The 144,179-nt window shown below is 39.5% G+C and overlaps 5 protein-coding genes and 1 long non-coding RNA gene across 15 annotated transcripts in view; 3 read left to right on the top strand and 3 right to left on the bottom strand.

Annotated features, from left to right (window-relative positions):
• Positions 1 to 31,629: 31,629 nt before the first annotated feature.
• On the bottom strand, positions 31,630 to 32,557 carry LOC308639789 (E3 ubiquitin-protein ligase CCNB1IP1-like; the record flags this gene model as incomplete). The annotated part of the gene is made up of 1 exon (XM_081278129.1): positions 31,630 to 32,557. One exon carries the CDS (start codon positions 32,555 to 32,557, stop codon positions 31,724 to 31,726), a length of 834 nt encoding a protein of 277 aa, XP_081134255.1. The 3' UTR covers positions 31,630 to 31,723.
• Positions 32,558 to 44,755: 12,198 nt separating this feature from the next.
• ALAS2 (5'-aminolevulinate synthase 2) lies at positions 44,756 to 67,152 on the top strand (the record flags this gene model as incomplete). Its single annotated transcript, XM_081277544.1, has 11 exons — positions 44,756 to 44,833; positions 50,062 to 50,257; positions 50,916 to 51,038; positions 51,990 to 52,100; positions 54,076 to 54,298; positions 55,063 to 55,247; positions 57,593 to 57,772; positions 60,514 to 60,678; positions 61,114 to 61,382; positions 62,707 to 62,869; positions 66,989 to 67,152. Exons 2-11 carry the CDS (start codon positions 50,077 to 50,079, stop codon positions 67,150 to 67,152), a joined length of 1,764 nt encoding a protein of 587 aa, XP_081133670.1. The 5' UTR covers positions 44,756 to 44,833; positions 50,062 to 50,076.
• A 1,186-nt stretch (positions 67,153 to 68,338) lies between these two features.
• APEX2 (apurinic/apyrimidinic endodeoxyribonuclease 2) lies at positions 68,339 to 78,400 on the bottom strand (the record flags this gene model as incomplete). 2 transcript variants are annotated; one of them, XM_081277549.1, is made up of 6 exons in its annotated part: positions 77,419 to 78,400; positions 76,430 to 76,513; positions 75,605 to 75,785; positions 74,951 to 75,097; positions 74,014 to 74,083; positions 68,339 to 69,256 (listed from the first exon to the last, which is right to left on the bottom strand). In XM_081277549.1, exons 1-6 carry the CDS (start codon positions 77,573 to 77,575, stop codon positions 68,339 to 68,341), a joined length of 1,557 nt encoding a protein of 518 aa, XP_081133675.1. In that variant the 5' UTR covers positions 77,576 to 78,400. The 2 variants fall into 2 exon arrangements, with proteins under 2 accessions (XP_081133675.1, XP_081133676.1); XM_081277550.1 differs by lacking the exons at positions 76,430 to 76,513; positions 77,419 to 78,400 and having other exon boundaries at positions 74,951 to 75,038; positions 75,605 to 75,727.
• Positions 78,401 to 78,800: 400 nt separating this feature from the next.
• LOC308639328 lies at positions 78,801 to 82,549 on the top strand. The gene is made up of 3 exons (XR_014020065.1): positions 78,801 to 79,600; positions 80,875 to 81,089; positions 82,139 to 82,549. It is a non-coding gene; the product is annotated as an uncharacterized lncRNA (long non-coding RNA).
• A 1,378-nt stretch (positions 82,550 to 83,927) lies between these two features.
• Positions 83,928 to 133,822, top strand: PFKFB1 (6-phosphofructo-2-kinase/fructose-2,6-biphosphatase 1). 5 transcript variants are annotated; one of them, XM_081277545.1, is made up of 14 exons: positions 84,472 to 84,583; positions 105,674 to 105,799; positions 108,397 to 108,490; positions 109,289 to 109,355; positions 110,212 to 110,286; positions 110,914 to 110,970; positions 113,188 to 113,309; positions 117,137 to 117,344; positions 120,738 to 120,884; positions 123,867 to 123,971; positions 128,695 to 128,824; positions 131,393 to 131,455; positions 132,472 to 132,536; positions 132,864 to 133,822. In XM_081277545.1, the coding sequence occupies exons 1-14, from the start codon at positions 84,487 to 84,489 to the stop codon at positions 132,921 to 132,923; spliced, it is 1,416 nt and encodes a 471-aa protein (XP_081133671.1). In that variant the 5' UTR covers positions 84,472 to 84,486; the 3' UTR covers positions 132,924 to 133,822. The 5 variants fall into 5 exon arrangements, 4 of the variants coding, with proteins under 4 accessions (XP_081133673.1, XP_081133674.1, XP_081133672.1 ...); XM_081277546.1 differs by lacking the exons at positions 131,393 to 131,455; positions 132,472 to 132,536; positions 132,864 to 133,822 and adding an exon at positions 129,287 to 131,386 and having other exon boundaries at positions 83,986 to 84,583; XM_081277547.1 differs by lacking the exons at positions 128,695 to 128,824; positions 131,393 to 131,455; positions 132,472 to 132,536; positions 132,864 to 133,822 and adding an exon at positions 128,060 to 128,682 and having other exon boundaries at positions 83,979 to 84,583.
• Positions 133,823 to 134,626: 804 nt separating this feature from the next.
• The window catches only part of LOC308639322 (uncharacterized protein), an 11,194-nt gene continuing 1,641 nt past the window's right edge, over positions 134,627 to 144,179 (bottom strand). For 2 of the 5 annotated variants that reach the window (XM_081277539.1, XM_081277540.1), the window contains exons 3-11: positions 142,820 to 143,995; positions 142,080 to 142,184; positions 141,919 to 141,982; positions 141,441 to 141,520; positions 140,873 to 140,964; positions 139,628 to 139,843; positions 139,171 to 139,233; positions 138,517 to 138,631; positions 134,776 to 137,799 (exon numbers count right to left, since the gene is read on the bottom strand). In XM_081277539.1, the coding sequence (XP_081133665.1) occupies positions 134,935 to 137,799; positions 138,517 to 138,631; positions 139,171 to 139,233; positions 139,628 to 139,843; positions 140,873 to 140,964; positions 141,441 to 141,520; positions 141,919 to 141,982; positions 142,080 to 142,184; positions 142,820 to 143,995 (4,776 nt within the window). In that variant the 3' untranslated portion in view covers positions 134,776 to 134,934. Of the gene's footprint in view, positions 134,751 to 134,775; positions 137,800 to 138,516; positions 138,632 to 139,170; positions 139,234 to 139,627; positions 139,844 to 140,872; positions 140,965 to 141,440; positions 141,521 to 141,918; positions 141,983 to 142,079; positions 142,185 to 142,819; positions 143,996 to 144,179 lie in introns of those variants that run through there. The other 3 variants (XM_081277541.1, XM_081277542.1, XM_081277543.1) reach the window with 3 other exon arrangements.

Raw genomic sequence — 144,179 nt, 5'->3', positions numbered from 1 at the left:
ACATATTTGTCAAAATTTGTGAGATGATATATTCAGAAACTTAATAGTTGGCTACAGAATTCTGGCATTGAGAGATAATTTACAATTTACTTTTCAATTTTCAAATTGAAATTTTGTACAAATCATTAGAAATTATAATTAAGATACATATGTAAACCTACTAGAATCTATAAGGCTAAGTAGAAATTATACTGCATGAAAAGTATGTACAGAAAGTAATATGAAATTTTGTTAAGGGTTCAAGAGAGTAACTTTTTTCTTGTAATAGAATGACTGTTCCAGAATGAAGAGAAAAAAACTGTTAAGACAAAACTTGAATGAATATTTTTAGAAATTCTAGAAAGTTTGGGAAAAGGAATCTTGGAAAACGAGTTTTGTGAGTAGTCAAGTGGGCTAAGATTTCAATGGGTTTATTTAAAACACAGAACAGTGTCCCCCCAAATAGAAGCTCACTTCCAAATGTGCTATCCTTTCTCTCATCAGCCTCTCATTACTTTCTCTTGCTCTCCCTTTTGGGAAGCTTGAGGCCGAGAGCCGGGGAAAGCCATCCTGAAGCTTGTGTAAAGCAATTTGTGTCTGTGTTTTATTTTGTTGCCTCAAATTCACATGAGCGACCTTAGTTCAGCTGCCTGTGCTGGACAGGGGTGGCAAGAGATTATAAAATAGGTTTCCTAAAAAGTAATCTGCCTGAGAGACCCAGATTCTGTGTCCTATCAGGAAAATTTCCTGTATTTTATGCTAACATTTATCATGTTATTGATTATTTAAGAGAAACTAAGTATTGTTAGTGATATGTGACCTTATTCATCAAGTTAACATCTTTTGATCAACCTCTCCATTTGAGCCAGCTGTTTTTTGTTGCTGTGACCAAAAGGCTTGACAACAATTTAAGATGAAAAAAGTTTATTTGGGGCTCACTGTTTCGGAGGTCTCATCCACTGATGGTGGGTTCTATTGTTCTGGGCCAGAGATGAGGCAGAACATCACGGCAGAGGCTGTGGTAGAGGAAAGCAGCTCAGGACATGACAATCAGGAAGCCCAAAGAGGTTGGTCCATTTACGGGAACAAAATATGTACCCCAAAGGCATGTCCCCAGTGACCTACATCTTTCAGTCACACTGTATTTGGCCTATGATTATCACCCAGTTAAATCCCTTCAACTGGATTAAAGCACTAATTAGGTTAAGGATCTAATGATCTGATCATTTCACTTCAAAATTTTCTTGCATTATCTCACACATGAGCTTTTTGGAGATACCTCATATCTAAACCATAACATCCCCCAAATCAAATCCTAAATGAAATCTTCTTGAACTGAATTGGAGATTTCCCAGAGGTTCCCTGGGCAATCTCAAAGGATTTGTTCTTTTACCCATTAAGAAATAATTAGGTACATATGTTGAATTGTACAAAAAAAAGCATTAAAGGCATTATAAAATAATAAGAAATTCTTAACTTCCCCTAGGGTATGATTAAAATGTTGTTGCTGGATTTGTATGGGTTCCTAAAAATTTGTCAATACCCTTACTAAGGCATGCCCTGATAGGGCTTGGGATAAAACTTAGTAGTAAAGCACTCACCTAGCATGCGTGAGGCCCTGTGTTGGATCCCCAGTAATACAAACAACAAATAAACTTGTTATGATATAAGGCTATGGGTCATAATTCTGGTGCGCGCGCACGTGTGTGTGTGTGTGTGTGTGTGTGTGTGTGTGTGTTACAGAAACAACTAAATTTTTAACCATGGGTATTTTAAAAAATTATTTTTGTGGGGGGCGGGGCGGGGACAGGTGCTGTAGTCCATTACCTGTAAGCCCAGCAGCTAGGGAGGCTGAGGCAGGAAGATCACAAGTTCAAAGTTAGCCTCAGCAATTTAGTGAGACTCTGTCTTTAAAAAGGGGAGGGGTTAAAGATGTGACTCCATGGTTAAGTGCCCCTGGGTTCACTCTCTGGTGCCAAAAACAAAACAAAAACAAAAACTTTTTTTTTAATTCACAGATATTGTTTTATTCTGATGTTTTCCTGAGAGTCCTTACAAATAAACATGAAACATCTTTTCTCCCTGCCTGATCACTCCAGGATTGGAAATTCTAATAGAGTATTCTTATTTTCATGGCAATAAAATTATCTGTACAAACTCAGTAAGAATCTGTTCTCCCTGCAAAAGGATATAATTGGAAACATAAATTATATTAGCAAGGCTTTGGTTAGAATGCTATATTTGAGAATGATATATAGAATCGGATATGATTAGGTAGTTTAAAGTAACTAGAGTTAAGTTCATGGGCCAAAGTTTACAAAGCCCCTTTGAAAAATTGGTCTTATACCTGGTGTACAGGGTTCTCAAGCTTACATGAGTAATGAAGGTCACTCTTAGGTCAGTGGCAGCCCCAGAACCTCAAGATATACTGAAAACCATGAGAAAATAATTTGCCCAAATCTATACATACTGAAAACAAAATATGGTGGCAACTGTGTGGCTCGGCTTCCTGCCTCAAGAGGTTTTCAAAAATCCACCCTGAGATTTCTTATGAAAACATCCAGGTAAGCAAGCTCAAAAAGACTATTAATCAGTTAACATTCTCCCAGTATATATGTAAATAATCAGGCCAAATCTAATAAGACGAGGAAAAATATCTTTAATTTCATTATATTTCATCAGAAATGGGAATGGGTTGTAGAGAGAAATTTTGTTTCAGTAGAAAGAGACTCTAATACACACTTGTGCCTTGTGGGTTATTAGATTCTAGCTCTTTTCATTGTCTCTGAGGTTTTGTTTTCTTCCTATAAACTGGATTGAATCATGATTTCTTCTAGTTTCTTCCAACATCTGGCTATAGCCCAGCAAATTAATGTTTCCAGTATTTTCCCCACCCTCCTATATGGGCATCACTAAGAACTAAAATTACCCTTTCCCTAAAGCCCCTGCAAATTGAAACTGGATGACTTGATATAAACTTCAAAGAAATCACCTTTATGCCCACTGCTGTGTGGGTTACCAAAACAGAAAGTACACTGAAACATCTGAAATTATTCCTACAGACATTCTAACTGCAAATCAGGAAATTTAACAGATTGCCACTGCCATCCTCATGGCACCATCTAAAGATGCTATGAGCTCAAGTGTGGAAATTGTTTTGACTGGCTACTTGTCAGAGTCAACCTGGGTTTCCAAATATTAATCTTTGTTTTTCTATTTTTTCATAGAAATTCCCCTCATTAAATACCTGACTGCTTTTTGAACGACCACAATAAAAAAAAAAAAAATACCTGACTGCTAACACCATCCAGCAAATATCTTCTACTACTAAGCCCCATGTTGTACCATTGTTATTGAAGATAAGACAAACACACAAAATGATTTATATTGTTCAGAGAAAAGTAAAATGTCTCTTCTTCTCTCGAAGAAGAGAGGAACTGACAAAGATTCTTTTTTTTGACAAAACTCCACTCAGGCTCCTCTAAACTCTCTTTTCTAGTTGGTTACTTTGACTTTGGGGCATCCATGTCTATCCTTGCATTGTACAATTTTAACAAGAATACTATTTCAGTTTAGCCAGTTTACCCCATCCTTCATATCTAATCAGGTTCATCATACTCACTATCCTTCAAGTGATGTCCAATCACCCTGCTTGCCTTCAACAAGAAATCTGTCAGGTTGGTTTAGTCAGAATCCCCCTTATCCCTAATATTTCTTTTTAGCAGTTATCCAGGCTCTGAGCCCCCACCCTGCTTCTTCACAATAAACTTTTACTTTTCCTTGTTGTATTTGGAATTGAGCCCAATCTCTTTCCAACCACTACAAAATCCCATTGCAGTAGTTCCTACACCTATTTCAATGATCCTGAATAAATTCTGCCTTGCCATTTTTTAACGTGTCATGAATAGATTTTTCCTTAATGCTCTTTACCTAAATTCCACACATCTTTCCACATTCTAAAAGAGTAGGCTTTTGTGGTGATAATTCCTTGTACTTGGATCATGTTTTCCATGTCTGCTGGATGATTTAATCAGAGGTGGATAGAATTTAAGAATTTTGCTTTCTGGAGCTGATCTTGGTTTCTTCTATGTTGTAAAACTCCACTCAGGCTCTAGTCACTCTCTGAATACTGGCAGATATAAGATGGTTACAATTCCTTCATGGAGAAGTGCCTACGATATGGAGCTTGGAAATGTTTGTAGAAACAAAAAAGCACTCCTGGAAGAAATGCAGAATGCCACTATTTTTAAATAAACTTTTTTGAGAATAATTTTAGATTTACAGAAAAGTAAACAGTTTCCCCTATTGTTGCATCTGATATAACTATGGAACACTTTTCAAAACTAAGAAATTAATATTGGTAAGCTAGAGACTTTATTTAGATGTTCTTACTTTTTACATTGCTACTCTTTTTCTCTTTTAGTATCTCATTTAGTTATCATGACTCCTTAGTCTCTTTAATCTCTTCTGGATTATAAATTTCTCAGGATTCAGGGTATTATAAGAGGGGATACATAGAAACATGAGTTATTACTGATTATTTAACCTTGATTGCTTGATTAAGGTAGTGTTGTTTGCTATAAAGTTACTATTTTTTCCATTCCATTCTGTATTATTTGGAAGTGAGTGACTTTCCAGACTACACTGAAAAAAGGAAGCTCCATTTCCTATAAGGGGATAGTGTCTACATCAATCATTTGGAATTTTTCTGTAAGAAAGATTTGCAAAGACATTTTTTAATTATCAGAATTATTTTTATTTATTATTTTATCAGTATATAAATGATGTTAGTTCCCTAGCAAGAAGTAAGAAATATGAGAGAGAATTCCATAAATTTCCAAGAGAGCAAGAGATCCTCCCCCAAATGCCTTATCCCTCATGCTTATTCCTAAGAAAATATATTTTCAGTAGAGAAGCTCCCTCACTCCCCATACCTGTGTTAAAACGAGCACCACAGAGTTTGAGCATCCCTTTGTTAAATCTCTGATACCAAAACAAACAAACAAACAAAGAAACAAAGTGGTTTTTGGTGTGATGGCACTCACCTGAAATCCCAGTGACTTGGGATGCTAAGGCAGAAAGATCACAAGTTCAAGACAGGCCTCAGCAATTTAGCAAGACCCTGTTTCAAAATAAAAATGGCTGGGAATGTAGCTCAGTGGTAAAGTGCCCCTGGGCACAATCCTTCAATCCCTAACACCACAAATATGCTTTCATCTACTGGGCATTGCCCCTTTACCCTTAAAATGGCAAAGAAATGATGATAGACAAGGAGAATAAAAGTCACTCTCTGAATACTGGCAGATTTAAGATGGTTAGAATTCCTTCAAGGAGAGGTAGCATAAATATGGACTTTTCTGGAATTGCTTTGATCAAAAAAATATAGAAGCATTGACACTATGCCAGTTCCAGGCTTAGTCTTAAAGGGAACTGTCAGCTTCTGATTTAAACTTTAGGAGCCCTGAGATCCCATATGAGATGTCTGGTATACCTGAAGGAAAGAACAGGCAGAGAGGCCCTGAGATAGTAGGGAGAGGCAAAAGGGAACTGCTTATCCCATCCTTATAAGCGTTTCCTTCCAAAGTGTCAGATATGTGAATGAAATCATCTTATATAATCCCCACCAGATCAGTGACCTCTTGAGAAACACTGAATGCTGAGAAACACTGAGAATACTATTCTACAGGCAATACCCAGTAGAATAGAAGAACTGCCCAGTCAACAAATTCATGAGATGTAATACAATTTCAGTGTTTTTAAACCACTAAGTTTTGGAGTCAGTTTGACCAAAAAATAAAAAATAAAAAACCTAAAACACAACCATACTTCTACTACCACCCTATAATTCATTCTTTCCAGTGTCACGCTTTTAAAAGTGTAGGTTACACTATCTTGTTTCATTTGATCACCTCTCCATTCATCTTCAATACACAACAATCTGTCCTCTGCCTCCCCAGTCCATGGAATTTTTCCTTCACACAATCACCAATTATTTTCTTATTGAAAGAGTTAAATGCTTTACTGTTACCCATATTTTACTTGATCTCTTTGTATTCCTGGGCATGGTTGAAATTCCTTTCTTTGTGAAATGTTCTCATTATTTTTTTTTTTTAATTTTCTCATTCTTGAACCCCTGTGACAGCAGCACCTTCCAACCTCTAACTGCTTCTTCTAAGTCTCCTCTTTAGGTTTCTTTCCCTCCACTTGCCTGGTAAATATTATGGTACTCTGATATATATATTCATTCTAAGGATTATACCCAAAGTTTCCAATCATTGGATACTAATCACTATTTGTGCTGATTCCTTCCTCATCTCCATCTCTAAAGAATTATAAGCTGGATCAAAGACCTTGTATAGCCTGAGGCCTGAAAGGCATCTTGAACAGGCCTTGTAAATTCATCAGATTGGGGAATCTCTCTTTCTCTTCCTCACCTTTCCTTCCCTCCTTTCTTCCCTCCCTTCCTTCTCTTCCCCAGTATTCCTTGAATCTGCTCTGGAAAAGGCCAGGTATTATGAACTCTATATTTACAAATATTTGTGTAAATTCTCCACCTGATGAGAGATCCAAAGTTCCTGATTAGGAGTTAACATCAAATAGTGTTTCCACTATGCCTTTAATGTCTTTTTGTACAATTCAACATATGTACCAAAGGAAACACTATACCAAATCCAGAATTGCAATGTATAAGGCACAGACAGAACAGAGAAAATGATAGGGCCCTTTGGATAACGAAGAAAGGTAAAAATTCATTTCCCATAATAAATCAGGAGATGTGACTAAAATTGATAATAAGCCATATACGTTTAACATTCAGAAATAGGAAAGTAAATACCAGAAGAAAAAACTAAAAGCTTAAGATGAGGGCTGGGGATGTGGCTCAAGCAGTAGCATGCTCGCCTGGCATGTGTGTGGCCCAGGTTCGATCCTCAGCACCACATACAAACAAAGATGTTGTGTCTGCCGAAAACTAAAAAAAATAAATATTAAAATTCTCTCTCTCTCTCTCTCTCTCTCTCTCTCTCTCTCAAAAAAAATAAAATAAAGGAGACACGGAGCGGGCTGCGGCGTGGCCAGAAGCCGGAAACGCCGGGGGTGGAGTGAGCGGCCGGGGCGGCGCTGGCTGTGGAGGCCGCGGCGGAGCGAGGCGCGGGAGCCCGAGGCTGAGACACACCGGAGGGAGTGGAGCGAGAGACCCGCCATCATCCCAAAATAGCGAGAAGAGGAAGATGGCTGCAAGAAGTGAGTAAGCTGCTCCGTGCTCCGCGCCCCGCGCTGCCGCGTCTGAAAAGATGAGACAAACAGCTGTGACTCAGCATTAATCCATCCGGCTGAAACAACTGATCAGCCCTTCTCATCATATGGAGGTAAATGCCTACCGAGCCTTCATAAGTAGTGGCCACAGGTTCCAAACGGGGCTTGAGAGAGACAGTAAGGACCCACCCATTGCATTGGTCGCCCGGCAAAGGGAATCGAACTGTCGCCATTTGCAAGAGACACCACTATGGCAGAGAACTGATGTCACCAGACTGCGGCGGAGGAGATAACTTCATTGAAACCTGCTGCTACAGGTGTGTAATTCCCTAGCCTTCCCTCTCCACACATCGGGGAAACCTTAAGGGCCCCTCCCAGTTCTCCCGTAAGTGCTACAGCCAGCCCGAGGGAATCAGAGGTGGCGCGGGACCCGCGGCGCGGAACTACCGCTCCCACCAGGGCTGACTGCTGAGGTCTCTTGCACCAGCTACGGGGGAGTGGCTACCGGAGTGCAAGTAAAATTCGGTGAGGATTCTCAGCCCCAAGCTCTACAAACTTAGGGTCTGAGGGAATGGCAAACAGGGAGAGTGTGCCCAATCGTTCATGAAAACAGGGCTCCCAGGAGCAGCAGACCTGGTGTGTAGCCAGTATTGTGGTGAGAGGGGCCTGGCTAGAGGAAAAGTGGGAAGTGACTAGACACAAGAGGAGGCCCTAGGCACTCAGGATTGGAGACTCGCCCAGTCTGGGAGGAGCTGCTGCACAGTGATTGGTTCCCACGTACTGACAGGAGAAACTTGACCTGGTGGGCACAGCGCCACCTACTGGAAGAGAAGTTAATCAAACTCTAAGACAGCATTTATTAGATTTTTTTTTTTTTTGATTTGGGTTTTTCTTTCATCTTCATTTTTCTATCTCGTTGTTTTTTTCTTTCTTTTTCTTTTTTCTCTTCTAATTATAATTTTAATTTTTTTTAATTATTATTTTTTTTAAATTTTTTTCCTTTTTTAGTTCCTATTTCTTTGCTCTTTTGTCTTTTCATTTTTCTTATCCCCCCTTCCTTGAATTCTACCTGCCTACTCTCATTCTCTTTAGTGACTTCTTCCCTTCCCTTCTAATACCTTTCCTCCCAAGCATCAAATAAATTTATAGGAGTAAACAATAACTCAGCAGTCAAACAGAACAAGAAGCAACATGAGCAGCTTCAAGAAGCAAGGAAGAAAAGGAGTACAAACAATACAGGACAGCCTAAATATTCAGGAGGACCTAGAGTCATCAGAAAAATGGTCATATAAAGACCTCAAGGAACACCTTAGACAGATGGAATGGAACCTTAAAGAGGATACAAGACAGCAAATTCAAGCAGCGAAAGAACACATTGAGAATGAATTACATAAACAGCTAAAAGAAGAACTTAAGCATCTTTATCAGGAGATAGAGATTATAAAAAATAATCAAACAATAATTCTAGAAATGAAGGAAACGATAAACCAAATTAAAAACTCAATTGAGAGTATCACTAACAGAGTGGACCAAGTAGAAGCTAGAACGTCAGATAATGAAGACAAAATATACCATCTTGAAAAGAGTCTAGCCAACTCAGAAAGGCTGGTAAAAAATCACGAGAAAAACATCCAAGAGTTATGGGATAACATAAAAAAACCAAACTTACGAGTCATCGGGATAGAAGAAGGTACAGAGATTCAAACCAAGGGAATGAGAAACCTGCTGAATGAAATAATTACAGAAAACTTTCCAGAGATTAAAAAAGGAAACAGATATAAAAATTGAAGATGCATACAGGACACCGAGCACACAAAATCACAGTAGACCAATGCCAAGACACATTGTTATGAAGATATCCAATATACAGAGCAAAGATAAAATATTAAAAGCTACAAGAGAAAGGAGACAGATTACATTCAGAGGTAAACCAATAAGGTTAACAACGGATTTTTCATCACAGACACTGAAAGCAAGAAGGTCATGGAACAATGTATTTCAAACACTGAAAGACAATGGATGCCAACCAAGAATTCTGTATCCAGCAAAATTAAGCTTCAGGTATGACAACGAAATAAAGATCTTTCATGATAAACAAAAGTTAAAAGAATTTGCAGCCAGAAAACCAGCATTGCAAAGCATTTTGAGCAAAACACTACACGAGGAAGAAATGAAAAACAATAACCAAAACCATCAGTGGGAAGTGCCTCAGTAAAGACAGAGGGCAAGGGGAAAGATAATCACAGAGAAACAAATTAAATTTTTTTTAAAAAAAGGATAAACAATCAAACATGGATGGAAGTTCAAACCATATATCAATAGTAACTCTGAATGTTAATGGCTTAAACTCTCCAATAAAGCGACATAGGCTGGTATCATGGATTAAAAAAAACAAATCCAACAATATGCTGCCTCCAGGAGACACATCTGATTGGAAAAGACATACACAGGCTGAAGGTGAAAGGATGAGAAAAAATATACCACGCACACAGTTCTCGTAAGCAAGCAGGGGTGGCCATCCTCATATCGAATAAAATCGACTTCAAGACTAAGTTAATCAAAAGGGATAAAGAAGGTCATTATATACTGTTAAAAGGAACCATTCACCAATAAGACATAACAATTATCAATATTTATGCACCAAATAATGGTGCTGCGACATTCATAAAACAAATTCTCCTCAAGTTCAAGAATCAAATAGACCACAACACAATAATTATGGGTCACTTCAACACACCTCTCTCACCATTGGACAGATCCTCCAAACAAAAGTTGAATAAAGAAACTATAGAACTCAATATCACAATCAATAACCTAGACTTAACTGACATATATAGAATATATCAACCATCATCAAATGGATATACTTTTTTCTCAGCAGCACATGGATCCTTCTCAAAAATAGACCATATATTATGCCATAGGGCAACCCTCAGTAAATATAAAGGGGTGGAGATAATACCTTGCATTTTATCTGATCATAATGGAATGAAACTGGAAATCAATGATAAAAGAAGGAAGGAAAAATCTTACATCACATGGAAAATGAACAATATGTTACTGAATGATCAATGGGTTACAGAAGACATAAAGGAGGAAATCAAAAAATTCTTAGAGATAAATGAAAATACAGACACAACATATCGGAATCTATGGGACACAATGAAAGCAGTTTTAAGAGGAAAATTCATCGCCTGGTGGTCATTCCTCAAAAAAAGAAAAACCAACAAATAAATGAGCTCACACTTCATCTCAAAGCCCTAGAAAAGGAAGAGCAAAACAACAGCAAATGTAGCAGAAGGCTAGAAATAATTAAAATCAGAGCGGAAATCAATGAAATTGAAACAAAAGAAACTATTGAAAAAATTAACAAAACTAAAAGTTGGTTCTTCAAAAAAATAAATAAGATTGACAGACCTTTAGCCATGCTAATGAAGAGAAGAAGAGAGAGAACTCAAATTGCTAACATACGGGATGAAAAAGGCAATATCACAACAGATGCAACAGAAATACAGAAGACAATTAGAAATTATTTTGAAAACCTATATTCCAACAAAATAGAAGATAGTGAAGACATCGATAAATTTCTTAAGTCATATGATTTGCCCAGACAGAGTCAGGAGGATACACACAATTTGAACAGACCAATATCAATGGATGAAATTGAAGAAGCCATCAAAAGACTACCAACCAAGAAAAGCCCAGGACCGGATGGGTATACAGCGGAGTTTTACAAAACCTTTAAAGAAGAATTAATACCAATACTTTTCAAGTTATTTCAGGAAATAGAAAAAGAGGGAGCTCTTCCAAATTCATTCTATGAGGCCAACATCACCCTGATTCTGAAACCAGACAAAGACACCTCAAAGAAAGAAAACTACAGACCAATATCTCTAATGAACCTAGATGCAAAAATCCTCAATAAAATTCTGGCGAATCGAATACAAAAACACATCAAAAAAATTGTGCACCATGATCAAGTAGGATTCATCCCTGGGATGCAAGGATGGTTCAACATATGGAAATCAATAAATGTTATTCACCACATCAATACACTTAAAGATAAGAACCATATGATCATCTCGATAGATGCAGAGAAAGCATTTGACAAAGTACAGCATCCCTTTATGTTCAAAACTTTAGAAAAACTAGGGAAACAGGAACTTACCTTGACATTGTAAAAGCTATCTATGCAAAGCCTCAGGCTAGCATCATTCTGAATGGACCAAAGTTGAAGGCATTCCCTCTAAAATCCGGAACAAGACAGGGATGCCCTCTATCTCCACTTCTATTCAATATAGTTCTCGAAACACTGGCCAGAGCAATTAGACAGACGAAAGAAATTAAGGGCATAAAAATTGGAAAAGAAGAACTTAAATTATCACTATTTGCAGATGACATGATTCTATACCTAGAAGACCCAAAAGGGTCTACAAAGAAACTACTAGAACTAATAAATGAATTCAGCAAAGTGGCAGGATATAAAATCAACACGCATAAATCAAAGGCATTTCTGTATATCAGCGACAAAACTTCTGAAACGGAAATGAGGAAAAACACTCCATTCACAATATCCTCAAAAAAAATAAAATACTTGGGAATCAACCTAACAAAAGAGGTGAAAGATTTATACAATGAAAACTACAGAACCCTAAAGAGAGAAGTAGATGAAAATCTTAGAAGATGGAAAAATACACCCTGTTCATGGATAGGCAGAACTAACATCATCAAAATGGCGATATTACCAAAAGTTCTCTATAGGTTTAATGCAATGCCAATCAAAATCCCAACGGCATTTCTTGTAGAAATAGATAAAGCAATCATGAAATTCATATGGAAAAATAAAAGACCCAGAATAGCAAAAGCAATTCTAAACAGGAAGTGTGAATCAGGTGGTATAGCGATACCAGATTTCAAACTATATTACAGAGCAATAGTGACAAAAACAGCATGGTACTGGTACCAAAACAGGCGGGTGGACCAATGGTACAGAATAGAGGATACAGAGACTAATCCACAAAGTTACAACTATCTTATATTTGATAAAGGGGCTAAAAGCATGCAATGGAGGAAGGATAGCATCTTCAACAAATGGTGTTGGGAAAACTGGAAATCCATATGCAACAAAATGAAACTGAATCCCTTTCTCTCGCCATGCACAAAAGTTAACTCAAAATGGATCAAGGAGCTTGATATCAAACCAGAGACTCTGCGTCTGATAGAAGAAAAAGTTGGCTCCGATCTACAGATTGTGGGGTCGGGCTCCAAATTCCTTAATAGGACACCCATAGCACAAGAGTTAACAACAAGAATCAACAAATGGGACTTAATTAAACTTAAAAGTTTTTTCTCAGCAAGAGAAACAATAAGAGAGGTAAATAGGGAGCCTACATCCTGGGAACAAATTTTTACTCCTCACACTTTAGATAGAGCCCTAATATCCAGAGTATACAAAGAACTCAAAAAATTAGACAATAAGATAAGAAATAACCAATTCAATAAATGGGCCAAGGACCTGAACAGACACTTCTCAGAGGAGGATATACAATCAATCAACAAGTACATGAAAAAATGCTCACCATCTCTAGCAGTCAGAGAAATGCAAATCAAAACCACCCTAAGATACCATTTCACTCCAGTAAGATTGGCAGCCATTATGAAGTCAAACAACAAGTGCTGGAGAGGATGTGGAGAAAAGGGTACACTTGTACATTGCTGGTGGGACTGCAAATTGGTGCGGCCAATTTGGAAAGCAGTTTGGAGATTCCTGGGAAAGCTGGGAATGGAACCACCATTTGACCCTGCTATTGCCCTTCTCGGACTATTCCCTGAAGACCTTAAAAGAGCATGCTACAGGGATACTGCCACATCGATGTTCATAGCAGCACAATTCACAATTGCTAGACTGTGGAACCAACCCAGATGCCCCTCAATAGATGAATGGATAAAAAAAATGTGTCATCTATACACAATGGAGTACTATGCAGCAATAAAAAATGACAAAATCATAGAATTTGCAGGGAAATGGACGGCACTAGAGCAGTTTATGCTTAGTGAAGCTAGCCAATCCCTAAAAAACAAATACCAAATGTCTTCTTTGATATAATGAGAGCAAATATGAACAGAGCAGGGAGGAAGAGTAGGAAGAAAAGAGTAACATTCATCAGTGACATGAGATGGGAGGGAAAGGGAGAGAAGAGGAAAATTGCATGGAAATAAAGGGAGACCCTCATTGCTATACAAAATTACATATAAGACGTTGTGAGGGGAATGGGAAAATAAACAAGGAGAGAAATGAATTACAGTAGATGGGGAGAGAGAGAACAAGGGAGGGGAGGGGAGGGGGGATAGTAGGGGATAGGAAAGGTAGCAGAATACAACAATTACTAATAGGGCATTATGTAAAATTGTGGATGTGTAACCGACGTGATTCTGCAATCTGCATTTGGGGTAAAATTGGGGGTTCATAACCCACTTCAATCTAATGTATGAAGTATGATATGTCAAGAGCTTTGTAATGTTGTGAACAACCAATAAAAAAATAAATAAAATAAAATAACATAAAATAAAAATAAGATTATTAGTAAGAATTAGCACAACTTGTATTTGTCTCTATCAAGTGAATTTAGAGCAATTTCAATTTTCAGGATAACTAACATTTTAGGTCTTATGCAATTTTGTATTCAATGTTTGACCAAATTGACAGTAACTCAGGTATAAAGTGTCTTCACAAGAAAGAAAAAAATATTTCATTATTAAAGTGATTATTTTTATTTTCCATACCTTAGGATGTGGGACTTGAAGAATATCAGGTTCAATGTAATTGGGGGAAAATATTTCAAAAATGTCTAACACAGAGTTTTGTATAGGTCTGATTTTTATTTTTATTTTTTTGAAGGTAGATTTTGTTTCCACAGCTGCCATCTATGCTTTCCATATATGGAGTTTTAAACTAATACAATTCCAGGGCCACATTCCAGACCTACTAAATCAGAATCTCTGGGGATGGGGCCCAGACATCTCTCATTTCTCTAATGCTCCATGGGAGATTATGTATGATGCACAGCTGAGATTAAAAACCAAAAGTATTCACTCTATTTATGCTGTCTTAATTTTTTTGATGCAATCTGATATTACATCACTTTTTATCATTGAAACGTACTTTTCACGTTTATTTTATCAAAAATTTCCCATTCAAAAGCTCTTTTTGCTATTAAAAGAGTGTTTTAAAATAAAATCCACCGTTATTGAAATGTATAAATCATCTTTAAATGGTTTCATTACTTGCTGCAAATATTTTTATCATATAGCTTGCTTACTTGATAGAAGGCTAAGAGGAAGGATAAGAGCCTCACAGGTTTAAAGGGCTTTGGAATTCCGTTGCCTTAGTAACGGCTCTACTTCTCATCCACACTGGGTCACTTAGCTTAGGCAGGGGCCCCTGTGATTGAAGACCAGAGACAGATGGGGAAACAATATCCACTTCTCTTTGTAGTCCTATGTCAAGAGGTTGAAACAAAGAGCTAATTTTGGTTTCCAGGGAAACTGAAGCTGAGTCATCAAAGTCAGGAGGAGAAAATATTAAGTATAACACAAAATGGAAGATGGATTATAGTAATCCATCTGTAGACATGGAATTGACATCCGTGTGTTTATTCCAAGGATTTCTTGTATATACACATACATGTATATACACAAGCAATGCTTCCTGCACAGTCACAATGACAGAAATTGATCAAAGAAAATGTACAGGAAAAAGGGTGGGGCAAACAATGAAACAGGAAAAGTAGGTTACCCAGACAACGAATGGGAAGAAATACTTAAAAAAAAAAGATCCTATGATGTTTTGTGGTAGCCCTGGTGTTTATGAGATACTAAAATGACACCTCCTGCACAGGAGTTTCAGTCACACCAGTTGATCTTCATTTATGCAAGCCTATAAACAAGAACAGAAGGAAGAGTTTTGTATCCAGACTTACTTCACTATGGTGCTTCTTGCTGTTTCTAAACTACAACTTGCTTATACTAAATGCTGAGGGTGGGAGACAGAGAGAAGAAAATCTTTAGCCTTCTCTCTTTGTACTAATACAAATCTTGCAGCAGATGAGAAGGCACAGAGACAAACCCACAGATACAGTAATCAGATCCTTGACAAATGCTCAACAAACATACATTGGAGAAAAGACAGTCTTTTTATCAAATAGTTATGGGAAAACTGGATATCCATATGTGAAAGAATGAAACTAGATCCATATCTCTCACCCTGTACACAGGTCAACTTAACATGGATCAAAGACACAGGAATTAGACTGGAAACTTTACAACTACAAGAAAAAAAATGTAGGGTCAATATTGATTGTGTTAAGGCTCTCATAAACCAACCATTTCACCTCTAAACCTTCTTGCATTGTCTCAACTTGCGCTTTTGCTGGACACCTAATATTTAAACTATAATAGTTAATTTGCTCATTGATTGACTGGATTATAATTTTGATGTCTTTATATTTCCTTGATATTAATACCCTGACAACAAGTAGCTAGCAAAGATTTCCTGCCATTCTATAGGTTCTCTCTTCATGTTCTTAATTGTTTCATTTGCTGTGTGGAAGCTTTTAATTTGATGCAATCCTGTTTAATAATTCTTGGTATTTTTTTTTCTTTTTTTTTTAATTGGTTATTCAAAATATTACAAAGATTGCAGAATCACATCGGTTACACATCCACATTTTTACATAATGCCATATTAGTAACTGTTGTTTTCTTTTTTTTTTAAATTTTAATATTTATTTTTTAGTTCTCGGCGGACACAACATCTTTGTTGGTATGTGGTGCTGAGGATCGAACCCGGGCCGTACGCATGCCAAGCGAGCGCACTACCGCTTGAGCCACATCTCCAGCCCCTAATTCTTGGTATTATTTCCTGAGCTCTGGGAGTCCTATTGAGGAAGCCATTGCCTGCACTTATATGTTTGAGTGGCTCTGCAAAAGGTATCCTCTCAGTCCCAACTTCCTTAGTGGGAGAAAAAGATATGGGGAACATCTTAGCAGCCATGACCCCCGAAGATCCCAATGATGCCCCCCACTACTGAGAACATTCACTGTCTGGCCACTAAGTAACTACAATTTTCATCAACACTAACCTCATCTGACAGCTATGAATAAACACTGCACAGCTGTGCCTTCCATGATGCTAGAACCACCACACACTTTCCCCTAGCATATCCCTCACACATCATCAAAGGGGAAGATATTTCCACAGAGAAACTAGCCCATAAAGTCTGGATGAGGTGACTGCTCTACCAATGTGTAGATATCAATGGGAAAAAAAAACAAGAACACAAAACACAACCGAAAGAATACACTAATTTCTCAGTAGCCAACCTTGAAGCAAGGGAGACATATAAACTGCAAGTCAAAAAAATTCAAAATAATTGTTTTTAAGAAGTTTTGGAGCTGGGGATATAGATCAGCTGTAGAATGCTTGCCTAGCATGCATGAGGTCTTGGGTTTGATCCTCAGCACCATAAGGAAGGAAAGAAGCAAGCTCACTCAGTAAACATAGAGAAAAAACAAAAGGTCTTAAGAGACTACCATGAACAACTATCTGCCAGGAATAAAATAACCAAGAAGAAATGGATAAATTACAAGACATAACCTACCAAGACTAAATCATAAAATAATAAAAAAATCAGACAAATGCATATCAGTAATTAAAATGATGATGAAGGATATTAGATCAATAATAAAAATTAAAGAAAAGCCCAGGAATTATATTTTCACTGTTGAATTCTACCAAACATTTAAAACAAACTAATACCAATCCTCCTCGATCTCTTCCAAAATAATAAAGGAGAAGGAATACTTCCAAACTCATTTTATAAGAACAGCATTACTTTGATAGCAAAACCAAACATGGACACTACAAAAAAAAAAGAAGAAGAAAAGAAAAAGGAAAGGACGTTTTTTATATATTTGTTGGCCATTTGTATTTATTTTTTGAGAAGTATCTGTTTAGTTCTTTTGCCCATTCATTAATTGGGTTACTTGTTTTCTGGGTGTTAAGTTTTTTGAGTTCTTTATATATCCTGGATTCCCTATTAGAGGAGGAGGAGGCAAAGATCTTTTCCCATTCTTTCAGCTGTCTCTTCATACTCTTAATTGATTCCTTTGCTGTGCAGAAACTTTTTAATTTGAGTCATCCCACTTATTGATATTTGATTGTACTTCTTGCAATTCAGGAGTTTTGTTAAGGAAGTCAGGGGCTACACCAATATGTTAGAGTGTTGACCCTATGTTTTCTTCTAGCAGTTGCAAAGTTTCTGGTCTAATTCCCAGGTCTTTTATTCACTTTAAGTTGACTTTTGTGCAGGATGGGAGACACAGATTTGGCTTCATTGTTATACATATCCAATTTTCCCAGCATCATTTGTTAAAAAGGCTATCTTTTTTCCAACATATATTTTTGGCACTTTTATTTGTTATAAGATGACTGTATCTATGTGGTTTTGTCTCTGTGTATTCTATTGTATTCCATTGGTCTTCATGTCTATTTTGATCCTATTTGGTTATTAGAGTTTTGTAGTATAATTCGATCAGGTATTATGATGCCTTCAGTATTGCTCTTCTTGCTCAGGATTGGTTTGTCAATTCTGGTTCTCTTATTCTTCCAACTGAATTTTAGGACTGTTTTTTCTAGTTCTGTGAATAATGTCATGGGTATTTTTATGGGGAGTACATTAAATCTGTGTAATGCTTTGGGTAGCATGACCATTTTGACAATATTAATTCTGCCTATCCATGAATGTGGGGGAGTTTTCCATTTTCTAAAGTCTTCTTCAGTTTCCTTCTTCAGCTTATTCAAGTGGTACAAGCACAATGATGTTTATCACAGTGCAATTCATAATAGCCAGTTCTTAGAACCAGTCCAGGTGCTTGTCAATATATAAATGGATAAATATTGTTATGTGATGTATGACTATATATGAAGTTAACTGCTCTGTATCCACTAATTAAATTCTCGTTTCTCCATTCAGCCTCTTATTAATAAAAAAAGTATCTATTGAATGCCTATAGGATTCATAAGCTAAATGCAATGGAAATTTGGGCATTGATATGGAATATTAGTTTGCTAGGGCTAATGTAACAAAATACCACAGAATGGGATAAACAGACCATGTAAACAATGGCAATCTCATGCGATTATATCAACCAGTAAATGTTGAGTGTAGCCATCTCAGGTTGTGTAAGTACATCCTATGATGGTCACACAATGAAAAAAATATAAAAATTTCTAAGATTATCACTCCAGACTGTCCTACAAGATTAAAGTGGAAGAACTTGACAGGCAGACATGATAAGGTATGGTTTCTGAGCACAGACTTCAAATACAGGAAGATGTAGGTTTGTCCCTTCTCACCTTTAGGTATATCATCTGTAAACTGAGGGTAATATCTACATCAGAGTGGTTGTGCAAAGGGTTATAGGAGGTATTGCATGGAAAGTAGGCCTAACCAATGAAAATTAATTTCCATATCAGAATTTTCTCAAACTGCAAAAGGTTATGGCAACTAAAATTGCCAGAAAGATCTTAATGTCAATAACATTTCTGTTTCCCCTAACTCCCACAAGTAATTCGCCTAACAGAATCAAGAAATACCATTTAAAAGCTTTAAGATGACCGAACTTATTGCATGTTTGTAATTCTCAGATGAAATAAACAATCCATGCCAGGCATGAGTGGTATATACCTGTAATCCTAGCAACTTGGGAGGCAGAGACAGGAGGATCCCAAGTTCAAGGCCAGCCTCAACAACTTAACGAGGCCCCAAGCAACTCATCCTGTTTCAAAAAAAAAAAAAAAACTTAAAAAGCTGGGGATGTAATAAATACCCCTGGGTTCAATATGCAGAACAACAACAACAAAAAACCCTTCCCCCCACCCCCCCACCCCCGCTTGTAAAACTCACTTTAACTGAGGCAGACTCATTTTAAATTCTAAGGTCTCTGTGGAGATCACATTATTGGAACACACTTGACATCAGCATGTCTTTTCTGAAATCATTTCAGAGTATATAAGCAGAGGATAATCTTTGTTAAAAATCTAACAGGGGAGACAGTATCAGAAAGTGGTTACCACAGAGTAGAATGCATTTTCCCATCAGACAAATCTATGTCCAGTGGTAGATTACCTGTTTCAGTTTTCCATAATAAAAAAATTAACAGGCATATTCAATACCTTGAAAAATACAGATACTAGTTTAAACTTCGTTACTCAGCATTTATATGGAAAAATACTCCTCTTATCTGCCTACAGCTGTTAAAATAATGCAGTTCACATTTGTTACACTTGGGGCACCAAAGTATAAGGAATGGTGATGTATTCTAATTCCATTTGCATAGAACTCTCTGATACTTGACCAAAAATGAATACATATTAATTAGACATTGAAAGACCAGTACTTTAGTTAGATTTTCTGGGATTTTAGGAAATTTCTAGGGAGATATTTTGATGCTGAGATTTATATCTTTATGTTTTTAAAGCTAGCTGAAATTGTGCTTCTCCACACCACCCCCAATTCCTTTCCCTCTAGCTGTCTGAGCCATGGACAGAGGCAATTTTACCAAGATTCCATCACGTTCAAATATGAGGCATATTGAGAGGTCGGCAGCATAGAGCCAGCAGAAAGAATGGAAGGTTAGGATTCAAGGTCATTCCATATGGTGATTAAACCTATAGGAAAATCTGTGTTTTTATTTGTGTATTTATATGTGTATGCAAAGTAATTAAGGATAAATGAATCTTTGTTTATTTGGATTATACCCATCCTCCATAAGATTCTGCATTGTGAAAAGCAATTTTGTTTTATCTCACAAGCTCACCATTCAAGCATACTCAGCTTCAGTTTCCTTGGTAACCGACCTCTGCTTCCTGTCTAGACTTCTGGTCATGAGAAGAGAGAAAAGGAAAAACACAGAATGGGGGAGGGAGGGCTAGAAAATATTAGCCTTTATTCCCCCTCCTCTTCTCTATCACACAATGTATTTCTCTACCACTACCATCATCCTTTATTTTTTAAAAAATAAATGAACCATCTGTTGGTGAGGTTGAGTGTGATTAATACCACCTGTATGTACTCCAACCCCTTTGCCTTCATCTCTGCATCAATTTGTTCCTTCAAAACCTTGGCAGAACAGATATCTTTCTTTGTATCCTATCCTGCTTCTCTCTGCCTCTGGAACATAGTATTCTTACCATTAAGCATATACACTCCATCTTTTTTTTACTCTTCTTCCTTTTTTCTTTCTGTCTACTGAAATAAGTGAGGGCAGGGAATAGTGGACCCATGGAAGACACAGAAGCCAGCATGGAATCACTAGGTGGAAACTATTCTAAAAACCATGCTTTGGGGAATTCCCACTATTGTATCCACATTGCACTCCAAAGCGAGTCTTCTTACCAGAGCTTTGCCCCTATCTTCTCCAGTTGAGCATTGTATTCTTGCTCTAAATAAGCTCCATGCCACTATTCCAACCCCAGCCTCCGCCACCAATCTTCCCACACTTACCACTCTGTGACCCTTATCACATCCTAAGGGAGGGAGAGATTTCCGAGAATTCCAACTCTCTGAGATAAGCTGCAGTGCTGACAGGCCCCAAATATGTTTCTCTCAGACTGGCTTAATATTCTCCATTTCTGAGCTCTAATCCTTAGTTGCCACAGGTTGAAAGGAAACAGTCGGACTTCTCTTTCTTGGCTTAAAATACTGCTACCTATTATAGGTACCTGGACTTCAGGGGTTCCACACTCCTTCCCATCCCTTTCCTACCCTTTCTCCTCACAGTTCTTCCAGCCCTAGCACCTATAAGACCTCAGGTTAGATATCACTGCTAATATTATCCCTGTGGAAAATAGAAGGAAAAAAACAAAGAGTAAATTTTGAAGGAAGATCTTGAATAGCTGAAAGGTATGTACCCAAATTTCCCTATACTCCTAAATGACCCAGGTGTCTCTACCCATACAAGTATGTCCCTGGCCATCCTTTCAGAGGCTTACCTGTCCATAGTCCCATACTGGTACTGAGACTCTACATGTACACCACATTAGATTCACCCATATCCACAGGTTTCAGCAACAAACTTCTACATTATCTTGGGGTAAGTGGGAAATTTTAAAAATATAATTATATGCTAATTTGAACCAGCCTCAGTGAAATATATATATATATATATATATATATATATATATATATATATATATAGAGAGAGAGAGAGAGAGAGAGAGAGAGAGAGAGAGAGTTAAAAGGAAGAATCTGAGTCTACACGCAAGTCATTTATATCTTCCTCTGTTTTCCTTTTAAATAAGAAAACCTAAAAGTAAATAAACTGAATTTTCAAAATGTTACAGTGAGCAAGTCTGAGAAAATAAAAACACAGAGAAAACATCAGTAATCTTTTTCCTACTAATGGATAAATGAATGTTAAATATTTGGGAGAAAAATATTTGATAATTATCTCTGAGATACATCAGAATATCTATTTTGTTCAGAAATTTTAAACATAAGGAAAATAATTAACATAATGTACATCTGATTAGGAAAGAATTCATGAAAAGGAAATAAGCCACAAGGTAAATTATTCATCAGTTTGATTTAGTAAGTAGTGATTAAGATGCAAAGCAACCAAACATTTTATACACTGTTGATGGGAGTGTAAATTAGTATAATCTCTTCCAAAAACTCTTTGTCAGTATCTCCTAAAATTGAGAATATGCATATTATATATAGTGCAGCAATTTACCACTCTGGCATATACATACATATATACCAAAAGATGTGTACATGAATATTCATATAACACAATTAACTTTCAACTAGAAACTTCTCAAATGTCCATCAACAATAGAATCAATAAATAAAATGTGGTACATTGACACATGGATAACTACATAGTAATGAGAATGAAATAAACTCTACACAACCTGCAAGAATTTAATAAACATGACATTGTGTTTAAAGTAATCAGATACAGCCAGGCATGGTGGTGCACACCTGAAATACCACTGACTTGGGAGGCTGAGGCAGGAGGATCACAAGTTCAAGACCAGCCTCAGTAATTTAGTGAGACCCTGTCTCAAAATAAAAAAGGGCTGGGGATGTAGATCAGTGATAGAGCATCCCTGGGTTCAATCCCCAGCACCAAAACAAAACAAAAAAAAGTAACCAGATACAAAGAAGTGAATATATATATTTATGTATTTATTTATTATACTCTAGTCCAAACACAGGCAAAACTAATCCCTGGCCTTAGAAGTCAAAACAGGGGAGTAGTCCCTATCCTTGAGAAGGGGGTCTTCCAGCATCTTCACGGCAATGAAGGACAACCTAGAAATAAAGCTGCCCTGATGAAGTCCCCATGGCCCCATGAAGACATGTAGGCAACCTGATCTTCACCAAAACACAGGGTTATCTCTGCTGGCTAGCCTGGATTGATGAACTCCCAAAGGAGTTCTGTGAAGCCTCCAGCAAACAGCATTCAACTTTATCTATTTATTTTTGTACTAGAGATTGAACTCAGTGGCACTTGACCACTGAGCCACATCCCCACTGAGTTGCTTAGCACCTCACCATTACTGAGGCTGGCTTTGAACTGGTGATCCTCCTGCCCCAGCCTCCTGAGCCACTGGGATTACAGGTATGCACCACCATGCCGGGCCTATTTTATTTTTGACCCTCTTGAAACTATATTTTTAGGTCCCAAAGACCTTCATCTGTATAAGGAATATAAAGACAGTTCAATAAAAGAAACAAGCAGAAAAGATTTTCTCAACTATTGTGTGAAATAGAAAACAAACCAGAAGTAAGGTTTGCTGGACACCACGCAATTACGCAACAGCTATCTTCAGACACAAAAGGGGAAAGCAGAAATACCCTAGATGCAAGCAGTGACAAAGAACGTGATAGAGTAGAAAATGGAGAAAAAGAAAAGAATGAAATGAAGAGGCACAAAGTAGAAAAAGTCATATGCTTCAAGAAAACACTCTGAATAGTCCCAGGAGATGAGGATAATAAGGAGTAGAAAAACAAAAGTGGAAAAGAAGAGGCCTAACTACAATTATAATGCTTATATTAAGAGAAACTACTAGGTTATACGTTTGGTGGTCTAATGTTCTTGAATTTAATATGAACTACAACATAATCCTTCTTGTCATTGACAGAACCCCAGGTTGCATGTGATTATTCAGATTCCTCTGTGTTTTTTAAAAAGACATTTAGCCTTTTTAAAAAATATTGTTTTTAGTTGTTGATAGACCTTTATTTTAGTTATGTATTTATATGTGGTGCTGAGAATCAAACCCAGTGCCCCTTTCATGCCAGGCAAGTGCACTACCACTGAGCCCCAGCCCCAGCCCTGACATTTAACCTTTTTAAGGTTATTAATTTAATTTCTTCTTATTTTGTTGTATGAAATTGCCCTTAACCATTAAGGGTTATGAGGATATTTGCACAGATTTATACAGGTCTCCAATCCTTCTTATCAATGCAGTTATTATTCACCATTTTCTAGCTTTACCCTATCATATCAAATGCTGAGTTAAATATTAATTAGCATTTCTTTTAAATGACCACTCAACATAATGGTTAAGGATGAGATTTCTTCTCTGGGACAGAACCCAAGAACAAATTCTTAGATACACAATGTTGGCATACTGAAGATGAAATTAAAATTGTCTTTTAGTTTTGAGGACATGTGGAATGTTTAACAATTGTAAAATATCTATTCAGTATTAGAAATAGCTAGTCGTCAGCTTTATATTTCCCAAACTCATGTGGTTAGTACAACACAGACACAGTTTATACATGTAAAGTAGTGACTCTTTGGGGGTCATTCAAAATAAAGACAATGATCCCCCCAGGGACAACACCATTGAACTAATCTTTCAAAGTGGATACATTAGGTTTTAAAGTTGGAATCAGCAGCAGCCTTGAGATAACTCAAACTCAGACAAGGAATTTACATGTAAATATAAACTTTTTAAATGAGTGGTTTTCTTTTGGAAGTAGGATTAGGATAGTTAGTATTCATCTGTAAGTCATTATTATGTAAATATTATTGTTGCTGTTTTGATAATAGGTCATTTCATTAATTCCAGTTTATATTGTGAGAACACATTTAGAATTATCCTGGGGTTCTATTTATCTTGGAATATCTTTAATGTACGTGAGATTTATTTATTTGTAAAAAACAAATGTACTAGGGCTGGGGTTGTGGCTTAGTGGTAGAGCACTTGCCTAGCAAGCTTGAGGCACTGGGTTCAATTCTCAGCATCACATTAAAAAAAAAAAAAACTAAATAAACAAAATTAAGATATCTGTCCAACTAAATTTTTTTAATTTTTTTGTTAATAAAAAGCTTTATTTTTAAACAAATCCTAAAAAATCAGCTTTATAGGGGATCCAACATGGCAGCCAGGGAGGAAGCAGCAATTTCAATATCTCCACATTAACGAGATCAGAAAGACCCATTAAAACAGCTACATTCTACCTACGGAGGAACTTCTAGCAAAATCCCGTTAAAAGGAGACCTGCCGGGAATTAGTAAGTTTATTAGAAGTGACAGTTTGTCCCAGACAAGTGAATCTTGGCCGGCCACGCGGGCGCAGAGGTCCGATCCCGGCGGCCGGGAACGGCACAGCGAGAAGTGTCCCCGCCCAACCTGGCAGACGGCCCCCGCCATCCCGGCTCTCCTGGGGGCCCCACTCTCGCTCTGTGAACGGCCACCCCGCCCGCGCGGCTCTTAGCCACTCGGGCCACGCGGGAGCAGAGGTCCAATCCCGCGGCCACCGGCTGCTTCTGCAAACTCAGCCCGGAGGGCACAGCTTTGCCTACGGGAAGAGAAGAGAATGGATCTCTAAGACCTAATTTTATTTCTTATTTCATTTTATTTTTTTTCTCTCCCTTTTTTCTCTCTCTCCCGCCTTCCAACTTTTATTGTTCTTTCCATTCTCCTCTATGCTATCTATCTCCCTCTCCTTCTTTCTTTTCAAGAGCACCTTCCTTCCCCTTCCCCCCAACTTTCATCCCAAGCATTATGTCCTACATTTCGTGTAACTGTCTAAATGCAAATAGATGAATGTTTCGAGGCCATCTATAGTGTTCCTAAATACCTAGCTTCTACCAACACCCTGATCCAATCGACAGTTAGTATCCCCCTTCAGTAGAGCAATCTTCTAAAGTAGCCAGGACATACTAACCCTTATATCTGCATAGCACCTAACCTAAAGTCCTAAGAACAAAAAACAAACCACCATATGCATACAAAATCCAGAAGCCCTTTATAAATTGAATGAATCAGCTCTAAAGTACAATAAAGCCCAACATCTATAGGCATAATCTCCCACCACAAAGGAGAGACAACAGAGATAAACAAAGCCAAAACAAATGTATAGGAGAAAGCAGTTACAAAGAAGTCAAACAGAGCTGGAAAGTAATGTGAACAACATGAAAAAACAAGGGAAAAAAGGATTACAGATAATGCAGGACAACTTAAATCTACAGGAGGACCTAGAAGCATCAGAAACATGGACAGGGAAAGAAATCAAGGCATACCTAACTCAGATGGAATGGAATTTTAGAGAAGACATGAGACAGCAAATCCAAGAATTGAAAGTATATTTTGAAAACGAACTAAACAAACAAATTCAAACTGCAAAGAACGAGCTTTACCAGGAGATAGAGATCTTAAAAAAAAAACCAAACAGTAATTTTAGAAATGCAAAAAACCATAAACCAGATTAAAAACGCTAACAAGAATATTACAAATAGACTAGATCAAGTAGAAGTCAGAACATCAGATAATGAAGACAAAGTTTATCAACTTGAAAAGAGTATAGTCAACACTGAAAAGATGCTTAAATCTCACAAGCAATCTATCCAAGAGTTATGGGATCTCCTCAAAAAACCAAATTTGAGAGTCATTGGGATAGAAGAAGGCACAGAGGTTCAAACCAAAGGAACGCACAACTTATTAAATGAAATAATCCTAGAAAACTTCCCAGAGATGAAAGATGGAATGGATTGCCAAATCCTGGAAGCCTACAGGACCCCAAACATCCAAAACTGTAATAGACCAACTCCAAGACATATAATTATGATGATAGCCAATATACAGAACAAGGAGAGAATATTAAAAGCTACGAGGGAAAAGAGGCAGATTACATTCAGGGGTAAACCAATTAGGTTAACAGCTGATTTTTGATCACAGACTTTGAAAGCGAGAAGATCCTGGAACAATGTATTTCAAACTCTGAAAAATAATGGTCTCCAACCAAGAATACTGTATCCAGCAAAATTAAGCTTCAGATTTGACAATGAAATTAAAATCTTTCATGATAAACAAAAGCTAAAAGAATTCGCAGCCAGAAAACCAGCACTGCAAAGCATTTTGGGCAAAATTCTACAAGAAGAGGAATGGAAAAATAGTGCCCAAAACCAACAGCGGGAGGTATCTCAGTAAAGGGGGAGGGAAAAAAAAACCCTAAAAGTAAAAACTAGCCAAACTAAAATAAATAAATAAACAAACATGACTGGAAGTACAAACCATATTTCAATTGTAACCTTAAATGTTAATGGACTAAACTCACCAATCAAGACACACAGGCTAGTAACCTGGATTTAAAAAAAAACAAATCCAACAATATGCTGCCTTCAGGAGACTCATATGATAGGAAAAGACATACACAGGCTGAAGGTGAAAGGTTGGGAAAAACCATACCAATCACATGGCCCTCAGAAGCAAGCAGGAGTAGCCATACTCATATCGAATAAAATCAACTTCAAACCTAAGTTAATCAAAAGGGACAAAGAAGGACACTATATCCTGTTAAAAGGAACTATCCACCAACAAGACATAACAATTATCAATTTATAAGCACCAAATAATGGTGGAGCAACGTTCATAAAAGAAACTCTCCTCAAGCTCAAGAGTCAAATTGACCACAACACAATAATTATGGGTGACTTCAACACACCACTCTCACCATTAGACAGATCCTCCAGACAAAAGCTGAATAAAGAAACTATAGAACTCAATAACACAATCAATAACCTAGACTTAACCGACATATATAGAATATATCAACCATCATCAAGTGGATACACGTTCTTCTCAGCAGCACATGGATCTTACTCAAATATAGATCACATATTATGCCATAGGGCAACTTTTAGTAATTATAAAGGTGTGGAGATAATACCATGCACCATATCTGATCATAATGGAATGAAACTGGAAATCAATGATAAAAGAAGGAAGGAAAAATCCAGCATCACATGGAAAATAAACAATATGGTACTGAATGATCAATGGGTTACAGAAGACATAAAGGAGGAAATCAAAAAATTCTTAGAGATAAACGACAATTCAGACACAACATATCAGAATCTATGGGACACAATGAAAGCAGTTCTAAGAGGGAAATTCATTTCCTGGAGTTCATTCCTCAAAAAAAGAAAAAAACAACAAATAAACGAACTCACACTACATCTCAAAACCCTAGAAAAGGAAGAGCAAAACAACAGCAAATATAGCAGAAGACAAGAAATAATTAAAATCAGAGCGGAAATCAATGAAATCGAAACAAAAAAAAAACCATTGAAAAAATTGATAAAACTAAAAGTTGGTTCTTTGAAAGAAATAAATAAGATCGACAGACCCTTAGCCATGCTAACGAAGAGGAGAGAAAACTCAAATTACTAACATACGGGATGAAAAAGGCAATATCACAACAGACACTACAGAAATACAGTAGATAATTAGAAAGTATTTTGAAACCCTATATTCTAATAAAATAGAAGACAGTGAAGACATCGATAAATTTCTTAAGTCATATGAGCTGCCCAGATTGAGTCAGGAAGACACACACAATTTAAACAGACCAATAACAAAGGAAGAAATAGAAGAAGCCATTAAAAGACTAACAACCAAGAAAAGCCCTAGACCGGATGGGTATACAGCGGAGTTTCACAAAACCTTCAAAGAAGAATTAATACCAATACTTTTCAAGCTATTTCAAGAAATAGAAAAAGAAGGAGCTCTTCCAAATTCATTCTATGAGGCCAACATCACCCTGATCCCAAAACCAGACAAAGACACCTCAAAGAAAGAAAACTACAGACCAATATCTCTGATGAACATAGATGCAAAAATCCTCAATAAAATCCTGGCGAATCGAATACAAAAGCATATCAAAAAAATTGTGCACCATGATCAAGTAGGATTCATCCCTGGGATGCAAGGCTGGTTCAATATACGGAAATCAATAAATATTATTCACCACATCAATAGACTTAAAGATAAGAACCATACGATCGTCTCGATAGATGCAGAAAAAGCATTCGACAAAGTACAGCATCCCTTTATGTTCAAAACACTAGAAAAACTGTGAATAACAGGAACTTAACTCAACATTGTAAAAGCTATATATGCTAAGCCTCAGGCTAGCATCATTCTAAATGGAGAAAAACTGAAGGCATTCCTGCTAAAATCTGTAACATGACAGGGATGCCCTCTCTCACCACTTCTATTTAATTTAGTCCTTGAAATACTAGCCAAAGCAATTAGACAGACAAAAGAAATTAAGGGCATAAAAATAGGAAAAGAAGAACTTAAAATATCACTATTTGCAGACGATATGATCCTATACCTAGAAGACCCAAAAGGGTCTACAAAGAAACTACTAGAACTAATAAATGAATTCAGCAAAGTGGCAGGATATAAAATCAACACGCATAAATCAAAGGCATTCCTGTATATCAGCAACAAAACTTCTGAAATGGAAATGAGAAAAACCACTCCATTCACAATATCCTCAAAAAAAATAAAATACTTGGGAATCAACCTAACAAAAGAGGTGAAAGATTTATACAATGAAAACTACAGAACCCTAAAGAGAGAAGTAGAAGAAGATCTTAGAAGATGGAAAAATGTACCCTGTTCATGGATAGGCAGAACCAACATCATCAAAATGGCAATATTACCCAAAGTTCTCTACAGGTTCAACGCAATGCCAATCAAAATCCCAACGGCATTTCTTGTAGAAATAGTTAAAGCTATCATGAAATTCATATGGAAAAACAAAAGACCCAGAATAGCAAAAGCAATTCTAAGCAGGAAGTGTGAATCAGGTGGTATAGCGATACCAGATTTCAAACTATATTACAGAGCAATAGTAACAAAAACAGCATGGTACTGGTACCAAAACAGGCAGGTGGATCAATGGTACAGAATAGAGGACACAGAGACCAATCCACAAAATTACAACTTTCTAATATTTGATAAAGGCGCTAAAAGCATGCAATGGAGAAAGGATAGCATCTTCAACAAATGGTGCTGGGAAAACTGGAAATCCATATGCAACAAAATGAAGCTGAACCCCTTTCTCTCGCCATGCACAAAAGTCAATTCAAAATGGATCAAGGAGCTAGATATCAAATCAGAGACTCTGCACCTGATAGAAGAAAAAGTTGGCTCCGATCTACATATTGTGGAGTTGGGCTCTAAATTCCTTAATAGGACGCCCATAGCCCAAGAGTTATATACAAGAATAAACAAATGAGACTTACTTAAACTAAAAAGTTTTTTCTCAGCAAGAGAAACAATAAGAGAGGTAAACAGGGAACCTACATCCTGGGAACAAATTTTTACTCCTCACACTTCAGTAGAGCCCTAATATCCAGAATATACAAAGAACTCAAAAAATTAAACAATAAGATAACAAACAACCCTATCAACAAATGGGCCAAGGACCTGAACAGACACTTCTCAGAGGAGGACATACAATCAATCAATAAGTATATGAAAAAATGCTCACCATCTCTAGCAGTCAGAGAAATGCAAATCAAAACCACCCTAAGATACCATCTCACTCAAGTAAGATTGGCAGCCATTATGAAGTCAAACAACAATAAGTGCTGGAGAGGATGTGGGGAAAAGGGTACACTTGTACATTGCTGGTGGGACTGCAAATTGGTGCGGGCAATATGGAAAGCAGTATGGAGATTCCTAGGAAAGCTGGGAATGGAACCACCATTTGACCCAGCTATCGCCCTTCTCGGTCTATTCCCTGAGGACCTTAAATGAGCATACTATAGGGATACTGCCACATCGATGTTCATAGCAGCACAATTCACAATAGCTAGACTTTGGAATCAACCTAGATACCCTTCAATAGATGAATGGATTAAAAAACTGTGGCATTTATACACAATGGAGTATTATGCAGCACTAAAAAATGACAAAACCATGGATTTTGCAGGGAAATGGATGGTATTAGAGCAGATAATGCTAAGTGAAGCTAGCCAATCCTTAAAAAACAAATGCCAAATGTCTTCTTTGATATAAAGAGAGCAACTAAGATCAGAACAGGAAAGAAGAGCATGAGGAAAAGATTAACATTAAACAGAGACGAGTGGGGTGGGAGAAAGGGAGAGGGAAGGGAAAATGTATGGAAATGGAAGGAGACCCTCATTGTTACACAAAATTACATATAAGAGTTTGTGAGGGGAAAGGGGAAAAAAAAACAAGGGAGAGAATTAAACAACAGCAGATGGGATAGAGAGGGAAAATGAGAGGGAAGGGGAGGGGGGATAGTAGGGGATAGGAAAGGTAGCAGAATACAACAGTCATTAATATGGTATTATGTAAAAATGTGGATGTGTAACCTATGTGATTCTGCAACTTGTATTTGGGGTAAAAAAGGGGAGTTCATAACCCACTTGAATCAAATGTATGGAAGATGATATGTCATGAGCTTTGTAATGTTTTGAATAACCAATAAAAAAATCAACTTTATAAATTTATCAATTTTTAAATATAAGGAGGGACTGAAATACATACATCAAATTATTCTTTCATTAACATTAACATACTTCTCTAAACAAGTTAATACGTGTACAAATACATAAATACATACAAATAAATACACATACCCAAATAACAAGCCACAGATCACCCACCATTATCCAAAACCAAAATATTCATTAAATATATTGACAAATACAGCAAAATATCAATGGACATAATTATATACATATATATGCATAAATACCAAGGCCCAAAGTAACATGTAAACATATAACACTGGTGCTTATATACATATAATGCATAAACACACAGCTCAGTCAGAAAGTCAGAGTGATCTACAGAACATAAAATAATGTTGTGGCCTTTTCACCAGGAATGAAAACTCAACAGTATACAAAGAAATTGAGATTAATGAAATTTTCACGCTTTAAATATTAGAAAAAAAGGAACACACACACAAAAATCAAGACATTAATGCCAATCCCCTACTGCCACTGAATTTTTTATAAGTTGAAATGTGAAGTGAACTTCAAAGACTTAACAGAACAGGGAGGTTGACAACTCTTACCTGGAATAAAGATTCTATGATAAATGAAATCACTGAATGCAAACAAACATTCTATAAAATAAGCTAAATTCTTTTTACTTTGAAGGCTCTGCTAGAGACTTGTTGCTGCTCTAATTCATGGCCTTGAGAGGCAAAACTAAAAAAGCTGTTGCTGGCTTCAGGTGCTGTAGGAGAACCCACAAAAAATGGTCTAAACTGAAAATCTCCATCTCCGCCACCCTGATTTCGAACTGGTGTATTGTCCAAAGGAAACTTGGAGCTGTTACCTAATGGGAAGCCAAAAACACCAGACTGTGCTACCAAAGATGGTTCAAGAGTACTTTCTTGGTTAGCAATAGTGATATTCCATAGCCTAAGGCTATCATAGAGACCTTGGAGCTTTTGATACTGATGATTATGCTCCATAAGTTTCTCTGGGATGTCACTGAACTTTTTCTTGTATTCTTCTAGCACTTTCTTCATAGAGGTGACCTCTCCTTTCATAGAGGTCAATTCTACATCTTTGCTCTGTATTTGCTGAGTATATATTTTCTCCATCTGTTTCAGATGACCCTCAGCCTTACTAAAATTATATTCTTGATAGAGACGTTCCTTATGTACCTGATATGTCCAGAAAGCCAGTGCTCGGGAGCTAATGTCTAACACAATCTCTGGTCGCAGTCCTGCCAACACCATAGCTTTATATTCCTCTGAAGGACTGAGTTCAGTGCGGACAATATCCAGCTTTCCAGAAAGGGTACTGTTGCAGGCAGGGCAGATAGCTGGTGAACGACTAAATTCACCACTGCCATGCTGATCACAGAAGATATGAGAACAGGCAGTGACCCAGGCATAACCAGAGAGTTTGATGTGACACTTTCGATAATTACAAAGCAACATGTCTTCACACAAAGACATGTTAATGAGATCTCCAGATGCTGAAGAGTCCTGAGAGGTAATAAAAAAGAGAGGGGGGGCAACCACCATCTCTGAAGCTCCAGCTGAGGCGAAGATTCACAGCGTGTCTCCGCTGTAGAGTGCCTAAAATTTTTTTAAATGTACTATTTCTACATGATAAATATATTGAAATATGATAAAACAAAATCAAAATAGGAGATGAGATAATCATTAAAATTGGACATAGTGGAGACTGTAGGATGATGGTCAGATTATGTTATTTTATCTGCATGCTGGTTACAGAAGTGTGCTGAATTCATGAAAATCTACTGACCTGTATACTTGTAATGTATGCACCTTTTTATTAAAATGCTATACTTTAATATAAAGGGATTTTTAAAAGAGCATGAACATTTAAAATACAAATGACAATCTCAAAAATATTTGAACCATTTTGGAACTACAAAAGATAAAAATTATGAATTTTTAAATGACTACTGAAAATCAATAAGCATAATAACATTTCAAATAATGTGCAAATAGTATAAATCAGAAATTAATTTATAAATAGATAATACAAATGCCTGACAAATTATTAAAAAGTATTGAATTTACCCATTAACATAAAACCTTGAAAACAAAAATAAGATATTACTTTTCTGGTCAATCTAGAAAAAGTTAAAAATAGTATGATTTTTAAATGATCAAGACTCTTAATATTTGTTTTTAAGTGATATGCAATTTTCCATTTGAGAATTTTGAGAACACAAGGCTTAGTAAAAGAAAATGCATTTGTCTTGAGATTCATTAGTTTTCAAAATTTAGCCAGTAAGCATTTTCCTGGTTAGAAATTGGGTTTCACATTTAAAAAAGGAAACTCACGTTTCTGATCACGTACATATATATGTAATTTTATATTTTTTCTGGAAAGGGGCTTAGTCTATTCCTTTTGTGATGAATATTGTTTATTGAAAGATAAAATTGATAAACTCTTAACTAGAATCAAGAAAAAGAGAAAACATTAAATAAATAAATTATATATCAAAGAGGAGGCTTCATATCTGATACCACAGAAAAACAAAGGATCATAAGATACTACTACAAACAACTAGGTCCCCAAACTGGATAACTTAGAAGAAATGAATAAATTCCTGGAAACACACATCCTATATTCTACATAAACTAAATCATGAAGAAATAGAAAATATGAATGGATCAAGAATTAAGAATACAGACTCGTAATCAAAAAAAACTTCAGGACCAGACGATTTCATGAGTGAATTCTTGAAATCATTTAAAGAAGTTTAATGACAGTCCTGAAACTCTTCCAACAAATTGAAGAGGAAGGAATACCTCTTAGTCGGTAAGACCAAGTACTATGTAGTTGATAAAGAATGGAAATTCATTTCCCCCCCCTTGTGGAGGCTGGAAAATGTAACATCAAGGTTCCAGAAGGTTCAGTTGTCTAGTGGGACTACATATTTTGAAGGACCTGGGAGAAGGTAGGACGGCAAGATACTAAATGTACATGATCACGATTTTATTAAGACCCTTAATCCCTTCATGGGGGAGGAGTGATCTAATCACTTCTTAAAGGCCTTGCCTCTTAAAACACTGGCAACATCTGAATTTTGGTAAGGGACACATTCAAACCTTAGCATTTATCCCCTGACACCCAAATTCATACCATTCTCACACCAAAAATATATTCATTCCATGTCAAAATCCCAAAAGTTTTAACACATTCCAGGATCAAGTTTAAAGACTAAATCCAAAGTGTAATCTAAATATCATATGGATAAGACTCAAGATACTATTAATCTTCAGGCAAATTTCTCTCCAGCTATGATCCTGTGAAACCAAAGAAGTTTTGTGCTGCCAAAACATAATAGTGGGAGAGGTATAGGACAGACATTTCCATACAACAGTAAAGAAGAAAGGGGAACTTGTATCATGTAAGTCCAAAACCCAACAGGTAAAGCAGCATTAAATCTTAAATTTATTTAACTAATTTATTTATTTTGGTATAGGGGATCAAACTCAGGGATGCTTAACCACTGAGCCACATCCTCAGGCTTTTTTTTTTTTTTTAATTTAGAGACAGGGGTCTCCTGAGTTGCTTAGATCCTTGCTAAATTGCTGAAGTTGGCTTCAAACTCATGGTCCTCCTGCCTCAGCCTCCCAAGCCACTGGAATTACAGGCATGTGTCCCCATGCCTGGCAGTATTAAATCTTAAAGCCTGAGAATAGTCTTTGTCTTCCTATCCTGCCTTCCTGACACTGGGGCAGGGACTGGATTCCCAAGGCTCTAGGGGAACTATGACCCAAGGCTTTTCTGAGTAAAGCCCATGCTACAGTTCTCATGGTTTGGAGTTTGATACCTATTCCTCTCCCAGGTTGACATTGCATGCTGGTGGCTCTTGTGAGAAATATAAAGTTTGATGGTCCATTTTTCAAAATATAGTATTTAGCCTTAATTGGGATGTAAAGCTCCAATCATAGTAGTCATCTTGTGACCCAGTTATTACCATTTTAAGTATAGCCCTTCTTTTTATCCTCCCTAATTTTAAAATTATGTAGATTTTAACCCCAAGCTCTTCCTATCAGAGTAAGGGGCAGTGCTGCATTAGGGATAAAAAAGGTGGACTTCCACTCCACATATACTTGCTTGTCAAGACTTTGTTCTGTAGCACATCCTGAGAAACCAGCCTCTACCTCAAATCAAAGCCTGTCCGAGGAAGGGGGCGTGACCCTTGTCCTTGGAAAGACCCACAGAGCACTCCTAGGCACATACCCACCCTGCTGAGTTGTTTATCTATAAATAACAGGAGATACCTTTGGAGCCAGGTGTTCCTGACTCAGTCAGGCTAGATGAGGACCCATAGCAACCCCCTAGCAACCACCAATCAGCATGAGACAGAAAAAATACCTGGGATGCCAGATGACCCTCCCAGGAGTTTATGGTGGTTGATAACATGTTGGGAAACCATGTAGTTCAGCACATACACCCCTCGAGGCTTAAACCAATCAGTTCAAAACAATCCCCCTCCTGTACTAAACAATAACCCCTACCCAACTTGTTCCCGCCATTGAATGTGCTAATCAATGCTAAGAGTTGTTGTTTGATTTTCCCACAGTGTGTGATGATTTGATAAGAGATGCTATGATGTATGTGAAGTCCCTGCCTTCCCCAAAGAGTATGTAAAACTGCTGCAAACCCTGGGCTTGGGGCCTCTCAACATCACCATTGCTGTGTGCGCAGAGGACTGAGCTAGCTAGCAATAAATACTTCTTTGCTGCTTACATTGATCTTAGTCTCTGGTGGTCTTTTGGGGGTCCTGAATTCGAGCATAACAACCCTTCTGCCGAAGTAAAATTTGCCTTGCTGAGCTACTTCCAAGCACATCTTTGATTCCTTGGGGCACCCCAGTATTTCCAATAATCTACAGGCCTAGGATCTTGGTGACAGCCCTTAATGAACAGATTCATTAAGCATCACTTAGTGGGGGCTCTCTGCAGTAGTTCCAACCACAATTTATGGCCTGGACTTTGAGGTTCTTTGAGTCATTCTTTGAAATGTAGGTAGAGATAGCTATGCCTCCTTAGCTCTTGCACTTTGTATGCCCACAGAATTAGCACCACATGGATGCTGTCAAAGCTGACACTTTATGCCTTGAAGAGTGGTGGTCAAAGCCACACATGGGACCTCATGAGCCACAGCTGGAGCATTCAAAGAACACTGCACTGAAATTCAGGAAGAAGAAAATTGACAAGGCCCCTGGCAGAAGAGTCCAGAGCTCCAAGATGATATGTCCTTCTTTTCAAAGTACTCTGCCTTAAGACCCTGGCACTCTGGGCCTGTGATGGGAGTGGCAGCTCAAAGATCTCCAAAATGCCTTAAGGATCATTCTTCTATTGTCTTGATGATTAGCACCTGACTTCCTTTTATCCATAGTAATTTCTTTATCAAATGGTCTCTTGGCCACATCTTTTGGTTTTTTCTTTGGAACATAAAATTTTATTCTTTATATGGTCAAGCCGAAAATTTTCTAAATTTTTATATTCTGCTTCCATTTTGGTTATAAACTCCATCTTTAAATCATTTCCCTCATCTCACATTTGACTATAAGCATTTAAGAGAAGCCATGCAACTCCCTGAATACTCCCCCTAGATAATTCGTCCTCCAAATATCCTCAATGTTTTTAAATGCTGTCTTCCATAAAATACTAGGACACAGCTAAATCCTTTGCTACTTTTGGTACGAATGGTTTTTCCTCTAGTTTCCAATAATATATTCCTTATTTACATCTAAGACCTCATCAGAATGGCCCCTACGGTCCAAATTTCCACCAAAGTTTTGACCACAACCACTTAATAATCTTTAAGATGATTGAGGCTCTGCCTATAGATCTCTCCTTCTGACCCCTGTTGGAAATATAGGGGGACCTGGCCACCCAGGACTTGAAACAAACACTTGGAGACAAATCATCTCAGTCAGCAGGGCAAGAACTTTTACTTCCACATGCAGAAGGGCATACATCAATCAAAAACAAAGCAGGTGCACACAGAATAGGCAGTCTGCTCAACTTATATCCCTGACACACAAGAGGATTTGGCCATTGCCCATTGGTGGAGGCTGACCAAATAATCTTTGACATCAATAGTTACTGAGGAAAGGAACACTTAGCTATTGCTTGTTAATTGGGACTGATTGCCCTGTCTCCCATTGGGTCATTCAAAATAAATATACCTTTAATTATCCCCACCTGTCTGTTCACAGCAATACAAACTTTTTCTAGCCTGTTCCTCCAAACTCTTCTAGCCTCTACCCATTACCCATTTCTAAAGCTGATTCTACATTTATAGGTATTTTTACAACAGCACCCCACTCTCAGTATTTCTGTCTTAGTACATTTGTGTTATTACAACAAAATATCAAAGATTGGGTAATTTATAAATAATAGAAATTTATTTATCATAGTTACAGAAGCTAGAAAGTTCAATATCAAGGCTCCAGCATGTTTGGTATCTAATGATGGCTGCTTTCTGCTTCTAAAATAATGCCTTCTTGCTGTATTTTCTGGAGGAGACAAATATTGTCATGTTGACAAATACAAAAAATTGACATGGCAGAAAGGATGGAAAAGGGCAAACTCATTCCTTCACATCTTTTTATATGGGTGTAAAAAGGAGCTAAAACTCCAAACCTTGGTTCTTGCGTTCCAATGAAAGAATATTTAATGTCAGACACTAAAAGTCATGCAAGAGGGCTTTATTAGAAGTGAAAGTGAGGTGAAGGTAAAGTAAAAGCAAAGTGAGTCTTAAGCAGAAAGCACTCTCAAGGAAGAGAGTGGGCCAACTCTGAGCAGAGAATGACAAAGGAGACAATGCTGTCCCCAATTTTATTACGGTTTGATGTTTACCAGGAGAACTGGGGACCACCTTCTGTACTCTTTACCAATCAGCTGGTCAACTCCTGCTTCACATCATGTGGTAGAGTTTTTGACCTCAGTTGGTTCTCTCCAGAACTGTCATGGTGGCCATCCTATTTAGGGGGGCTTCATCTACAAGTCAATCCCTTGTTAATGTGGGTACTGGGGTCGATAAATGGTCAAAAGTTACCTTAGTGCACCTGCACTACTAAAGGAATCTTCCTTCCCAGACAATTGGTGATACTTACGGCCATAATTCCTAGCTTTACATCAACATCAATGGACCCCGTCAAGGAGTTCGTCCCATTAATCCGTTTCTCTTATCATATTTCCCAATTAGCTCCTTTTGCTTCTGTTTATTTTCTACAAATTAACTACCTCCTTTGCTTTCTTGTCTACCTTGGAAATAGTTTAAAGAAAGACCCTAAAGTAATTTAAAGAACACTTGTGACCTTGCCTGCATCTCACTGCTTATTGCTAGCTACTACCTAACATGGACATAAATAATTCATCAGGTTGGAGCCCTCATAGACTAATTATCTTCTAAAGGCTTCACCTCTTAATACTGTTGCACTAAAGATTGTTTCAATATGAATTTTGGACTGGACACAAACATTCAAATCATATTACTTCCTTAGAGGCCATATCTCATAATTGGAGCCACACTAAGGGTCAGGGTTTCAACATATGAATTTGTTTGGTGGGGGAATTCAGTCCATAACAAAGTATAATTAATGTATACATTTGAAGGTGTATACCTTCAATATAAAATCAAATTTATAAAAACTTGTTTAGATATTGCTTAATATTTGTTATTTTGATGTCTCATATAAGCAATTATCACAGGAGATGTCTCCAGAGAAGGGTTGGAGGAGTTCCCAGAGGAGAGGGGTAACTCAACTCAGGAACAGTAGGGTCTTTCGCATATATCATGGAAAAGAATTTCGACATGAGCCAGACAAAGGCATAAATAGAGGTTTACTTAGGAAGGTAGCTACACATTCAAGGAGAATATGTATCTCGAGATTAAGGCTATCTCAAGAATAAGCAGCCTTGACTTGGGCTGGAAGTCTAATATTTATAGAAAGGCTATATCAGGAGCCGGACAGGAGGTGGAACAAGGGTGGAGCTGCACAATTTTGTGCCAGTTTTTCCTGTACTTGTGTGTTTCCCTCATTTTACAAGGGCATGGGCCGAGGGTATGTTGCTCAAGATTTACGACTGTAATTTCATCATCTCAATGCCTTGTGGGTGTTTCCTTTAAGAGTCAGTATTTCTCTTCATCCTAAATCCCTATCTCACAATCTCTTTCTTACTTGGTTATAATACAAAATGAATCTTTTATACACTGCTGTGGTCTGAATGTGTTCCCCAAAATTCATGTATTGGAAACTTAGTCCCCAATGAAACAGTATGGTAAGGTTGGGCCTTTGGAAGGTGACTGAGCCACGAGGGCTCTGCCTTTGTTAGTGGATTGATGCTGCTATAAAAAAGGGCTTGAGAGAGTGAGTTCACTCTCTTTTGCTCTTCTACCTTCCTCCACATGAGGACACAGCAAGAATGTCCTCACTAGGTGGACTCTGTTGTAGCAACACAAAATGAACTAACACTGACTCTTGCACACACACACATATTCTGTCATGAACTTACACTCTCACTCAGTTTGATATTGCACATGAGGTCATTCTGATATCGCATACACTTAGATGTTTCCCTCTAAATGGGATATCACCAAAACATGAGATAATCAGGCACACATGCACACTACTATGCAACATAGGCATCAAGAAATAAAGTACTGGGGGCTGGGGATGTGGCTCAAGCGGTAGCGCGCTCGCCTGGCATGCGTGCGGCCCGGGTTCGATCCTCAGCACCACATACAAACAAAGATGTTGTGTCCGCCGATAACTAAAAAATAAATATTAAAAAATTCTCTCCCTCTCTCACTCTCTCAAAAAAAAAAAAAAAGAAAGAAAGTACTGAAGGAAAGACTTAAAGATGCCTATGACAAGCCAGGCATGGTGTCCCATACCTGTAATCTGAGCAGCTCAGGAGGCTGAGGCAGGAGGATCACAAGTTCAAAGCCAGCTTCAGCAATGAGGCCCTAAGCAACTCAGTGAGACCCTGGCTCTAAATTTAAAAAAAATATATATATATAAAAGGGCTGCGTATGTGGCTCAATGGTTAAGCACTCTTGGGTTCAATCCCCAGTACCCAAAAAAAAAAAGATGTCCATGACAGAGGAGTGATGTGGGGTTAAGTGCAGAAAACAGAAAAATATGAATACATTAGCATTCAGTTCAGATGTAGAAAGGCCAAGCATTACAAGTAACACACAATTCCTAGGGTAAATGCCACCTCATAGAACTAAATTCAAAATTTATATATATCCATCCTAAAAGAGAATTAAAGCAAGTTTGACAAGACCAATAAGATACAACAAATCTTAACTAGTAATTTTATTGATAGAACAAAACTGAACAATCTTCATGAAAGATGACAAACCTACATGTCAAACAATGCATCATTCAAAAAGTACTGCACACATTTTAAAAAAATTCTAGACATGCCAAGGGAAAAGTGTAACATAGAATCAACAAAACCTGCAACTAATGGGATCAGATCTCAAGATGTCTAAACTGTTTGAATTAGTGGAGAAGTTAAAGAAAATTTGGCCTTCCTCTTATATCCTTGCCACCACAACTGCAACCATGGATCCCTGTGAATAAAAGAAGTTTAATAACTTGCCAAAGGTCATACAGCGAGTGGTAGAGCCATGACTTGACCCCAGGGAAGTTTTTACACTCTGCTGACATTAATAATATATATTTTTTTAATTTAGACTCTTCTTCCATGACTAGGAGTTTTGAAAACAAGTTTCTTATTTTACATTCCATAAGATAAAATAATAAACTAAAAATTGTTTTAGATCTAATGTTTTATAAAATTTACTTTTTTCCCCTTTTCTGGTGAAGTTTGAACCCAGGGCATGGCACATGCTAGGCAAGTACTCTACTACTAAGCTACATCCCAGCCAATAAAATTCACTTTTAATACAATGAGAGTCAGAGAGAAAGAGAGAATGCACGTATAGTTTATTGGCTCTCTCCACCCTCACAGTGGTGTTTATCCCTCTGTCTCTACTTCTTGTGGGCCTAAATTCATGTTTTTACCTGATAAGGAGACTAGCTGGCTTTGTTGCCTGAGAAATACTGGCTTCAAGTGGTTGCATCATTCCATATATGGATTTATAGGCTCTTTTTTACATATCCTTTTTCAGAAAGCAACCCTCCAAGATACAAGGGAAAAGGTGGAAATGCATCAACTGTCCAAATCTAGTGTGAGAAACAAGTAGGGTCTATACCCGACTCATCCATCTTGATATATGCTACATTCATTCCCAGGAAAATTCTACACTCCTGGACACTGAGCAGGGATTCAGTACCAACTAAGATACCATACCATAATGAAGTTTAAAATTCAAGAGCCTTTACAAAATATCCAAATGCAATATCTCCTTCAAGTTAATACCCTTTCAGATGTCTCTATGAGATCGAACATTAAATCATGATCCCTCAAAGGAAATTCGTGATGCTAATCCTCTCCTCTCCTCATCTCTCTCTCTCTCTACACACACACACACACACACACACACACACACACACACACAGGAAGAGAGGTAGTTATATCAACAAAACAACAGAGTAGGAAGTTGAAAGCACAATTCACCAACAGAGACATTAAGGAAATAAACAGAAGCTCCCTGTACCAACTTTGTAGGTACTCTGGAAAATAATCAAATGTTTACAGCAAACAATCAAGAATAAATCATCTTCAAACAGAAGGAAAGATTAGTGACATTTTTGTACTCACCATTGTCCACTCCTTCCCAAGAATGCTATCAGTTTAGATCTTGAACAATGTCAACCTGGTTCCCAGTTTTATTCCTCCTACTAGAGGGAGCAGAACAGACCTTATTTGCAAATCATTGTGTACATTTGTTCTAATATGGCTGAGGATACCTGAAGAACAAACTTGTTCATCTTTGTCTCAGATAATCAGAATGCAGGTGGAAAAAGTGATGGGCACTGCTTATAAAAGCTATAAGGAGCCTTAAACACCTGCGGATGTCTAGGGAAACAGGTTCTGATTAGAGACTACAATAAACCATCTAAGGTTGAGAAGGACCTTAGCATTAACAAGAGAGAAGAAACGCCTTATAGACAAGGTTATCAGCAAATTAGAAACATGAGCATCCAGAAGATTTTATATATATATATATATATTTTTTTTTTTCTCTAGATTATATATTTAAAGTGCTGAAAGAAAAAAAAAACTATGGACTGAGAATTCTATATCCACAAAAATGTTTTTCAGAAACTAGGGAGAAAATAAGACATTTCCACATTTAAAAAGAAGGAGAAGAAGCTGAGAGAGTTCATTATCACCAGACTTTACCTACAAGAATGCTAAAGGTTGAAATGAAAGTTTGCTAGAAGTAACTCAAAGCCATATAAAGATATAAAGATCTCTGGTAAAGGTAAATACATTAGCAGATATAAAAGCCATTATTAATATAATTTTAGTTTGTAACACTACTTTTGATTTTCTATCAGATTTAAAAGACAAATACATAAAAATAATTATAAATCAACATTAGTGAGCATACAATGTATACAGATGTGATTTGTGACTTTGGAAACATAAAGGAGATTCAGAGCTTTATAGGAAAAGAATTTTATATAAAATTGATGTTTTTGATTCCAATGCAATAGTTAAAATATTAAGATGGTATGAAACTCATTATAATCATAAAGAATATCAATAAAATATACACAAAAGGAAATAAGGAATCAAAGTGTGTCACTACAAAAAACAAATATGAAATAAATTAGTAGCAGAAGAAATGATGCACAAAAAACCTATAAGATACACCAAAGACAAAACAGCAAAATGACATGAACAAGTGATTCTTTATCAGTAATTTCTGGAAGTAAATTAAACTCTCAAATCAAAACGATTACCAAAGAGTATTTTTAAAAACATCCAACTATTTGAGAGAATCATTTTATATAAATGGCTCACAAATATATGAAAAAAAGTTTCAACATGTTTAGCAATTAGGAAAATGCAAATAAAAACTACACTGAGGAGGCTGGAGAGGAAGCTATTGTTTAATGGGTACAAAAGTTCTGATTGGGTGAGGATGAAAAGTTCTAGAAAGGACAGGTGAGGATTATCCACAGTGCCAATGTACATAATGCTGAAATGTGTTATTCAAAAATGGTAAGTGTTGGGGCTTTCAAGATGGCAGAATAGGTTGCTTTCCTAGCTGCTGCATGGAATGAAACCAAGAGACAGGCAGCTTCTCAGCACAGTGGGTGAACAAAAAAAAAAAAAAAAAAAAAAAAAAAAAAAAAAAAAAAAAGAAGCAGGGGGATTTTACTGGAATTTAAAAGTGGACATTCAAAGCAGATCCCCTGGGGACTCAGGAGGTTGGATACAATAAAATAAGGAAGAAATCCCCAGAAGCACAGCTGTTGTGGCAGCTGGGCTGGAAGCACCAGCCAGAGGGGTTGCTCCATGAGGAAAGTGGAAGGATAAGAGCTTGATGGCACATTCCTGTAATCCCAGTGACTCCCAGAGGCTGAGGTAGAAGGATCACATGACCAAAGCCAGCCTCTGCAATTTAGCGAGAACCTGTCTTTAAATAAAATATTATAAAAGGACTGGAAATGTGGCTCAATGGTTAAGCAGCCCTGAGGACTTAACAAAGAGTCTGGTGTAGAGTAAGAACTCAATCAAAATTAGCTGCTATAGATTATGCTTAGTGAAGCTAGCCAATCCCTAAAAAACAAATACCAAATGTCTTCTTTGATATAATGAGAGCAACTATGAACAGAGTAGGGAGGAAGAGCAGGAAGAAAAGATTAACTTTAAACAGAGACATGAGATGGGAGGGAAAGAGAGAGAAAAGGGAAATTGCATGGAAATGAAGGGAGACCCTCATTGCTATACAAAATTACATATAAGAGGTTGTGAGGGGAATGGGAAAATTAACAAGGAGAGAAATGAATTACAGTAGATGGGGTAGAGAGAGAAGATGGGAGGGGAGGGGAGGGGGGATAGTAGGGGATAGGAAAGGTAGCAGAATACAACAGTTACTAATAGGGCATTATGTAAAAATGTGGATGTGTAACTGATGTGATTCTGCAATCTGTATTTGGGGTAAAAATTGGGAGTTCATAACCCACTTGAATCTAATGTATGAAATATGATACGTCAAGAGCTTTGTAATGTTGTGAACAACCAATTAAAAAAAAAACAAAATTAGCTGCTATATATTTTTTAGACTTTAATAGGTGTTCTCTATAAATGATGTTATTGAATTGTTATAGCATCCTGGTTCTGAGATAGTCCCATTTTACAGATGAGGAATCTGTAGAAGTTCATAAGCACAACACTGTATTCTAGGTTGAACTTCAGAGCCCTTCCCACTTATACTACCATCATTCCTGGTTTTTATTGTCCTCCTTTAATTGTTGAAACTGAGGGACAAAGAGGTGGTTTTGCTCAAGGTGCCCTCATGGGTGGTCTGATCCCAAAGACCAAATGAGCTCATTTTGGAGGGAGAAGAGACAGAAAATAGAGAGGGAAGAACCAGAGCCAGGGGAGGAGAAAGGCAAGAAGAGACTTCTTTGGGTTTTATCTCTAGCAGTGGCCTGAGATACCTTTGGGGCCAACTCAGGGCCAGGCCAGCAGAAGGCGGGGTGGGTGGAGCTGAGCCAGAGGGCAGGAATAAACACCAGGTCCAAACCCAGAACACTCACCCGTCTTTCGTTCGTCCTCAGTGCAGGGCAACAGGTAAGCCGCTGCTGCTTTCAGTCCAGTGCCTTCTCTTTGGTCTCTCTGCTCATCTCAGGGCTACACACACTGTCTCTCTGGCCTGATTAGACCCTTTCCTTTATCTGTTTCTTAAAAACTGTCTCTGCCATTTTCTTTTTTCTCCCCCTCCCTCTTCCTGTCTCTCCCTGTTTTCAGCTTTCCCTTGTTTCTTTTTCCCTTGTTTTCTCTCCTTTGTTAGTTTTCAAGATCACTAACTTCACTTATTCATTCTGATATTCCTACTTTCTCTTGATTTTCCTTTCACTGAGCTTTCTGACTTTTCCTTGAATTTCTTTCCTCTAGTCTCTTTCCTCAATTCTGTAATCTGTTTCTCTCTGTCTCTTTCTGTTTCTCTCAGTCTCTTCCTCTCCTTTATTTTCTATCAAGAAAGACATTTTAATATTTCTTCCTGATATTCTCTACCTCTCCTTCCATTTGACCCTTTCTCTCTGTTTAGCCAAGAACAGATCTCAAAGGGTCAGAGCCTAGGTGGTCAGATCTGGAGCTGGGGAAATTGATGGGATGAGGAGAATGGAAATGGGGAATTGTTAAAGAGAGATTTGGGGGAACTGAGTGGTAAATAATTAGAAAGAAAGGGAAAAGATAGAGGAGGAATATTGTATCCTATGCAGAATGTCAACAGATTTGTATTCTCACTCTAATTCACTGTCTGGCCTAGGAAAGTCATTCATCCTCTAAAGAAGGGATTTGAACTGTGACTTCCACAACTCTTTCTAGTTTGATTTTGTGGTCTTCTGAATTTTTCTGTTCAAGAATTTTTAACTCTCTGATTCCAAGTATCTAAAATTCTCTGTGATTCTTCAGTGGTGGGAAGAGGGTACTAGGAAGGGAGGCAAGACCTGATTCTTCCAACTCCTGAAGAGAACAGTTTCCCCTCCAGATGTAACTGATTCTTGCAAAACAGGCCACAAATGGGATGGGGGTGTGTCAAGGAATGATATAATGAGTGGTTTGGGTTTTCTGCTTGGGTGGAGTTTTGGTTGGCCCTTCTGACCTCTGGGAATGCAGGATTGAGTGCTGATATGAAATTGAATTTTAATGATGCAGGTAAAACATTTGAATAATGATCCATCACTTGGCTGAATATTTTACTCTTTGACTAAAAGCATTGTTTTGAGAAGATCCCAGGCAAGGATTTCCACATAATAGATGCATAAACTATTAAATGGTAGAATGAATAAATGGATGTTCAATAGTACCTGAAATCCTACTTCAGTTAGGATGTGTTCCTTTGGTAAAGGAATTTGGTCACAAAAGGAAAATGTCCTGGAAAGTGCAGCAAAGGGGATGAATGTCTGGAGTTAAGTCCTCAGTTAAGAAAATATATAACAGTATTTAAATCATGGATCTGTGTGGTTAAATTAGTGGTCTCTGAAGCCAGATTGCCTAAGTTGAAATCCTGCTTCTCTTACTAGCTCTGTGACCTGGACAAGTTTCCTTATCAAAAGGGTGTCATGAGGATTAAATAAGTCAATGTGTTTGAAATATTTATAATAGGGCCTGGCACAGTGAGGACTCTGTGAGATTTGACTATCAGAACAAAATGGGATGTTTGAAATTATCTTGTTCAATGTCTGTGGAGAAACTGAGGCCCAGAGAGGAGAAGTACAGTGTCAAAATTCACAAAGTAAGTTGTAATAGGATTTGGGATAAAAATCAATTCTCCAGCTTTCCAGATTTGGCTTGATATCTTCATGATGTGACTTTCCTTGACAGTACCTCCACTTTCCCTACATAGAAATTGGAGAAAATAAAGATAATATCTAACACATTTTCAATATTTCTCGGAGATAGGTATTCTTCTAAATACCTTATGTGAATTATCTTACTGAATCTTTACAATATTCCTGTGAAGTAGTTTGTCCTATTTTTTCAAGCAACTCATTATGCAAGTGTTTTTCTGTCCTGTTATTATCTATAAGTTTATAAATATAAGACACATAGCAGGGAAGTGACTCTCAAGCTCACTAGACTAGTGAGTAGTGGAGCCAGGATGCAAACCCAAGTAATCTGGCTTAAGAACACAGAGCCTGTGTTCTTAATACCCTAAACTGCCTAAATTCTTCCTTGATTCAATTTAACACACTCCAGTCTCATGGTAGGTAGTGGCATGGAATGGACACAAAACCAAAGATACCTAGACTACAACATTATGGGTCATAATGATGGCTGGGCAGATTGAGGCAATACTCCAGGAAAGGAGTATCAGAACAAGAGAAATTGGAACTATAGCTTGAAAGAACTTGAGAATTCAACAAATTTCAAGAAGTAACCTCTATTTTCCCAGAAGCCTGAGCCCTTTAAAGTATTGAACTTCCTCCATTTTTATACATGCAGTGTAGGCATTAATTCACTATCATCCCAAGGTAGGACAGGATTTTGTCCAAATGTGGGGGCTTTTCTTCTCACTACATATTTCAATGTTGTTGTCATTATTGTTGCTGGTGTTCATGTTGGGGAAAAGAGTCTGCAGGAACCTGGAACCTGTCCATCTGCTCCACCTGCCTCTCCCTGGGCTATCCATCTTTGCTTACCATCCACAGTCAGGGCAAGCACCAGCCAGATATGCAGGCATGGTTCCAGGAAGGGGCTCCTGTTCTCTCTCATTCCCTGCACTCAGTTTGGGGAGTGGTCAGAACCCAATGGTGATAAACTCTGGGAGCTTTATCTGTGGTCTGCAGGCTAAACCCTGAATGCTTTGGCCTTCATGAGCAGGCAGGGGAAGGGAAACACTTATCTCCAGATATGAGGTAGGCATTGGATCAAATTAATGACTTTCCATGTCAGGTAGGCAAACCTCACATTTGACAGCTGATGAGAGCCAAGATCCAGAGAGGAAGTGACTGGCCTAAGAACATCCAAGAAATGAATGGGGATCTGGAATTTAAATAATAAAAGCTAACACTTTGGGCTGGGGATATATCTCAGTTGATAGAGTGCTTGCCTCTTATGTACAAGGTCCCGGGTTCAATTCTCAGCATCCAAAAAAAAAAAAAAACTAACACTTATCAAAAACCTACTATGCGCCAGACACCATCCTAAAGACTTGACATGGGTTATTTCATTTAGTAATTCACCAATTCTGTCATTCCCAATTTCTGGGCCCACATGCCCTGGCCCCACATAATAACACAGTATGCTATGACAGACAGCCTGTGAGATTGAGGGCAGATGATCTAAAATGTAATAAGGGGAACAGATTGCTTTGTGAAGAAAAGGGAGAGTGCTTGCTTTATGAAGTCAGGGAAGTAGGTGAAAAAGGTCGCCATATGAGGACAGGGCTATGAGTTCTTCCTACTCATTTGTCCCTGACATCATAAAGTTTTATACATACTGAGGATGCTATTAGATTCTATTCAGTAGTTTGGCTTAGTCTTCTGACAATCTCCCATCTCTCTCCTGTTGTACTGTCCCCTTATATTGTCTCACCCTTTGATTCTGGCTCTACATTTTGCCCTTGTTCTTTCAGTCTCTCCCCTTTGCTCTCTCTAGCTGTATGTATTTCTCCTGGTATCTCTCAGTCTTCCTTCCTCCCATCCCTCCTCTTCCCCCTTTAGCCAACTTTATGTCTTCATCCTTTGCTTTTGTGATATTCTTTACTCCCTTCTCTATGCCAATTTCTCTCTCATCTCCCTCAATAAGAACATTCTCCTCTACCTCTCTTTTTTATACTTTAACTTCCCAAGAATTTCTCTTTTATATTTTTTTGTTAAAGAAAGAGAGAGAGAGAGAGAGAGAGAGAGAGAGAGAGAGAGAGAGAGAGAGAGAGAGAGAATCTTTTTTTGTAGATGAACACAACACAATGCCTTTATTTTTATGTGGTGCTGAAAATCGAACCCAGGTCCTGCCCATGCTAGGGGGGCACTCTACCACTGAACCACAATCCCAGCCCTCTCCTTTATCTTTTTATCTGACTTATTCTCTGCCCTTCTGGCTTCTCTCCATTCCTACTGTCAGTGATAGGAATCTTTATATATTCCTCTAGGTTCCTGGATTTCTCCTCATGTCCCTTTTGTGTCCCTCTCTCTATTTGTCTGCCTCTATCCACCATGTTCTCTGTCTCTTTCAGTTTCTCTTTCCCTCATCTTACTCTTTTTACCCATCCTTATGTATTTCACATCATCATTTTTTTTCACGTTATCTTTTTGACCTTTCAGGACCCATCTTCCTTTCCATGTTCATTTTCATCTCTACACTGTCTCCTCTCCTCTGGCTTTGATCTCTTTTTCTCCCTCCATTTCTCTTCTAATTCCATCACCACACCTTTGTTTTCTCTCTACTTTTCTTCTTTTTTTAATCTTTTCTAAGTTTTCTTTTCTTCTTGTTTTTCCCCTACATCCCTTTCCTTTCTCCCAGATGCTATTCAGTCACTAATTTGCTCCCAAATTCAATAAATATTCATTAAGTGCTATGTGTCATTTCTGAACTCTCTGGCCCCTTTCTTTCCTTTTTCTTGGCCTCCACTCTTTCACTGGCTCACAGACTGCATCTTTATGCCATGCCTTCCAGTCCCCTTGTATTTCATTTTCATATCCTCCTTTATCTGTAATTATCCAAAAATCAGGAGAAAACCCAAAGACAGTAAAATACCAGCCTGGTGACACATAGTCTATATGACCTAGGGCCTTCCCTTTCTTCTTGTTGCCTGAATCTCTTTAAGCTAACTGGCTTTGAGTTCCTTCTCCTTCTCTGGCAGAACCTTTTCAGAAAACATTCTGGGACTAGCCTCAGGGGTTCTAGTTAATGGCATCTATTTGAATTAGCAGGGTGATCCTTCACTTGGCTAAGGCCAATATTCTTAGAAATATTCTTGGCCCTAAGTATTGATGAAAGGGTTGGTTTTGTCAAATCTCATCCTGTTACACACAAATTATACTTAATGATTCTCAAAACCACAGAGGAGGTCAGTGCAGAGCCTGAGTCCAGGCTTTCTCCTCTGCAATTAGAACTCTTTCCTTCACACCTTTTTCTAGTGGTCAGTTTCCCATTTCTTCCTTTCTGGTGATCTGCTAATACATTTTCACTGAAATAGAAGTTATTTTCTGGGAAGGACAATAAGGACATTTTTGAGGAAGGCAGCAAGCTTTGGGTGGGAAGCTAAAACCAAAGAATAAAATAAAGGAATGTGCCTTGGCTTTGGGCTGGCTCCTCATGATGAAATCTCATGCCTTCCATGTGTTCTGCAGGACTTCAGTCGCAAGATGGTGGCAGCAGCTGTGTTGCTACAATGCTGCCCAGTGCTTGCCCGGGGTCCCACAGGCCTCCTGAGCAAAGTGGTTAAGACTCATCAGTTCCTGTTTGGTACTGGACGCTGTCCCATCCTGGCCACCCAAGGACCAATCTGTTCTCAAATCCACCTAAAGGCAACAAGAGCTGGAGGAGGTAAGAAAAGATTTATGGAAAAGGGGGGATGTCTGGGTCATAGTGACAAGGCTCCAAGTCATACTAGCCATTGTTGCCTAATAATTAGGAGACTTCATGTGAAAATGTCAAGGCAGAATGAACTAGCCTAAAAATAAACACAGAAAAATGTTTTCTTCCAGATTCTCTAGAGTCTCACTCCCATATTCTTCACACACTATATTCCAGCCATACTAATACTACTTAAAATAGCCTGAACCAACCCTATTGTCTCAAGATTCTGTAACTTTGCTACTGCCATATTACCCTCTCCTATACCAAGTACCAGAATATCTTATACTTCTCATTCAACACTGAGTTTGAGCATCATGTCCTCTGCAAAGCCTGCCTACACCTCTAGCCTATTCAATGCCAAGTCTGGGTTATAAACCCTATATCTTCTGAATTTCCATAAGCCCTGTCCTCCCTCACATCCTAGAATTATTCACAATGTGTCTTAAGTGTGTGCCATTCCTACTAGCTTGAGGGATCCTCCTGCACACAGACCAGACTTATCTATCCCTGTGTCTCTATCATAGCTTGAGACAGGGATTTGGGATTTGGTAGCTCTCAGTAATAATTGTTGTACTGAAGTTATGGCTAGGAATGCACCCTCAATTACTCTCTTGACTTTGCATAGACTCTCCATCCTGGGCCAAGGGCCACTGTCCCTTCATGCTATCAGAACTCCAGGATGGGAAGAGCAAAATTGTGCAGAAGGCAGCCCCAGAAGTCCAAGAGGATGTGAAGACTTTCAAGACAGGTTGGAGTCAAGTTCTACCTCATTTGACATCTACTCCTAATTATTGAACCACTTCCTCACCCCTGAGCTAGGCTAAGCCAAGGGCAGCTAATTCACAGCCCATGTTGGGATCTTGATCTTTTCCAGGGGAGTCATGGTAGACAGTAGTTTAGGGTGTACTGAAACACACTCTTCCCAAGACACATGCACAAGTTCCCGTAACTTAGCTATTAAACTAAGAAGAGCCCTCTAGATTTCTGCCTCCTCTCTCCTAGGTGGTTAAATAGATCCTGACAGGCTGGTATCCCATTTAAGACTACATTGTGAGTGTCTGGATTTGCATGAATGAGAAAGGGTTAGGAATAGATAACCTTTTATTTTTTCATATACCATACTCCTTTAATTAGCCTTGTTTTACTGAAAAATATCATGCATTAGTAGTTTTATTAAAACAAATTCAAATGAAATATTGCTCTCAACCAGATACATCCTTTAGATGGGTGTGGAACCCTAGGTCGACTCAACTGGAAAAGGCCACCCAAGATAATCACACTTGAGTGATGGCCATACTGTTGACATCTTTCATAAACCCTTTTGGGACATCATTATGAACCAAAAAAAAATCCAAAATTGAAATTTATTGATGTTGAGAAAAGAAGAGCAAGGTAAACTGGCCTGGTTCTGTCTCCCAAATGCAGGACCCAGGGTGGCTGCCCTAGTTACTTCATCTAAGGGAAAATCTTTGTGAGAAGAAGTGTGGTTCATGGTATAGAAGGTTTCTTGATATTATAGGATTTGCCACTTAGGAAAATGAATAGGAGCTTACTTTGCAGATTTCTTCTCTTTGTAGAAATCCTCTAAACTTAAAAAACTTAAATGTCTATATATTTCATTAAGCCTAATGAGATCAATACATGGTTTCTTTCTTTTCTTTCTCCTTCTCTTCATATCAATGAAACCCATACTCCTCAGACCTGCCAATCTCCCTGGCCTCAGTCAACCTGATGAAGCCATTCTTTGGCCCACAGGATCCAGAGCAGATTTCAGGGAAGCTTACACACCTGATTGAGAACAATATGGCCGGTAAGTTTGCTGAAGTGGAAATAAGGGGGTTGGAACAGGGAAGGAGTATTGAAAGGGTATCTGACACAGTACAGGATAAAGTACAGAGGGGCTTTGAAACCAAAGAGAATCTGAATTTAAATTTCACTGCCGGCACTTGCTGTATCTGTGTACTTGGGTAAATAAGTCACTTCCCTTAGGTGGAATTTGAATACCTATCTTAAAATTACATTTATGGCATGGAGTATAGCATTTCTAGTTTGTTATGTGGTCTCATTAAATATTAGGTTTATTCCCATTATTTCTTCTCCATGCTTCCCTCAAAAATTCCCACCCTTCGTGGAGCCATTTTTGCCCCTCTTGCATGTGTTCATATTCATGTTTTATATGGAATTTGCTCTTTTTTCGAATACTGAAATAATATGATTCATTATCAAACAATTTTCAACAGATACAGGAAAATATAAATAGTGAAATTTAAATCAGAGTTCTACCATCCACTATTAATTTTTGTTATATTTTTTTTCTAAGTTCCTATAACTAAACACACATACATGCACATGCATGCACACACACGTGTGCATAAAAACATACACACATAGAACATCCCTTCCACTCTCCTCATCACACATCTTTTTCATAAGTAAGATCTACCAGAGTTTGTTATGCTGCTTGGTTCACTTACCAATATGGCCTGAGCAGCATTCCATGCCTCTAGACATAGAGCTGCGTAACAACTATTAATGACTAAAATGTGTTCTGTATTGTGGACACAACATCCTTCAATTAATCAAGCACTTATAATTTAGGTTGTTTCAAATATCTTTGCATTCTTCGTGTTTAGATTATATGTTGGCTTTACATATAACACAAATGTACCCAAAGTATCATATTACATTTTTCAGTTGTGTGTTTTTTTAATGAGTCACTTATTCGCTGGACACTTATTTACTATATGACCTCAGTCAAGTTTACTTTTTATGTCTCAGTTCCCGCATCTGTAAAAATGTAAATACTAATAGAATTTTCTCTATAATTTTGTTGTGAAGAATAAATGAAATCATATTTTAAAAGTTCCTGGAAGAGGGTCTTATAATGCATTAGATATTCATTAAATGTTGGCTATAATATAATTATTACATATGTTATATATTAAAAATTATATGATTATAAATATATATTATTATTAAATATAATAATATATTTAATTAATATTAGCTATTTAATTACCACAACCACTACTATTATTGCAGTAGTAATAATACTACTATTACTATGTACCAGATGTTAGTATGGGTGTACTTAATGCTATTTGTCATCAGATGCTCACAATTCTACTTGGAAAGTATTATTAATCCCATTCTACAGATGAAGACATTAAAACAAAAAAATAGCCAGGCATGGTAGCACATTCCTGTAATCCTAGCAGCTCAGAAGTCTAAAGCAGGACACAATTTCAAAGCCAGCCTCAGTACTTGGTGAGGCTCTAAGCAATTTAGTGAGACCCTGTATCAAAATAAATAAAAAATGGGCTGGGGACATTTTTTCTTCTCCATGCTCAGTGGTTAAGTACCCCTGGGTTTAATTCCTGATGGGGGGAGGAGAAATTATGACTTTCTCAATGCCACACAAATAGCAAGTGATAGAGACATGACTCAAGACTAGATCTGTCAATGCTGGAGACTAGAAGTAGTAATTCCATTAAGGAGGCTTCCACATTAAACCTGGGAAGAGAGAGATGAGACCATACCAAGAGTAGGAAGCCTGAGTGACTGTGTCAATGAACTATTGAGTGAATGAATGAATAAAAAAGCAAAAAGATGGTTGAATGAAGTAGGGGAGAGTTAGTGTGATCCAGCAAATCAATGACTTAACAAATAAATGAATACATGGAAAGGAAATTATACAACTAAAAATCAATGACATGAATAGAATATAGATCAGCTGGGAAGAGATTTGAAATGAATTCTTTTCATCCCCATCTCTACTCCTACAGGTGAACATGTCTTTGGTTATGACCAGTTTTTCAGAGACAAGATCATGGAGAAGAAACAAGACCACACTTACCGTGTGTTCAAGACTGTGAACCGCTGGGCTGATGCATACCCCTTTGCCCAACACTTCTCTGAGGCATCTGTGGCCTCAAAGGATGTGTCTGTTTGGTGTAGTAATGACTACCTTGGTATGAGCCGGCATCCTCGGGTCTTGCAGGCCACACAGTGAGTAGCAAAGTTTGGGCTATAAGATATGGGGACATGCCTAAAGAATATCTAGAGCCACGTATGGAAGGGAAAGGAAGAGCTGCAGTGTAAACCTGGGTTCTACCACCATCCCTTTTGTGCAAGATATTCCAGCATGTCTACTCCTCAGATATGAGCTAAGTCAGCGAACACACAAGGTTTTCTAAACCCTTGGTTGTCCAGTGCTATGGAGGATAGCAATGCCCATTTTCCATGAGATCTTTTTTGGGGGAACAGTACTAGGGATTGAACCCAGGAGTCTGTAACCACAGAGCTGATCTCCAGCCCTTTTCATTTTTTATTTTGGGACAGGTGCTCACTAAGTTGCTTAGGGCCTGCTAAGTTACTGTCATTGGTCTCAAACTTGCAATCCTCCTGTCTCAGCCTCTCCCAAGTCCCTGGGATTGTAGGCATGTACCACTGTGCCCTGATCCATGACCTCTAAATCCAACTGTAGACTGAGTATTGCCAGAGATGGTATGTGACCTCTTTTAGGTTTCCCAAACTTCTCTAACTCAATCTTGCTTCTCCTTCTATCCCTGAGTGCTTCCAGCTCTGGAAGAAAGAAGCATGTCTCCCTATCCTCATCATCCTCCCCTCTACTTGGTTACATAGGACACATTTCACACAGGATAACTAAATCAACACTGACCCCCATCACAAAAGGGAAACCTACCCAGTTTCTCAGTGCATGACAAAGGTTTTTCTCTTCTCTTCATCTCCCTTCATTTTCTTCTGACCAGGGAGACCCTACAGCGTCATGGAGCTGGAGCTGGTGGCACTCGCAACATCTCAGGTACCAGTAAGTTTCACGTGGAACTTGAGCAGGAGCTGGCTGAGTTGCACCAGAAGGACTCAGCCCTGCTTTTCTCTTCCTGCTTTGTGGCCAATGACTCTACTCTCTTCACCTTGGCCAAGATCCTGCCAGGTAAGCCTGAGGCCTGAGCTTTGTTCAAGGCTGGTGTTCTGCAATATGGCATCCAGTCACACTGCAGCCATTGCTCAAACCTCTATTCTGAGTTCACTTGCTCCCATTGTTCTTCCTTCTTTCCCACCTTGTAAACCCTCAACACTGGATAATTATATTCCTCTGCATCTTCTCTTCTGTGCCTAGCTGAGGAACATCAGGGAACAGACACTCAGAAGACTAACTATAAATTCCTCACCTCCCAACTCAACTGGGATCTTAACACTCATTAATAACACTTCTATGTCTTCACAGAAGCTTTTAAAACTTTATTTCCTCTCTAAACCTTTTAACTCCTTCTTCACTTTTTAAATGATTAGCCACGTTTAAAAAATATATTGTAGTTGTAGATACACAATACCTTTATTTTATTTATTTTTATGTGATGCTGAGGATTGAACCCAGTGCCTCACACATGCTAGGCAAGTGCTCTACCACTGAGCCACAACCCCAGCCCCTCACAAGCAAGCATTCTTACCTATTTTTTTTCTTACTCTTTCCCTCCTGTCATATTGGAAGAGATGTCCTTTTTCTTGTTGACTATTCCTTCCATTACCCACTAACTCTTTTTTTTTAGAGAGAGAGAGAGAATTTTAATATTTATTTTTTTAGTTTTCGGCAGACACAACATCTTTGTTTGTATGTGATGCTGAGGATCGAACCCGGGCCGCACGCATGCTAGGCGAGCGCACTACCACTTGAGCCACATCCCCAGCCCCAACCCACTAACTCTTCATGAAACTTGGTCTGTTAGCACTTTCTCTTTCTCCTATATCTTCAGCCCCTCACCGTCTTTAAACATGTTCAAGCTTCTTGCATCTTAAAAAATCATTCTCAATCCCTCATCACTCTCTAGCTATGTCCTTATTTCTCTTTTCCTTATAACAGGCAAACTGCTTGAAAGAAGTTTCCACACTTGCTGTCTACTACTTTACAGTATATATCACCAATACTACATGTTTTTACCACTAAATCACTTTTAGTGGTAAAAACTTTTTGAGGTCACTCATAACCTCCCAATAAACTGAACATCTTTGAGGTTTTTCTTGTCAATCTCATCCTCCTTGAACTTTAGAATTCAACTTTGTTCCATCTCTATTGCCACCATCTTAGTCTTAGACCAATATCTTTTTCTTGATTTTTATCTTTGCTTTCCTACAGTTCACTCTTTACAGCAATCAGAATGATGTTTTAAAAATGCAAACCTATCTTTGTCACTCTACTGGTCAAAACCCTTGAATGGAGCCCCATTTCTCTTAATCTAAACTCCCTATTATGTCTTCTAAAGATCTCAGTAATCCATCTTCTACATATCTTTTAACACTCATCTTTTTACATCTTCCTCTCACTTCTTCATTTATTTATGTATTCATTCACTTATAAATCAGTCATTTTGTGTTAATTCATTAAGAAATATTTACCTAGCATATACTGTATACTTAGCCTTACAATGAATACATGGGATAAAAAGATAAAGAGAAGTTGTTGCTGCTCCCAAGAAACTCCCAATCCTTCAAGCCATGTTCTCTAAGAAACCATAAGTCAATTTTTTAAGTAGAAATTCTCTTACTCTTATGAAAGGGATAAGAGTTCCTTGATATCAGTACAAAGTGAGGGTCCAGGAATCAACTCCCTCCACCAATTTCCCACCCTACCAGCACTCCCAGCATTGCCCAGTAAAAGTCCCTGTATTCCTGTATTCCTCAGGTTCTAGAAAAATGCCTTTCTCTCTCTGGAGGTTAGCTTTCTCCCCTATATAGTAAAGGGTCTGGATCCCATAGTCATTAACTACCCTTCTTGTTCTCACATGCCCTGTGCATATTATTCCAACAGTGAAAGCTGGATAGGTATCTATGCCTATAACTATAAAAGATGGATGCTACCTGGAAGATGTGGGGTTTTATCTAGACCAGGAAGAATCCAGAATCAGTTAAAGTCTTCAAGCTTTCCCTGGGATAAATCCCTTTCCAAGTATTGACCTTAAGTATTAAGGAGAATAAACCTAGGCTCTGTCCTCAAGAAATTCTAAAGCTTCCTGGAAATTAAATTTTCCGTACCCCAAGACAGTCAGAGGCCAGACCATAGTTGGAAATGAATGTAGGAAAGATTATTATGGTCAGAATTTCAGGGCAGGGGAGCTCTTCCAAAGGAGAGAGGTGTCACAAAGGCTTCCAGAGGAGGAAAAAGTAGAGCAGAGTCTTCAGTGTGAAGAGGGGGTTGATTTCCTTCCCCTGCCAGATCAGATCTGAAGGTTGAAACAGGATTACTGAGACAGAAGCTTAAGAATTATAAATCTTGTTCCTCAGGGTGTGAGATTTATTCAGATGCAGGCAACCATGCTTCTATGATCCAAGGTATTCGGAACAGTGGAGCAGCCAAGTTTGTCTTTAGGCATAATGACCCTGACCACCTGAAGAAACTTCTTGAGAAGTCCAACCCTAAGACACCCAAAATTGTGGCTTTTGAGACTGTTCACTCCATGGATGGTATGTATATGTGTGAGTGAGTGTATTTTACTAGTATTGGTCTTACAAAATCCATGGTTATGATGATGATCATGACAACTAACATTCACAAGGTGTGAAAAGCAAAATTATCAGTATAGTTCATGTATTAATTCACTTAATCATCACAACAGTTCTATAAAGTAGGTACTGTTATTATTTTAATTTTTTTACATGAGGAAACTGAGTAATTTTGTTGTTGTTTTTTGCTAATAGGGATTGAACTCAGGGGTGCTTAACTAACAAGATACATCCTTAGCCCTTTTGATTTTCTATTTTGAGACAGGGTCTCACTAAATTGCTTAGGGCTTCACTAAATTGCTGAGGCTGGCTTGAACTTGCAATCCTCCTGCCTCAGCCTCCTGAATCACTGGGATTACAGGCATGGAGCACCACACCTGGCTGAAGTAATTTACCCAGGGTTACATGGTTAATATATGCCAAAAGATGGAAGAAGCTATTACACTCATCTTACAGGTAAAGAACTAAAGTTTAAAGATGGCATCAAATTTATTTGTCTTCAGTGGTATAGAAAATTGGTGCCAAATGAGTAATTTCACTCTAGGACATATAACTCCAATTCCCTTGCGAGATACTCCTTCCATTAGAAATGACATGCAAATCAATTATCCCAGTGTTTGATTTCTACAATGGAAAATTTCACATCGTCTATAACATTTTCCAAGATCTGTTATGAAGCTTTGAAATCAAACCAGATTTTCAAGTCATTTTAACACATTTAAATTTGGGTAACTCTTTGAATCTTTGAGCTTCATTTTTCCCCAAGGTAAAGTATCTGGCTATAAAAAATAGAGATAACACTTTATTATGCTTTCATAGAAATAAATAACTTTACTCTCTTACCTTCTTTCTTCTTCCAATTGAAAAAAAAACGCCCCAAAGTTTCTGTTGCTGGCCCTATTAAGCAGAAGTTATATGTTTTAGGCATCCCCTTCTGATGTTATTTAAGGGAAGAGGTTTTCATTTCATTTCAATATGTCACTTCCCCAAATGAGACAGGAGTATTTCCTTAGTATTCCCTAATTTAGTTAATGTTACATACCATCAGCATCATGTAATAATTATGTGTGCAGCCTCTGATACCAAACTGTCCATGTTCAAATTCCAGTTTAACAATTTATAACTTAGGCAAGTTTCTTAAGTGCTCTGTGTCTCTGTTGCCTTATTTGCAAAATAGAGGTAACAATAATAGAATAGCTTTGAGAATTAAATGAGTTAATATATGTAAGGAACTTACTGATCATGCCCACTCCCACATATCTACAATCAGCAATAAAGTAAAATCATTGTATTTGTGTATTTCTAACACTTAAGACTATTCAAATTAATTCTCTAGTAGAAACCATGTTGGGATTCATACTACTTACATTTGCAAATGAATTTTGCTTTTGTTTTGTTTTATTTTGTTGTTTTGTATTGGAGGAAGTTCTGCCAAAACTCTCAATTCTAGAGCGGAATCTCTCCCACTGAAATATTTGAACCATCCCATTGTCTTCTTTATCTCAGGATCCAGTTCCTATACATGGCTCCTCTTATGTTGTCCTATCAATTGCTCACATACTTTAACCCTGGTCTGGAGCCCGTTTCCACCTGCAGAAGTTTCTTCTGTATTCTAACTCTCTGTATATCAGTAGTTCCCAGGGAGTACAGAAATGGGGAATGGCAAAAAGGTGTGGGTTCTTATAATATGCAGAGTGACCACAAAGTATATATAAGAGATTCATAGCCATCCAAAGACCTTACAAAAACTTTCAACATAGATGATGTCTAGAATAATAGGAAAAAAATGGTAAGTCTGTAAGAACAATGGAAGGGGATATACATATTACTTTTAATTTGCTATCATTTGATAGATTATGACCAAGCTTGAGGAAAGAGTCCCTCAGGGAACTATATTGATAGAAGTAAGAAAAACACTCCCATAGAGACACAGAAAAGACAAAGATGCCAAAATGCAAACTCAGAAAGAGACATAAGGATACTGAGAAAGAAAGTCTGGACAGACAAAAAGAAACTCCACCAGTAAGAAGAGAGGGAAATGAGGCAGAGAAAGAGGAAGAGAGGGAGGGAAGAGGAGAAAGGAAAACAAAGGCAGAGTCAGAAAACTAGAGGCATAGAAACAAAGATGGGAGTGAACACAGAAAAGGATATAGTGACAGAAATCTGGAAAGACAGAAACAGAGAGGGTTGGTGAAGAATAAATATATTGACCGGACTCTTAGTAATACCTGTACAAAAAAATTGAGTGGCAAATGAAATCAGAATTGTATTAAGCTAGAGCAAAAGATGACGTTTTCAACTTATTTAAACAAAGGCATCATACAGGCTAGTGCCAACCCAACACAGAATAACAAACACACAGAATTACAGGATAAAAAATTCAAAAGTTGCTAAGAATGGTAGAAACAAAAGGCTGCCAGTCAGAATGGAGTAAAAATAAAGACAGAGAGCCAAGCCTTGATCCCAGGCTTGGTAAAACACCCCCCCACACACACACACACACACTCACACACACACACATAGAATTAGGGTGTGGGTGGGGTGCAGGTGATTTGGAATAGCCCCAAGTGTGGGTGCACACACTCCTCCCTCTATATAACACCCTTTTCCAATCCAAAGTAGGTATGAATGGGGAATTCCCCACTGGAGATAGAACTGGGATGGGTTATGATCCCTTACTCATATCCCTTGGCTTTGCCCAGGTGCCATCTGTCCTCTTGAGGAGTTGTGTGATGTGGCCCACCAGTATGGGGCCCTGACCTTCGTGGATGAGGTCCATGCTGTAGGACTGTATGGGACCAGGGGTGCTGGGATTGGCGAGCGTGATGGAATCATGCACAAGATTGATATAGTCTCTGGAACTCTTGGTAAGTGAATATCTTGGGCCTTTCTTATGTGCAATTCCAGAGATGAGACCCCTTTTCTTCTTCCTCCCCAAATCTTCAGAAGCTAGGCCAAATAGCCAGGTTCAACTTAAATAAATGAAGAGCTGTTTCCCTCCCCCCAAACAGCCCCAAGCTTCATTTTAGCTCAACTCCTTGCCCTAAACAGCTAAATGTCCCCACCCTGCTCCTGCCTATCTAATCATTACATATGGCATGACTTGAAAGTCCTATCTCAGAGCCACAGAATTATTAGCTGTCTGCCTTGTCATGGACAGAAGAGGTGAGCAGAGGCTTGGGAAGGGAATTTAGAGCCCCAGCTTCTTGTTTATTTCCTTGTGTTGCCTGGGGAATGATCCTGTTCTTCTAGCGAATGTTTACTGATTACAGGGTGTGAATCTTTCTCCTACCTGTCTCCAGGCAAGGCCTTTGGCTGTGTCGGTGGCTATATCGCCAGCACTCGTGACTTGGTGGACATGGTACGCTCTTATGCAGCAGGCTTCATCTTCACCACTTCACTGCCCCCCATGGTGCTCTCTGGGGCTCTAGAATCTGTGCGTCTGCTCAAGGGAGAGGAGGGCCAAGCCCTGAGGAGGGCCCACCAGCGGAATGTCAAGCACATGCGCCAGCTACTAATGGACAGGGGCCTTCCAGTCATCCCCTGCCCCAGCCACATCATTCCCATCCGGGTGAGAGCCCCACCCTCTCCACTGCCCTCCCCACCTATCTCTTCTGAAAGCCTTCCCACCCTAAGCAAACCCACACCAGCTCCTGTCTTCTGCTCTGTTTTCCTGTGAACATCCTCCTTATTTCCAGGTTTGTTCCCCTTTTTGAAAACTTATCAGCCATTCTGGATTAACAAATCTTTTTTGTGCATCACCTATTACCTCATGATTGTTAGACTGTCCTGAGCCCCACAATATTGAGTACTTAGAGCCTATAACTCAGTGTTTTTCAAATAGTTCATTAAGAGCAATAGTGTGTTACATAATCAGCTTGGTGGATTATGAACTTTCATTAAAAATTAGAAAAATATAGAATAGGAAATGTAGGAGTACACCATAGTAAAAGGTATCCGTTTGTGAGGAATTTGTTGTTTTATATGTGTGTGTGTGTGTGTGTGTGTGAATGTAATGTAAAAATGTGTTAATTACTGAGAATTGAGGTCAGGAAAGTAAAATCCAAAGCCACATAACTATGTTTGCATGTTTACAGCCTTTAATAGTGAATTGCTACTTGTTTTTTAAATGACATATATTTGTGTGAGTCAGTAAGTCAAGGTGAAGAAAGGATACTTAGTTGTGACAATTTTGTAGATGAAAAGTATAGTCATCTCTCAATACCCATGGGGATTGGTTCCAGAACCCTCCATCAATACCAAAAATCTGATTGTTCAAGTTCCTTATATAAAATGGCACAGTATTTGCATATAATCTCTGCAATACTCCCATATACTTTAAGTCATCACTAGATTACTTATAATATCTAACACAATGTAAATGCTATATAGTTATTAAACTATATTGTTTGGGGAATAACAAGAAAAATTCTGTACATGTTCATGATGCACCCAATTTTTTAAAAAATATATATTTTTGATCTGAGTTGGTTGAATCCCTGATGTAGAACCTATGGACTGAAATCCAACTGTAGTAACTGCCGTAGGATAACCCAATATTCCCTTGAAAGACCGCTTTTTAAAATACTTTTTTTGTTGTTGTTGTTTTTAAAGCGTCTCAGAAGTGGATTTGGTAGGTTTGTCTTCTCACTGGGAACCACTCCAAGTTAACCAATGTAGTTGCTTTGCAAACAGCTTCAAGACAAGGCCTCACTTCCACCCCTCCTTCAATTTCAATTGCTCTGAGCATCTCCCTGATAGAAATTCTGGAGCTGCCACTTAAAGTTCCCAAATTTAGTGCTGTTCCTTGATCTGATTACCTTCACTTGCTCAATGGAACTCATGATGGTGGGTCCAGGGTAGCAGGTACTGAAAGTTCTTTCTCTTGGGCCCAGGTGGGTGATGCAGCTCTCAACAGCAAGATCTGTGATCTCTTGCTCTCCAAGCATGGCATCTATGTGCAAGCCATCAACTATCCGACTGTTCCCCGGGGTGAGGAACTGTTGCGCTTGGCCCCCTCCCCCCACCACAGTCCTCAGATGATGGAAGATTTTGTGGGTAAGTCCTCAACATGGTTTTTTTACAACAATTATCCACATCTCAGCCCCAAGATCTGAAGAGGCCAGATTTCATATATTATAAAAATTTCTCTAACATTTACCATGTGCCAAGCCCTATACTTGGGTCCCAAATGAATGAGAAATAGCCTATAGACTAATAGTGCTCTAGTTCGGTTGGGGACATGATGGCATACACGACATTAAGGGGTGATCAATGCTTAACAAAAGACAGTGTGTGGGGGAACTGTAGGAGCTGATAGGAAGGGCCTGATCCTGCCAGGGATTTCAAAACAGGCCTCCTAATGGAGATGACATCTGAACTGGATCTTACAAGGTAAAAGTGATATTGGGCCAAGAGAAATAAAAAAGGTGTGGAAGAGGGAGGTGTTCCTAAAGATGAAAGAGCACAAAGAAAGGCAGGAGGGTGAGAAGTATCTTGAGATATATCAAAAACAATTAGCAGGTATTACTGGAATGTGGGTAGTAGGAATAGAGTTGGGGAAGAAAGAGTCAATCTATGGGTCTATAACAACAGCACAAGACAAGGACTTGACTGGGAGGCTTAGAGAGCTGAGTCATTATGGCAAAAAGATGCCAACTTAGTCAATTCACTTAAAGTTTACTGGACTTGGGGATAGTTTTTAACACAGGGCCTGGCATAAAGCACATATTCATTCCAGGTCTTCAGGATAAAAGATATGAAGACAGTTGCTGGTCTAGTAGAGGAGTCAGACAAAGAGAGTACTTGTTCAGTGTGGTGAGTTCTAGTGTTCCCGGAGCTGGATGGAGAGTTCATTTATGGCTAGAGAAGGTGGGAAGGGTGACACTGGAAAGGCTTTGTGGGGGAGGAAGTCTTTGTGGTCCATATTGAAGTACATGCAGATATGATGCAGGATATTCGAGAATAAGGGAATTCCAGGAGAAATAACTTAGAGATAGGAAAGCAGAGAGCCTGACTGATAACAGTCACTGTCTGGAACACTGGAAATCTATAAGAGTTCAAGGAAAACAAGATATATAGGTACCGTTACTCATTCGCTCAAAAACATTAAATAATTCTGGCTTTTATTAAGTACTTACCATGTGACAAGCACTGTTCTAAACACTTTACATGTATTAACCCATTTAATTCTCACAAAACCTTCATGAGGTAGAGAGTTTCCATTTCTATTCATTTTCATTGTGTCTATGTGGAAATTGAGACAAAAATATAGTTACTAGTCTAAAGTCATGTAAGTAGTATGTTGGGATTTGTGTGGGGGGGACTGTTTTTATCTTCATGGTCATAACCACTGGGTCTACTATCTCTCTAAGCTAATAACGCAGACTCTCGAAACTTCTCTTCAGTGTTCGATATTGGTCTGTGAATCAATTCTAGAACTTTCAGGTCTCTCAATGTTTACTTAGGCTGGGATTTTGCAGGAAAGGTACATGAGACACATCCACCATGAGTCCACAAATACCACAATCTCACAGGCAAATCATCTTCAAACTGCAAATCTTTATAATCTCTCTTAAATCCATTTTCCTTTATCCACTGCCACTTCTTTAATCCATTACAACATAATTTCTTCTTAATTTCCATTTCTCTCTTGTTCCCCTTTAATTCTTTCTCCATACTGACCAGTATAGGGATTTTTCTAAAAATTGGACAATATTGCTCCCTTGCTTAAACATCTTTTTCCCTATTATGTAGACTCTGGAGCAGTGGCCTCTACAGTAAGATATTCAAGAAGATATACAGGGCAAGGGAATGGAATACAACATTTTTATGATTATTCTTATCTTAAAAATAGGAAATTAAGGGACTGGGGTTGTGGCTCAGTGGTAGAGTGCTCACCTAGCACATGTGAGGAGCTGGGTTCGAGCCTCAGCACTACATAAAAATAAATAAATAAAATAAAGACATTGTGTTCAACTACAACTAATTTTAAAAAATAGAAGATTGAGCTTTACCCTTACTGATTTCAATATGCAGGCTCACAATAATATATATATATCTCACAAATAAATACACAGAGATTGGAGATACATGCTTAATCATCTGTACTGATTAGGTATGTTGAGTCCAAAGTTTGTAGACCCCTGGTCTATAGAAGAGTTGAAGCTCCTTGAAATGATATGCAATGCCATTCACACAGTGATATTTATGCTCTCTCTTCTTCCCTACATGCATTTTCCTCTGGCTATTCCAAATCACTTTTGGTCCCCTAATTTTGTTGTTCTCTTACCTCTGAGACTTTGTTAATGCCTCTTCTGATTGGAATGCCCTTCTTCACCCCTTCTTCTGTATTACATCCTTTCACCTTCTAGTTTTAACTCAGGCATCCTTTCATTTATTCTTTCAACTAATATTTATCAAGTACTTATTGTAGGCCAACACTGTTCTAAGTGTCGGGGATCCACTAGTAAACAAACCAACACAAAATCTTTACCCTCCTGGAGTTTATATTCTAGTAGAAGAGGATAGTTAAAACATTTTTAGAAATAAGCAAATTAAATGGTATGTTAGTTCTTAGTATTATGAGAAAAATATAAAGCAGAAGTATGGAAATATGGGGGTAAGGCCTAGTTTGGGAAAAAGAAAACATTAGAAAAAGGTATTAGAGTGGCAAGTACAGAGGTCATTGAGGTAACACTTGAGCAAAGACTTGAAGAAGGTAAAGTAGTTAACTGGGCAGATATATAAGGGAAGGGTATCCCAGGCAGATAGAAGGGCATAAGGCAGGGAAGACCCTAACAGAGGAGTATTCTTTTTCTATTTCAGGAACAATAATAAGATGATTGGGGATGTTGTGTTGAGCATATAGAGGCAACAAGAGGCCAGATTGTACAGAGTACTGTAGGGCATTGGAAGGATTGCAATTTTTACTCCAAGATCTTTTGGAAGGATCTGAGCAGAGGATAGACATATCTGACTCAAATATCATCACCATCATTATTATTGTTGTTGTTATTATTATTATTAGGTACCAGGGATTGATCTCAGGGGTGCTTAACCACTGAACAACATCCCTATCCTTTTTAAAAAAAATATTTTTTGATACAGGGTCTTGCTAATTTGCTTAGTGTGGCTTTGAACTTGTGATCCTTCTGCCAAAGTCTTCTAAGATTCTAGGATTGCAGACCTGCACCATTGTGCCTGGCTTGACTCAAAATTTTAACAGAATTGCTCCGACTTCTATGTTGAGAATACACAGAAAGGAGAAAGAGTGAAAGCAGGGAGACCAGTAAGGGGTTACTGTAATATCCCATGTTAGAGATGATGGTAGTTCAAACTTGAAGGTAGAGCCAAATGTATTTGCTGGCAGAGTGAATGTGGGATGAGAGGAAAAAAAAATAAAGGATCACTCTGAAATTTTTGGACTGAGCAACAGGAAGTGCCATCAATTGAGATGAGAAAGGCTGAAAGCAGAACTGGTTTGTTGGAAAGTAGGATCATTAGTAGCTCAGTTGTACCCATATGAAGTCAGATATACCTGTTTGATGTCCATATGGAGATGCAGACTACTACTCCTATTGGATACACAAGTCTAGAAAACAAGAAAGAGTTCTGGGCTGGACAGGAAAATTTCAGAATCATCCACACAGAGTTGGTGTTTATAGCTGAGCCTAGACAAGATTATCAAAGGTTTGAGCATAATAAAGGTTAAGGACAAAGCCCTGGTACACCCTAAGATACTTCTGATAGCTAGGTCAGATTTCCTTCTCTAGGTTCCCATTGCTCCTAGTAATGCCCCATACACTGTGCCCCAGCCTCCCTGGACTGATGACATAATGTGGATACTCTGTCATCCTCTTCACCACACTAGAGTTTCCAAAACAAATAGATCCACTTCTCAGTCCACACATATCCTGCACTTATGGAGTGGTCCAGGCCAAGACAGAATGATTTCAAATTGTATCAAAGGAGTGCTTTCCAAATCTTCTATTTATACAGCCCAGCACCCAAATGGTAACATCACAGCTCACACTGGAGCAAACAGATTAAGCTACTTCTATCCCTGAAGAACCTCAAAAGGCTGAGAGGATCAATATCATCGTGTATCTGTACTGACACAGGATTTGGAAGACCAAGTCTAACCAATTCTTTCCTTCCCCTTTTTATCACCTTCAGAGAAGCTGATGGTAGCCTGGACTGAAGTGGGGCTGCCCCTCCAGGATGTGTCTGTGGCTGCCTGCAACTTCTGTCACCGTCCTGTGCACTTTGAGCTCATGAGTGAATGGGAACGTTCCTATTTCGGGAACATGGGGCCCCAATATGTCACCACCTATGCTTAAGAAGCCAGTTCCATTGGATGCCCATGCCACCTGTACTTCATTTGGGGCGGGACCTCCTCTTGACCTCTGCTTTGTTATATGCCTCTAGCTTACTTGAATCTGAAAATAAAGAGCAAATTGCAGCATTTTCACCCTCTGTTGGACAGACAGCAGACAAATACACTATTCTGGAAAACCCTGGACAAGTGCCAGACCCAAAATGAAACCAAATATCACTTGTTATTCTGACCACCCCACTTTACTGACAAGGAAACCCAGATGTGGAAAGAGGAAAGAAATGCCTCGTATAAAATGGTTTTTCCAATGGTTTCAGCAAAAATCCAGGGATTGACTCTTCACTTGTAGGCCTGAAATCTGGGGCCCATGTACCCTATAAAGGTAGGAGATGGTAGATCCGCACTAAACTGCCTAGAATGAAAGAATAGTTCCCCAGAACTGCATTCAGCAGTGCAGGGAACCACTACAGCCCAACACTGCTCTCCTTCCTCCCCACTTCCATTATATTAGGCTACAAGCATCTGGCAAACCCAGTTCTGAGATGGCTTCTTTAACTCAACTTTCTGAGCACATCCAAAATTTTCACTCAATGTAGTACACTGAATTTTTTAAAAAACAGACTTTATTTTGAACATATTTCCCCGCAAGAAAAGGTTTTTAAATCACAACTTCCTAGGGCAGCTGGTTCTCATGAACTTCTGACAGGAAGGTAGGAAGTGGGGTGAGGGACTGGGTCACAGCACTAAGGCACAAGAAGCTCACAAACAAGGACGTAGGCAGGAAGACAGAGGGAGAGAGACCTTGGAGGAGGAAGAGGAAGTTGAGGTAGAGGGAGGGACACCTTGGGGGAGGAAAAGAATGAGAAGGAAGACAAAGAAGAAAGAGGAGGCCTGGCATGGTGGTGCCTGCCTGTAATCCCAGTGGCTCAGGAGGCTGAGGCAGGAGAATCACAAATTCAAAGCTAACCTCAGCAAAAGTGAGGTACTAAGCAATCAGTGAGACCCTGTCTTTAAATAAAATACAAAATAGGGCTGGGGATGTGGCTCAGCAGTTGAGTGCACCTGAGTTCAATCCCTGGAACACCCCCGACCCCCCAAAAAAAAAGAAGAGAAGGGAAGCAAGGAGGCCTTAGGGAAGAAGGCAGCATAGAATGGGTGATCATGCCAGATATCCCTAGGTCTCCATGGGTTCAGCTGGGCTTCCTCCAGAGAAAGAAGTTGCAGCGGGAGGAAGGGTCACTGGGAGGACCCCGGGGCCTGGCACACATGTAAAAGTGGCGGCCCAGGTTGGGTCCTGGCTTTTTTACAGTTCGCATCACACATGGTTCCCTGTGGCCACTGCAGAGGGGCATGGGTGAAGGTCCCCCAAGCACAGACTTCCAGAATGAGGTCCGTAACTCCTTTTCTTCCTTACTCTCTGAGTGCTTGGCCTGCCCTTCTACCTCTCTGGCTATCACATCCTCTTCTAGTGTCTTTGGGGTTGTGAGGTTGTTCACCAGAGGCAAGCTAAGCAGCTCCAATTCAGGAGAAGTTTTGGAATGGCTGGAGGAGGGCTGGAAGTAGTTCATCAGGTTTGTCTGGCCTCTTCTGGAATTAGCCTGACTTGGCCGAGGCCTGGTTGAGCGCACCGGGACTTTGTTTTGCTGCTTCTGTACCTGTGTTTGATTGCTGAGCTGCAGCGCTGACTTTTCCAACACAGGTTCTTGTTCACGAGGAACTAGGAAGCGGAGAATCTTGAGCTGGGTACCTGCAAACTCAGGGAGAAAGCGGGTGCACAGAGGAGGGCACTGTTTTGCAGGCACAGAGGACACATTCAAGGTGGCACCCACAGGGCAGTGGTCAGAGCCCATCACCTCAGGTAGCAGGAAGGAGTTCTGGAAGGTATCTATTACCAGGGTCCTATCCCCCAGCACATAGTCAAGCCTAGAACCATAGTTGAGATGTCGGGCACCACTAACCACAGACCAGCAGGTGAAGGCCCTCTCCTGCTTTGGTTGGAAATAGCGGTAGCTATCAATGAATGGCCCTCCATGGGATCCAGCCTGGCACCCCAGGTTACTGAGTAAGCCGTCCATCCATTTGCGTCCTGGGTCCTCTTCAAAGCATTCCTAGATACCCAGAAATGGAAAATCTGGTTGTTCCAAAAAAGACTACTGCTGAAGGTCACACACTTGAGAACTGGTACAGTTGGGATTTGTTTTCTAATTTTCTGATTTCCCTCCATACCATGGTACACTTACCTTGCACTGGTCCATAAATGTCAAATCTGAAAGTCTGTTGTTTTCTTAATCTAAACAATTCCCAGAAATGCTTTTTGAAAGAATGGAAAACAGGAAAAATAGTTGCCTCTAGGGAGTAGTGGGGCAGAGATTAGGAGTTAAAGAATGTTGGCTTTTCCTTTAAACCCTCTGGCACTATTTGGTTTATCTTGTGTGGGTCAAAACTCTCATTGACCATCCCTTCCTCCTGAAGTCAGAGTCCATAGAGATCCATGTCTGACTACTTCCTTTGGCTCTGATCCCTGATCCATCCATTCATCTATCTAATCTACCCACTCACACATTCAATACAACAATGTTCACAGAATACCTATTTTGTCTCGGGCATGAAGCTAGGACAAAAGTAGATCTAGTCCTGGGGATGAAGGAGGCTTCCTTTTGGTAAATGACCTGGAGCTGAGATGTTAAGACCAAGTGGAAATAACCTAGGCAGAGAGGGCTCCAAGTTCTGAGAGCAGCCTCTATGATGGGCCTGTGAAGGGAAGATCAGATGGGGGATACCAGTAGAAGACAGCCACCATAGTCCATGCAAGCTAGAGATAATGGTCATTTGGACCAGGGTGGTGCTAAAGGAGGCAGAAAAAATAAACTGAGATGATTTGGAGGTAGAATCAATAGTACTCACTCACCAACTGAATGTAGGAAAGAAGGTAAAGAAGGACAGTAAGAGCATAGTTCCCAATAGGATAATAGTGCCATTTAGAGACAAGAAGATTAGAAGAACCATTCTGCTGGAAAGCAGACATGTTCTGCCATTTTGAATACAGCCTTTGTCGTCTGAGCTGGTAGTTCTCTTTTCTTGGAAGAAAGAAAGAAGGAAGTACACTAGAAACATCTAGGATAGCCCTGAAATAAGTTGAGAAGGCATAAAGGTATACAATACTATCACAGGAAGTTGAAAGAACTGACTAAGTAAAGTACTGTTGAAAAACAAAGCAGGGAGGAACTGAAGCCTTGTACTCTGTAATGTTTACCCCTGTACCCACCATACCACCACCACCACCACAATTCTCTTATTACTTCAGTTCTGCTCATTTTCCCAGCTCAGAGCCATATCCACGTTTGTGTTTCTCTCCTGCAAACTAATAAGAGATTTTCCTAGAGCCCCTTTCTGAGCCAAGTACAGGGATGAGTAACTGTACCAGCACTGATGACCTCTGTGATATCATGATACATATATTTTGGTTTTCACCTCTGGGTCCTGGCTCATTAACTCACTTCTAAAGATGTCAACAGAAAGTAGAATTTCTCTTCCCCAAGGTAGGTCATAGAAACTGATCTTCTCAGCCTTCAGCTAGCCATTAAGGAATTCTGTGACCTGTCTTTGTATAATAATAGGCCATAAGACCCTCATGCCAGAGGGGTCCTGCCTGAACCAGAAAGGAAGGAATGCTAAGAATCTGAATGTCAAGGCTTTGTTGAGTTTCCCCACCCTATCTATTAGCAATCATGCCTATGCAATGAAGTCTTCATAAAACCCCAAAAGGCAGGGTTCAGAAAGCTTCTAGACAGTTGAACATGTGGAAGCTTGCAGGAAGGTGAATAGGAACTTATCCACATGCTAAGAGAATGGCATACTATTAAGTCCACAAGAATGGAAGTTCCTGGGACTCTTCCAAAACACACCCCATATATTTCATCATCTTACTGCTTATTTGTAAGCTTTAAAATATCTTTTATAGTAAACCAGTAAATGTAAGTATAGTGTTTGCCTGAGATCTATGAGCTGCTCTAGCAAACTAATGGAATTTGAGGAGGGTGTTGGGAGAATTTCAATTTATAGCCAGTTAGTCAGGAGTTCTGGAGGCCCAGACCTATGACTGGTTCTGAAGCAGGGCAGTCTTGTGGACTCTCCCTCAACATGTAGGATTTGAGACTATCTCCAGGTAGACAGTACTGGAACTGAACTGGAATAGAGTACACCCACCTGGTGCCCACTGTTGCAGAAATGCTTGCTTGCTTACTGGTAGGGAAAAATCCCCACATTCTTTCCCCCACTCCCATATGTTTTAAGGTTACTGAAATCTTCTGTGCTGATTGTTGTGGTGTGAGAACACAAGAAAAACAGGCAGTTTGTCCAACAAAGAAACACTGTACATGAAGAAGGCCAAGACAAGAAGTGGCTTATACATCCTGGGGCAGTCGTTCTCAAGCCTGGCAGCACAATAAAGTCACCCCGGGGGCTTTTAAAGCATACCACTATCTGGGCCCACACCTAAGAAATTCTGATTTCATTGTTCTAGAGTGGTGTTAATGCACTGATATTTTTGTCCAACTATGCAGCCAGGGATTATGAACCACTGGCCTAGAATTAGAAATGAGAGGGTCATGTAAGAAAAAAGCTAGAAGGGAAGGTATGACCACCAATTTGGGGCATAGTAAGAAAAGCCAGAATGATAACAGTTTTTGCAAAGGAAAGAGACATCTGTCTGGAGTAGACAGAGTGTGAATGGAAACTGAGTATGGAAATGAAGATAGGGCACAGATCAGAAGGTGCCTGAATGCCTGTTCTTAATGTTTTCTCTGCATTACAGAGATAGATAACTGGTATTGAAGGTTCATAAGGAGGAAAGACAATGCATTAGGAAAATGATATGAAGACAATGGGAGAGTCAAGGCCCTAAAAAGGTGGCCCCACTTGCACCTCACTTCACATAAACTCTCACAAGAATAGGACTTGCAGGTCTCCATGTACACCAAGCACCTTCTCAATTTGAAACCTTTGCCCACATTGGAATGGTTTTCTCTCCTTATCCCAAAAACTCCATTCTTATCTGTTAAGATCCAGCTACTTATAGCAGCCTGTCCTAATGTCCAAGCTCACCCAGGAATCCCATCTCTGGGTTCCCCTAGCCTCCTGAGCTGCCATCTCTGCCTGAGCCTTGAGAATATCACTCCACAAATTGGCTGGCCACTTGTCTACAGCCCATCAAAACACTGAGAAGCCAAGAGCTGGATATGACTCACAACTAAGTTCCCAGCACATAGTGCAGGGTCAGTAATGTCTGTCAAATGAAGGAACAATCCTCAGTACTTTTAGAATCAGATTTCAACAGGACTATATCAAACAAAAAAGCTTCTACCCAGGAAATGAAACAATAAACAGAATAAAGAGACAACCTCCAGAATGGGAAGAAATAATTGCACACTATTCAACTTACAAGAGATTAATATCTAGAATGTATAAGGAACTTCAAAAACTCGACAACAAAAGACAAACAAACAAAAAATCTGATTCAAAAATTGGCAAATGACCTGAACAAACATTTCTCAAAAGAAGACATACAAATGGTCAATAAGTATATGGAAAATAATCAATATCACTAAGTATCAGGGAAATGTGAATCAAAACCACAATGAGATACCATCTTACTCCAGTTAGAATGGCTATGATCAAAAGGACAAAAAATAATAGATGCTGGTGAGAATGAAGAGAAAGACAAAGTCTCATACACTGTTGGTACCAATGTACATTAGTACCGCCACTGTGGAAAAAAAGTTTAAAATCAGGGGCTGGGGTTATAGCTCAGTGGTAGAGCACTTGCCTCACATGAGTGAGGCCCTGGGTTCGATCCTCAGCACCACATAAAAATAAACAAATAAAAAATAAAGATATTGTGTCCATCTGCAATAAAAATATTTTTTTAAAAAGTTTAAAACCAAACAGCCATGACTGAGTACTCCTACTTCTAGGTATATATCCAAAGGAAATGAAATCAGTATGTCAAAGACACATCTGTACTCCCAAGTTCATTGAAGCATTATTCATGATAGCCAAGAAATGAAATCAATCTAGGTGTCTGTTGATGGATAAATTAAAAAAAAAAAAACACAGTGCCAGGCATTGTGGTACACACCTATAATCCCAGCAACTCAGGAGGCTGAGGCAGGAGGATTGCAAGTTCAAAGCCAGCCTCAGCAAATTAGTGAGAACCTGTTTCTAAATAAAAATTGGGCTGGGGATATAGCTCAGTCAATCTCCAGTATAAAAAAAGAAAGAAACCATACTACACATATAAAATGGAATACTATTTAGCCATAAAAGAGTGAAATTCTATCATTTGCAGCAAATGGGATGGAACTGAAAGACATCATAAAGATAAGCCAAGCACAGAGAGACAAATTATATCATTCATGTGGAAGCTAAAAATGTTGATCTCATAATCAACTGGTTGCCAGAGTCTGAAAAGGGAAGGGGAGAAAGGGATAGCAAAGGGCTACTTAATAAGCACACAGTTTGATAGAAGGATAATATTCTAGGGTTCTGTAGTATAGTGGAGTGACTATAGTTAGCAACTATTTATTATGTATTTAAAACTAGGTAGTAGAAAGGATTTGAATGGTCCCAACACAAAGAAACAAAAATTTGTGGTGATAGATATTCTAATAATCCTGATTTGGTCATTATATTTTGTATATATGTATGAGCATATCACATAAATGTGTATAATTAAGTGTCAATTAAAAACACAGAAGAAGAGTATTTCACAAAAGAAGCTGCCCCTAGGGCCAAGAACTCAGCATTGGCTGGCTGAGTGAATAGAATCACAGTCAGGAAGAGGGCCAGAGACTAGAGGGACTCTTACCAGGTTGACTGCATCACAGTGGTCAATGCGGCGGTGGGCTGTATTCAGGTCACCCAAAATGATCACATGGCTGAAAAACACAAGGTGGGGTTGTCAAGTGGGCATTCAAGAAAGGGGAGCAGTTCTCCTGAACCATATTTTTTTCCTAAGCCTAAGGGCTCAGATAGGCCACCTTCCACACTGAGACTAGCCAACAGCTACTTGCGTTGCAGCTATCTACCTCTGCCACCATGCCACAACCTGAATTCCTCTACAGCTGACCAACCAAATTCTGTGCTCCAATGGTGACAGTGCTGTTTGACATGAGCACCTCAATCATGTCTACCTAATGCCATCTTTGTTGTACTTCAAAACTCAACTCAGGTAACACTTCCTCTAGGAAGCACCCCTTGATTACACTAACCCACCCTCACTTTCCTGTCCTTCCCAGGAACAAGACTCTCATTTGCTTCCAGGCACTATTACCACCCTCATCTCATTTCATCCTTAAAACTATTCTGTGAAGTGGGCTTTCATACACTCATTTGACAAATGGGGAGAGGCAAGGATAGCCTTGGTATTCATAGGAGGAGCAAGGATATGTGTTCAGAATATAAAACTCATGGGCTGGGGTTGTGGCTCAATGGGAGAGCACTTGCCTTGATGTGTGAGGCACTGGGTTCGATTTTCAGCACCACATATAAATAAATGAATACAATAAAGGTCCATCAACAACTACAAAATAATTTTTTAAAAAAATATAAAGCTCGTGTTTGTGTTCCTTTACCTTGTACACACAGCTCTTAAGAGAGCAAGGTTTATTCAGATGGGCATAGTGATGTCTGCAACTAGGCTATGAAGGAACAGAAAGACTGTATATACCTTCCAATGGAGCATGACACAAGGTTGGGCACCCAGGACAAACTCAAAGAAGCCTTGCTGCCCAGATTTCCAGTACCTGCCAGCTGCCAAGAGGGCTTCTGCTCGGATCTGCAGCAAACGATAGAAGCGCATCTTAAAGGTCAGCCTCTCAGGCTTCCCAGGGTCTGCGTGGGGGCAGTACACGTTGATAAGGGTCAAGGTCCTCTCTTTTCCTTTCCAAGTGCTGGGGAGAAGAGAAAACCTCAAAAAGGGTCAGTTTCAAGGCTTCCCCCACCACACCACATGGCTTCTACTTAATGGTTATCCACAGGATAGAAGAAAAGGATTAGAAAAACACTGAACTCAGAGGACTTGGCGACTGACTACAGGTGAGTCAAGGAAAGGGGCATGTAGGATGCCAACCAAGTAAACCAGGTGACGATACTATCATTCATTAAAACAGGATACCCAGAAAGCAAGCAACGTGGGTTTGGTATTGGCTATGTTGTTTTGGGGTGCCTGTAGTAGTAAAAGGGCTGGATTTCCAGGCCAGTCCCCCACTGTGAGAACTCAAGGCTCATAATGGTACATAATTTGCCAGGGTCACATAGTGAGCAGCCCAGTCACAACTAGAGTCCAGAAAAGGCAAGTTTGGGAACTTTTCTATAATGAATGCATGTTTATAAAGTGAGCTCTCCACATAAAGACTAGAACCAGCAATGCTCAGTGGCAGGGGGATATGGGCTATTACCGGATCTTGTGCTGTGTAAGGAGGGCCCGGCCCTCACTATCCAGAGCTCGGAGCTCCTCTTGTGTGAACTCATCCGTGTTTCCATAACAACCCACGTTCCGATTCTGGGTGGCAAACAAGCCACTCAGGCCTTCTTCAGCAGCCACTGGGGTAGCGCTGTCCTTACAGAAGGTAGCTACACCTGGGGACAAAGAAGATATCTGAACAGGACTGGCAACCAACAGTCTGTTGTGCAGCCTGTCTCATTCCATTTGTTCCCACAAAAGTTACCTGATACTCTTCATAAAATGTGGCTCACTATTCTTTTAAGGCATTGACAAATTGTCCCAACTCAAGAGCCATGGATGGTTCCCTAGAATGTGGGGCAATTTAATACCTCAGAGCCTCAGTTCCTTCATCTAAAAAGCCACAGAATAATAACAGCTAATGTTCTAATTATTTTACAGGGACATATAGTAACTGCTCTTAAGTTATTATGTATTATTATTATCACATGGATTACCTATCCTAGTTTTCCAGTTGAGAATTCTGAGGCACAAAGAGATAGTCTTTCCAGAGGGTACACAGTGAATGAACCATAATTTGAACCCAGGCAGTCAGGATCCAGAGCTCACAAAAATAACCACCACACAATTGTACTTATTGTACAACAAGATAATTTTATACATAAAAATACACTTCACGTAACTTAAATTTTATGGGGCTTTAGCTCTTTGGACTAAAAATCTAAATTTCTTATTACCTTCTCAACAAATATTAGAAACCCTTTCTTCTTACCTGCCTCTATCACTAACACTAATTTAAAATCCCCCAAACCCAATTTACCAGAATAGCCACTTCGGCTGCGGCTGAAGCTGAAATAGGAGTTATAGCCCTCAACGATAGCCAGGGGCTCTGTCAGCACATCCCCTGAAAAAAAGTATAACATTAAGTCAAAGGTAAAACTAGGACCCAGAACACAAAAAGGCCTGAAATTACAGTTGTAGGCTAATAGTATTGGCACACATCAGAACCAGCGTTTGAAGGAAAAATGAAGTATCTATGATCAAAGAATCTAGAAAGGTAGAAGAGTCAGAGAGGGAATTATACCAATATCAGAAGGTAGGGAGGTGGGGACAGCCCATGAAGTGGAAGGTGGAGAATTAGTGAGTGGGGAGTGAATCAAAACTAAGCCTAGGGGTCTAAATAAATGATGGAAAGGAGCTAGGAGTGGGAAATGGGAACATGGAAAAGGAAAATGGGAATCTGAACTGGGGTGTAGGAAGATAGGAAAATAGCAGATCTGAAATGGTGATGATGAGAGAAGAAATTAGGGATCCTGAGGGAGTGGGGGAAAGGAAATTAGGTCTAAACTTGGGGTGGGAAATGAGGTGGAGATGAGGGTTGGAGTAAATAAAGGGAACTGGAGGTCTGTGGTGGAGAAAATTATAAAGTATGAACAAGAGGCAAAGATGGGGTGGGAATTAGAGAGGGACAGAGAACTGAGGGGTCTGCCTTGGGGGTTAGAGATGGACAGTACATAGAGGGGGAATTCAAAGGGCTGAGTTGGGGCAGTAGAATTAGTGGGAATCTGAGTGGATTTGGGGATTTCACAGGCGAGGCAATTAAAGTCCTGTAGAGGACAGGAGATGGGAGTGGGAATTAGGGGATCTAGCTGGGATAGACAATGGTGGTTAGAAGGGAAAAAGATTCTGAGCTGGGTTTAAAGGACTCTAAGTACGGGGAAGTGGGAGAGTGAAATGAGATAGAACAGAGGACAAAAGTTAGCGGGAAAATAAGAATATGGTAAGGATTTTGGATTATTGAGTGCTCACTAGTCACTTTGGTCTCCTGGAGACAGACAATATCAGCATCCAGTTCATCCAAAATGCGTCTCATGGCCATGGAAGTACTGTTGCTGGTTTCCTGGCACACCACCCCTTGCAGGGGACTTCGGATTCCATTTATGTTCCAGCTCACAATGCGCAACATCCTAGTAAACTGCAATACCTCCGCCACATCCCGCGTCTAAGGAGCCGGCAAACTGCTTGGCGCTCGGAAGTCGGTTAGACCGCGCGTTTGCGCGTGCGTTTGCGCAGGCGTTCCTGTCCGTGCCACGGAAGAACTTGCCGCACGTCTGGCGGGGCTTTGAGTCCCGCAGTTCTCATTGGCCAGAGACGTAAATACGCGCGCAGCGAAGGGGCGGGGCGAACGAACGCTAAGAAAGAATGAATGGCGGAAAGCAGGTCCGCGTTTGGGTTCCTAACTCCTCTGGTCGCGCCCTGGCCCGGACGTTTGCGTCTGACTGTGTTTCTCCTTTATTCAAAAGTTTCCTTGGTGCTTCCGGTTACTTAAGAATGGGATGTCGCCACATTTTAGCCGGGAAACTCCTTGGACCCGCTCACTGGCCTAAGCCCCACCCCCAGCAGGGCAGATAGCCCACCTAAGAGCTCTTTTGGCTTTGGCACTTGCGCGCTGGGAGTTGCAGACGCCCTGTGTTTGCACGCTCCAGGGATGAAGGGAACTTCACGGTTGGAGGAGAGAGCGCCAAGAGCTTCTCTACTGAGATAATATTTTAGTAGGATGACCTCTGGCATTATTGAGGCAGAAGGCAGGGGGAGACTGTCTCAAATCCGCCCTGTGCCTAATTTGTCTTGTGTCTCAGAGAGTCTAGAAGAATGTGGCCAGACGTGTACTTGCTCTTGGCTCCATTTGTCAGATGAAAATTAAATTGAGGCCCAGAACATTTAAGCTCCGAAGCAGCACCGTCTCTGTTCCCTGATGCAGCTGTGTTTGTCCTGTATACATCATCTCTTTCATTCCCAGGTAAACCTTGGAAGGGGTGTAGAAGTTGAGTGAATTCACTTCAATCTCACAGAAGTGATAGAGCCAGGATTCAACCTCTTCCTTAATCAGGTCAAGAATTACTTTTCTAAGTAAGATTTTATGGACTACACACCTATCACCGAAGTCTTCCCCTGGGTCCCCACAGCACTCTATGTTCATGCTGTCACAGCATTTATCACAATCAGCAGCTATCATTGATTTCTATTTCTGTTGCCATGAGACTGCCAGCAACTCTAGAGCAATGACATATGTATGAGTCATCTTGTTAGCTCCATTTCCTGTTATTGGACACAGTATATCTTAGAGGGGATTGAATATTTGTTAGACGAATGAACAAAGGGCAACAGCAACAGGTTCATTTTTTTTTTTTGAGAGCACAAAAACAGAAGTGATACACATGCTTAATATCCAGGGGGAAATATAACATTGTATTTTTAGGTTTCTTATCCAGAATTGCAACATAGTTATTTTTTTCCACAGAATTTTACAGTCTTAAAGACATCATCTTCTGTGGCTGCAAAAAAAAAAGACCTAGCAAACTGCTTTTCCTCCCAGAGGACTTAAAGTTTACCTACTACTTGTTGCCATCAGAAAAGAGCTCTGTAATTAAAATATGTGTGAGCATGTGTGTTGTGTGTGTGCACACGCGTGCGCGTCTTGAGCTTTTTCATGCTTTGGGATTTGCTGATTTAGTATTGAGTCCCAGGAGTGGGATAACTAGGACAAAGGAAATGAACATTTTTATTGCTCTTGCTTCATATTGCCAAATTGCTTTCCAATAAGGAATTGTGCCCATTTACACTCAAGACTGATCTGAAACTCAGCCCCAAGGAAATCCAGATCTTGCTTGTCTCAATAGCTGGTTTTAATTTCCCCATTCTGTCGTGGCTTGTTAATATTAGTTCTGACCTTTGGGGCAAGGTGAACACATGGTTGGACTGAAGAGAAAAGGCTCAGGAATTCCTTTGGCACTACAACAGCTGATATTTCAACAGAGTGTACACTACACCCCTTAACAAGGGTGCTTCCTCAGCCTTCCCAGGAACCGACGAACATCTCCAGGTTTCCTCTTTGATGCCACCCACTGGACCTGCTTTGGGGGGTCTGTAAATGCAAGAGAACTGAGTGTTGGATAATTAAGGATGGAAGAAAAAACCTCTAAGAGAACAGGTAAGTGAGAAGGAAAAGTAGAGAGGAATTACACAAATCTAAATCCATTCTTTGGGTTCAATGGAAAGTTTTGTTTGCAAGGTGTTTGTTTGAGGTATGCATTAAATGGTATGAGAGAGTTGGGAAAAAACGATTTCTATATCTAAACTATCTGTATTTTTAATCTACTTTTACCTGAATTTGTAGGACAGCAACCTAAAGGGCAATTCCCTAGCACCATTAGAAGTATCTCCAACTTAGTCTAGTACAGTTTTGAATGAAACGTGTGATAGAGATATCTCTTCCCTCTCCTATAGTATATAAAGTAGGGTTGATTTGCTGTGACACTTTGAACAAACTTTCTAGTTTCTCCAGGTGTCAATAGCTCATCAATAAAATGGAAATTAAAGTCTTTAGCCTACTTCCCTCAGAAGGTTGTCTGAAGATCAAGAGGGGCAGAAGGACATGATCCAAAGCTCTTTGGAAACATTTTAGGATTTTCGTACTCTGTGTGAAATTAGTTATCATGCTTTTTATATAGCATCTACAGGCAATACAACCCACAAATCTCTAACTGCTCTTCTCCCTCAGTGACTATAATGTATGGAGAGTTACTCCTAGGACTAGGATGCAGTGAGCTTTGGATCCCAAGCATGGGGCTGAAAATAGGGGGATGTGGCCAGGGCAGAGGCTGCAAAGGAAGTGGATCATAGGCTACTGCCACAGAAGGCCTGATATGTATTCATACATACACATCTAACCTGCAAGTATGTGGCTAACCTCCCCCTCAGACTTCTAGTCTCCCACAAATTCATCCATACACACATTCCAATAATTATCAATTGTGATTTTATTGCCCATCAGTACTGTCTTGCTACTTTAAGTAGGATTCCTTCCTACACTCAGTACTTGGCAGAGGGGTGCCAGGGTCTGTGGATCTCTGGAAATCACATTGTATATTTTTCTTCCCTAAAGATAGCTACATTTGGACTTTATGGCTGAGCACTCAGTTTTGAGTAAGAATCTGATACTGATTAAACCCTATCCCTGCAACCAATTCATTAGACCCTCTCAGATGGGGCTTTATTCTTTTGTTTATTCTGTTCTGCACCATTCGAGGTTGAGAGACATTTCTAGATGCCACATTCTACCTTTTAACAAGTCAGTTCTCCCATCCATTTCCCTACACAGCTCTTTGTTTTAACACTTACCTTGATAGAACGGTATATCTCATCTAGGGCAGAAAAATGTAGACTGTACCAATATTCATTGAGCAAATGTTTCCTCTGTGCTAGGGCCTGAGCTGGACACTGGAAATATATCACCAGGGTTCAGTTCCCATCTTCATGGATTCCACAGTCCAGCATGAAAGCAGATGAAGAAAACAGTGGGGATAATTGCTCAGATAGATGGAGGCACATGGGCAACCTGAGAACTAAAGACAAAACCTCTCCCAAGGATCCAGAGTCAACTTCCCAGAGGAGATGAATGTTGAATCAGACCTTGAAGAGTGAGTTGGATTTCATTAAGAATGGAAGGGAAGGAAGGTATTCCAGGATACCCAGAGATAAGGGGGAAAGCCCAGAAATAGGAAAGTACATGGTATATTTTGGGTCCCAGTGAGTCAGTCAATGCAATTTAAATGTGGATGTTTAAGGGAAATATGGTTGGATAGGTAGGTTGGTGCTTAAATTAGAAGAGGTTTGAAGGTCCGGCTGAGGATTTTCCATAAAGCTTGTTTATTTCTCCTTCTGGAGTCAGAATTGGTAATAATGGTAAAAAGTCTTATAGTTAGTTTCAGATAATATTAAATTTGAGTTTTCAAGCCTAGACCCCAAGTTTATCCTTTCAGACCTTGTCAAAAATCCACTAGCCACCCATCTCAGATTTCCTGCTACTAAAATTATCTTCCTGCCTCTTGGCAGGTTCATAAGGACAGAATTGTAAACATAAAAAAACATATTCATGTGACTGACTAGATTACCTTGGACAGTCCACTTCACCTCCCTAGATTTTAGTTTCCTTGTCATGTGAATCAGGATGTGTGTAAGGAATAAATAGGATAAAGGATATGTTATTGCCTCATAGGCAATTGAATACATATGCAAAAGAGTTATTATTAGTTATTAGCATTAACAGAGTTTTACCAATTAGTAATTAATTGGTAATTATTAGGATTAGGAGAGTTGTATCTCTTCCAAAGTCTGTCTCTGAGACTCTACAAATTCTAATCTAATCTGTAAGGCTACATTTTTAAAATGTCTAATTTTTATTGACACATAATTGTACATATTTATGGAGTATAATGATATTTCAATACATGTATACAATGTGCAATTCTAAGATCAGGATAATTGGCATATCTATCAACACAAAAATTTATCATTTCTTTGTGTTAGGAACATTCAAAATCCTTTCTACTACCTATTTTGACATGCACAATTAATTGTGGTCAACCATAGACAACAGTGTGCTATAGAACATTAGAAGTTATTCATCCTATCCAACTGCATCCTGTACCTTTTAACCATTCTCTCTCTATCCCACTCCCCTTCTTAGGCTCTGGTAATCAGTGTTCTACTCTCAACTTTTTGAGATCAACTTTTTAGTTTCTGCATATAGGTGAGAACATGCTGTATTTGTTTTTCCATGCCTGATGCAGTTCACTTAACATCATACAAAATACCACATTCTTAAATCAAGCTAGCTTGATCAATTAACCAAAGAAAATCCCTGGAGTGGGAGAACTTAGGTTCCCGCTGTTCTACTCATGACTTGGTGACTGATTCTCTTTCTTTTTTTTAAATTTTTTTAGTTATAGTTGAACACAATATCTTTATTTTATTTATTTATTTTTATGTGGTGCTGAGGATTGAACCCAGTGCCTGCATCAACTAGCTGAGCACTCTACTGCTGAGCCACAATCCCAACTCCTTGGCCATTGATTTTCTATGTGATCTTAGAAAACCATTTTCCTTCTCTAGACCTCAGTTTATTTGTTTGTTTTCACCTGAGAAGATGAGATGAAATGATCTATATGTGGCTTCTCAACTTTAACATAAGTCTTTACATAAAACCAAAAAGGTATAAATGAAATCATCTTTCTATTTGATTCTCAGGAGCTCTTTATATCATAAATGTTAACTCATTGCCATAATATTGTAAGTTTCCTTTACTAATAAAAGTCACAGATTAGTCTAAGTGATTAATCATTTACTTCATAAAGGCAATAACAGTATTATTGAGCATTTTCCAGATGCCTTACACATATTAATGTATTAAATCTTCAATAACCCTAAGGGACTAGTTACTCTTATCATTCCCACATTCCAGATGAAAAAAAAAACTGAGACACTGAAAAGTTTATCTGTTCAGTGTCTCATAGGCAGAAGTAAGAATCCACTCAGGTAATGTGGCTGTAGAGCCCATTGCTCTTAATCACTGTTATCCACTGTAGATTCATTTAGATATGTGGGCCCTGATGTTGAAATTCTGGTATGATTTATACACAGCAGCTGGAGGAAATCTAACCCTTGTGTAGACTAAGGCTCTGAGAATGTATTTTAGGGAACTTCTTAAAAGGCAAAGTGGACCTGGGGAGCATTTGAGGGCAGAGATTGGAGATTTCAACCCCCAAGCGGTTGCTCTTGTGTAGCCCAGCTCAGTAGAAGAAAGTTGAAGTTCCTAATAGCCAATCACTGGAGGTTCATCAGGGGGTGGGAAGGTTGCAAAAGAATGAAGTAAGAGCATGCTTGGACATATTCCAGGTAGGCTGTGCAGTTACATGAGTTCTACAGATAAAAGTCTCAAAATAACCAAGGGGAAGCAGGGAAAGCAGGCCCTGTGAAAGGAAGAAATTTGGGTGTGATGGTTCTGGCCTATGAATTTGTTCTATTTAGAGGACATTGCTTTTTTCTACCCATGCTCACCCTACTGCAGCCTCTACCCTCCAAAGCCATCATCCCAATGGCTTACATGAAAAACTTTAGCCAGGTTGTTGAGCAGATAATAATGTCTTTATCCCTAGGGCAACTCATGGCAGCTGTCAGCCATGTGAGCAGTGCTTACCATGTCTCCCTTCAGCAATGGCTGTACTCACTTCTCTTCTTGAGGTGTCAGTTTTACTGTGATTTGTTTAGCCTTGGCTAGGGAGAGTATAAAAATGATCAGATAGTGCCCATCTCTCCAAGAGTGTCATAGGCATCATATTTTAGGAGGAAGAGGCTCTGTGACAGGGAATCCAACAGTATTTAGGCAAAGACAAGGGTTGAGATGCCATTTTGGGTGGGGGTGACCTGTGAGATAGTGAATAGTCCACTTCCAGTTTGCCTTTTTCATTCGAGACTTGGTGTTTGTGCTTTTGTTCTTTGGGGCCTTGAATTTCTGATGTGGATCTTTGTTTTTGAGTTGGAGCTTGACATTTTACTTCAGACCAATTTTTTAATTTCAAAGCTAATACCTCTACCTCCATCATCTTTGCTTTGCCATTTCACACAGGATGCAAGCACATGATCTTTGGTCTTTTATTTGCATACTCTACTAGTCCTGACTTCATTGGCGGGAAGTGACTGGCCAGACCTGGGCTGTCTTGCTGGCTGCCTTCCTTGCTGGACTCCAACTTATCTCCTATGTACACAGCCCTTGGAGTTCAGAGGCCTCTGCTGACTTCTGCCCAACCTCTAGCTCTCAGCACCCAAGCCCCCCCTGGTATACACAGGAGCAGAGGCAGGCTAGGAAAAAGAAGAGGGCCTGGAGACAGGTGGTGAGAGGCTCAGAAACCCAGTGTGCCTTCATTCCAGCCCTGTCCATCTGCTGCTGTGACAACATCACAGAAAGGACAACTAGGAAGATAGAAAGTGAGGCTTGATACCTTGTGAGCAGTGGTGTCATTAACTGTGACATCTAAGATGTCTCGAGAGATGGGAGAGCTCACCCAAACTAGGTTGCAGAAGATCTGGATTCCACACAGCAGTGGCAGCAGCAGGCTGCAACGGCGAAGGGGCTGTAAGTGGGGTTTACTTCTGTGGGCTCAATGTGGTGGTGGTAGAGTGGGTATAGAAGAGCAAAGGATGCCTGACATCCACTCACACCTTAACCTGAAAGTTGGAATGGATGAACAGCTGAATGAAATAACTGTAGGATAACAAGCAGCCAATGTCAGGAGAGGTGAGGAAAGAGAGAAGAATAAGGATTAGATAAAGACCATCTTGATCACAGGGATCTTTGACTAGAAACTTCTCCTTTTGTATGTAAAGCTTATTTGTAATGTTTCATGTTTGGAATTTGAGGTTTCTAGTTTGGGACTTTTCAGTGCTATTCTGGAATAGTTCATTTTGGTTTGTTCTGTGATGTGTCTGGAAATTGGTCTTGTTTGATTATGCCCAAGTGAATAAGGTGATGGTTCCTGGCATCATTTCCCATAGGACAGGTGCTGGATACACAATCATACCCTCTCATTGGCCAGCATCACTCCTCCCCTTTCACAGGCCTCTTCTAAGAAATCTATACCTGACTGGGCTGAGAAAGGCCGAGTGTCTCACTCTCACATTGCCTTCTTGGCACATACAGACCCTCTCCCTACTCCGTTTGAGGGAAAACATATGCAGTCTCTCAGGACAAGCCTACTGATGCAGTGTGTTTGCTTTGAAATTTTAAGAAGGAGCATGGACAAAGGAGAAGCAAACAAAACCTGTAAATAAACTTTTTAAACTGTGGTATACCGTTTTCTATAGATAACGGGACAATTGCGTACCAAGGTGTTTTCATCGCAAGTATTATGGCCTAAGGAGCCAGAAGGTGGGTGAAGATAAGGCAGCTGTGGACTGTGAGACCCAGACATCTCAAGGACCAGATGAGCAGGCTTCCACATTCCCAATGCTAGAGGCATTCTAGGCTCTGGGTTATTGGGGGAGCAGTAGTTGCTTAGAGGGTCCAGGAAGATAATGTGCATTAAATATAGTGTGTAGGATGTAAGGTATGGATGGAGGAATAAGAAAGAACAAAACCAGCTAAATCAGCAATTTCACTTACTCATCTGGAGATCTAGGAGCCTGGATGAGACAGAACTTCATTCCAACTATATTCCTGAGGACTCTTGTCTTTCAGGTTGGAGTGATAATATACATTCATCACTTGATATAGTCTCTGTCCTATAGAAGATACAAAATCAATATGTGCTCACTTTAGTTCTGAGTCTCACTTTCCTCAGCTATAACACAGAACTAATACCTACCTCTTAGTGTTGCTGGGATGATTTACTGATTCAGAGGTTTTGGATACAAGATTGGCCAGGTTTCACTCCCATTTTTTCCACTTCTTCCCTCTGTGACTTTGGCTAAATCTCAACCTGTCTGTGCTCCTATTTCCTGACTTATAAAATTAAGTTACTAATAGTATTGTTGTAAAATTGGATAAACGAAAGCATGTAATGTGCTTAGAAGTGTTCAGCACTTAGTATGCAATCAATATAATGTTATTATTTAAATAAGAATTTGGTTATATGGTTATTATTAACCACTATATCCCCAGCATCAAGCCCTGAACCTGGCACATAGCAGATACCCAGTAAATAATCACTGCTACTTCCACTCTGCCATTCACCATAATCAGCTATGAAGCTCTGTGTATACAACACATTTACTCTTTAATGATTGACTGAATTTTACCAGACCACAAATGCCAAAAAATTTGGATGATGGTTGCCAAGTCCTGCCCCAAGCAGTGTCTGTCTCACTTCTGATTCTGGGGAGGCCAGGCTATTTGACCACAGAAAAGTCAGAGTCAGAAAGGAATGCTTGGAGCATTCTCTCTAGAAGACATGCAATCACTTAATGATGTTCTGAGTATTAATTGCATCAGCATGTGTAAAGGGTTTGAAAAATTGTGTATGTTATTTTCTCATCCAACATATGTTTATGTGAGCCACCTATATAATGGGTTTTGCAGCTTGTTTATTCACCTTGCTGTGTACAATTACATTTTGTAAATATCCTGCAGTTTATCCATCTTACTGTTGATGAGCACTTAGGTAGTTTTTAGTTTGGGATTATGAACAATAGTGCAATGGACATTCTTGTACATCCTGTTAGAGCAAGGTCCTCCATCTTTTCCTTCTTACAGAGTGTCTTAGCTATTCTTGGCCTGTTGCTCTTCCCCATATATTTTGGAATCAGATTTTCAAGCTACACACACAGACAAAACTTTTAGGAATTTGATTGTAATTACATTCAATCTGTAAATAAATTTGAGAGTTAACATCTTTGTTTAGGCATTTCTAAACATAGTATGTCTTTCTATGTAGTTAGTCTTTTTTGTTATTTAAGTGACATTTTATAATTTAATCTACAGTGGACTTGCATATCATTCAAGTTTATGTTCTTGCTGATTTTTGTTGCGATGGTAAAAATACCTTTTTAGAAATTAATTTTATGGCAGGTTGATACTAATGTACACAAATATAATTTTTTTTCTTGTATACCAAATTCATAACTAGCAAACTTGCTACAATTTTTTATGAGTTTTGGTAATTTGTATGTGTCAGTTTTCATCTCCCCCCTCTAATCCTTTTTTAAAAAAATCTCTTTTTCTTGTATTTCTTCACTGCCAAGACCTTCCACATCCAACAATGCATAGTACAGTTTTGAATAGAAATGTTAATACTGCATAAACATGTTCAGAGGTTATAAAAAAGAAGTGTTTATACTGCATGTTCTTATGTTGATCCTGATTTTAATGGGAGTGCTTTTAAAGTTTCACCACTGAGCAAATTTGAATTTTTTTGGTAGATATCATTTAACATGTTAAGGAATTTCCCATTTATTCCTAGTTTGCCAGTATAGTTTTTAAAAGATGAGTGGATGATGAATTTTATTAACATGTTTTCTGGATCTTCTGAGATGACATGATGATTTTCTATGTTAACCTGTTAATGTGGTTCATTGCATTAGAATTTTTCTTATGTTAAACTAATCTTACAGTCCTGGGATAAATAAAAAAACTTTTAGTCAGTTCAATACAATTTTGTTCAGGGAGGAGACTGGCCTGCAATTTTTCCATTCTCATGTTGTTCTGTCTGATTTTGGTGTCAAGGTTATACTAACCTCATGCAATGGGGTGAGAACTATTTTCTTTCATTCCGTTCCCTGACAGTTTGTCCAAGGAACTATCTGTTCCTCAAATATTTAGCAGAACTTCCAGGTAAACCAATCTGGGCCTGGCATCTTCTTTAACATTTTAACAGATACAATTACTTTAATAGGGAATCATTTCAGTTTGCTATTTCTACTTAAGTTATACTTGTTAAGTTATGGTTTTCTAGGAATTTCTGTATTTCACATTAGTTTTCTAACTTATTTGTGTAAAGTTCTTATCTTTGTATCTGTTAATCTGCTCTTATATCCTCTCTTTTTTTGTTCTTACATTATATGTGTTTTTTTTTTTTTCTGTTGATAAATCTTGCCAGAAGTTTTACCTGTCCTCACGTTTGGTGTTCATTGGAAGGAAGCCTATAATTCCAATAGAGGGATATGTATAGTTCTAAAAATATATTTTATTTATTTACAGTGCTGGTGATCAAACCTAGTGCCTCAGACATGCTAGCCAAGCACTTTTCTATTGAACTACACCCCAGCCCAATATTTAACTGATAGACACACACAAAAAACATTAAACTTGTACATATTATTGGGGTACAATGTGATGTTCAATACATGTATAACATTGTGTGATGTTTATATCCAATTGAACCTATCTATCTCCTCAAATATTTATCATTCTTTGTGTTGAAAACTTTCACAATCCTTTCTTCTACCTTTTTGAAATGAGCAATGCATAGTTACCTGTAGTCACCATACTGTGCAGTGTAGTATTTAGAGTTTCTTGCTCCTGTCTAATTATAGCTTAGTGCTCATTGATCAAACTTTTTCCATTCCCCTACGCTGTCCCAGCTGGGATAGTAACCATCATTCTACCCTTAACTTCTGTGAGATCAACCTTTTTAGATTCTACATATGAGTAAGATCATATAACACTTATCTTTCTGTGTCTAACATATTTCACTTAACATAATGATCTCCAGTTCCATTCATGTTGTCAGAAATGACAAGATTTTATTATTTTTATGGCTGAATAGTATATATGTATATGTACATTTTCTTTATCCATTCATGAGGGGTTGTTTCTATTTAATCACTGTTGTGACTAGTGCTATAGTGAACATGGGAGTGCAGATGTCTCTTCAGCAAACTGATATTATTTCCTATGGATAAATGCCAGTAGTGGGATTGCAGGATCATATAGTAGTTCTATTATTAATTATTTTTTTGGTACTAGGGGTGGAACCCAGGGCCTTGCACATGCTAGGCAAGCACTCTACCACTTAGCTATATCCCCAGCCTCTATCTTTAATTTTTGAGGTGATTTTAATTTCTATGAATGGATACTAGTAGTGGGATTGCTTGATAATATAGTAGTTCTATTTTCAATTTTTTAGGAACTTCCATATTGTTTTCCATAATGGCTACACTAATGTATATTCCTACCAACCATATACAAGGGTTCCCTTTTCTCTACGTCCTCACCAGCACTTGTTTTCTTTAGACATTTGGGTACTAGTTATTCTTACTGGGGTGAGGTGAGATCTCATTGTAGTTTTGATTTGTATTTCTCTGATAATTAGAGAGGTTGAACATTTTTTCATGTGCCTGTTGGCTATTTGTTTGATAAATATCTTTGTTTGATAAATATCTTTGATAAATATATTTATCTTTTGATAAATATCTACTTTGATTTATTGCCCATTTTAATCGCTTTTTTGTTATTGCGTTTTTAGAGTTCCTTATATATTCTGGATATCAACCTCTTGTCAAATGTATATATTGTGAATATTTTCTCCCATTCCGTAAATTACTTCTGTACTCTGTTGAGTGCTTCCATTACTGTGCAGAAGCTTTTTAGTTTTATGTAATTCTATTTGGCTATTTTTACTTTAGTTTCCTGTGTTTTGAGAATTTTGTCCAAAAAATTCTTGCTCATTCCAATCTCCTAAATAATTTCTCCTGTTTTATCCTAGTTGTGTAATAGTTTCAGGTCTTACATTTAAATTTTAATCCATTTTTAGTTGTTTTGTTTTTGTATCTGGTGAGAGAGAGATGTTTAGTTCCATTCTTCTGCATATGGATATCCCATTTTTCCCATTACCATACTGAAAATATTGTCCTTTCTCCAGTGTGTGTTCTTAGCATCTTTGTTGAAAATCAGTTAGCTATAGATGTGTGGGTTTGCTTCTAGGCTCTCTATTCTGTTGCTTTTGTCTATGTGTCTGTTTTAATGCCAATAACATGCTGTTTTGATTATTGCAGCTTCATAATATGCTTTGAATCAAGTAGGATAATGTTGCCTGCTTTTCTCATCCTGCTCAGAATGGCTTTGGCAATAATCTTATTTGTTTTGTTCCATATAAATCTTAAAATTAATTTTTTCTAGTTCTGAAAAGAATGTCATTAATATTTTGATAGGGGCCTGGTGATCCCAGCCACTCAGGAGGCTGAGGCAGTAGAATTGGGAATATAAAGCCAGCCTCAGAAACTTAGCCAGGCACTAAGCAACTTAGCAAGAACCTATCTCTAAATAAAATATTAAAAAGGGCTGGGGATGTGGCTTAGTGGTTGAACACCCTTGGGTTTAATCCCTGGTACCAAAAAAAAAAAAAAAGTATTCTGATAGGGGTTGCATTGAATCTATAAATTGCTTTGGGTAGTATGGACATTTCAACAGTCTTGATTCTTCTAATGCATGAACAAAGGATGTTTTTCCACTAATTTATCTCCTCTTTAATTTGTTTTATCAATGTTTTTATAATTTTCATTGTGGAGATATTTCACATCTTTGGTTAAATTTAAGAAATTTGTCACTTATTCTTTGAAATAAACAACTTGGCTTTTTTGAAATGAGCAGTGAATAGTTATCTGTAGTCATCATACTGTGACTTTCTGTAATCTTTATTTTCTGATTATTCCTCCATGGGGATAAAGAGGCTTTCAAAGCTTTCAGCTTTTTTTCCAAAAGGTTTCACGTATTTATTACCAAAGTAACCTACCTATTGTAGATGATAGAACAAAGATAATAATCAGATTCCCAATAAACATGTCTTATTGTCCAGACAGTGGTGACCTTCTTAGCTTGGTATGATAGTGACCTTGATACATCATAAATACGTGTGCCATCTCATGTGCAATTCTTTAATGACCCAGATTGGTTGTTCCCCAATGTCTCCTCTGGGAGTTATACCTGATTTTATTACCTGTTTTCATTGGAATACATTGGGGAATGGGACAGTTTTGTTTTTGTTTTTTGGCCATAAGTTGCTTGATACTGGAAGATCTGAAAAGATCTGGTGAGGAATAGAGTGAGTGCATGCCATAATGGAAAAAAAAAAAAAGCTATCCTTTTATTTTTAACCAATCTCAGTCTTTTTATTCAAAATGTATTTTGTGTTTTTATCCATTCTGATACCTCTGTCTTAATGGTATATCTAGATCATTTACATTTAAAGGAGTATTGATACAGGTGGATCAAAATATACCACCTTTAATGTTTTTTTCTACCCATTACATTTGTTCTTTTGTTTTTCGGCCTTCTCTGGTTTTAAAATGGGCATTCCATGTGATTCAGTTCTATTTCTTCTCTTGTTAGTTACATTTCCTTTTCTAATCCTTTTAAATAATGCTTTTGCTATTGGTGATTGAACCCAGGACCATATGCATGCTAGCAAGCACTCTACCACTGAGCTATACTCCAATCCCGCCAACTTTTTTTTTTTTTTTAATGATTACTGTCTTAGCCTGTTTTGTACTATTATAACAAAATTCCTGAGACTGGGGAATTTATAAAAAGCAAAAATTTATTTTCTCACACTTATAAAGGCTGGGAGGTACAAGATCAAGGCACTAATGAGTTTGATTATCTATTGAGGGCTGTTATCTGCTTTCAAGATTGTGACTTGTTGCTGCATCCTCCAGAGTGGAAGAACACTGTGCACTCACACAGTTGAAGGTAGAAGGAAGAGAAATATTGCTTGAAACCTCTCTTATAAAGGTCTTAAGCCTATTCACAAGGAGAGCAGCCCTCATGACCTAATAACCATTTGAAGGACTTATTTTTTAATACAATCTCATTGGCCATTAAGTGTCAATACCTGAATTTTGGAAGGCGTATCTTCACACTATAGCAGCTGCCCTAGCAGTATATACTTTTAAATAATTTGAATTCATCATCAAATAGCAATACCACTTCATGTGTAGAATAAGTGCTTTATACCCAAGTATTCCCAATTCCTCCATCCTTTCCTTTGGGACATTGCTGGTATTCATTTCACTTATCCATATAGTATCATTGCTGCTATTATTGCTTTTAAAATAATTACCTTTTATATCAATTACGAATATGAAACATTAGATTTTACCTCCATTTGTTTATTTCCAACTCTCTTCTTTATGTAGATCCAAATTTTCTGAGCTATGTCATTTTCACTTTACATAAAGAACTTTTAACATTTCTTGCAAAACAGATCTGCTAGGGATGAATTCAGTTTTAGGAAAATAGTGCTGAATATAGAATTCTAGTTTGGCAAATTTTTCTTTCAGTATTTCAAAGATTTTACTACATTATCTTCTTGTTTCCATGGTTTCTGATAAGGAGTCTTCTGAAAGCAATAATTGTTCCTCTGTAGGTAAAGTGTCTCTCCCCATCTTCTTTATGGCTTCCTTCAAACTTTTTCCTTTGTCCTGGTTTTCCTCAGTTGATTTCAGTTTTAGATACTAGAGGCTTCAAATTTCCCTGAACACCACTTTTTGTCTCTCCCCTGAGCTTTTGAAATTCCTTTTGGGTTGCACTTTAGAGAGCCTCTCTCTCTCTCTGCTCTCCCAGTAGTAATCACTGTTATTATTACTGGGCATTTATTAGCAAATAAGTGTATGGGGGCAATAAGTTTAAGTGTTCTCTGGACCTCTGATTAATTAAATTTCAGTTTTTGAATTGTACAGTGGGCCTGTGTCTTGGGGCTGTGAACATCAGAAATATTTCTGTCCTTTTCTTGGCTATCGCATTCCCAATCTATTTCCTTAAAGTCCTCTCTTCTGTGGACTATGGCTTTTTTCCCCCCTTGGACAAGACATGAAGACTGGAAAGGGCTGATGTGGGATACATTTCTCTTTCTCTAAAGAAGAGATATTATGAAGTTTCAAAATTGCTAAGTCCTTCCTTCTGAACTCAGTCCTTTGTTAGGGAGAAGAGCCAGAGAGGAGCTCACAATGGCTATACTTGCCAGTCTTCAATTAGTGTCACATGGGAGCTTCCTTTTATCATTACCATGACAACCTGTGGCATTCCTTAAAGAAAATGCTGTAGAAGTATGGAGACCTCTAAGACTTCAACCTCTAGGAGCTTCTTACTCTCATGCCAATCTACACTCAGCCTTCAGCAGTTTGTCAAAATTACTATTTAGGTATTCCTATTAGCCTCTTGGCATTCAGAGCCCTCTGCTCCAGGGAAGCAAATCTTCCTTATTGCCTCTATCTAAAAATGCTTGACTCCTCACATTTCAAGGTGGCATTTTTCTCTATTGCTTCACTTCTCTGATGGGTCCATGAAAGTCATTGAATTTCAGTTTGACTAAATTTTCCCTGTAAAGATGAGACCAACAACTTCCAAGATCTTGGAACTGAAATTGAAAATTTCTTGGTTCTTTTTTAACCTCACAAATTTGGATTTTTATTAATGTTTCTCAAATCAATGTTGGCTTAGCTTTACCCACATGTTTACCATTTTACTTGCTCTTCATTTGTTTATACCTCCCAGCACTTCCTTCTGTGACTATTTGTTGTGTTCCTGAAATACATTTCATAGAATCCCTCTTATTGAAGGTTTGTTGGTAATAAATTCAGAGTTGTCTGACAATGTGATTATCACATCATCATTCTTAAAAAGTTTTTTCTGAGTACCTGATCCTGGGTTAATAGTTGTTTCCTCATAGAACTTTTTAATGCTATTATTCCACTGTCTCATTTTTCATTATTATTGTTGACATGTTAACTGTGAATCTAATTATTACTCTTTTTATATTTTATTTTTTAGTTGTAGTTGGACATGATACCCTTATGTTATGTTATTTAGTTAGTTAGTTTTATATGGTGCTGAGGATCAAACCCAGGGCCCTGCATGGCTAGGCAAGCACTCTACCACTGAGCCACAACTCCAGCCCTAATTATTACTCTTATTAGGTAATCTTTCTATTATCTCTGATTGCTCTTAAGACCTATTTAGCATTATCATTCTTAATTTGATTATGGTTTTTCTAAATGTTGTTTCTTTTTGTTGTTATTTTTTTAAGTTGGATTTCCCTAACCAGAAGACTGATGTCTTTTATCAATTCTGAAAAATTCTGTCACATATAATTTATTTAGATATTGCTTCTCCAACATTCTATATTTAGTTGGACCCATGGCAGACTTTATCATTCTAGTCATATTTTAAAATTTTTATTTAATATTTCTATATTTTCTTATTCCTATTCACATTGTATGTAATTTCTTCAGATTTATTTTCCAATTTACTAATTATCTCTTCACCTCTAATTTGCTGCTTAACCCTGTATAGAGGTTTTAGTTTCAATACTTTTTATTTTTAATTTCTACAAGTTTTATTTGATTCTTTTAAGAACACATGTGGTCTTTTTTTTTTTTTTTTTTTGACAGGCTCATGTTTCTTTACCATACTTTTGATTAACTTTTCTTTCTTCTTGCATCCTTTTTGTATTGGGGATAAAACTCAAGGCCTCATGCATGCTAGGCAAGCACTCTACCACTGAGCTATACCTTCAGCCCTTTTTCATTTCTTTGAAAGTATCATACATGTTTATTTTATAGTATGCAACGTCTTTGCAATTCCAATTTATCCATAGTTCCTGTGGATTCTTGTTCATATAGGTTTTTCCTGTGTGCATGTGTGTGTGTTGTACTAGCTAGAGAGTCCCCTTACACACATAATATACATTACATCCCCAAATCACATTAATGTAGGATGTAGTTAGAAATTCTTCCCACTTTGAGCCCACAGAATTTTATTTATTATTTTTTGTACATGTTGTCTCCTAAAGCCCACATTCAGTGACCCACCAAAGAAACATGCACTTTGCTACTCAATAAACACCCAACATGTGTGTGTGTGTGTATATATATATTTTATATATATATATATATATATATATATATATATATATATATATATATATATTATTTAAACAAAAATGCCTTTTGGACCACTGTGTTTTTAAATCTATTGTTGTTTAACAAATTACCACCTCCCAAAATTTCATAGCTTAGAACAATAAACATCTATAATCTCATAGTTTTTGTGGGTCAGAAATCAGTGCACAGCTTATCTGGGTCCTCTTGCTCAAACTCTCTAAAAAGGCTACAATCAAGGTATTGGAAGATTTCCCCCATCTACTGGGGGAATCTTCTTCCAAAGCTACTCATATGGTTGGTGGCAAGATTCAGTCCCTTACAAATATATTAGAATGAAGCCCTTAATTTCTCAGTGGCTGTTGGTTAGAGACCCTCATCAGCTCCTTGCCATATGAACCTTCCCAGTGGGAGCTCCCAGCATGACAGCTGACTTCCAGTGAAGAAAACTAAGGAAAAAGCAAGAAAAGATTTTACAAAGATAGAGGTCAGAATATTTTTGTGACAAAATCTTGGAAGTGATATCCCATAACATTCTCCTAGTCTGTTTTTAAAATATTTTTATTAATGCATTATAGTTATACATAATAGTGGGTTTAATTTTGACATAAGCATATATTAATGAAATAAAATTTATTCCACTTAAGTCTCTAATACTTCCTCTTTTCCTTCTCTCCTTCCTTCCCCTGATCCATTTCTCTATTCTACTTGTCTTCCTTCTATTTATTTATTGTTTTTTAAATTGGTACTTTATAGATATACATAAATTAAGCTGAATTCCCTGTGGTATATTCATATATGTACATAATATAATTCAGTAGATTTCCTCTGCAGTTCCCACATTTTCCCATCCCTTCTCCTTCTCCCTTGATTTCTGTACTCTACTCCACTGATCTCCCCTACTGTATTTGTTGGGCATTTTAGGTGTTTTGAAGTGGGAAGAGTTATTTACAAATATAGCCTAAAATATTGCCAGAAATTGAAATATCTCTTATAAGTTTTATCCCATTTCCAAATTGAATAAGATGATACACTTCTTAAAATTACTTGGAAGTTTACAGAATGCTTGTAAAGAATGTGACTGGCTCTCATACAATTCTTTTCTAAAAACAGTAATTCATGGTGGCAAAAACAGAATTTTATTCACCCCAAAGGACTGTTTGCACCCACATATGCTTAGTTTCACCCATTTTCAATATCCTCCACCAGAGTGATGTTTGGGTTTCTTTTATATTGTTTATTGTTGCATTATAGATGTCAGTGGTATTTGTTACAATTGATGAACATACATTGATACACCATTATCATCCAGACACCACAGTTTATATTAGTTTTTTTTTAATACTGGGTATTTAATTCAGGGACACTTAACCACTGAGCCACAATCCTAGCCTGTTTATATATTGTATTTTGAGATAGGATCTCACTAAGTTGCTTAGGGCCTCACTAAGATGCTGAGGCTGGCTTTGAATTTGGGATTCTCCTGCCTGAGCCTCCCAAGCCACTGGGATTACAGGTGAGTGCCACCACACTTTTTTTTTTTTTTGTAAGATTAAAGGAAGTATTTCTCCCTGGGATTACAGGCATGCACCAACTCAGAGTAGTTTGCTGCCCTAAGAGGACTTTGCTTCTATTTATCCTTCCCTTCCTCTTCCCATGCTCTTTTTACATGCTCTCATTCTCCCTATTTTTAAAGCACTTTTTAAATTTTTTCACAATAACCAGATTCCCTAGCCGTTTATCCACAGAGTCATGGTTCCTTTAATCGAAAAATTATATCTAGAAACCAAGATCTGAGTGCCAGATATGCTGGTTACTTCTAAGTTCTCACTACTTCTAGCCCTCTCACCAGACAGAACTAAAAACATTTGTGTGCATACAGACACATTTATATTTTGGTGTATTTCTACTGATATATATGCTGATCAATCATGAATTAGAACTGATACTTTTTTTTGAGAGAGAGACAGTCTCACTAAGTTGCTGAGAGTGGCCTCAAACTTGTGAACTTCTTGACTCAGCCTCCCAAGTAGCTGGAATTACAGGCATGCGACACTGCAACCAGCTCGGAATTTATATTTCTGACCCTGAACCAATACTATGGTCTGGAGTTTCTCCTTTGTTTATTGTTAGCTTCTTTCTCAGACAGTAAGATACCTGGCTTCAATTACCTATTATTCATTCATTCATTCAACCCTACTGTACTGGTAGTTTCAGCCCTATTAAACCATAGCTCAGTGAGAAATAAATTTATCAACACAAGAACAGTGTATATACAGACCTTTTCTATTACAGGTCTTACAGTATCAGTCAAACCACTATTTTCCATAATAATTTATTTGTATCTTCACTGCCTTTGGTGAGGTTACACTGTATACTTGTAATACAGTTAGATCCATTCATCACAAACTGTAATCAATATTGGGTAACCCAGATATTTCAGTTGATTTTTTTAAAAACTTAAATACATAAAATTCAGTTCTGTGGCTTTTGACAAATTTGTGAATTCAGTCATCCATGTGTACTGTACCCAACAAAACAATTCTATTACCCTAAAAATTCTCTTGTTCATTCCATTATAATTAATCCCTTTGACCTCCCTTAGCCCCTGGAAACTACTGGTCTGTTCAATTCCTATACTTAGTTTTGCCTTTCCAGAATGGCATATAAATGAACTTATACCACAGTGGCAGCTTTTGAATTTTGCTTCTTTCTCTTAGTGTAATGCATTTTAGATTCATCTCAATTATTGTGAGAATTAATGGTTCTCTTAAATGCTGAATGGTATTCCAGTTTTTTATTGTAACAGTTTGTTTATCCGTTGATTAATTGAGTGACATCTTGGTTATTTCTGGTTTTTAATGATTTTTAATAAGGCTCTATAAACATTCTCATATGTATTTTTGTGTAAACTTAAGTTTTTCAATTTACTTCATAAGAATTTAAATGAATTCCTGTACTTAGGCATGAAAATGCTGTATCATATGTCTTTTTCATTTAGTTTTAAAAGTAAGTGCCAAGCTGAGTGTGATGGCACATGCCTATAATCACAGCAGCTTGAAAGGCTGAGGCAGGAGGGCCCCAAGTTAAAAACCAGCCTCAACAATTTAGTGAGACTCTAAGCAACTCAGTGAAACTCTGTCTCTAAAAAAAATATAAAAAATGACTGAGGATATGGATCAGTGGTTAAGTGCCTCTGGGTTCAATCCTCAGTACCAAAAATAAAAAAAATTTTAAAAAATAAAAAGTAAGGGCCAAATTGTCTTCTGTTTTCCAACATGCCCGAACCAGTTTGGATTCCTACTAGCAATGAATAAGAATTGAGAATTGCTTTTGTTCTGCATCCTGGCTAGTATTTAGTATTGTCATGTGTATATGTTTGTGTATGTGTATAATTTTAGCCATTTTAAGAATCTTATTGCCTTTTTGTGGTGCAGGGGACTGAACTGAGGGCCTCAGCATGCTAGGCAAGCACTCTAAGTTCCACTCCAGCCCTTATTGTACTTTTGCTTTTCCCTAATGATTGATGCAAGCTTCTTTGCCATCTGTGCTTTTTGGTCAGTGAAATATTTTTTCAGATCTTTTGCCAATTTTTTTTCAGTGCTGGAGATTGATTCCAGAGCCTCATGCATACAGGTAAGTGCTCTACCACTGAGCTACATCCCCACCCTTTTTAATTTTTTTTTTTTAAATCTTGAGACAGGATCTCACTAAATTTTCCAGTCTGGCATGGAACTTGCAATTTTCTTGCCTCTCGAGTAGGTAAGATTGTAGGTGTGCCACCAAAGTTGGCTCTTTTGCCAATTTTTAAAATTACATTTTCTCTTTTATACCTCAGTTTTAAAAGTTCCTTATATATTCTGCATACATCAGATATATAATTCACAAATATGTTCTTCCAGTCTGACGCATTTCTTTTCATTTTCTTAAATGTCTTCACAGATAAAAATTTTAAAATAAAAATAATTTTTATAGGTAAAATTTTTATAATCTAACTTTTTTTCCTTTTTCATGGATCCAAGATTTTTGTAATAAAATAAAAAACTCATCAACAAACCCAGTATATGCAGATTTTCTCACATGTTCTCTTTTAAAAGTTTTATTGTTTTTCATTTTCTAATTAGGTCTATGATCAATTTTGAATTACTTTTTGCATAATGTACAAGATATGTGTTGAGGTTCATTTTTTTGCTTTTGTCCTAGTGCTATTTATTTATTTATTTATTTATTAAAAAGACTCATTTTTCTCCATTGAGTTGCTTTTGCAAGCTGTCTAAAATCAGTTGACCATATTTGAGTGGGTCTGTTTCTGGCGTCTTTATTCTATTCCACTGGTCTGTATAGTTATTCTTTTGCCACTACCATACTGTCTTGAGTATTGAAGCTTTATAGTATGTCTCAAAATGAGGTAGTGAGGTTCCTGTAATGTTGATTTTACTTTGCAAATTATTTTAGCGATTAGAGCTCTTTTCTATTACCATATACCTTTTAGAATCAGTTTGTATCTAAAAAAAATCCTTGTGGGAATTTTTATTGGTATTGTGCCAAATCTATAGGTCACTTTGCAAAAAATGGATATTTTTTATTGATTTTTTAAAAAAATAAATGACAGCGGAATGTATTACAATTCTTATTACACATATACATCTTTAATATGTTAAGTTCTCCTATACATGAATACATTTTGTAGTTTCCAGAGTATAGATTCTATACTTGTTTTTGTTACCTTTATACCTAAGTATTTTATCTTATTAGAGATACTATACATGAGGCTAAAAAGGGTTTAAGTTTTAATTATTAACTGATTATATATAGGAGTCTGATTGATTTTCCTTCAGTGACATTTTATCCTGTGTACTTGATAAACTCACTTATTAGTTCTGGAAGAGATATTTGTAAAGTCCCTGGGATTATCTACATAGATAATCATGTTGGCGATGAACAGGGATAGGTTTTTCTTCCTTTACAATCATTTACTTCCTTTGTTTGCCTTATTGTTTTGAATAGGAGTTCCAGTACTACATTAAATATGAGTGTTGAGAGTGGACACCCTTGCCTGGTTCCTGATGGAAGAAAGCAGTTAGTCTGTCAATACAAAGTATAATGTTACCTATAAGGTTTTTGTTGTTGTTGTTGTTTGTTTGTGTGCTTGTTTGTTTGATGCAGTTCTGAGGGATCAAACCCAGGGCCTCATGAATGCTAAGCAAGCACTCTACTACTGAGCCACATCGTGGGCTGCAACTATAGGTTTTTTGTAGATATCTTTTATCTGGTTGGGGAAGCTCACTTCTATTTCTAAGTTTGTTAAGAATTTTCATCATGAATTGATGTTGTATTTTGCTAAATTTTTTTTTATTTACCTGCTGGTATATTATGGAGTTTTACTTCTTTAGGATGTGTTATATTGATTGTTTTTTTCTATGTCAAACCAGATTTTAGATATATTCCTTGACTATGATATATTAATTATTAAATTTATATATGGTCACATTTGTATCACATTTGTATGATATTTCTGAGGATTTTTATGCCTGTATTCATAAGGAATGTTCATTTGTCTTTTTCATTTTTTGTAGAATTTTTTTCTAGTTTTGAAGTCAGGGTCATGCTGACCTTACTGGATAAGCTGAGAAGCACTTTCCTGCCTTCTTGTTTCCTAATCAGATTGTGCTATTGGTGCTATTTCTTCTTTAAATGTGTAGCAAAATTTGCCCACAAAGACATCTGAAGTTGAGGAATTTTTTGGACAATTTTTAAATTACAGATTTAATTTTAGTAATAGTTATAGAATTTAGATAATACATTTCATTTTGGGTGAATTTTGGTAATTTGTGCTTTTTTTCTGAAAAATTTATATGCTTGGAGTTGTTTATTATAATATCCTTCATTTTAATATCTGTGTTTATATTTCCTATTTCATTCTTTTAAACATTTTTTTAGTAATCAATGGATTATTATTTTATTCATTTATATGTAGTGGTAAGAATCGAACTCAGTTCCTCACACATGCTAGGCAAGCACTCTACCACTGAGCTACAACCCTAGCCCTCCTATTTCGTTCCTGATATTTTAAATTTCAGATATTATATTTTTAGTTCAAAATATCCATTTGATTTTTGTTTATATCTTCCATTTTTTGCTGAATTCTTCTACTTTTAATATTTGTTCCAAGATTGTTATTGCTCATCAATCATATTTATAATGCATGAATTTTATAACACTTAATTTTAATGTCTTATTGTTTGTAACTATTGTTTGTCTTTTTCCACATGATGGAGATTTTCATGGTTCTTTGCATGCTGATTTTATTAGTTAGCTTTGAATTACTACCATGAACTATCTGGGGCAGCTAAATTATAAAAGAAAAGTTTATTTAGCTCCCGGTTTTGGAGGTGCTGAACATTGGTTTGGCCTCTGTCAAGAGTGGCAGATGGCACCACATCATGGTGGGAGTGCATGTTGTAACAGCAGTGGTCACATCTCAAACAGGAACAGAAAGAGTTGATGGGTGGGGCCAGGTTTGTTCCTTTTATCACAATCCACCAGGAATTCAAGGGGTCACATGAGAACTACCAAGCAGTTGCACAAAAACTACCTTAATATGTTCCCAATGACCTAAGGACCTTCCACTAGGCATCCCCTCCTAACATTACCAACCTTTTAACCAAGCCTTCAATCACAATGTACCCTTGGGAGACATAATAAAATCATATCCAAACCACAGCACTGATAGATTTTGTATTCTGGAGATTGTAATTATTATTTTGAGATTATGAATCTTGTTTACATTGTATGGAGAAGGTTGACATTTTTCTTCTAGCCTTCTGTGTATCATAGTTCCAACATCAATTCAATTTTCAAAGCTTTTGCAGTAGTACTATTTAGGACTGTCCTATATGTGCACCACCTAGTGGTCAGTCTGGTATCTGCATAAAAGTCTTCTTGGTGATGCTGGGGCTGGGGCTCAGTGGTAGAGCACTTGCCTAGCATGCGTGAGGTACTGGGTTTGATCCTTAGCACCACATAAAAATAAACAAATAAAATAAAGGTATTCTGTCCATCTACAACTACAAGAAAATTCTTAAAAAGCCTTCTTGCTAATTGAGTCTTCAGATCTTTGGTATGGTAATTAGGATCAAACACTCACAGGTCACAGATAAAATCTTGACTCTTCCCTGTCTTTTTGGTACTTTCCAGTTCCCTAGGATCCCATTTTCTGTCCTCTACTCAGAAACTACTCATTGTCATGTCCAGAAAAAGTTGCAAGAGGATAGAGGAAAAACTTGTATGAAGTCTACTTGTGTCCTCCTGACACTGTCTCAACCTACAGAAAGAATCTCATGCCATGGTTGAGTTTTGATTCCTGGAGGCTCCATTCTGTGCCACTCATGTTTCTGACCACTTTTCCTATTGCCACTTTTACTGTGGAACCGAACAAGTAGAGTAAATAAAAACCCAAGGGATTTTAGGGGAAATTTCTCTGATCTCAATTTCTCATTTCCATATCTTAAGCTCAGACTATAAGCTTTCTTGTGCATCTGACTGTCAGCTAAAGAATGCTCACTTCTAGGTTTCATGCCATATTGAATTCAGGCTCAGGACACTGAAGGAGAAAAATATAATGTTGAACTTCCAACTGTTTAAGTGGTCCTTTATACATACTCTGGTGTTCTTCCCTGATTCACCCACTTATATGTATATTTACTTTTCAGTATTCATATCTGTGTCCAGACATTCTATCAAGGTTTTATATTTGTGTTAGTGAGAGATTAAAGAAGGTTCCAGAATCAGATCCAGCTGTATGTTTTATAGACAACAACAAAAAAATGCATTGTTTTGTAGTTGGATCTTGCTTTTTTATCCAATAAGACAATCTTTGTCTTTGGTGTGGCTTTAGGCAATTCATGATGAAAGTGATTTTTATATAATTGGATTAAAATCTACCACATTGCAAACTGTTTTCTATTCATTGTATTTGTTCTTGCTATTTCTTATTCATTGTATTTGATTTGGTTCTTTTTCCCCTCTTTTTTCCTTAACTTTTCTCATTATATTTTGTCATTTAAAATTTTTAAACTGATACACAAAAATTGTACATGTTTCCGGGATACCAGAAATAAACACTGCACAGAAAAATAAGTACCACATGATTTTACTCACATGTGGAACCTAAATGATTGTGCTCATAGATATTGAGAGCAGAATGGTGGTTTCCAGAGTCTGGGGAAAGCAGTGGGATGGAGTAAGGTTGATCAATTGATACTAATTTATAATTATAAAGGACCAGGGAGTTCTGGTATGCTATTGCATTGTGAATATTTGATCATTTTTATGATCTCATTTTATCTCCTGCATTTACTTAATATTTAAGTGTTTTGTGGGTTGTTTTTTGTTTGTTTGTTGGTTGGTTGGTACTGGGGATTGAACCCAGGGTTGCTTAACCACTGAGCCACATCCCCAGCCTTTTTTTTTTTTTTTTAGTTGGACACAATACCTTTATTTTATTTATTTATTTTTATGTGGTGCTGAAGATCGATCCCAGGGCCACGCATGTGAGACAGGGTCTCACTGAGTTGCTTAGGGGCTTGCTAAGTTGCTGAGGCTGGCTTTGAAATAGTGATCCTCCTGCCTTAGCCCCGCCCCCTGAGCTGTAGGGTTTACAGACATGTGCTAGTGTGCCTGGCCCTTCTTTTGATTTTTGAAATATAGTTTTGTGAATTTAGAATTCTAGATTGGCACTTTTTTCTTTCAACACTTTAAAAATTTCATTCCTCTGACTTTCTTGCTTATGTGATTTCTGACAAGAAGTCTAGTATAATTCTTCTCCTTGTTTCTCTGAAGGTAACATGTTTACTACCTACCCTTTCCTTCCTGGCTCCCTTCAAGATTTTTTTTTTTGTTATTTTGTTTCTTTGTTTGTTTTGGTACTGAGAATTAAACTCAGGGGCATTCAACCACTGAGCCACATCCCCAAACCTATTTTGTATTTTATTTAGAGACAAGGTCTCACTGAGTTGCTTAGTGCCTCGCTATGTTGCTGAGGCTAGCTTTGAACTCACGATCCTCGTGTCTCAGCCTCCCAAGCCACTGGGATTACAGGCATGCCCAGCTCAAGATTTTATTTTTGTCCTGATTTTCTGCAATATGAATTTTATATTTATGGGTGTGTTTTTGAAATTTACTATGCTTGGTGTCCTCTAATTTTTTAGTTCTATTTTTTGCTGTTAATCACTAATTTTGGAAATTTGTGGTTACTATGCTTTCAAATATTTCTTCTGCCCTGCTATTTCTTCCCTCTCTGTTTTCTAAGCACATATATGTTACACTTCTAGGTATTGTTCCACAACTATTATTTTGTGCAGTTTTTTTCCATTTCATTTCTTTCTTTCTTTCTCCTTTTTCCTCCATTTCTTTTGCACTTAATTTGATTATTTCTTACACTTTCCATCCACCTTCTGAAATCATCTGTGTGATCATTCATGATTACATTTTCAAATAGAGCCTTTAACACATTAATAGTATCTATTTTAAATCATCTGATAAATCAAAAATCTTCATCATAACTGAGTCTGGTTCTGATGACTGCATTGTATCTTTGGACTTTTATTCTATCCTAGATTCTGCCTTTTGGGCTGCTTCCTGGAGACAATCTATCTCTTGCATCTTTTATATATATATATTTCACTATTTCACTCCTTTTTCTTTTTGGTATCAGGGATTAAACCCAGGACACTTAACTACTGAGCCACATTCTCAGCCTCCCTTTTTTTCATTTTGAGACAGGGTTTCACTAAGTTGCTTAGGTTCTCACAAAGCTGCTGAGGCTAGCCTTGAACTTAAGATCCTCCTGCCTCAGCCTCCCATGTCACTGGGATTACAGGCATGTGCCACCATGCCCAACTTCACTATTATTTTTAGCCTGGTAGTGAGGAATAGGAGACTAGAGCATTCCATGTTATTCTGATTAAGTCAGTCTTAGGCAGGTTTACCCTGCGTGTTGGAGGTACGACTTTCACAAATATTTCTGTCCCTCCTCCAAATATAATGGTGGGCCTAGCATATTTTCCTGCCCCTCCTGGATTATAACTCTTTCCTTCATTTCTCTCCTTTAAATATACAGAGTTTTCACCAGTGCTCTCAGTTTTATTGCCCTTCCTTCTGCAGTTTAAGGGGGGTTTCCCCCTCAGAAGAATAGGGTAGATTTGTCTGGTATTGACCATTGCACTACCAGCAGCAGTGAGTTACCACCAGTGCTCTCATCTACAGATTTTTGTTACCTTTCTCCATAAATATTAAGGCTTTTTTTTAACCCCATAGAGAATATAGAGGCAATGGTCTCAGCAGAATTTCAGCAATGGTTATTTGTTCCATTTTCCTCCCCAATCCAGAACTACAAGATATCTTTCTCAGGATCCTTTCAGTCTTCCCTGACAGCACCTGGTAGAATTCCTGGAAGAAAATAACAAAAGGATATGAAACCATCTATGTCAACAGACCCTATGTGCTGCACATTCTCACATTGGCCCACAACTAGCCTTTAGCAATTCATTTATAAATTTTAGTTGCATCTTCTTAGGAGTTTATATTTGCTCATCAGTATCTGCCCCAGGTAAGCAAATGCCTGTGTCCTCTTGCTCCCAGCAGATGCCTGTTTTTACATGTTTGCGGTTAGCTATTTATCTTGCAACCTCAGTTTATTATGAGTTCAAAGAAAGTCATTAGTATGCAGTTTTCAGCTTTTTTTTCCCTTTGTAATGGTGGGAGAGATGTTCTTTTCAACTCTACATCTCTGAGCTAATGCCAGAATATTATATAGTTCTGGGGATAAGCTTTTGACTCTCTGTTTGTCTTCCAGCATCCATACCCCAGTTTACCAATTCCCCAACGATGGTGATCATGGTGGGTTTACCAGCTAGAGGCAAGACCTATATCTCCACGAAGCTCACACGATATCTTAATTGGGTAGGAACACCAACTAAAGGTATGTCTCTGAAACCTTCTGTTATACATCCCTTCTGCAGACACTGGTAGAAAACTGAGTAAGGTAGGAGGCCAAAACCCTCAGTATCAAAAATGCCTCATCACCATTATTACCTGGATTACATTACTACCATTATTACTACTAATACTATATCACTGCTACTACATTATTATAAATTTTGTAATTTCTTGAGTAATACTCTATGCCCAGTCCCATGATGGGTGGTAAGCACACGAAACTAGTATTAAGACAATGCTGCTGGGCATGGTAGTGCACGCATATAATCTCAGTGGCTCAGGAGGCTGAGGTAGTAGGATTTCAAGTTCAAACCTAGCCTCAGCAACTTAGCAAGACACTAAGCAACTTAGTGAGACCTTGTCTCAAAATGAAAATGAAACTATAAAATAAAAGGGCTGGGGATGTGGCTCAGTGGTTAAGTGTCTCTGGGTTCAATCCCTGGTACAAAAAAAAAAAAAAAAAAAAAGACTTAATGCCTGCTCTCAAGATGTTTCATGACCATAAAAACAACCTTCTGACCAGAGCAGTATACTAGTTTTATTATCATTGCTATAATTGCACTGCCAACATCACTACTCTTATTAGCATTATCACATCTTCATAATTTCATAGTTGGAGAAATTAAAGCCAAAGAGATGAAATGCCTTGTCTAAAGACAAATAGCTGTAAGTGACAGAACCAGGATATGTTTGACTCCAAGCCTGACACTTATTGTACTAGACCTAATGCATTGGCCCTACTGATAGGAAGAGAAAAATCTTCCTATATTGGTTCTGTACTCTCCTTTTCTATATTCACTTCCTCTCTGTATTTCCCTTGCCCATCCCAACATCCTATCCATATACCCTTTTCCCTCCATTCATCTTTCTTCCCTTTCTTCAAGTTTTCTCTCTCTGCTTGCAATTGAACCCAAAGCCTAGTACATGATAAGCACACAGTACTGCTGAGCTGCATCCTAGACCCCAGATCCTCTCTTTGCCCCCCTCATTTCTTCTTTCCCTACTCCACCAATGGAGAGTTTTCCAATAGTTTTCCATATGCCAAAACATATGCCAGGCATTGAGGATGAAAAAACAGAATAGACTGTGCCCTGTCCTTAAAGAGTTATTAACTTGATTATGATACATAAGAATACCTCGTATCACCTAGAAGTCCCTGAGCAAGGTTCTTAGGGGGCTTAGAAATAAAATTGTCAACTGGAAGGCAATAAAAACTTCCCAGATTGGGTATATTTATGCTAGGTCATAAGAGAGGAGGGTAACATAGCAGAAGGGAAGGTGAGAAGGAACCACTCTCAGGGAGGACTACAAGCTCTGAGGAACCTATGCTGAGTGGAGGGATACATGGTACTGTGGCACATGGGTCTTTGCCATGACCCCCCTCTTCCTATCTGCTCCATTCTACTCACTCCTCACAGAGGCCTACATAGTCTTTTTTCAAAGCACAAAGCAGACATAACTATAGCATTTAAGAGTCCCCTTGACCTGCAGGTTTAAACCAAGGCTCCTTAGCCTGTCATTCAAGGCCTCCACAATTGGTCCCTTCCAGCCTCTCAGGCCCCAACCCCAGTGGATGACACACCATCCACAAATAGTCTCATCTGCTGATACTATCTATACCTTTGCTTGAGCTATTCTTTTCCAGGAACGCCCTTGTTCCCTACCCTCATTTCTATGCATACCTATAAAAGGCACCTACCCCAGTAAGCATGTTTCAATGCCACTTTCTCTAAGAAATCTCAGATCAATCCAGATGGAATTTGTCTCTCTTTCTCCCTCACTCTTTTGCATAACTCTATATTGTTCACCAGAGCACTTAACAAATTACATGGGAACTCTCTCTTTACTGGTTAATTTGCTGTCCTACCTGCTGGTTTGTGAGCTCCTTGAAGGCCCCATCATGAAGATCTGGTTATTCTCTGAGATCCAGAACTCATATCCTTCTTCACAGAATTGTCATCAATAGTATTTGTTAGATGAATGAATGAAATATTCCCTGCTTGGCTTCTTATCCTCTTATCCTTCATTCCTTTTCTCCCCTATGACTTTTCACCATTACAAGTAGGAGAGTATGGACTAGAGATTTAGATTTAAATTTTTTGTCCTGATACAGAAAAATGAAATAGCTCTAGGCTAGGAGTTAGAAGGCCTAGTGTATGCCTGTTACCACCTCACTCAGTTTGACCCTGGTGATTGATTGATTTTACTTCCTTAATCTCTGTCTCTTCATCTTTCCAGTGGAGTAAGACATTGAGAAGGTTGCAGTTTATGATAAAATATAATAATTTTAGAGCCAAACATACTTGGGTTTCAATCCTAGATCCCCACTTTTTAACTGTGAAAGTTATTTTCTATCTCTGAACTTCACTTTCCTCATTTATAAAGTGGGAATGGTCATCCATATAACTTGCAGGGCTGTTATGAGGAAAATAATGGGCTGGTAGTTTATAATTTGAATTTTACATGCACATTTTATTGCTTAAAATTATACCTTCTTCTACCTCTGAGTCCCTCTAAGCAAGGACATTTTTTGGCCACTGGGATCTTCCCAACTTCTTCACTAGGGCTCCCTGCTTTCAGTGTTTAATTTAGGCCAGTATCGACGAGAGGCAGTGAGCTACAAGAACTACGAATTCTTTCTCCCAGACAACATGGAGGCCCTACTTATCAGGAAGTAAGTACCCAACATATTACGGACCTGTGCTACCTGTTGGCTGAGGGAGGCCTTTCTTCAGATCATGGGAGAGTGGGACAGAGTAACCTGGGTAAGAGACAAAGCCCTACTCAAAGGGTAATTGGGACATCCCTGCTCAAATCCTGCTAACCATCTTCTTATCAGGAACCTTTTAAGTTCTTCTACTTCTAACAGGAGAGTAGAAACTTCTTAGCCTAGCATTTGAGATGAAAGTCTAAATAGCTTGGCCAACCTTAAGATCTCTTTCCCCTGTGTGATTCTGAGTACTTCCACAATGGAGCCTGGTTCTCATTTATTAATCCATGTCCTCACCATAGAACCTAGCTACAAGTAATCACTAAAGAGATTTTTTTTTTTTTGCTGAAAATACATTGCCACTGTAATGCCTACACTTACAATTACTCATGCCACGACATGACTTTAACTTTAAAGACCACACACCTAAGCCCTACTTGGGTTGATATGATATTTAGCTTGAGTTTCCTTATCACAAGCATTGAAACACTTAAAATTGGGTCTGCTGTCATTACTTAGACTTTCCCAAGCATGTCACTTTATTCCTGCCTCTAAGCTGTACACACAGATCCAATTACAACTGTTTGACCCCTCTGTGCTTGGCATGGTGCCTAGAACATAGTACATTCTGTGTAGATGTTCAAAAGATGAATAATTTAGTGTAAGATATGTGAGAGATGGTACAAACGATAATGCAGAAAAAAGAGAGAGAAAACCATCTTGGAGATAAGGGTTGTCTGTTTCTTTCTGTATATTTTTCAGGCAGTGTGCATTGGCAGCCCTGAAGGATGTTCATAACTATCTTAGCCATGAGGAAGGTCATGTTGCGGTAAAGAAATTTCTATTATTTTCTTTGGGCATCTGCTGGAATGGAAAATAGCTAATATACAGTGAGAATTAACTATTCCATATATTATTCTAAGTACTTTGCTCATATTAATAATTTAGTTGCACACTACCCCCATGAGATATTGTCATGCCCCATTTGAAAGCCTGGAAGAATGGAACAGAGAGATTACATAATTTCCCAAGGTAGCACAACATGTATATGGTAGGGCCCAAACTGAAATCCAGATTGTGTAGCTTGGTAATCCCCACTCTTAACCACTGTGTACTACTAATGAACCCCTAAGAATTCAGCAGGGCTCTACTGGAATATAAGACTATAGTACAAACATTTTTGAGTTCTAGATATTTACCTATACATCCCCAATTTCTAAAGAAGGAAAAGAGTCTTAAATTTGCAAAGGGTCTGATCTAAGTTGCTGAGATTAGGGAGTTGTTTCCTACTCTTAAGGACTTTTAAGTTGATAAGGAAGGAAGAGGCCTCATGTAGGACTTGAGGAAACCAATAGTTCTGCTCTGTCGGCAACTCTTAGTGACTAGTGAAGGTAAGTCTTTCTTCTATGCCTAAGTTACTCCACCTGTAAAATAATCCTAATAAAAACCTACAGTTTTTTCTTTTACCTTATTATACTCACAGGATCTGGTACATTTCTGGGCAGAAAGAAAGTGCTTGATAAGTGTTTGTGAAATTGAGATAAGTTAATTCTTCCTTTCCTTCAAGATCCTCTAAAAAGTCTACCGCTTTCTAGAAGCCCTCCACTTAGCACAGACATGGAAAAAGAGTGAGTGTTCCGTCAACACTAGATACAGAGTAAGCCAATTTCATTACCTATCTCTAGGTTTTTGATGCCACCAACACTACCAGAGAAAGACGGTCACTGATTCTGCAGTTTGCAAAGGAACATGGGTACAAGGTACAGTAATAGTCCCATTCTTGTCTAGAACCTACTTATCCAGTACAAACTCCAAAGAAAGACTAAATAGGATACTCAGAACAACCAAATTGGCCACCATAGGCTCAATATATTAATTTGGTTGTCTGGTTTTCCAGAGCATAGTCAGAAGCAGCAAAACAGAATAGGAAAGGAGATGTACCACATTAGGCAATGGAAAATGGTTACTGACAGGTTGACACTGAGGGTGGGGCATGACAATGATGAAGGAGTTGAAAACCACTACAAAAAAATACAACAGACTTAAAAAGCAGTAAAAACACAAAACAACAATCCAGGGTCATTTAGTTTAAGGCCAGAATAGCTCATAAAACTCAAGCCTGAAACATCACTGTATGAGATTCTATTGTCAGACATGCCCCTGGAGAGCACTCAGGGGGAGAAGGGATCCATCTATGTTTGACTCCTACCAAATATAATTCCCAGTTGGAACATCCCCTTTCAGAGTTAGAGATCAAACCTCTGTCTCTCCTTCTTTCCATCTTGCAGAGCTGGGTTTAAACCCAAGGCCTCATGCATGCTAGGCAAGACTTTTACCACTGAACTACATCCCCAGACTTAGACATCTTTTTTATGTTTCTCTTACAGGTCTTTTTCATTGAGTCTATATGTAATGACCCTGACATCATTGCAGAAAACATCAAGGTAAGGAGCAACAGTTACTTTTCCTTCTTAGTTTTTGCTATCTTAGTTTTGGCTCCTACCTAAAGATCTCTGTAAGATTTTTTTTTTTTTTTGGTGCCAGGGATTGAACCTAGGGGTGCTTAACTACTGAGCCATATCCACAGCCCTTTTTATTTCTTTTTTTTTTAATATGAGTCAGTGTCTTGGTAAGTTGCTTAGTGTCTCACTAAGTTCCTGAGGCTGGCTTTGAACTTGCAATCCTTCTGCCTCAGCCTCCTGTGCTCCTGGGATTACAGATGTGTGCTATCATACCCAGTTTATTTCTGTAAGATTAAAGGAGGTACTCTTACCTGAGCTTTTGCTTTCACTTTGCATAGGCACGATTCCCTGACCATCCTGGCCCACAATAACCCCATGGAATTAGGTAAAGCCAATATGTAAAGAGCCTGATAGAGGCACAAAGCATCAAATTTTTCTCATTTTTTTTCACAACAAACCTGCATATTAGGGATCATTTCTATGTTACAGAGATGAAAATAGGGTTCCAAGAAGATAAATGAATTGTCAAAGATTTATACAGCCAGAAAAAGATAGGAGTGCTAGCTCTGCCTTGAAATGGCTATCCACCTAGAAAACCTATGTTCTTTATTCTGTACCACAATTCATATAAGAACTATCACCACTTTTAGAATCTAGCCATGTGTTTAGAACTAGATCATTCACAACATTTTGTTGTTCTCTACCTCATTAAATTACCAGAGCTTAGGAATATAAGATGCCCTTAAAGATCATCTCCTACAATCCTCCATCAGGTACTTGAAATCTCAGTTAAATGTTTGTTTAGATTTTATTTTAATACATGCAAGGACAAATAGCTCACTGCCTTCAACAAATGTAGCCCAATCAAACTGAAACCTTCCTCCCTGTAATTTCCAATCATTGGTCCTATTTTTTTTTTACCTCTTGAGACATATAACATGTTCAATTCCTCTCTTAGCTCTTCATCTACCCATCCATCTATTTATTGATTTAATATAAATTCATTATATATCTAGGATGGGCCATTCTTGGCAATAGAGACATAGAAATGGTTACGTGAAAATCCTTCTCTTAAGTTTATGGCCAAGTGAAGGAGACTGGAAAGTATATAGACAGAACTCTGAGATCAAAGCTGATATGAGGAAACAGGGGAGAGTGTCAGAATACAGTAGTAAGGATATGTCAGGGAAGGTTTCCCGTGGAGGTAATAGTTGAGATGCACCTTGAAGAATGGATGGGAATTTTACTGGTAAAGAATGGGAATAAGAAAGAGCTTATATTAAGTATTACATCTCTGGGAGCTATAAATAGCTTAGATTGGCTACATCAAATGTGTGATGGAATGGGAAGCAGTGAGAATAAAGACTAAGAAATAATTTCGGTCTTACTCATGATAAGCCATGAGCCACGTGCTAAAAATAGTTGACACTTTGGGCTAAAAGATATAAGGAAATGGCAATGGTTTTAATGGGTTTTAAACTGGAGAATACATGATCAGATATGCATGTTAGATATACCCTTCTGGCTGCTGGTATGGTAAATATATCAGAAATAACATGACTAGACAAATTAGTCAGTCACAAAGCCCTAGTTAGTACAGGCAAGAGAAAATGAATATTTAGAAGGGATTGGAGAGGATTTGGTGCCTGCTAAGAGATAAGGGATGATAAAAAGAAGCATCTGGAATGATTTCCAGATTCTGTGTAGGCTAACATTACTGGGAGGGAATGGGATGGGAAATGTGAAAAGAGAAAATGGATATTGGAGGATAGGAACTGTTAGCCCTTCAGAAAACCAAAGAGAATATGTCACATTCTTCCAGTAAAGGCTCCAAATATGTGAGCCATTATGACTCCTAGCCAAGATTTCTGCTTCTTTTTTCTGTAGCCATTTTTTTACATCACAATGTCTAGTCCTCTTATTAATATGCTTCCTAAACAGTGTGTGCCGTGGCAGTGAATGCAATAAAATAGTCCTTTTTCTAACCACCTGGAGATAAGAAATGAGGAGTTTCTAATCTTTTCTTCACTTAACTGATTTTTGTAAACTCTGGCAAGGTTCTCCAAGTTTCAATTTTCTCACCTTTATAATAAGGGATGTTGTATTCAGTGGTTTCTAAGGGCTTTTCCCAAGAACACTTTCAGAGTCTTTATCTTACAATGTATCCGTTGGTCCCTCTGTTCTTCTCCCTTCTTCCAGCAAGTGAAACTTGGCAGCCCTGATTACATAGACTGTGACCGAGAAAAAGTTCTGGAAGATTTTCTAAAGAGAATTGAATGCTATGAGGTCAACTATCAACCCTTGGATGATGAATTGGACAGGTAAGAGCCCAACATCCCAAAGTTAAGACCTGGATCCTTAGTGTAGTTTTGATGTCCTTATATGGAAACATCCTCCTTCCCTGGGCCTCCAACCTCTCTATTTTTAACATCAGGGGAACAACTTGATGATCTGTCTTCATGGCAGTGTGAGGTATTCATGAGATGACTGAAATAGTGCCTTCCTGAGCAATATGGACAGATCAGAACCTTTATTTCTGAAAACAAATGCCTCCTTCCCATGGGTGTTTGCTACTATTATTGTAAAAGTATTCTTCACACTCAATAATACTTCAGTTTTCAAACATGTTCCACTTCTTTCTTTCATTGAATCCCACATAGAAGCCCTGTAAAGGAGACTGATAAATATCATCATAAAAATTTTTAAGAAGAGGGAATTGAATTCTTAGAGGATTGAAACTACTTTCCCAAGCTCCCAACAAAAGTGAGGGGTAGAACTAGGACTCTAACCATATATTCTATCTTCTTATCATGTCTCTTCTCACAACACTCACATACCTCTTTAATCAGCAATCATTTGGCCCCTTTTGGGCTGTGGTGTATGTAGAGATTATAAACAGGGGGAATAGAAATGGGTTCTATTCTCAAAAAGCTTCCATAATATGTTGGCATATGGGAATATCCATGAAAAATAATATATTTTCCATCATAATACTAGCTAAAGATAGGAGAGGTATTAACTGCCAGTCCGTAAGAGATGTGAGTTTAGATGTAAACTGTTCCCAGAACCCTGCTTTCTTTCAAAATTGATTAAAATGGGAAAGGATCCTGTTCACCTACACTCTTTGAGGCTCAAGTGTAAATTGTAAAAAGGACATAAATAATCTTCACCACCCTAAGAAGTTTACATAACATTCTTTCAGCTTTACCCAACTGAAGTACTGAGAAATGAGCATTGTTGTTACTCCACTCCTTATAAGGGAAAACTGAGGCCCAGATCAAGTTAAAGGTTTACCTGAGATAATACAATGAGTCAGCAGCAGAGCATAAACTGAAACCCATATTCCCAAACTTCCAGCTGGTTTTTCCTTTCTTATATCCCTATAACATAAAAAAAAATGTCAGATGGGGGAGTTGACAGTGCAAGGACCATGGCCTTTATGTGCATTTTCACAGCTTTGCTTTGTTCAACTTCGGTATGTATGTGCTAGAGTGTGGCTCTGTATGCTCTGAGGAAAGTATAAACTTTTCAAATTTCCACAAACGTACCATGTGGACTAATAGCATATGGTTTTAGGAGATTAAAGAAGGGAGGCTGAAGTGAAAGAATGGCATCAAGAAAGCCCCCAGCTCTGGGTCTAGACTACTACAAGTGCTCTGTTATTTTTTGATGTATTGGTTTGGGCCTAAAGAACTAAAGACGATGTATATGGTAGGCCAGATTTATTTCATTATATTTCCATCAATGAACATTTATAGTTTGTGCATTAAGGACAGCCTTAGCTGTGCCTAAGGAACTCCAAGAAGGAAGGGATATCCCTGCTTTGATAGAATTTCTAGTTTGTTGGAGAGGACAGTCTATACACAGTTGGTCACAATTTTGGGGACAGAAAACCAAGTGATGGTTGGAGGATGGTTCCACAGAGGAGGAAACCTTGTCGAACTTGCAGGAAGAGATCTAGAAAAGCTGGGTTGCCCAATAGACAGACTAAACATGTGCTTAGAGTACTGGCAAGGTGGGGGCTTCCAAAAATAAGAAAACTATCCTAAAAACATTTCATACTTAATATAAAAACAGCATCAAGGTAGTCAAAATGGGAAAAAAAACATAAAATTAGAATTTGGTAGGACCTACTTTATCATAAGTTTATAATTTTTATTTTAAATTACACATGGTGGGGGATAAGAATGAGCTACTGTAATACTTTTGGTGTTGAGCACTTCTAAATGATTTTACATGACCCTGGGATCAAAGATGACTTTCTGTAGAGAGTTAGTGTACAGATTCTTGAAGGATGGATGCATAGGAGCTCAATGAGGGAAATCTGGCAAGGGACATCTTTTTAAGCAAGAACAGCACTTTGTAATGGTCCAGTTAGAAATCTGAGTAAGAGGAGAGAAGTACAAAGGGATATTCCAAGTGTACAACAAAGACATGAAGATAAGAATGAAACAAAGAAGCTATGGGTACAGCTTGGTAACATGAGGTAAGGTCAGCTGGGGCTCATGTGTGAAGGCACATAAAATGTCAGACATAGCTGAGTGATTTGGAAGTTCTCCTATAGACATGCTGTACCTAGTGTTAGGAACAGAGAATAACTAGGAAACAATGTTACATCAGATATTTTCTACTCCTAGGCTCTAAGGATCCTAGGAGAGATGATTAGAGAAAGGACCATTCTAGAGTTAAAGCCCAAGTCTACTTCCTAAGGTGACCTTAGGCAAATAGCTTTATCTTTGTGTATTTCGCAGAGATAATACTCTCTTCTCTGTATGACAGTCATAGGGATTCATGCACCTTAAAATCTCCAATCCCTGTCAGATGCACGGAAAATTTCAACAAATCCAAGTGCTCTGTGGGAATCATTGGACATGGATCATAGGTCTGGGCATAATGAGTGGGTGTAGACATAAAGGACTTCTCTAGGGAGATCAAGGAAAAGTTTCCTGAATTAAACTCCTCAATAACTTTGGGCTTGTACAAATATTTAAGTTCACTTGATTTTCTTACTGTGCAATCAGTGTTGGTGGCATAGCTCCAAAGCCCAGCTTCCCACACTTGAGGAATCTCTCTGAACTCCTTACAATCTAACAATCAAAGGATTAATGACTGGTACATCAGTGGCCTCAGAAGTCTTGCTCCATGGTTCTAATCTTCTGATTAGTCAGTATCTCCAACTTATTCCTCAGCTCCTCCACAGATAGGTGGTTGAGGAGCTTGGAGTAGGGACCACAAGTTCTCCAATGATGTTGTAGACCACCTCTATATCCCTATGCCCCAGTGCTTGGCACACCTTCCAGTGAGTATTTGTGAAATGAATGATGAACATTGATTACATATTTCCAATATATGTTCCTGACTGGCCTAAGAGTTCCCAAAGGGCAGATGCTGGGTCCCACCCCAAACACGGTGCCTAGAACAGAGGAGGGTGTTTGTAGACTGCATGGCAAATAGGGAAAACACCCAGTCTAACTCCATTTTCTGAGTGTGGAGAGATAAACAGGCACATGCACACCCAGATGTAGAATATAAAGTACACTGTATCATGGCAGGAATGAATCAAACATTACTTTCCTATGACCAATGTAATTCTACATCATGTACACCCAGAAGAATGAGAAATTATACTCTCTATATGGATAACATGTCAAAATACATTCTACTGTAATGTATAACTAAAAAGAACAAATAAAACATTTTAAGTAGCAAAAAAAGAAACAGGGGAAGACTTCAATTAGTATTTAAAGGGGAGGAGAAATGGACAAGACAGAAGCTGCCAATGAAATGTTGATTTCAGAGATACAGAAGATCACTCTATTTCTGATTATTGCAGCAGTGTGAATCACAGAGAAGAGAGCCCCAGCTGCTTGATTTGGAATGAGTGAAGGTAAAAATACAGCTTGGCTCAAGCTGAAACTGAGAAAAGGAGAAAGAGGGGTATGATAGAAGGCAATAAGTCCTGTAGGATAGTCAGGAACTAAGACTCTAGAACAGATACTCAGAACAGGGTAAACCATAGAATCTTGTTAGTTAAGAGCAGAATTGCAGAGGAAACTTGAAAGCAAGGTGTATGGCTGGGGTTTTCTCTTGGGATCAGCCCTCCCTACCATCAGACATTGATCTGCCCTTCTACTTGTGTCTGGCCCAGCCACCTGTCCTACATCAAGATCTTCGATGTGGGCACACGCTACATGGTGAACCGAGTACAGGACCACATCCAGAGCCGCACAGTCTACTATCTCATGAACATCCATGTCACACCACGCTCCATATACCTATGCCGGCATGGTGAGAGTGAACTCAACCTCAAAGGCCGCATCGGAGGTGACTCTGGCCTCTCACCTCGGGGCAAGCAGGTAGGGAGGGCACCATGCACTAAGATGGGCTGCCTGAGCTGGCCCAGGTAGCATTGCCAGTACCTGGGTCCTGAGTAGGGGGTACCCAATGATAGGGTAGAAGCAGATTCAGGTCACTCATGCCCTTCTATACTGTCAGACACTCAGTGTTGAAATAGCAACTTAATTGCTTCCAAAGGCCAAATGCTCCTTCAAACTGGTAGCTTCACTCTGATCTGCCCAAATCTGGCTGCTTCTCCATCCCATCACAATGACCACCTTTGGCCCTTGAATGACAGGTCTCCTCATCTTTCTCACAATTCTGTGCCTTTGTTCATACACACCTTGCTGCCTTCCTCTGCCACTCTGTCATCTGGCAATCATCATGTGCACAGACAGCTCCCTTGAGAGACCTACTTTGAGTACCCATTCTTCCCAACTCAGGGAAAATGCTGTCTTCTCTCCCCAACCCACTGCAGGAATCACACCGTCATTAATTATCCCCACTGCTTACTGCATCTTCCTGCCTCCCCTGTTCCCTTCCAAGGCCCAACTCTTGCTCCAAGATCTGGATCTCCAGGAAGCCCCCCGACAACTGTTAACTTCTTCTAGGAAGGTTGCCAAACCCTGGGCTTTATCTCTCCCTGATCTGGCCTATCTCTGACTCTCACAGGGCATGACCATCCTCCCCCAGTGAGGCATAGTGACCACATTCTGGATGTTGGCTGCACAAAGGGATATATTTCCTGTGTGTGTGTGTTGTATGTGTGTGTGTATGTGTGTATACACATTTGTGAGTGTAGGAGACACACATGTGGAGATGGCTACATGTCCACCTAGGCTCTGGGCTGTGTGGGCAGAGCAGGGGCTAGCTCTAGTCAAAAGACTCCAGGTACAGGTAGTGCCTCAGGGCAGAGTGACACTTCCAGTGGCCTCTGTCTTTGCTCTGAGGAGCATAAGTGGGTGTCTGATCAAAGCTTACCTCATGGTCCAATTGTCTGGGATTTTTAGCACAGGTATTGCTTGCTGGGAGGATTCACTTTGGCTGAAACAACTGGGAAATAAAGTGCAGGAGGGAGATTCATTGTTATGCACAGTCATGGCGCCATCTATTTCTACATGTGTGGCCTGACTTAATTTTAAAAACAGGTCTTTGGGGTGACCAGTACCATCACCAGTTTATAGATGAGAAAGGTGAGATTCAAAGAGGAGCAAAGAGGTCCCCCAGGTTGCAGATCCCACAGCTGATACAAGACAAAGCAAAGACTGAAAACCCGGTCTTTCTGCTTGATTTCAACATCCCTGCTTTAGATATGGGAGGTGTCCCAGGTACACTGTTGCCCCAGAAGGCCTGGACCTCGGGGCTCTTTTTATTTTATTTTTTTACCTCCAGACTGGCAGCCTCCCCTTGAGGTAGACTTTGATCTGACACTCACTTCTTGTGCTCCTCAGAGCAAAGATAGAGGTCACTGGAGGTATCACCCTGCCTGGATGTAGCACCCTCCCCTGTGGCACCACCTGTACCTGGAGTCTCTTGACGGGGGCTAGTCCTGCCCTACCCACACACACAGAGCCCAGATGGACACATGGCCATCTCCATCTGTATGTCTCCTGCACTCATAATCACACACACACACACACACACACACACACACACACACACACACACACATACACCAGGGCCATCCTGCACTGTTATGGGCACAGTGCACCAGGTCTGGTTTAAATGTACTTTCTCATCAACTATAATCCTATCACTGTAACTCTCACTTATGCAGCACCTACTGCATCTCAAGGAGTGGTATTGTTGCTCCTCACTTATCATGTACAGTGACTATCACAGAAGATAGGCCTGATGATCAAATGCTACTTTTAGGAAAAAAGGTCAGAGACGGGCAGGGATGTGTCTGAGTGGCTGTGTAAAGGAGTGGGGGGTAGGGGTTAACTCATGTCTTCTACCTGCCAGGCAAGAACTTTTTTAGCTAGAGCATATTGACTGATGACACATATCCATCATTAAGTGTATATTTGTGATGCTTATATATGTAGATACAAATGTGCACTTGCACGCATTTGTGCAAATATCCCTAGTACACACCATCTATGATTAATGACACAACTATTCACAGAAGGAAAGCTGATCTCTTGGTCTTCTGAGCTCCCACAGCTCTTTGCAGTTGCTGCCATTGTTTCCTACCATGGACTGGCTGTGTTTTGAGAATAAGAACAACCCAGCACTTAGCAAAGGCCCCATATCCTCAATATATATGTGAATTCCCTTTAAACCTAGGTACTAGAAACCCTGCTGAAGCAATGAGAATTCACAGCATCAAAGAAATGTCTCCCAAATCTTACCTCCCCATTCCAGACCACTTTCTGAGTATCTTGAACCTTACCATCTTTAAAGACTGGGAATTTGTTTCTAGTGCCTACGTGGGCCTGTCTGAGAGTATGACCACTTGAAGACAGGCTGTGTCACAGAAGTTCATACAATCTTAGGGCAAATGGTGGCCAAGGGGTCTCTGTAGAGCATAGGAATTGGTAGAGGTTGGTGTGAAGAGAACTTGGTCATGTGACTTGATTGTCCACAGATATGTACTCAGGCCATATAGAAACATAGGATGGTGCCCAAAATGGAAGGAAAAGGAAGGAACATTTTGGGTGGTATGCCAGCATTTGTATTCTTGTCCTGGGCTCCACAAATGCTAGAGGTGGATCTGTTTGAATGAGTGAATATCCTAGTAGGGTACTTAGTGAGCAAGCATCAGTGAGTGACTGCAAACACATACATAGACATACATAAGTGCAAGCACACATACTCTTTTCTGTTTCCTTGACCTTTAACCACATGGGAAAGAGTATGGCTCTATTTTGTTTTACACTTTGTAATTATGCATATGCTTATCAAGTACAATGTGATGTTTCAACATACATATACATTATATCTATATACTGCACATTGATCCATTCCGTCATGAATTTATCATTGATTTGTGGTGAGAAAATTCAAAATGTTAGCTATTTTGAATTATACACATTTTTTAATTTATTTATTTATTTTTAGTTGTAATTGGACATAATACCTTTGTTTTATTTTTATGTGGTGCTGAGTATCGAACCCAGTGGCCCACACATGCTACACAAGTGCTCTACAACCCCAGCCCCACAACATTTTATTTTTAATCATGGTTACTCTACTGTGAAATAGAATGCTGGAACTTATTTCTCCTGTCTAACTGTAATCTTGTATTTGTTGAATAACCTCTTCCTATCCCTCCCTTCTCAAGGGTATGCCCTTTTATAAATTTGGGACATCTCCACTCTACAATTTGTGGAAGATTTGAGCTTGTTTTCATGGATACCTTATCTTTCTCACCTTTCCCCTTCATCTTTTCCTTTGCACCCCATCCCTAGTATGCCTATGCACTGGCCAACTTCATTCAGTCCCAGTGTATCAACTCCCTGAAAGTGTGGACCAGCCACATGAAGAGGACCATCCAGACAGCTGAAGCTCTGGGTGTCCCCTATGAGCAGTGGAAGGCCCTGAATGAGATTGATGCGGTGAGATGGAAGGGGTGAATCTCCTGACAGAGTGGGGGTTTGAGTATGGGTTTATCCCTGGGGTTGTCTTTGCTCCAGTTCTTATGGGGAACCTAATTAATTCAACAAACATTTCTTGACAATCATCCAGTGCTCAACACTATTCTATGTCTCAGGGATCCCTGGAAGGCCAGGAATAGACAAGGACTCTACTTTTAGAGAGCCCAAAGGCAGACAGCAAGACTCTATCTCAGTGTGACATAAGTTTCTGAGAGAGGAAGTACAAGGGACTGTGGAAGATCAGAAGATGAGGGTGCCCCTGACCACACATGTGAGAGAGATTTATAAGGAAAGATTCATGAAGCAAGCCAAGGATGAGAAAAGAAACATGCAAAATGGGCTTGGAGTGGAACAATAAACATAGTTCAGAGATGGGAAACTACTTATATGAAGGCTCAGAGGTGAGAAGAGACCCTAGCATGTTTAGGGAACTAAAAGAAAGAATGACAGAGATTCTGGGACAGTGATAGTGAGGTCTTGGGAGAAGGGAGATGAGTCTGAAAAAAGATCTAGGCTTCAGGGTCTTATAGTCCATGTTGAGGGATTTGGATCCTGCCCTAATTATCGATGGGAAGCCATTGACATGATCTAAGTCAAGGAGATTGGTCTGAATGTAATTCCCATTTTTAAAGCCCAGTCTGTACATGCATGGAGACTAGGTGAAAACAATGCCAGGATGAGCATGTAGACCAGTCAGGACAGGTGGCTGCATTAGTGTGGCAAGAGGCAAAGGCATGTGGAACCAGAATAATGGTATGAAGATGGAATGAAGAAGGACTTTGGGAATGTTTCCAACATAATAGGGTCAATGGTACTTGACAGTGTAAGGAGTAAGGAAGAGGGAGAGGTGAAGGATCCAACTCTGGTGACTAGGAAATCTCTTTCAGGATATCCTTCTCTTACCTATGCTATAGGTACATTGGCAATGGGTGGTACTTCACAGGTTATGGTTGTTAAGGCCCAACATAAGAGCTTCACCACAGGTGTAGATAACTTGCATGAGGTAGGTTAACATGCTAGAAATGCTTCTATAAATTTAGAAATGTATGTGTGTGCATATTTCACATATACATATGTAAATATAGATGTACAAAGGAACACATATTTAGAAAGGGGCTATTTAGTAAAACATACATGTGCAAATATGTAAACTTGTCATCATAAGAGTTTAGTTGATGTTGTAAAGAAGAATGAAATTATGACATTTGCTGGTAAATGGATGGTAGAATAAAGGAATAGATTTGAGAGAGATTTAGGAGGCAGAATCTCAGGAATTGGCCATAGGGGGGGTGAGTAAGGAAGAAACAAGAATTTGCAATGATGCCTAAGTTTCTGATTTATTTTCTATTATTGATTACATTATTAATGTTTAATTCCATCAATTGAGTCTTTTAAATGTACCTTGTACACCCTGTACTAGTATCTTTTACATATATTATCCCTAATATCCAAAACACTTCTACATGGTAATTGTAATTCTCATTTCTCAAGTAAGGAAAATAAAATTAAGGGGAATTAAGCATTTTGCCTAAAGTCAAGAGAGTGTCAGTGGCCATTTCCACAGGCAAAAGGCTCCCAGCTTGCCTCAAAATTGAAAGTTGAAGCCAATCAGGAAGGACCTGTGTACTGAATAGGGTACACATTCTTCCATGGGCAGTGTCAGTTGGAGAAGGTCGACACTGCAGAGCTACTTATAGATTGTGACAAGGGTTCAGTTCCACAACCCTGAGGGAAGCCTGGTAAATGACCCAAAAGACAACAGAGGCCACTTTCCCACTTCAGGGAGGTTTAATTGGAATTTACATACTCCGAAGGAAACTTTACATCACTTGCCACTACCTCCAGCAGCCACCTCACTCCTGGAGATTTCTCAGCTGACTTGGAAGCTCTTCTGTGAAGAGCTTCCAAAGAACTCATTACTTCCTTGGATAAAGAGATTGAAACCCATTCTAAAGCCATTAGAAATTTACTAGTTTTGCTCTCTGAAATTTCTGAAATACAGACACCTGTTAAATACAGACACCTGTTAAAAAATAAGGATCAGTCACTTATTTTTCTATCTAAAGTAGGGGTCGGGATGGAGGGATAGGAAATGCTATAGAATGGAAGAATATGACTATATTGTGCTCACGCATGTGTATTTGCATACAAAATCACAGATATCTGCCACAAATATGCTTATGATTGTACATATGAACTTCACAGACACAGGGACCTTCTTCTACCATCATGCCTATACCACACATACATACACATGCCTAGAGATTCATATGGACACACTCATTATAGACACATGCAGCCCTATATATACCCCACATGGACACAGAGGAGCATATAATGAACATGAACATAAACATAGCACAGATACAAAACCTCAAGCATATTACTGCAAATTCACACAGGCCTCAGACACAGGAATAGAAATATACATAGAACAGAAACACAATGAAAGATACATATTCATGGATACACGTGCTGCAGACACACTTAGATGTGCATGGATACACATACCACAGAGACATCCACATGGGCATAACACACACACACACACACACAAATACAATACATATGCAAGGCATAAGTCCTTTAACAAGCATGCTGCATACATACTTGCAGATACAACCACAAATTCTTATGCCTACATATTTGTAAAAATACATAATTATATGTATATTGTATACTTATATACCTACTGAGACAATCATAGAAAAACATCATATACTCAACCAGAACACACCCCCATCCACACACTATTGTTTTTATACTCACACAAGTACACACCATGCACACATATATATTCACATACACACCCACAAATAACAAACAACTCCATAGCTGTGCTCACAGAAGTCCCAAGTACCATATTATTGGTCTTAGAACTATGGCAAAGGCTGTCTGGATTTCACCAGGCGAATGCTTGTGTCCCCCAATACTTTCTCTTAGGGTGTCTGTGAGGAGATGACCTATGAAGAAATCCAAGAACACTACCCTGAAGAATTTGCATTACGGGACCAAGATAAATATCGTTACCGCTATCCCAAAGGAGAGGTAAGTTTTGGAGGATGGCCTAATTCTTAGAACTCCTCCACAGCATCTCCATTCCAACTTCCAAAATTCCAGTTTTAAAACATTTTTAGAAACAGGGTAAAGCATGTTTTGCAACATCTGCCATCTTACAAGGCACACAGTGATTTAGCCATTGGCCATCAATTCATGGCTATATGCAACAGATTCCTCTTATTAAAAAGCTACATATATGCTAGGCATGGGGGTGCACACTTGTAATCTCAGCAGTTTTAGAGATTGAAGCAAGAGGATTGGATTGCAAGTTGGAGATCAGCCTTGGCAACTTAGCGAGACCCTGTCTCAAAATTTTAAAAAATAAAAAGGGCTGGGGTTATAGCTCAGTGGTAGAGCATCCCGGGTTCAACTCTCAATACCCCTCCATACACACAAAGCTACAATGCTTTCTCTCTACTTTTAGGAGGACCCACTTTATCCTACACTTTATCTCTGGTCACCTCACTGGAGAAACTTGAAATTCTTCTACATACTCTAATTTTAAGACATTTTATTGCCAAGTGCACTACATCTCCAGTCTCTCTGGGCAGTTGGTATCATCCTAAAGGACAATAGGTACTACTTTGATCAACTTCTTTGCCATTACATGAGCCAGACCATCATTTTCCTATTTGCATATGAAATGACTACTTATTGCTTTCTATCCAACCCCCACTTAGCCAGTTCCACATTTTAGAGCATTTGCTCATCACACTCCATTTCTGAAACAAACTCCTGTGAACAATTATCAGAAAATCAGGGCATTTGGGAAGACAAAACAATAGATACTCTGTTCAGTTAAAAAGAACTTTCACATTTTATCTTCAACCTCAGCAATGATAATGTAAAGTCAGGCTTAATTTGCCATCATTTTCCTTTATATATTTTGAGGCTTTGTTAAAAAGAGACATACAATTTTTTTTTTGTTTTTTGTCTCTTATAAACAGCTTATAGTTGTATTTTGCTGTTTCTAATCCAAACTAAAAATGGTAGTTTCATACCTTTACTTTTATTTTAGTTACTGATTTTTTTAGTTTATTTCTATTATCTTTTTTCTCTTCTCCTGTATCCTTTAGGATTGAGTTTTAGTATATTTAAGTTATATAATGTTTACATTCTTTTAGAGGTTGTCCTTAACATATTTAAGATATTTCATCATGATTCTTTTTATTCTTGCAGATATTCTAATAAGGATATGAGGTCTAAATATTATACTTCAGAATCACTCAATTCATTGCTATGTGTTGTTATGCAACTGATTTGAACAATTAACATTTTAATGTGTTATTAACAAAACCTAGAATCAACCTCTCCACCATCACCCCAAATAATAAAAGAACTTTAAAACTCTGGATTCTCCTTCTCCTAGTTTGCATGTTGTTTTATATTTTAGTTCAACCTTGGTCTTAACCCCCAAATGAATTAGCACTGTTGTTATTACCACTGCATCTAGTTAATGTTTATTTATTTATTTTTTGTACTGGGGATTTAAACCAGGGGTGCTTAACCACTGAGTTACCTCATCAGACCTTTTTTTTGGAGGGGAGGGGTCTTTTTTTAGAACCAAAAAAAAAAGAGAACCTAACCCTTTTTATTTTGGGGGGACAAGGTTGCCTAGGGCCTCAACTCACTGATACTGGCTTTGAACTTGCAATCCTTTTGCCTCAGGCTCCTGAGTTGCTAGGATTACAGGCATGTGCCACAATGCCCAGCCTGTCTATGTTTTATTCTTTTTATTTGTTTTTTTAGTTATACATGACAGTATATTTTGACATATTTTTACAAACATGAGGTATGTCTTATTCTAATTAGGATCCCAGTCTTGTGGATGTACATAAGGTGGAGATTCGCTGTGGTGTATTCATATATGTACATGGGAAAGTCATGTTAGATTCATTCAGTTTTCTCTCCTACTCTGATTCCCCTTCCCTTCCCTTCATTCCTCTTTGTTTAATTCACTCCATTGAACTTCTATTCTCCCCAGCTTGTTGTGAGTTAGCATCCATGTATCAGAGAGAACATTCGACCTTTGGTTTTGGGGGGACTGGCTTATTTCATTAGCATGGTAGTCTCCAGATCCATCTGTTTACCAGCAAATGTCATAAAGTCATTCTTTTTATAGCTAAATAATATTCCATTGTGTATATCACCACATTTTATTTATCCTTTCATCTATGAAAGGGTAACTAGTTTGGTTACATGGCTTAGCTATTGTGAATCAAACTGCTATAAACACTGATGTGGCTGCATAACTGTAGTATGCTGATTTTAACTCCATTGGATATACACCAAAGAGTGGGCTAACCAGGTCAAATGGTGGTTCCATTCCCAGTTTTTTGAGGAATCTCCATACTGCTTTCCAGAGTAGTTGCATCAATTTTCAATCCTACCAGCAATGTATGAATGTACCATTTTCCCTACATCCTTGCCAATATTTTTGTTGCCTGTGTTCCTGGTAATTGCCATTCTGACAGGAGTGAGATAAAATCTCAGTAGATTTAACTACTTGTTTATGAAATCCTTTGATCATTCTTGCTGCTTGTAACCTGAAGACTGCCTTTCGAGTTCTTTTTTCCCTTCTTTCTTTGGAAGTTCCTTATTTTTTCTAAAACTATTTGTGGGGGATGTCTTCAATCACCAATGAAACTTTGGTGTGGAATAAAACTCTAAGCTGACAGTTGATTCTCAGCATTTTGAAGATATTACCATTCTGGCTTCTAATCTAAGAAACTTGGTTAGGTTTTTTTTTTTCTTTTGCTGCTTTTAAAAAAAATTGTTTTAGTTGTAGATGGACATAATGCCTTCATTTTATTAATTTATTTGTAATGTGGTGCTGAGGATTAAACCCAGTACCTCGCACATGCTAGGCAAGTGCTCTACCACTGAGCCACAACCCCAGCCCTCTTTTGCTGCTTTTAAAATCTATCTCTGTTACCTTTGAGCTTCACAATTATGGCTAGATATCAATTTCATTTTATTTATCTAAATTTAGGATTCATTGAATTTCCTGAATCTGAAAGTTGGAATTTTCATCAGTTCTAGAAAACCATCAGATATTATATCTTCCAAATTCTCTCACATTCTTTCTGTTATCTTTTTCTGAATACAGTTACATATGTTAATCTTGCCTTTATTTTTCATATCACCTAACTTTTCTTCTTATTTTCTAGCTGTTTGTATATCTTTGCTGCATTCTGAGTAATTTCTTCAGCTTTCTCTTCCAAGTCACTCTTTTTTAAGTTATATAAAATGCTGTTTATACCTTCAATTTAATTTTTAATTTTTTGAGATTTGGGGGATTGAATTCAGAGTGCCGTACACTGAGCAACATCCTTAGCTCTTTTTTATTTTTTATTTTGAGATATAGTCTTGATATGTTGCTGAGGCTGGCCTGAACTTGCAATTCTCCTGCCTCTGCTCCTGAATGTAGTACCTTATCTAGCTAGTTTTCAATTTTAATGATTACAGTTTTTATTTCTGAACTTCTGTTTAGTTTATTTTGAAATCTGCATCATGTATTTGATACCATCTTATTTCTTACAGTCTATCATTTTATTTCTTAAAAATTCAAACATATTTTATATGGTGCATCCTTTAAGTTTTTAGAATTATCTTCTTGTTTTTCTAATTATTCTTACCCATACTAGGTTATTTCCTCGTGTATTTGTGAGAATTTGTTTTGGAAATCCCAGGTGGCCTGAGGTGAAAAAAATCCAGAGAGAATTTCCATTTGTTTCTTCCATGCACTCCCGGGAGTTAACAACTTGAGACCACTTTTTATTAAACTCTCATCAAAACATTTTCTAGGGCTGGGGATGTAGCTCAAGCTGTAGCGCACTCGCCTGGCATGCGTGCGGCCCGGTTTCGATCCTAAGCACCACATACCAACAAAGATGTTGTGTCTGCCGAGAACTAAAAAAAAAATAAATATTAAAAAATTCTCTCTCTCTCTCTCTCTCTCTCTCTCTCTCTCTCTCTCTCTCTCTCTCTCTCCTCTCTCACTCTTTCTTAAAAAAAAAAAAACATTTTCTAACCTACATGGGGAGTGTAATTCCATGTCACCAACCCACCTATAGGAATACTTGCAACTGTAAATTCTTACAGAAGGCATTTCCTAATTTTTTTCCACCAAAAGTCATGGAGAGACTGATAAATTTTCTTGTTGCTTCGCTTTGCCCATGGATGAACTTTTTCTATTTTATATTTTACATAGGGTATAAGGTTTGCCCTTTAAGGGACTCCCAGTTATGTTAGAGTCTTAGTCCCAACTCCCCACAATATGCACACCTAAGGCCTTATATCCTGTTTCTATAAGGATTTAAAAACTCAAAACCCTTGGTTACTATGATTGTAAAATACACTCAGGACAGCGATAGCTTTTATACCCTCTTCTGATTCTTTTTACCAAGTTTTCCATTTTGGAATCCTATAGTTGAAATTACCCTTATTGTTTTGAAGTGTCAACAGTGTAATTAAGACATCTTGTAGTGGGGAGTATTATTATTGCTATTTTGCCCACTATATTGATTGCACCCATTTAACAGATGGGAAACTGAGACCCTATAAAGAAAATAAGTTACCTAAGATCACACTGCATGGTAAATAACTCACCCAGCCCCAGAATCAAGTTTCCTGATTCCTAGGTTTGATTTCTTCCTCTCTGGGCTAATATGCCTCATCCCCCTTATCCAAAGATTTCTCTTACCTTTAGTCCTATGAGGATCTGGTTCAGCGTCTGGAGCCAGTTATAATGGAGCTAGAACGACAGGAAAATGTATTGGTGATTTGCCACCAAGCTGTCATGCGGTGCCTCTTGGCCTACTTCCTGGATAAAAGTTCAGGTAACATCTTCCTTCCTGTTCCTGGTGTGGGGAACTGAATGTGATTTTATATGCACAATTGGAGGTTTATTTCTTAGTAGTTAAAAGCACAATATCTAAAACAAGGATGCCTAGATTTAGATTATTTGTAACTTTACTTATCATTCCTAACTGTACTTCCTTTGGCAAAGTACTATAACCCTTCTGGCCTTAGTTTCCTCATCTGGAAAATGGGGAGAATAATGATGAAATTTCATTAAACGTGTAAATAGCTTAGAACACTTCATAATACACTGTGTGGGCCATATAAGTGTTTGGGTATATTATTAGCATTATTCCAATGTAATGTTTTCAAAGCTGACATTAACAGTCTACATCAGCCTAAAGTGCTTAGTCAGTATCTCTCTGAAGCATGGTGTCCTCAGGTGATAGTGAGACCTTTCATGGCCTCATAATTCTAATTATAGGTTTTCCTAATTATAGGTTTCTGCTTTGCTGAAGGGATAATTTCATCAAGACAGTGGTTCTTCTTTCTTTTTTTTTTTCAAATGATAATTTATTTTTTAAAAAATCTATACATGGCATCTACAGAATACCTGTACACTGACAGTATACACTGAACTTCAAACTAAGGCAGGTGGCTGGGCAAGGAACTGTTGAATTACCTTCACATATAAAAGTCTACTTCTAATATAGATGCTGAAGCTTTGGCATTTCTAGGATATTTTGAGGGGGGTTGATAGCAATGCAAAAGTGTATTTTATGTCTATAATATTCTCATCTTTTTTATGATGCTCGTTTCAAAAGAAAGAACACTCCGTATAAGTCATTTCCTCCACCTGGTCTTAAACTTCCTCACTGGGAATAAGCTATGGGATGTGTGATAAGGGTCCTTGCACTGCTAGATTTCTGATATGTTCACATCAGGTAGACACTACATGATTTCCTTTTTCTAGATAAGGAAATAAAGGCCTAGAGAGGTGAGGTAGCTTGCTAAATGTCATAGGGTTACACAGTGGCAGAGATCAGAGTTGATCCAAGGTGTATGATAGAGGCCCTTCCCTTTCAAATGAGCACAGAGTATGTGAAGAACATTTGCACCTCCCTCTTTGTCTCTACTTCTACCCACCTTCACACATAGGCCATGCCAGCTGCTTGCATCTGCCCTAGAAGCCAGGTTGGACAGGGCTGGGCAGATAGTCTTTCTCCTGTTATTCAGGTGAGTGATGGGACAAGACCCAGAGAGATGATATGGCAAGGAGTGCAGACCCACAGAACTATAGGGCTGTGACAGCTTCAGGTACACCCAATCCAATCCTGTCTTGTAATATGGGGACAACGAGGACCAGAGAGAGAAGTGGCTGGGTCAAGGTCACTAGTTGAGGTAGTAGCAGAGCTGAGTCATAGACCTTAGTCAAGTTGCCTTCCCTTCTCTGAGTCTATTTCCTCATGTAGACAATGAGGGTGAACAGGACCACAGAGCATTGGTGAGGGTGCAGTGAGATCATGCACAACAGCCCTTGGCCCCAGGGCTGCTTCTGCTTATGAAGACAAAAATGATAAGGAGAAGCAGGATGAATGCCCAGGACAATTCCTAATGTCTCAGGAGTTTGGGAAGGACGTAGCAGGCCTTGAAAGCCTAGAATGGGCCTAAGGGATGGAAAGCCACGACCATGTTCCAGCTAAATGAAAGGAGGTAGGGAACTGTCTGTATTGCATCCTGGGATTTTGGGAGGGTGGGTATCAGGAAAAAGTGCCACACAAGTGGGTATGTTGCCCCCAGGATGCTGTGAGCCCCTCTCTGGCAGCAGCTACAGACTGCAGGGGCAGAGCAAGCTCTTATACTCAAAGGGTCCTGGTTTTGACTTCTTACACTGCCATATTCTGGCTGTGTGACCTCAGACTAGCACCTTTCCTCTAGAAGCCCCAGTGTCCTAATCCATGGGCTGGGCCTAATCACTCCCTCCTCTCAGGACTACCTGATTAATGGAAATATAGGCCCAGAAAGGAAATTGTACATAAATATCCAAAACAACTTTCTGCATAATAGTAACTGGAAATGAGTGAATCAATATTTGTCCATGAACAAGTGTGATAATAGGAGAAATCAGGCCTAGGCTGAGGAAAAGGCTGTGGGAGGGGTACGTGCCATATGCACCTCTGCCACATTGGATGGTCACAGAAAATACTTGCCAATGGGAATTGTGAGCCTTTTTGGTGGGAGGTGTGTGGATAGTTGCCTGGGCTGGGCTGGAGTGAGGCCTGTCTTGATTTCCTATTGTCACTGAGCATGAGGAGGTGGCCATTTCTGCATGGCCTGCCAAACTCTCCTGTGGGACACATAGTATGCCTGTTTTTCAAAGGCTATCCTTCCTCCCTACTCCTTGGCCGGCCTAGCTGCTCCCTTTCTTCCTGTGTAGATTGCTCTGAGTACTGTCCTTTGCAGAATGTGAGGCGTGCACCCATGGTGAGCCCCATCTGAGGAAGGGGAAGTGAAAGGGGGAGCATTGAGAAAGCCTGGTGGCCAGAGAGGTGGTGTCCTGCCCAGTACTGTCTCTGAGGTCTGCTTCCTACTCCTCTCCTTTCCAGATGAGCTTCCCTATCTCAAGTGTCCTCTGCACACAGTGCTCAAACTCACACCTGTGGCTTATGGTGAGTGCCCCATCCTCATAAGCAAAGATACATAGAGGCCATGAGCATGCCTCTATTGCCTACCATTTGCCCTGAAGAGTCCAGGGAGTGGGCCCCTGGTTGGTGGTTGGACATCCTGCTGGAGGCGGGACTGGTGGTAGGTCACATAATAGGGAAGAACCAGGATGGTTTCTAAATTCCAGGTCTGCCTCCAGTTTTCTGACTCTGCCAAGCACTGAGCATAGAACACTGAACTGTAGAAGGCCAGAGGGGGTCCCCAAAAGGAACCAAAGTAAAGTTGACCAGTCTGGGTAGTTGATATTCTGTATTGGGACATTAGTTAGCTATGAAAGGTTCATGAGGAGGGAGAAGACAGAATCAAATCTGGATGGGGGAGTGAGAAGGAACAATGCCCTACTGAAGCCTGCAGTAGGGATGTAGCCTACCCATAGGAATGGATCTAAAGGGACTTCTATAAGCATTGGGCCTCTTCTGCCAGCCCCAGGCCCCACTGATGCATGTTCCTCCTTCTTCAGGTTCCCTTGAACTCCTTGTGATCTCCATTCCTCTAGTGTTGCCATAGCCACATTGCCCTCAAACTTTTCTTGGGCCTAATTGCCCAAGGCAGTGACCCAGGACTATTTCACCTCCACTGCACCTAGCATAACTTGTTGGATCCACAGAGCTCCATCCTTCGTACATAGATTAGATCACTGTTTCACTGGCCAAAAAAGTTTGGGGAGGCCATACAGATCTGCTCTCTTCTCTTTCCCCATGTTCAAATGAGCATTGGAAGTCAAGAGAACTTAGGGAAAGAGCTGGGGTGATGCCCTATTGGCAGCCTCTTTCTTATGTGGCATCTTCCCAAAATATCACATATCTCATCTGAATTCTATTCCCTACCCAGCAGATACAATCTGTATACAATATGAAGCTGGGGTATGAGTGATAATGGGGGAGGGGGTAGGAATGAAACTTTAGGAAAGACTTGTGCTCACCTTGGGGGCTTACAGACACATGGGTTATTCTTTTCTGAGGCTGCAAAGTGGAGTCCATCTACCTGAATGTGGAGGCTGTGAACACACACCGAGAGAAGCCTGAGGTAGGTAGATTCCACACCCAAGCCCACTGTGGACACAGCACATGGTGAAAGCACCCTCCCAGATCCTGGGTGTTTCACATCACCAGAAGGAAAAAATCCAGAAATGTAGGAAATACAGCCAAGACCTAAGACACCTAGATAATCCCTGCCCAAAAGACCTTACACTGAGATTCACCCCCCCCCCCAGGCCTTCCTAAGAAGAGGGTCAGGACTCAGAGCTGGTTGTAAGAGGGGAATCTGACAGTAAGGACAAGAGGAAGGGGAGGTCCTAGGGCCCCACACTGCTGTCTCCTTCTTTCTTATTAACCCTGGGCACTCTCTTCTCAGAATGTGGACATTTCCCGGGAACCCGAGGAAGCCCTGGACACTGTCCCTGCCCATTATTGAGATCTTTCTGAGATGTCAAACTGCTTCGGTCCTATCTTCCACCTTTAGGAACTGCTGTCCTTGCTATTCTCCTATTTTGAGAAGATTGTGGCTTTGGCCTCACTGGGAGAAGAAATCCTCAGCAGCTCCCAAACAGGTCTCAGTTCCTAGCTACTACCAAGGAGCAACCTAGCTCTGGATGAGGCTCTTTCTTAATTCCTATTCTCTGATCAATAAAGACTTCTCTTACTGCCTATAGGAGGATAGGAGAAGGTCATAGGGAGACTTCTCCCATTGTTTTCAAGATTCTGATCCTGACCCAGTTCTGGTGTTGTGGATGTGGAATGGGTGAGGAGTTCCTGAGAGTTTGGGGTAGTACCTGCAAAGATGGGAGAAGATAGGTCCCTGTGAGTGCTGGTGGAGCTTGTTCCTTGGTGGTTGATGTAAATGGGGGCAGGATACCTTTATCCCTATTTTCAGAGAAGAACCTGGCACTTGGGCAAGTGATCATCTTCTCTAACTCTTGTTGCCATCCTGAGTGTTTTCTGTCCATGTGAATGACTGACCATCACACAGGCCTCACACTCTGATCCCCTCAACTCCAGTGATCAACACCCTATCATCCCATGGATCTTGGCATCATCTCCTCGATCTGACCTTGAATTCAAGCATCCCACTCTCATTCATGAGCCTTCACAACTCTGTCATTCATAGGGTCCCTAATAGCACACCTCCACACAGTAGGCATACATGTGGTATTTCTTAATGGGCAGTATTTGTACATCAAGAGTATAGTCCTTTGACTTCCCCATTATCTCCCAACCCATCAGTCTTCTTCCTCAGTTTTCTTCCATCCCTAACCAGCTTGGGTCCTATGGTCTGCCTCTTAAGTTACTGTCTATACATCAACTATGAGACAAGCACCAAGTGACCCAGTGGTAAAAAGTCTTCAAAAGACTTTATTCACACACTTGCTGCCTTTGTTCTCTTGTTCTTTCATCATAACCACCCAATGAGATCCAAACCCTAAATAATTCATACCTCCATTTTTGTTGAGACCTACTACAGGTTGTAGATCACTGCTTAAAATGATGATGATCTATATTCATCTGCTTCCATACGCCTAAATCCTGTTCAATAGTCATGTTCTATTTTCTGGTACCTTATCCCACCCCACCCTCTTGGACTACTTCTGTAAATTCCTGACTCTTCCATCTACCTTCTGGTCCTCTCTATTGGTTTTGGTGTCATGGTCTTTACAACATGCCTAAGACTTTCCTAATCCAGGAAAACTGTCCCTTGTTTCCATGTTTACCCCTAGTTGCCCCCCCTTCTGTCCCTCCATTCTTACACAGATAATTCAAAATGAATCTGTACTTACACTCTAGAACTCTTTCTCTTTGCATTCTGCTTTTGGCTTCCCCCCTTTGTATTTTTTTCAAGCTATTATCCTCGGGTTTTCCATGCTTTCCTAGGCTTCCCCCCACTTAGGAAATACCTGCCTTTTAGCCTGAAGCTGGACCCCACATTCCCAAAAGAGCTATGCTGATCTCTAGCTCGTCTACAAACCCAAAGTGTCACTCACAATTACCTAAGCAAATTAAAAGAAAAAAACTCCAATTCATTTTGCAAATTTAATAACTCTAATACCAAAATATGACAGCACACAGAAAGCAAACAAGAAAGCAAGAACAGCGAACAGATTTTTTTCAAAGCATGTCACCCTCAGCTGATTGGTAGTAGCTGCTTAGGACTGCTGTGTGGACAAAGATTCCAAGGCTGTACCTTGGCTCCATGGGAAAGACTGCTGCAATTTATTAGTGGTGTCTGTAAACATGGGGAATAAACCTGAAAACGAAACACCAAAAACATTTTAGGACCAAATATACTGTTTTCTCATACTTCCTTCATTGCCTTCATCTTCCCACTCAGCCCCCCTCCCTCATGGTTTCTTCTAAATATAATATCCCAAATATTATACCCAACCCCATGGACTCTGGCTATGGAAATATGGCATTCACCTGAAACTTCATTAGCCGTAGGAGAAGCCACAGGCACCAAGGCTATTAGGTCCACCACCAAAGCCAGAATTGGTGCTCGGTCCACTGCTGAATCCAGCACTGCTGCTTGGTCCACCACTGAAGCCAGCACTGCTGCTTGGTCCACCGAAGCCTGTACTGGTGCCCAGTCCACCACCGAAGCCAGCTCCGGTGCTCGGTCCGCCAAAGCCAGCTCCGGTGCTCAGTCCACCACCAAAGCCACCAGTGCTTGGCCCACTGCAGAAGCCAGCACCAGTGCTCGGTCCACTATTGAAGCCAACAATAGAAGTGGGTCCACTATTGAAGCTGGTGCCGGTGCTGGGTTCGCCAGTAAAGCCAGTGCTGGTGTTGGAACCACTGCCAAAGCCAATGATGGTACTCAGTCCTCTGTCAAAGCTGGCATTAGGCCCACCGCCAAAGCCATCGCTGGTGCTGAGGCCACCACTAAAACCCACACCAGTGCCAAGTGTGCTGCCAAAACCAGCATTGGTACCCAGTGCACTACCAAAGCCATCACTGGTGACTAGTTCGCCACCAAAGCCAGTGCTGGTGCCCAGTCCGCCACTGAAGCCAGCACTGGTACCTAATCCACCACCAAAGCCAGTGCCGGTGCCTAGTCCACCGTCAAAGTCAGTGCCAGTGCCTAGTCCGCCACCGAAGCCAGCGCTGGTGCTTAGTCCGCCACCAAAGTCAGCACTGGTACCTAGGCCACCATCGAAGCCGGAGCCACTGCCTAGGCCGCCACCGAAGCCAGTACTGGTGCCTAGGTTGCCACCGAAGCCAGCACTGGTGCTCAGTCCACCTCCAAATCCAGCACTGGTGCTTAACCCATTACCAAAGCTGAAACCGGCACTGGTGCTGGGTCCATCACTAAAACTGGCACTGGTGGCACCACTAAAGCAGGCACTGGTGCTAGGAGAGCCACCAAAGCATAGGTTGGTGTTAGATGCACTGCCAAAGCAGAGGCTGGTGCTGGGAGCTCCACCAAAACAGAGGCTGGTGCTGTGAGCACCACCAAAGCTGACGCTGGTACTGGGAGCACTGCCAAAGCCAATGCTGTTGCTGTGAGTACTGCCAAAGTCAGTAGTGGTACTAAGTGCCCCACTGAAGCCAGCACTGGTGCTGAATGCACCACCAAAGCCAGGGTTGGTGCTTGGTGCACCACTGAAGCCAGCACTAGTACTGACAGCACCATCAAAGCCAGCACTGGTACTCATGGCATTGCCAAAGCCGGCACTGCTGCTGAGTGCACCTCCAAAGCCGGCACTGGTGCTGATGACACTGCCAAAGCCGGCACTGCTATTGAGTGTACTGCCAAAGCCAGTATTGGTGCTGATGGCACCACCAAAGCCAGCACTGGTGCCAATGGCACTGCTGAAGCTGGCATTGCTGTTGAGTGCACCACCGAAGCTGGAGCTGGTGCTGATGGCACTGCCAAAGCCAGCACTGCTGTTGAGTGCACTGCCAAAGTTGGCACTGGTGCTAATGGCATCACCAAAGCCGGCACTGGTGCTGATGGCACCGCCAAAGCCAGCACTGCTATTAAGTGCACCACCAAAGCTGGCACTGGTACTAGGAGAGCCACCAAAGCAGACACTGGTGCTTAGTGTACCTCCAAAGTCAGGACTGGTGATAGAAGAGCCACCAAAGGAGACACTGGTGCTTAGTGTACCACCAAAACCAGTGCTGGTGCTAGGAGAGCCACCGAAACAGATACTAGTACTGAGTGTGCCACCAAAGCTGGAACCAGAACTTGGAGAGCCACCAAAACATACACTGGTGCTAAGTGTGCCTCCAAAGCCAGTGCTGGTGCTAAGTGCGCCAGTGAAGACAGTGCTTGTGGTGGGTGTACTGCCAAAGCTGGTGCTAGTGCTAAGTGCACTGCTAAAGCCAGCTGTGGTGCTGCTGAGCGTGCCTCCAAAGCCAGAGCTGGCTCCACCACTGAAACTGGCACTTGTACAAGGTGCACCACCAAAACTGATGCTGGCTCCACCACTGTAACTAGTGCCGGTGCCAGGTGCACCACCAAAGCTAATGCTGGCTCCCCCACTAAAGCTGGTGCCGATGCTGGGTGCACCACCAAAGCTAATGCAGGCTCCTCCACTAAAGCTGGTGCTTGTGCTGGGTGCACCACCAAAACTAATGCTGGCTGTGCTGCTGAAACTAGTGCTAGTGCTGGGTGCACCACCAAAGCTAATGCTGGCTCCTCCACTGAAACTAGTAATAGTGTTAGGTGTGCCACCAAAGCTAATGCTGGCTGTGCTGCAGAAGCTGGCACTGGTACTGGGTGCACCACCAAAGCTAATGCTGGCTCCACCGCTGAAACTAGTGTTAGTGCTGGGTGCACCACCAAAGCTAATGCTGGCTGCACTGCTAAAACTGGCACTGGTACTGGATGTACCACCAAAGCTAATGCTGGCTGCATTGCTGAAGCTAGCGCTGGTGCTGGGTGCACCTCCGAAGGTAATACCAGCTCCACCACCAAAGCCATCACTGGGGCCGGGTGCACCATTAAAGCTAACACTAGCACCATCACTGAAACCACCCCTGGTGCTAGTTCCTCGGTTGAAGTTGACATTGGTGGTGGCATCTGCATTTTCTTGGGCTCTCGCCTCAATTTCAAATGAAAATCTGCTCCAGGCCTGAGCATCATCACCTAATTCTTCCCTTGTTAGGCAGTCGATATCCATGTCATCCCAATTCCAAGGCCCAGCCACAGCTTCCTCTCCAATCCCCATTTGGGCTCTTGCCTCAGCCCTGGCCTCAGCCTCAGCCACAGCCACAGCTGCAGCTTGGACTTCCATCTCCACTGCCTCCCGATACTGAGCAGCCCAGTCTTTGGGGTCTTTCTTCTGCACCTTAAATGGAAATAATAATTATTATAAAGAAAAGAACTTTTGTAATGATATGTGAAGCACCTACTAAGAGCTTTGGATAAAATTAAGAGCATTAATTTTTTAAAATTCTTATTAAGGCTTTGTCATGGATCAGTCCTGGGATCTAATTTCAGCTCTGATAACTTAGGAACAATAAAACTATGGACAAGTTATTTAACTTTATTGAACCCAAGTGTCTTCATTCATAATGTGGGAAATGACAGTATGCCCAGTGTGACTGTTTGGGGAGATAGGGCTGTTATAGAGGTAATTTATAGTTAGTTAATAAGGTATTAAGGGTGGGGCCCTCATCCAATAGGATTAGTGTCCTTGTAAGAAGGGTCACTGCAAGAAGGCAGCTTTCTCTAAGCCAGGAAGAGAGCCCTCACCAGAAACCAACTGTGCAGGACCTTGATCTGGGATTCTCAGACTCCATAACTGTGAGAAAACAAATTTCTGTTTTTAAACCACTCAATTTATGATATTTTGTTATAGAAGCCTGAACTAATTAATACAAAGCATAGGAATGAATAAAACAATGTAAACTATATTTCTAGCAACATTCTGGGATATTAATGAGGCTTCATGTGTTTACATATAAACTGCAGGTTGCTTTGTACCTGTCTATTACTACACACAGGCTTTGTCAGCCAGAGACATGCCATTCCCTTAACATTCCAAATCAGGCAGCTATGTTACCTTGCATGCAAACTTGAGGACTTTCATCTTGCTAGTCTCATGGTAAGAGCGCAGGCCCCAGAAGAACTCATACTCAGGTGGTCTGCTGTTGGGGACCCTCTTATACTCCAGGTACCTTGGAAAGGAAACAAAGCTTACTTCTAGCCAAGCAAACCTGTTGTTTAACCACTAGGTCTCATATGACAACCTCTTCTACACAAATGCTAAATAGCCCCTACAGAGGTATTTCCAAGACTCTCCAGCCCAAGATTCATTCTCACACATAGTTCATGGTCTTGGCCTTCCAAGACCATTTCCCAATGACCCTGTGCAAAGGCACCTGGGGTATATAGGGCATGATGTCACAGGATGGCCAATGTATCCTGCCACCTGTGAGGAGTAAACCCAGATTGCTGTTGGGTGTGTTGTAAACAGAGAAGCCATTCTTCAGGCCCCCTGCTCTGAGCACACCCCATTGCAAGGGCATTGTGTTGGTCTGTTCCTAGTCCTGGATATGTCCCTCCATGGGAATTTTAGACAGGACTCATTTTTAGAACACAAGATGCTCATCCCTCTAAAGACAGCATCAAGAAGGCACTGACTAAGCACTTTCTGAACTAGACTAGCACCCCCAGAACACATCAGGGTCAAATAAAACCCCCAAACACCACTTACTTTTGCTTCACAAATTCGTCTGTGATGAGCTTCCTCACTTCCCCAAAAAGTGAATGTCTCACCCTGGCAATGGGAAAAATAACCCATGAACACAGACCAAAACTGCCCAGATTAGTGCAGAGGCATTTCCCAACTGGAAGGAAACCTCTCTAGCACATGGGGTAGTCTCAACGAAGAGAAGAAAGTAGTGAGCACATAGCCACTAGAAGAAGCAAGCAGCCGGAGGCCAGATGGCTCTTTCTCAGGGATCCCTGAAGGTTTATCTTACATCTCAGCTCAGAACAGATGGAGGACATAAAGGAGAAAGGGAGTAAAGAGTTCAGAATCATTTCCCCATCCACCCAGCCCAGCACCCCCCACCCGCGCCACCAGACCACCAGGCTGATGCAATCCTGGGACCGTCCTCTCTTGCCAAAGGACAACACGGACAGCAAGCGCTGAGAGAGCCCAATCATACCCAGGGCGTAGCCCCAACTTGCGCAGCACCTCCCAGATGACAGCTGCAAGGGGAGGCAAGAGGGGACAGGGACAGAAAATGAACACATGGAATTCAGAGCACAGCCACCCATTCAGCTGCATGCCCAGCCACTCACCCTCACTGGCCTTATTGCCATTCATAAAAATGACACTCAGAATCACCATGAGGAGACCCAGCTTGGGTGTATCCTTGGTCCTAAAGGAATAATAGGACAGAGAAGGTTTATGTCCTGGAGCCACATACAAGACACACCAGCCAGCTCAAAAGTCTAGACTCTCCCAGATCCCTCAGATTTTGGAGAATTCTGTCCTGTCTGTGCTTACAACTCCATGTGACCCCAGGCAAGGCACTTAAGACCCATGAATCAAAGTCTCACATTCAGCAAAATTGGAAAATCATGTTCTACCTCCCACCCCAGGTTGCCATGAAAATGAAGGAATGCCTGTCAACTGGGCACAACACAGGCACCCAGTCAATATGAGTCCCTTCTCTCCCAGAGCCCTCATACCTGAGCAAATTCTAGGCAGAACCCCAGTGATGCCACTTCTCATGATCTTGGGAGGTGGAGCCATGATATGGTTTCTTTCATGTGAGTCTATAGTGATTCTGCAATTCTGATTTCAAGTCTAAGCCATGATTCTATTTGTGGTCATTCCTTGCCTGGACTGGTTACCTCCTAGGGGTAAGTCTAGCATTCTCAGTTAGATTGTGTACTCCTTGAGGACAGAGACAGCAGTTTTTTCTTTTCTAAATCCACAGAGCATGGAAGGAAGGAGTAAGCACTACAAAAAGATATATATGCAGAAGTATATTCAACCTTTTCTTGTCCTTGGGGCATCATGATCCACCTACATTAGGAAGCCTTCCCATGAGAACCATTCTGCCAAGGCAAAGCCAGGCACTCAGTAGGAAGAAAACAGGCAACAACAGGCCTGGTTTCCTGGGAAGTTTCTATCTGGAGAGACAACTAGCCTGATAGCAGGAATGTCCAACCCAGCCTCCTACACCCTTCAGTCAATCATAATCATGTACTACTATTGTGTATGGGTCTCCAACCATGAATAGGAGCTGGCACAGGGTCTTTTTAGGATCCATCTTTCCAATCCTCTAAGAGGATGTTGGAGGAGAGAGCAAGAAGAGGATGTTGGGGGAGAGAGCAAGAAAGGGGTAGTGCCATGGATGAAAGTAGAAGCCCCCTCTGACCCCAGCCCTTTCCCAGCTTACGTTCCCAGTATGCCTGCAGAGGATTCCTGAGTGCTGATCAGAATATACAAGCTACTTTGCTTATCGATTTCCTTCAGATTGACTCGAAACATCTGTCAAACAAAATAATATCTTGTGAGATCACAAATTTTAATTCAGTCATCAATGAGTTGCCCAGGTATTAGGCAGCTTCCCATATAACTGGGGGTTTTGCATATATGCACAATCAGTGTGGTAATGCATGTAAAGTACATAACTAAGTGCCCAGCACACTAAACATGCAATAAATGTACTACTGTCATCAACTTTATCTTTGTGATTTGTGTGAATCTAGGGAGACACAGAGGTGAACATCTGAAATATTCATCTAGCAGCAGACAGAAGCCAGGACTAATTTGAATGGCTTGGGTCTTCACTGTGCTTTTTACCACTGACTAGCAGTGCGACCCATAGCTGGTCTATGCTCCTCTTTGGACCCATCTGTACAGTGATAACCTCTGTGGTTCTCCCCAGAAGGAGATTGTGATTGTATACCTTTGTTCCATTCAAGGCTTTCTCAGTGCACCCATACCCCAGGCTGCCCATTCACCTTTTCCAGAGCGTAGCTTGCACGTTCAATGATCTCTGGGAAATATTCATCATATTCTTGGATGACATCCTTCAGCATGTCTACAAGAAGGGAGAGGTAGGAATACCTGGTCTGAGCATGGGCCATAGAGCTGCAGCCCTTTTTTAAAAAATTGGGTTTTTTTGGCTGTTGATGGACCTTTATTTATTTTTATTTTTACTTATATGTGGTGCTGAGAATCAAACCCAGTTCCTCACATATGCTAGGCAAGTGCTCTACCACTGAGACACAACCCAGCCCCAACTATAGCCCTTTTGTCAGCCCAGTGGAGTCAGTGCAATCAGAGCCTTGAACTAGGTTATTAAAAGATGCTAGCTCTGATGATGTAGGAGGAAAGCAATGGTAGAGATATTAGAGAATAAGCAATCCATAAAGGTAAAGGATTAACCCCAGACTATGGGATGGGGTGGCTCAAAGAGGAGGATTGTTAGGACACTACCTGAGCGCTTTATGGGGATCTTTGTTTGATCCTTAACCAACAGGTATTTCACCAATTTATTTGCCTGAAAAAAGGGAAAGATAGTGAGATCTCAATATACTTGTAAGATGGCAGAAAAGAGGCAGAGGAAGAAAACAGAAGAGGCAGCATTGGATTCTTACCCTTTCTTGCAAAATGGCCACATCTCGTGGTGGCGTAGGCCTCCGGCCCCATGGGATCCGCCTATAATTACTGCCACTTCTCTCATCCCCATTTGGATGTTTGGACTTCATCATGAGAAAGAAGAAAGGTCCAGAGTTACCAGGTGAAAGATATGGCTGTCTCTTCCAGCAAGTCCCCTTCAACTCCCCCCTACAGTGGGGCCTGACCCTGCCATTGGCTACCCAGAGTCCTGGGATTTTCTTCCACTGTCTTCCAGGCAGAAATTTAATTGCCCTGTTCAGGCTAGAATAACCTAAGGGCCTGGGACAGCTCTGCTTCCTTGGGTATCACTAGACTCTGCTAGCTGTACTCCCTGGACAAGTAACTTCACTTCAGTGGGACTCAGTTTACTTATCTGTAAAACTAGAACTTATGGTCCCTGTATCCCTTTCAAGATATAAAGGCATGGCTTTTGTAAATGTATCCAACCCAAAGTTTGGAACATGGTGACCACTATGTAAATACAAGGTGAATTACATACAGGTTATATCTAAGTATATAGATATCTTACTTCCCTACCACTCTGTGAACTGCTAGTTGGTCACAAACTATATTCCATTCTTATCAGCATCTCCCATATCCTATATGAACACAGGGACTAGTAAAAAGACTCAGTAAATGTTTATAGAAGAAATGAGCAAACAAGGAAAACAGGAATGGAAAAGAATTACAAACTTAAGGATGCTGTCAGAGATCTCACCTTTCGGTTTCTCTTGCCCCGGTTCCTAGTTGTGGGCTCCAGACTCAACTGAGCCAAATAGTCATCTGCCAGGGCCTGGACAGCAGCAGCAACCTGAGTCTCAAGGGCACTTATGCTGGTCTGAGAGGCAGCCATCTTCACCTGAGCCCCCTGGTCAGCAACTGGGGTCTGGCTTTCAGTTACCCGAGCCTTAGTGCCAGCCTTTCGAGCCCTAGACCCTCTCTTGACTCGAATAGTAGCTACTATGGTTTGGTTTGTAACCATCTGAGTGGTGGGTGGAGCCTCAGTGATCTCAGAGGCAGAATTTGGGCCCTTATTGACAACCTTCTTTCCCTTGGGCTTTTTGGGCCGGAGAGCTGCTGCTGTGGCCTCAATCTGCCTGCTCACTGCCTCAGTAGAATTTGGAGACTCTAGATGTTCTGTGTCAGTATTTGGGGCCTTAGCAGTTGTCTTCTTGGCCTTGGGAGCTTTCTTGGTTCTGATAGAGGCTGCTGCAGCTTGGATATTGGCTGTCTCACTGGTAATTTGGCCTTGGGTAGTAGCTATGTGGATAGTAGTTGGAGCTGGTAAGATTTCAGTGGCACTAGCTATGGTCTTATTGGCAGCCTTCTTGGCCTTGGAAGCTTTCTTAGGCTTGGTAGAGACTATCAAGGCCAGGGAACTGGCTGACTCACTGGCAACTGGAACCTGGATAGTCTGTGAAATCACCGGTAGGTTTAGGGTCTGCAAGGGTGACTTGAGTTGGGTAGTAACACCCTCATTCCCAGTTGGGGACTGGGAGCCTTGGGCTACCTTGGCAGAAACTCTCTTTGTCTTGTTGGCTTTCTTAGGCTGAACAGTGACTGAAGAAGCCTGAATATTGGCTACCTCAGTAGTAGCTGAAGACTGGCTGATCTGAGTGAGCATGGGCAAGTTTAAAGCCTGTAAAGTTATTTTGGGCTTGTTGGTGGCAATCTCATTGGCAGTTGGGACTGGAGAGGCAGCAGGTGCAGACTTAGTAACAGCCTTAAGAGAAGTCTTCTTGGTCTTGCTTTTCTTAGGTCGGTTGGCAACAGGTGGGTCCTTGGTTGCCGCCAACAGGGTATGCATCAGCAAGACACTGTCCTCTTCTGTGGTATCAGTCTGTACATCTGGAGGGAAGGGAAGCCCCAGGCTCCCAGAGGGAGGCAGAGGGCCCTACACACTTAGGATTATGATCCTTTGGGCTACCTGCCTCCCTATGCCCACCCCTTTCCAGAAAGCTTCTCTTTCTTCTGAACAGTGTTTGATTGAAGGGGGTGATACAATCAGGCAGGTTTTCCACTCCTCCCCCTCCCCTTCCACCATGCAAAGGAGAACTGAGACAGATTAGGCAGGCAAT

The sequence above is a fragment of the Spermophilus citellus genome (assembly GCF_964194105.1).
Source record: "Spermophilus citellus genome assembly, chromosome: X".
NCBI classification, from domain to species: domain Eukaryota; kingdom Metazoa; phylum Chordata; class Mammalia; order Rodentia; family Sciuridae; genus Spermophilus; species Spermophilus citellus.
This window is presented reverse-complemented; position numbering and strand designations above follow the sequence as displayed.

Bases quoted from the DNA above. Each gene is read 5' to 3' on its own strand.
- PFKFB1 (XM_081277545.1), top strand. From the start codon at position 84,487: ATGTCTCGAGAGATGGGAGAGCTCACCCAAACTAGGTTGCAGAAGATC. The intron at 109,356-110,211 runs GTAAAGAAATTT...ACCTATCTCTAG, and splicing joins ATGAGGAAGGTCATGTTGCG to GTTTTTGATGCCACCAACAC. The intron at 123,972-128,694 runs GTAAGTTTTGGA...TCTTACCTTTAG, and splicing joins ACCGCTATCCCAAAGGAGAG to TCCTATGAGGATCTGGTTCA.